Raw genomic sequence first — 144,179 nt, forward strand, 5'->3', positions numbered from 1 at the left:
GAGCAACAACCCTTTGGATGTTGCTCCCAAAGGCCTCAAAGCAGGTACTTATTTTTTCATTCCTGGCTTGTAGACAAGTTTTGGTTGCATAAAAAACAGGTGTACTGGTAAACATAAACTCCTATAGGCTGCCAGTCCACATGAGGGCAACAAAAAGCCAATCACTGCCCTTAATTTGTACCCTCAGGACTTTTTTCATGTTGCTCCCCAACTCTTTTTACATTTAAATCTGGCTCAAGGCTAAAAAAGGTTGAGGAACCCAGTTCTAGTGGATCAATGATATAGGTAGAGGTAAATGTATGGCCATCACAAACATAATTTGAAATGACAAAATCAGTTCACTTAGGATATAGGTCTTCAACCCCTATTTATTTATCGTAAGTGCAATACTTTACATGAGTTAGCTAATAGAAGATATTTTATAAGAGTTGACTATGTGATTGGTGGTTCATACATTTGGCAGAGCAGACCTATAACAAGAACAATGTCTTTTTTAATTTTGGTTTTAATTTGAGACAGTTCTTGCAAAGATTCTGCTAAAAAAAGGTGCCATATGATAGACTTTGGATTAATAAGCAGGCCTGTGGAAAGGCCACCAAGGCATGGGTCTAGGGTGGCAGGATTTTAGGGGGCGGCATGCCCAACCATACCCACATTGGTTCAGAAACACTGAGGATGAGTGTGATATACAATAGTTTTATAAATTTGCTGTGTGCCAATCCCCATTGCTTCGGTCCCGGTGAAAATGTTGCATGAATAAAAGGAGGGGGTGGCGGGGGCAGGGGCCTCTGTTAATAAGGTGTGTTTGGAAAAATGTGACCTTAAGAGCATATGAGTTTGTCAGAGAAATCTGATAAATCAGATAAAGAACTCTAGAACTGGACTTGAGATTATAATAGCCATAGAAACAGACAATGAATACTAAAAAAATCCTTTATATTTGATTGTGCTCTGAAATTTGTTTGGCTCAGTCAGGATGTTTTGCTTGATTAGGGATTTCGATATATGCATTTATTGATTTTTACATATATTTCAGCTGGAATGGCAATAGCATTCGAAAGCCACCTTTGGCAAGCCATTAGCAATACAAAATATATCCGTAAACTGCTGGTGACAGTCTACTGGAATTTATGAACATGTAACCAGGCAACCGTTCATAGGACAGTATAGAATTACAGACCCACAAATAGAAGGGTTTATCAGAATGGGGAAAGGGTTTGTGAATTGGTGTAACTGAAGTGACCTGAGCAGATATTGAATGAATAAACTGTCAATATTAGCAGCTACGGAGGTAATGTAATAAATTAGAGATCACCTGACCAGCAATTAGAGATACGCCGAATCTACTATTTGGGATCCGGCCAAATTACTGAATCCTTTGTGAAAGATTGGGCCGAATACCGAACCAAACCCAAATTCTATATTGCATATGCAAATTAGAGACGGGAAAGGAAAAAAATAAAAAAAAAATTTTACTTTCTTGTTTTGTGATAAAATGTTATGTGATTTCCCTTCCGAATCCTGAATTGGAATCCTGCTGAAAAAGGCTGAATCCTGGATTGGGTGCATCCCTACCAGAAAAACTGCAGCTCTAACTGTAACAGGAAGAAGTGTGGAAGCAAAATACAGAACTTCTTTAATTTGATTTGTGGAAAGGCAACAGAGGCCCAGGCCTAGGGAGGCAGAATTTTCGGCACGCCACCCAACCACACCCGCAGTCGTTTGGAAGCACTGGGGATTGGCAGGAGATACAATAGTTTTTAAAATTTCCTGTACACTAATACCCAGTATTCCAGACCCAATGCTGGAAATCTGTGCATGTGCACAAAGGAAGGGGAGGGGACAGGGGCAATGAACAGTAGCTGGCCTAGGGGTGCCTTCTATGTAAATCCTGCCCTGGTTAATTGGCTCATGTGACCTAACGTATTTTTTGTGTGCACCACGAATCGTAAGATACCAGGGGGTGGCCCTTAGTTATTAAAATGGCAATTTTTTATTCATGATTACCCAATGGCAAATACTACTAATATATATATATATATATATATGTAGCACACCCTTGAGTGTACTTTTGCTGTGTATTAAGGCTGTGTGTGACCAGGCTAACACTGCTTGTAGTGTGCCCCGGACCCCCAGTGTACCCGTGCAACTCCCTGCAACTCCCGGTACCTGGAGTAGATCAATGCAGCAGGATATTCAGCCAGACAGTTTCTTTGCAGTAACATAAACTTGTTTATTAACAGAGAACAGTGGCAAAGTGGTAGTTCACAAGCACTTTGATGTTCACAGTAATCATAGAGTAGCTTCAAACAGCAATATTCCCTCCAGGGGGGTACAAGGTACATCAGACTGGCTAATATTCAATAGATCTCAAAGTCGCAGCAACAATAGACTTGCGGAATAGTTACCACTCTCACTGGGCACTATCCCTCTGGTGAAGCACTAAGGCAGGGATCCCCAACCTTTTGAACCTGTGAGCAACATTCAGAAGTAAAGGGAGTTGGGGAGCAACACATGCATGAAAAATTTTATTGGGCTGCCAAGTAAGGGCTGTGATTGGCCATTTGATAGCCCCTATTTGGATTGTCAACCTACATTGAGTCTCTGGCAGTGCACCTGGTTTTTATACAACCAAACTTGCCTCCAAGCCTGGAATTGAAAAATAAGCTCCTGCTTTGAGGCCACTGAGAGCAACATCCAAGGGGTTGGAGAGCAACATGTTGCTCACGAGCTACTGGTTGGGGATCAATGCACTAAGGCATGGGTTTCTCAGCCTGGGGTCTTGTATCTTGGCACCGGACTTGGTCCTCACCTCACCCACTGTATTCAGCCTGGGGTCTTGGGTCTTGGTACCCTATCTGGTCCTCAACTCACCCACTGTAGTCCCTGCTCTAGTGGTTCAAATACCACGGGGTCCTAACCCCACTATTTCTCCTCGTTGGAGCCACATCTGCTCACTAGCTACTTTGTGCTGACTCTCACTCCTAGAGTGACTATTACTGTATTCACTATCACTAACTTACACTTAACTAACTTCACCTGCAGACCTGTACCTGTAGTACCTCTCAGTGAGGCAAAGTCCCAGGACAGACCCAGACCGCATGGTGCTAAACCCCTTTATATTGAAAAACAGTGCCATCTAGTGGGCAATCTCCGTGAACTAATGTGGACCCAGCAAGGGACATAGCTGCCTGAGTTAACTAAAGGACCCTTAGGTGTCCAAATACTACAGGGGAACTGCCTGAGTAATTTAACCCAAATCTCAGGGTCCCTACACTCCAAGGAAATACATCAAATCAATAATTCAAATGAAAGTGGAGATTTATTGGTGATACAACGTTTCGGCTCCGCACAGAAGCCTTCGTCTTTCCCTGCATTTTGTCTACATACTTCTCAGACTAGCACCCAGGTTTCTGCATACTAATGGTTGTGCATTCCATTCTGTTTGATTATATATATATATATATTTTTATATATATATATATATATATATATATATATATATATATATATATATATATATATATATATATATATATATATATATATATTTGTGACAGCTGAATGTCTGAGCTCCTGCACCCATAAATCCACTAGCTAAAGGAATGGAGCAGAGTGGCAGCAATAAGGGCTGAGCTGTCACTCCTCATTCCACTAACTGACTTGAATCCGACAATGGCCATAATGCCCCCGATAGCAGATGTTTGGGGCACATTCCTTGCTGCTGTTAATTATTGCCTCAAATTGAAGCTGAAGAGCGCAGCAGAGTGCACAGAGAGGTTGGTAAATACAAAATTTTTTGTGCCCAACACAATATGCTGGGTATGCATGCACTCTCAGAATAGAGGGAACATTTGATAGGTGGTAGTTGACATATTTTTTAATATCTCTGCAGCTTTCTATTTATGAGACAAGTCAATGGAGAAAAAAATTTTAATAAATGTTGCCAAGGATTGCCAGCACAAATAAGCGTGTGTTTGTGTGTGAGATACATCTGACAACTACCTAAGGCACTGATCCCCAACCAGTAGCTCGTGAGCAACATGTTGCTCTCCAACCCCTTGGATGTTGCTCTCAGTGGCCTCAAAGCAGGAGCTTATTTTTCAATTCCAGGCTTGGAGGCAAGTTTGGTTGTAGAAAAACCAGGTGCACTGCCAGAGACTCAATGTAGGTTGACAATCCAAGTAGGGGCTATCAAATGGCCAATCACAGCCCTTACTTGGCAGCCCAATAAAATTTTTCATGCATGTGTTGCTCCCCAACTCCCTTTACTTCTGAATGTTGCTCACAGGTTCAAAAGGTTGGGGATCCCTGACCTAAGGAGTCCAATGCAGGCAAGTATTCACATGACAGAACACTTATGCCCATGACACACAGGGTGTATACTCCTCCTGCGGGTTTTCAGCTGGTAGAGAAGCACCAGAAGTTTCCATAAAGCCTGACATTTACTTGAATGGAATTTGTTTGTTACTCGTCACAATGACATTCACATAAATACAGCCTGTGTTCCATGGGGCTTGGTGTCCACACTGTTTGTGAGTCCTTAGTCTTTAGTATAGAGTAAAAGCAGCCAAGTATGCTTTATCTTAGATTTCATTAAATAACATTCTTTTTTATTTCCTCTAGAATCTCGATTAATTATATTGCTTCCAAACAGCACACTGCATGTGGGTGTTGTTGTTAGCTACCAATTAGTTGATGCACATACAGTATAAAGAGTACAGCTTTTCAGTAGATAACTTCTCTATCCAGGGAGTATGCATCATCTCTCAAACTATTTAGCAGTAGTTTAATCTGTTCCCTTGTGGCCCCCCAGCTGTGTTTTCCTCTTACATTGTGCCTGTACACAGACGTACTTGACCCCTTTTTGTATTTGTTCCAAAAGTAATTACATCGATCTGAGATTGTGCTCTAGATAATAATTAGTCCTTGTTGTCACACCAGTGTCTCCAAAAATGTAAACAGGGCAGATTATCACTGTGATCATCATAGTGCAAGAGGCAAAAAATCTCCCCTCCCTCTGCTCTAAGATAATGGTAGTGCTGAATAAGAACAAGAGCAGCAGTTAAAGTGCCAGTACATCAGGAAATGAATATGCCTTAATGTATTTACACTTAAAGGAGAACTAAAGCTGGCCATAGACGCAAAGATCCGATTGTACGAATCCTCGATTTGTACAATTTTCGGACCATGTGTGGACAGTCCCAACATTTTTCGTCCCATGGAGATCGGTTGTTTGGACGATCGGGCAGGTTAAAAGATTTCTGTCGGCTGACGATAATATCTCTGCATGTATTTCCGATCTGACAATATCGCTGTGAGCTTCCCAGTAGAATTTGTCGGTCATACTTTCACACAATTGCTGTGCTGGGCAGGGCATCGCTGGTTTATTCTCTTTGCTGCTTTATTTTATCAGAATGGTTAGTGGCAGGTCGGGAAAGGACACTGACCGATCGTTCTTCCAATATTCTGCTCATTTGTGGTCAGCTTAACACTTTAAAATTATGTTGGGGAAAAATTATATACAGATATATAATCTTTTATCCAGAATGCTTGTGACCTGGGGTTTTTTGGATTCCGTAATTTGGATCACCATAACTTAGGTCTGCAAGAAGTTATTTAAACATTAAATAAACCCAATAGGATTGTTTTGCCACCAATATGAATTCATATTTGTTACCATCAAGTGGAAAGTACTGTTTTATTATTGCATGAAAAAAGAAATACTTGTTAAACATTAGAATTATTTGTTTAAAATGAACTCTATGGTCGATGGCCTATCTGTAATTCTGATCTTTCTGTATAATAGGTTTCTGGATAAGTGATCCCATGCCTGTATATGATGTTGATTAAAATACAGGTATGGGACCTGTCATCCAGAATGCTTGGGACCTGAGGTTTTCCAGATAACAGATCATTCTGTAATTTGGATCTTCATACTTTAAGTCTACTAGAAAAACTTCTAAACATTTAATAAAACCAATAGGGTGGTTCAGCTTCCAGTAAGGATTAATTATATGTTAGTTTGGATCAAGTACAAGGTACTGTTTTATTATTACAGAAAAAAAGGAATTCATTTTTAAAACATTGGATTATATGGTTAAAATGTGTATGGAAGACGGCCGTTCTGTAATTCAGAGCTTTCTGGATAACGGGTTTCCGGATAACAGATCTCATACCTGTACTGAGATTTTCCAATTGTTACCAAGTGATATTGTTATAGTTATTGTACCCTTATTTAGAACTGCTAGATTACATAGCAATATTTACCCCAAGTTATTTATAAATTATCTTTTATTTTAATTCAACATGATCATCAGTTTTGAATGTTCAGCTTCCATTTGTTTGGATACTGGTTCCACAAAACGGAGCACTACCCATGGAACCTTATTTACTTGTTTTCTCACCGCTTGCCATTTTATAATCCTAGATAGTGCCTGCAATATTTTATCTTTTCTGACAACAAGAGGTTAAGGCAATAGATCATCCCTATTCTCTGCTGAATGATATTGAAGAGCAGATGTGCAGCATGGTAACTTCTTTGTTAATCAGTGCAGCTGAATGGGATATAGGGCTCTGCCACTGGATATTGTGTGTCCTGTTTGATTTAAACTCATTGCATTATCTTCATTTCCATGCCATCTGCTGCCAAATTCTTCATGTTTTTATTTACTGCTGTTAAACTCTGAGTAACATAAGGTAACAAATTGTTATGAGTCCTACTCTGCTAGTTTGATTTATCAGTAATCTAGATACATATATATTCTGTTATAAGTTGCAGGTGTAGTGGGTGACATTTAAGCAGATAACAGAATGTACTAGTCAATGAAGCTTGGAATTATCCAGCACTGCGCTTACTACAGGGGTGATCCATCAAACTCTCTCAATAGATCATACAGAAAATAGGGAATATATTCAATGCATAGGTGGCATTCCATTAAAAGAAAAAAGAAAATAACTTTTATTTTAATTTTGAGGCTTGCTACCTTGGCATTATCCCTATCTGATCATTTAAAGAAGGAATTTCCAACCAGTGCTAAGGGAGAGAACTAGTTTATTTGTATGACATTGCTGTAGTCACCTTCCCTATGCAGCACATTGCCAAATATGTAAACAACAAGATCCCCAAGGTTCTCTTTGCACGATTGACTGTTGGATGCCACAGTTGTTTTAAAAATCCCAGCCTGCAACTTCTGCAGGTAATATTAAGGCTGATAATAAGGAAATATTGACTTACACTATGTTCAGTGTTTGGCATGGCTACTTTGCAAAAACGAGGCATTTCAATCAGGGTTATGTTTGCTTGGAGTTTGTGAGTTCTCCTCCTGTCTGCATGAGCCTCCTCTGGGTCCCCTCATTTACTCACAGGGGTGATATGACTTCTCCACAGAACCTTTCATAATATGTCCAGACTATATAAATGAAGGATAACAAGAAGAAATTGTGAAGTTGCACAGAGAATCTTGACTCATTTTACATTTATATTTTTACATGCTAAATAATAAATAATGCTGTGTACACCAAGTGATAAGGGATTGTGTGATGAGGTACACTGGCACATAACTGGCATATGGTGACATTTGGAAATACCCAGAATAGTGAAACAAGTATAGTACAATTAATATACCAGAGCCCTGATACTCCTGCCTCCAACATGACCAACAATATAATTTGTTGTGATGCATGACTATATGGTCATCCTGATAGCACTATATGCACAGTCCAGTCATTCTGAGAAGCTTTAAAAGTGTTGTGGTGCAAGTAAGGACAGTTCGTGTCTAATCCTGTAGTAAGGTTGAAGATCAGGACTGAGTTTCTTTTCAGCATTTGGCCATTTGCTTTGTAAGATGTCCCATAGTTTTACTTGAATTGGACATGTGAGGCAAGCTTGCTTAAAATCAGCAGCTGTAACTGTAGATGATGGTAAATCAGTCAATGCTACAACTTCTATGTCCTCATCCAATGTATCAGAAGCTACAGGTAAAGGTAAAAGCAGTAACATTTTTCAAACCCGGTTTTGTATTACATTTTGTAGTTGAAATTCAGTAGCCTTGCTGACCATCTAGCTATACGCATTCCAGCTCTTCCTAGTCCCTTTGTTGTAAGCAGTCTAGTTAAAGGGCTATGATCAGTGCATAAAAATGCTCTACCCCATAGGTAGGTTCTCCATTTTTCTGTTGCCCAAACACATGCTAGAGCTACTTTTTCAACAGTTGAATACTTATGCTCTGCCTCTGTAAGTGTTCTGGATGATCAGCATGGATCTGTGTGAGAACTGCACCAACGCTATAGTCTGAAGCATTTGTAGTAACCATAGTGGGTAGTGCAGGATCAAATAAAGCTAGCACTGGACTGTTTACAATTAGCTGTTTCACTATTTCAAAGCTATGTTGAGCAGACTCTGACCACACCAGACTTAAAGTTCCACACTCTAAGTGGCTCCACAACTGAAGCATAGTTGGGAATAAACTTAGAATACCATGAAGTAAGACCTAAGAAAGCTCGTAAGGTCTGGAAATCAGATGGAGTAGGCTTTTTTTAAGATTATACATAATTTGGATGGTGCTGTGATTTCGTTACTGAAGTTTCATTATTGTGTATTTTCACAAAGCTAAAGTTATACAATAATATTTGCAACCTGAGAAACATAGTGCTGATAAGCCAGTGGTCTGTTGCATCTGTAATTAGGTTTTTGGTTTTCTACTGTATGTCATTTTGGTCATCAAGCACAATTAAAATGATGAGACAATTTGCTTCTCATCTTTCGATTTTTTTGTTGCCTCTGTCATGTCAATTTCGGCAGGTGAGCAAATCATTAAAGGAAGACAGATAAAAATCAAAAGGCAATCCATCAACCAAGAGCACATGAAGATCAGACAACATTGTCTACTAACTACAATTTAATTACCGTAACATGGGATGTCAATATTTAAATTACTTGCATTTTAATTATGTCCTATCTCATAACACAATACTTTGTTTTGCCATAGTTTTACTCCTTCTGGCAACAGGTTTCCCTAACAGCTCCCATAGGACACCTTTTGCAATACTTTTGGGCCACAAGCTTCCCTAACTACTCCCATGGACCCCACCCCAATTAAGTAAAAAATTGGAGAAATAGGACTTCAGCAAAACTAGCTTCAGAGTTCTGCTACAGCCTCCTTTTCCCCAATTTTTACTGAATTGCTGTGAAATTTACATCTGTGTTGCAAAGAAAAGTGATCGTTCTTGTTATTTTTTTCTTATAGAAAATTCTTACAGGTCACAAGCTTCCTTAACAAATCCCATAGATCAACTATTATAATTTTTTTGGATTGTAAGCTTCTCTAACAACTCTCATAGAACACTCATTGCCACCCTTTTCGGGTCACAAACTTCCCTACCTAATCCCATAGAACATCAATTGTCATATTTGACAAGGGGACTCCGCAATTGACATTTCACTTTCAGCCACCCAACTGAACCCCTTTGTTACATACCTTAATTAAACACCAGGAGCCAGAAATGGTGTAGCATTTATTCACATTGTATCAAATAAATAGGACCTTGCCAGCCGCACCCCAAATTCAAAGGCAGAATTTCACAACAGAGTGCTACTATGCTCTGCCAATCCTGACTTGAGATCAGCACTATGTAATTTTATCCACCACTGAGTAGTAGGCTGCCTCTACCTACAGAGAGGATGGTCCCCAAATCTGCTACCAGCAGGAGCTACATCTCCCACCATGAGAAGTTCAGCAGCCCAGCTTTCGGTCCTTAATCTGCAGTGTGTCAATAATAGGAAATCCAAGCAGACTGTCACCTAGCACTAGCAGTAGTAGTGGCGTCTGTATCAATCAACCCACCGTGTGGTAACAGGAGAGAACTGCTTCTTCCCCTGGCATCACGTCTTTCTATTTCTCCACACCAAGCCCAGATTTCATCTGACCCAATCGCAGTTACATCTGATTCTGACAATTTTTAAATATAAACTAGTGTAATTTGGCTGCTGGTCATTCTGATCTCTTGTCATGAAGCCCCTGCGTTTATAGCTCCAGGGCTTTCATTTCAGCCAAAAGCTTCCCTTTAATGGTATAAGCCCCTAGCAAGATGGCAAAAAGCACAATCCATTTTCTTACAGCCTGTGACACAGATACTTATCTACAGTAGTGGTGGTCTCAAAATTTTGCTGTACTCACAACATAGAGAAGTAACTGTACAGTATGTGAAGTATAATTTTAAAGAACACTGAAGTCCTTATCACTTGCTTAGACATAAACCATCTCTGTGATTATGAAAGCTCCCATTCAGAGCAACACTTGGCTGGTAAAGCCTAGTCTTTGCTTACACAGATATTAAGTGCTAAGAAGTTCTGGTATACAAGTTGCATGGGTATCAAATCTCTGCAGTGGTACAAATCCACTTTAACTTGATATCTACACGTTACTTATTGTCATATCAGCAAAGCTACTTCCTGCTTAATCGGTTTAAGATGATTGGTAGAGTCGTTATTCAATAAAAAGTTAAGGGATATAAGATAAGGGATATAAGTATTCCAAATTAAACAGCTAAGTAAGCGACATTAGGGAGGGATTAATAAAAAGATCCACAGATTTCCCTCAAAGGTACTTAAAGCTGGCCTTTTTTTTGATTGAATTTCTGCTTAACATAGCTGGATTTCCTGTTTTAATAATACAGATGTCTTCCACCATTCACAGGGATTAAGTGATGGGAAAGCAAGAAACAGCATGTGACTTAAATGGCAGATCCCCCTTTCTTCTCCTTCTGTGCAGCCTTACATGGATAACATCAGTCTTTCAAAATGATCCCGAAATGGCATTATTGTTTTTTCATTGCATGTGCACAGCTAATACAAAGAGAGGCAGTGGGATGTTTGTCTTGCCGAGGGAAAGCTTGCAAAGTAACCTCGTGCTCCCCACACTTATTGAATGCACAGAGGTTAGAGTCAGTAAATAACCAGATTTATCGGAGTGTTCCTTCTGTTTAGCGAGCTGCATTCTAATGCACTCCCTTCTTCCAATTTCTAGGTTCTCTTGGCTGCATTTTAATAACATCCAATCCCTTGTGAATATGTTTACTGTGCTATTCTGTTATCATGGCTAATTTGCAGGGATTGGCAAGGGATGCAAGAATATCACGCAAAGCGCGGGTTTTAGACTGACTGCTTTTGACAAACAAGCTTTTATCATAAATTATTAAAATATTTTTCTAAAGTGTCAACACCTCACATCACCTTATAATAATAGTAGGGCAAATATTATTAGTTTGCATTACTTAACCCCCTGTTTATACCCCTCCACGTGAATCATTCCATTTGTCACTTAGAATAAATGTATCTACATCGTCCTGGAAATTACATTTTAAAGTGACCCTTTTGTTTAGTGTGAGAGCTGACATATTGCTTGATCTGTCAAAATTAAATAACATCCCTAGTCCCTCAAAGAACATCATTTCATCTCATAGTAAAAGGGCAATTTTTTTTTATTGTCACAGACCTTACAAGTGGATTGCACATGCTGAATGTGTTCCCAAATATGACCTCAATTCATATAAAAAGGACAGCGACAGATGTGTTTCACTAACAAAGCCAGTGGGATTAGCAGGCTTTTGTAAGGGACAATGCCATAACTATCACTGTAGATTTTGTATCAAAAACTGGAACATTTTGAATGGGACCTAATAGAAAAATATGCAGATTGTATCATATAAATGTCCTAAAATCTAAATAATTATTTATGTAGCATCAAATCATGTATGTTGTGGGTGTTATAGGACAGGTATTACCTGACATAAATGCACATATTCATGTTATGGGTATCCTGTTAATAGTTTGGACCTCTTAATTAGCCTCACACAGACTGGTTGTTCTATATCACATGAGGAATAGAGTGCCATCTGCGTTCTTAATTGAGGCTGACCCATCACAGTGAAATATCATTCATTCATTTATTCATTCATTCATGATCATCCAAACAACCAAAAGAATTTTCAGTACAAAGGTACTTGCCCATCCACTAGCTAATAAGCAGCATTTATACACATGATGAAGGAATATACAATGGCTGTATGTGACAGGTATAGAACGATGAAGCTGGTCCTTATTCTATCTTGTCTTGTTACTGTATGTGACCCCAAAATATCTAAATATAAACAAGCTCCAAAAAGAGTCTAATTGTTTATTTACTTCATTCATGCTTCACTAAAATTTTTGCACAGGAATGCCTTCTTTTAATTATGGAGTGCATGTATAACCCATAGGCAATTACAAGGGTTAAGTGATGAATTCTGGGACTTGAAGTTTCTCTGCTCTCTAAAGTGGGTGGTGCATGCATTCTCTGCAAAAGCAAAAGGGCTTCTAGAGGGGTTGGAAGTTGGTCCCTGCAGCACAGCAAAGGCATGTGAGGTCTTGTCGTTATGGGGGGGGGGCAGAAGCAAGGGGGAATCTAGTTCCTAGGGTGCCAAATCTGAGAGACCCACTACTGAAAGTTACAGTCGATTAAGCAGAAGGAAAAGCATGAATAAAACTACATTAGTATTTATCAGAGCATATCTTACTCCTTCTCTGTCAGCAAGACAGTGGGAAGCATGTTACAAGGGGTGTATGATGGTACATCAATACTTAATGGGGACCAGGAACTGTTATGATGAAATCTTTACTGCGGAAACAACAGCAAGGAAGCTCTTCATTCAGCAGCTGACAGGAGCATAAGGGAACAGGAACTTAACATTCATCTTAAATGTTGTATTAAACCATAAACCACATTTTCACTGCTTTGCTCTTTCAACCATTTTTACTTATTTCCTCCCACTTGTGGATTGGATGACAGTTTTTCCACCCCGATCATCAAATTTTCTTACACAATAAGTTTGTTGTTGAATTCAACATATCCAGTTACATTTTACTATTTTGATCACAGCTTAATTCCAGCATTAACAACTGTTTCTCTCAATATGGGCACTATATGTCAATATAAACCAGTGTCATATAAAACATGCCCTTTCCATTCCTTACACATTTCTAGGATTCTGTAGAACCTACAGTACTTTCAAGCTGCTAATTCAGTGTTAAAGCCATAGGGGTATATTTTTCACAAAAAGAGTGAAGTTAGAGGTCGCCACAGTCCTCTAGAGTGAAATTCCGTCACTCTCCATTCATTTCTATGGGGTTTTTATAAGAGTATTTATCAATGGGTGAAAGTGAAAATTCATCCTTTGATAAATACGCCTTACAAAATTACATCGAAATGCACGACGAGTGGCGGAATTTCACGCTAAAGGACTGTGGTGATTTTTAACTTCACTCTTTGATAAATATACCCCATAGATTCTTCAATCTACATATGTAAAGGATGAAAAATGCTAGGGTTTATTTAAGATCAATGTGAAGCAAAGCTCAAAAAAGTTGGATTATAAGGTAAAAATGCCATATGCAACAACTTGCAACCATCTATACTGCCCCATGCATTGGCACAAGGGGCAATGGGGCAAATTCACTAAGCCGCGAAGCGCCGAACGCTAGCGTTAATTCGCTAGCGTTTGGCATTTTCGCTACTGCGCAAATTCACTAACGAACGCTGGCGTAGTTTCGCTAGTGTTACTTCGCAACCTTACGCCAGACGAATCTTCGCTAGCGACGAAACTACGCAAATTCACTAACTTGCGCAGTGTACTGAACGCTACCTTTTACGCTAGACTTCCTTCGCCACCTCAGACCTGGCGAAGCGCAATAGAGTAGATAGGGATTGTTTAAAAAAAAGTCAAATTTTTTTCTAAGTCCCAAAAAACGCTGGCGTGTTTTCTACATAATGGCTGATAGGCTGAAAAAGATCGAAAATTTTTTGGGGCTCCCCTTCCTCCCCCCTACATTTCCTGACTCATGGCAACTTACCTAGACAGTGGGCACATGTGTAGGGCAAAATAAAAATTTTATTTGCTGATTTGAAGGTTTTCTAGGCATTTGTAGTGCAGATACTTGTTCCTCCATTGAAATTTTGCGCCGTATGCAAATTAGCCTTCGCTAGCGTAACTTCGCTTTATATAGCGAATCAACTTCGCAACCTTACACTACCCCTGTGCGCAACTTCGGATTTTAGTGAATTTGCGGAGCCCTGGCGAAACTATGCCTGGCGAAGTGCAGCGAAGTTGCGCCTGCCGCAACTTCGTATCTTAGTGCATTTGCCCCAATGTGTTGTGATGGAAGGGAGTTCTGTACTATTCTTGAAAGCACTAGTGCTGGTGCTTTTCAGCCTTTTCAAACTCAGAAGGTACAGATGCTGTAACTTTTGAGCATTTCCTAATTCAAGTTGATGGGTGGTTATAGAGACAATTTTAAGCTCATTTTAGCTAGCTATACAGCATCCATGTACAGTGTAGGACTGGCCCACTGGGATACCAGGAAAACTCCCGGTGGGCCCAGGTGTCAGTGGGCCCTCATGCTGCTAAACATTTGGCTTATTTCATGGCCATTCCCTATTTCTATAAAAACAAAGAGGCTATAGATAATAGATTATAGTAGTATAGTGTGTAAAGAAAAGAGACTATGAGAATAGAAGTTGAGTGAGCAGAGAAAAAATAATATTATGAGAGTTGGCCCCTGGTCTAAGGTTTTTTGGTGGGCCCCCAGTGTCCAAGTCTGACACTGCCCATGAGCCATCAGTTTAAATCATTGTACATTATTGCAGAAAATAATGGTGTGAGAGCATGCAGTTGTTCAAAGTTTATGCCTTTGGTCTTCTGGTCTTTTTTCTTAGCACCTTTCAATTATCCTTATAATATTTTTCTTCACCTTGAGGTATACTATATTTACTTATAATTATGAGTCATAGAGGATTACAGCGGGCAACAATATGATTTCTCAGTCAAAGCAATAGTCTTGTTATATTTCTGACACATGATTAGCGCACATGATGAGAAGGATCTTTCTTCTATGAATCACGATGGGTCAATATGAAGTGTTAAAACAAGTGAAGCAGTGGATAACAATTGTGAGCAGCTTTCAAGAAGGAAATGCATGCAAAATGACAAAATACTGACAGAAATCTGGACATACAAAAAGGCTACAATTGTAAAATCTGGGTTTTTCATATGAAATTTTAAATTCTTCATCAACTTCATAAAACTGGTTTGGTGATCAAGCACAGGCAATAGCATTCAAGCTTCATGAAATACACTTCATGGGAAAAAGCATAAGAGAACAACGGAAGACAGTATCCATCACCATTACAGGCTACAATTGTAAAATGTGGATTTTTCATATGAAATTTTAAATTCTTCATCAACTTCATAAAACTTGTTTGGTGATCAAGCACATGCAATAGCATTCAAGCTTCATGAAATACACTTCATGGGAAAAAACATAAGAGAACATTGAGTGCATTAAGGTTATTGTTCAGTGCGGGGAAAAGGAGTCTCATGTGAGCAGTCTGTAATCCAGGACTGAAATTGGATGGTTAACTTGTTACATAATACAACTTTCCTTCCAAATGCTAATTTGTAGATGATAAGATTCTATAAAAGTTGGGTTTCCTTGAAAGTTTTCAAATTATGCAGATTTAGAAGATGAGCTCTGAAGGTCATCTCCAGCATATGATCTCAGCTCTTACACGTTGAAAGTAACTATTATTTTGAAGGGTAGAGGAAATCAAGAGGCAGATGATTAGAATAAGATAATTAGAGAAAGGTGGTTCTCATATTAAAAAAAGGTTAATTTACCAATAATAAGATTAATATTAAAATGTTATTGGTCCTGAAGTCATCTTTGTTTTTTAGTCTCTGGCAGCTAAAGAAAAGAATAGGCATATTATAGAGAACATTATAATATATCCCAGAGTTCACTTCTGTACACCAAGATGCCCCAGGGTACATTTGTTATTGCATTAGGTCAAGTTAGGGCCAGCTGTGTTCTACAAATCTTAGATACATGAAATTCTATGCTATTCCTTTCTGTAGATTGCAGAAAGGCTGCTAAATTAGAGGCCATGAATACGGCTGCCTATGTTGCTATGAGGATGACATATTTATATATTAGCCCAAGTAGTTTTGAGTATTACATTGTATTAAGTAGGGATGCACCTAATCCAGGATTTGGTTCCGGAATCGGACAGGATTCGGGCTTTTTCAGCAGGATTCGGATGCTTCTGCCCAGCCAAATGGAATCCGAATCCTAATTAACATATGCAAATGTGGGGAAATCGCATGACTTTTTGCCACAAAACAAGGAAGTAAAAAAGATTTCCCCTTCCCACCCCTAAATTGCATATGAAAATTAGGATTCAGCTTTGGTTCGGTATTCGGCTGAATCTTTCGTAAAAGATTCGGGGGTTCGGCCGAATCCAAAATAGTGGATTTGGTGCATCCCTAATATTAAGCCCATTTAAGATACTGTGTTCCTTTTTAGTCTTGTAAAAACAAACAGGGAACTCTGTCTACTACTGTTTGTAGGTAAAGCGTTCTATAATTAAATAGTATAAGTCCATAACAGGTGGAAATATACAACATTTTATGAACTGAAACATGCTTCAGGTTAAAGTTAATAAAACCCTAATAAAGTAATACTTAGAGAAGTTGTTCATCTTTAAGCTAACTTATAATGTAGAGAGTAATATTCCAAGTAATATTCCAAGACCGTGTCCAATTGGTTTTCATCTTTTATTATTTGTGGTTTTTGAGTTATTTAGCTTTTTATTAAACAGCTCTCTAGTCTGCAATTTCAGCAATCGAAGTTGCTAGGGACCAAATTACCCTAGCAACCATGCACAGAACTATAAAAAATAAATAATGAAGACCAATTGAAAAGTTGCTTAGAATTGGCTATTCAATGACAAATGAAAAGTTAACTTAAAGGTGACCCACCCCTTTAACAACTATTGATAAACAGACCCTACTAAACAGGCAGGGCTGGATTTACTTAGCGGGTGCCCCTAGGCCTGCTGTCATTCGTCACCCCCGTCCCCTCCCCTGTATTCGCACAAATGTTTAAAAAACGACTGTATCTCACACGCATCCCCAGTATTTCTGGGGATGCTCCTCCACACGGGTTTAATCTCAGTATAAACTGGCTTTATCCGATCTTAAAACATAGTTTGTTTTTTTAACTGAATTTGTGTTGAATAGAGTTTGTGGTTTAATTAAAGGAAAACTATACCCCCAAAATAAATACTTAAGCAACAGACAGTTTAAATCATATTACGTGACATTTTACGGAAGGGTCTAGGTGATATTAAAGGAAAATATTTGCTCTTTTTTGACATGAGTTCATTCAGTTGGACTTCCAGAGAAAATATAAAAAGTGTCCATCAATGAATCAAGGTGAGGTTGGAGTTGAATCACTGTGAGATTAAGGGAGGGTGGTCCCTGAAGCATAGACAGACTATCATGGTCTCATTCAACCTGTGAAATCTAGTATGTATGAGTAACAATACCTTTATAATTACAGAGAGTATTTATGCACCTTTTCTAAATATGCCCAGATGAATGAGCTAATGTCAAAAAGGGGATTATATATTTATTTTAATGTCTTCTCAGCACATTTAATTCTAAAATTCTCTTATAGCAGGGGTCCCAAACCGTTTTCATCTGTGAGCAATATTCAGATGTAAAAATAGTTGGGGAGCAACACAAGCATGAAACAAGTTCCTGGGTGGTGCCAAATATGGGCTGTGATTGGCTATTGGTGGCCCCTATGTGGACTGGCATCCTACAGGAGACTCTGTTTGGCAGTACATCTGGTTTTTATGCAACCAAAACTTGCCTCCAAGCTAGGAATTTAAAAATAAGCACCTGATTTGAGGCCACTGAGAGCAACATCCAAGGGGTTGGGGAGCAACATATTGCTCACCTGCTACTGGTTGGAGATTACTGTCTTATAGGGACTACTGTATAGCTTGCAATTTGTATTTAAACAGATGGTGTTTATGGTAACTTTTATGAGCAATAAGGCATAGTTAATTGCGTCCACAGAACATTGTAATTATGCTGTAAATACAATTGGGAGTTGCTATACTGCTAAATTTCACCGTTATAAGGTAAAAATACATATGACAGATTTACAGATAAAATGTAAGTGAAGTTTTTATTACATTTACAAGTACTTATTTTAAAACAGTAACTTGCTCCAAAATTGCCTTTTTTCAGGAGGCCTTTACTTATCCCGGAAAAGTGCATATGTTGTTTAATTCCTTAAAAAGAAGCAGCCATTGCCCCCAAATATTTCATACTCATATCATAATCATGAGAGACTTTGCTCTAACAATTTTTTTATTTTCCCCCTATGGTTTTAATAAAGTGCAATCAGATAAACATTGAATACTAGGCTTGTCATCTTTTTTTTTTCTTCAAACCTTGACGCTTTTCTCACAGCCATTCTTTTCTCCCCTTTTTCTCTATCTCTCTCTACTGTGCCTGATGTTGTCCCATGTCTTTCCCCATCTCTTTTCTGTCAATGTGACTTCCTGCTTTTCTGTAGACCTGTCCGTCAGCCTCCTTGCAGTGATAGTTATTGTGTGTGGCCTGGCCCTGGTGGCAGTTTTTCTCTTTCTCTTTTGGAAGCTGTGGTGGGTGCCCTGGAGAAACAAGGCAGTACTTTCTAACCCCGCTGCAACGCAGAACGCCTCTTCTGTAACTGGAATCAACTGTGAAGCCATGGCGGACAAGCTGAAAGATGCCAGCAACCTGGGATTTCTGGAAGCAGCGGTTAAAATTAGTCATACATCTCCAGATATACCAGCTGAGGTCCAGATGTCCATGAAGGAACATCTCATGCGACGAACAAGGATACAGAGGCAAACAACTGAGCCTGCATCCTCCACCAGGTAAGGTCCTTGCTTTTCTCATTTCTATAAAATCTTTATAAAGAGAATTAACTGTATTTTTTTCCTGACACTGAACACAAAAACTAATGTCATATTACTTCTGTGATGTGGTTAATGGAAACAAAAACTGGAGTTGAAAGTAGAACATATAAGAATAAATACAATTTTAACTCTGTGAAGAGTTTGGAATTGCCAAATCAGGAACCCAACTGAATTACTTGGAAAGGTGTGTTTTTTATAACGTATACTATATTTCTAATCCTGGTGGGATTCTGTCAGAAACACCTGCTCACTATTGGCTGCCTCTATAAAATACGCATATTTGAAAAGGGCTTATTTTGCTATTTAGTAGCAAAATGAGTAGTCAGTATGAATCCACTTTAAATATGAAGGAAAACAATGCAATAAACAAGATGACCGTCCTTGCTCACAGCAATCAATTTAATTCATAGCAATAGCATTTCAAGACATAGTTTGGCACATTGGTAGGCCCAGCAGCACCCCCGCCAACCCTGCAAACATTTGTGGATGTGCTGTCCTAACATTACTTAATCCACACATTTGTTTATTATGATTAACTGAAATATCATAATCAGTTGTAATTTCAGTAACCCCCATGCCAATATGTTTGCGTTGGAGAGAAGACCAAATCCTTAAATAAATTAGTCAAGTTAAAAAGTAAGCATAATATTACTAGAATTGGGATAGTAGCCCACCAGTAAAACCCCTAACTTAAAGACCTCGAGAAGTAGCACTGGTCCAGTCCATCCTCCACCTATCAATGTATATATATATATATATATATATATATATATATATATATATATATATATATATATATATATATATATATATATATATATATAATGTAGAGTCAAGCAGGCACTCACGTCTATATAGATGTAACGATTGCCTGGGTGTGGGGGACCTTATAGGCAAATATGCAGAAAGTTCAAATAAGAACCACACTCCCAGGTCTTAATCTTGAAAAGAAATTTATTACAGTGAGTCTCACTGCAATAAATATTCCTTTCAAGATTTAGACCTGGGAGTGCGGTTCTTATTTGAAATTTATATATATATATATATATATATATATATATATATATATATATATATATATATATATATATATATATATATATACAAAATTCAATTTACTTCTAATGAAAGCAAAGGCAAAAATGAAAGGCAAAAAATAAATGCATGAATAAAAGTGGTCCAGTACAGAGCCAGCTTCTTATTACATTGACCTAATCAGTGTCATCTGTACCTGACACTGCTTCTACATTAATCATTTAGTGGTTGGGTTCCACCCTGAATTCCAGCCTTCACCTACTCCAGTTGCAAGATGCTCACAAGATTTTTCTAAAGGTTTTCTAAAGTTCCTCTTTAAGTATCTTGTGTGTGAGTTTCATCTGATTCATTCGACTGTATCTGTTATTGCCCCAATAACTCACCAAATATACACCACTGCAAGAAAGTAAGTAAATCATTCCTTTTCCTTTACATGTTATTTCCAACTTTTCTTATGAAATGATGTAATAAATCCTTAAGCTACTGCCTTTCTGGACAGAAAATACATCACACAAATGCAAGACAACAAACATTGCAGCTTGGAGAGACCATCCCTGGCTACTCTCTGTCCCAGCTCTTTGTGAACTGCCAGAATCATGATTGTCAAATTAATTTAGTTGTGTTGCAGGGAGAATATTGTACTAATAGAATGGTGGAAGCTGTCACACAGCATTAGGGACCGTCACTTTTCTTAGGTGACTCCATGTGGGAATATAATAATATACACAAATGAAAGTGACATATTCATGGCTCCACGCTTCGCACACAATATATTTTTATTTTTGTGAGCATTGTAATTTAATGTCTCCTGTAATTCACTTACACTCTTAGGCAGGCCTGGACTGGCAATCTGTGAGTTCTGGCAAATGCCAGAGGGGCTGCTATAAGGTCCCATTGAAAGTCAGTATTTAGTGGACTGGTGGGGGCTGTTTGGGCCTCTGTGTGGGCTGATTGGGCCTCTATGTACCTGAAATTCCAGGGCCTATTTTAATTCTCAGTCCGGACCTGCTCTTAGGTTTGCTTTAGCAGGGAAAACGAGCCATGGCAATGTTCCCTGCTTTTTATATTCCCTATAGGCAAAAACATACATCTTTCAAAATCTAAAGAAAAATGGGGGAAAACCCTGAATTATGCTGATTGTTTAAATATTTAAATCCTTTGTTGTGGAAGCTTTTATTTCACATACACAGAGGGGTACTGCTGCAGGGCTTATTTGATTATTCCAGCATAAACAAACACTGTTCTGACCGTGTGGCATAATTTCTTATGTCCTGTTTTTGTTCAGTTTCAACTGAAATGCTGTGTAAGTCCATTGCTAAACAGAGGCTTAAATGAATACTAAACTTACTCAGGCATATAGCCAAACATGTTCCTATTTTTGTTGCTGCGTGTATATGGGTGAACAGTTTTTAGGATTTTTTATTGAACATCGTAAAACTTTTAATAATGGCAAAGAACATTCCCTTAGCAGCAAAATTACAAACTTTGTGTTTGAGTAATGCAGACCCTTTCCTTTTGAATAAGCAGCACATTCAAAATTGGATTTTTGCCTATGATTTCCCCATAGAAATTAAAATAAGACCCACAACTTAGCCTATTGTTACTATTATGGGAGGTAAGCCAGAATGTACATTGCAATATATTTCAGCTTATCAAGCAGTGTCAGTGAAATTTACTGTGTGGGATTTTCAATACACATTATCTGGCGCAGTATTACATTTTAAATCTTAAATCTTACTGCTCTGCTACAAGCTGCAATTCTGTAACAATATCGATCTTTTATCCCATTCTTGGCGTTCTGTTGAATGTTTGTGTGTTGTACCGCCATCTAATGGCCTAATTTGTAATGCAAATCATTTTTGGTTGAGGTATTTTTATTTTAAAATAGCTTATTTCTAGTGGTTTATGAAGGATAAAATGGCAATATTGGACAGTTTTATATTTATAAAACTGTTAATATTGCCATTTTATCCAAATTATAGAAAGACCCATAATCCAGAAATCCCTGGGTCCCGAGCATTCTGGATAACAGGTCCCATATCTGTCAATTTAGAACCAATTGTTTTCCCCAATATATAGTAGCTTTATGAGGAATAAATAAATAATGGAGATGTGGTGGTAGTTTTTAATATGATAGGTGTCTACTAGGGAAGAAAGATACTGTGTACATATGAATGTATTAGCACATTAGTTTGACAATAATATGAAATGACAGTTTTTTAATTAATATTAATTGGGCTTTCAGAAGTGTCTACTAGAGAAATAGACATTCCCCCAAATCTCACCCTTACTGGACATTATACTGGCACCCATTCAAGACTCTGGCTTCTCTCTAGGTGGGGCAGTAACCACTATTATAAGGTATAGCGCTAAATTGTTAGAGCTATAGCACATGAACTGAACTCAAATGGTTTGAATTTGCTTCTCCATAGTATTCCATGGTGATTGCTCTTAACAGATGAGCAATTACCTCTTTGAAATGCTAACTGAATTGCAGCATCGGACATGCCCAATCTGCACCCTGCACTTTTTCTTCTTCTGCTGCGACCTTCCTTCTTCAGGCCAGTCGCTGCAAAAATACAGTGCTTGCGCGCATGTGCACGCTCGAGACGCAGGGGGTGGGGGCCCTGAGACAGTAGGCCCGGTGGGCCCCGGGGCCCCCAGTCCGACCCTGCTGAATTGAATTTCCAAGCAGGACCAGTCTATTTAACATGGAAATCTATAAGAGGCAAATTTGAACACACAGGATGAATCTGAAATCTGCTTTTGATCTACTTAAAGATCAGTTGGCAGATAGCAAAAGACTCAAATTCACCCCATGTACCATAGCCTTAATTGAATATCAATTATCTATCACAAAATAATTAATATAGGCCTACCCCAAAAACTTGAGATGGGGTGGATAATGTCATAAGTAATGTCATAATGGGATCAACCAAGTTTATGCTCATTGTGCAATAGGGCATTAACTGACTTTCTCCTCCTTCTCACCTCATTTTGTCTCTATCTTATATTATAAAATAATAAAAAAAGTAGATTTATATAAAACACCTTTAGATGCTGTATGCGTATTTACTAGAGAATCTATTGAATGGAACTACAGGGATGTGCCTCTTACATACCTTTTACAGCTTTGCCTAATACTTCTGACTTCACAGAATTTGAATCATCTCACAAATCAATTCCAATTGATTCATACTGTGGTTTGAACGGATTCTCATTGACCTGCAGAGGCACAATCCATAGTTTTGTAAACTGAATTTTTTAGTAGCTTGGTATGCAGAAGTCCTGACAGCCAATGTCAACATTATGGCTATAAGCCAGGTAGGGGCTTGTGGAATTAAATATATATGTAAGATCTCATTCCCTATTACTCCTAGTACAGAATTCTAAATATATATTCCACATAAAAATAATTTCATTCTACACATCACCAGAAATCTGTGTCAGTGAAAATTTAAGGGCAGAAATTGGTTTATTTCTTTTTATGTTCAGTGTATCTGACAGCCACGGATGTTAAGGTATACTGAATATGTCAGGGTTTATTTATATGGTTGTATTACAAATTATTGCTGCTGCTGCAGCAGAAGTTGGAGTCGGAGGCCCAAACAGTGGATAAGAATAGCTTATGTTTTTTCTACCAGATCCATTGTTGGGTTTTGATACTTCGCGTGGAGCAATGGTTCTGGAATTTTCATTACACACATGTATTTATATTCAGCATACAAGTATTTTTCTGCAATGTGCCTATTAAAGCAAATTATGTGTAATTTCAACATATTATGTGTCTATTGTTTTCAGTCACTTGATGGTTGATGTCTATTACTATGTAATAACAAGAGGAAGAAGGTCCCTGCCCCATAGAACTTACAATCTAAGTGGAAGGTTAAATTGGACCCAGATAGCTACTAAAATTACAAATTACAAATGGGAAAGCTGCTGGAAGAAAAATTCAAAAACTATAAAAAAAATAAAATAAAAACCAGTTCCAAATTAGGACTTAGTTGCAAACAGCACTTTTCTATATAATTATTTTCTACTAAAGAAGTAGAAGAAATGTTTTACATTATGTTTTGGGCTTCTATACGAGCCCAGGACAACCCCAGCCCTTTTGTAGTAAAGATCTGTGTCTCCAAAAATGCCCAGTAGCTCCCCATCTTCTTTTCTGCTGATTCACACTGCACATGCTCTGTGCTGCTGTCACTTACTGAGCTTAGGGACCGACTCTTAATATACAGTACACATAGAATATAAATGTCACAATATAAAGACTGTTTAGTATATTTAGTTTATACAGATAATTACTGGATGACAGCACAGAAACCAGTGCAATTCATATCAGAATGTAATAATCATCCTTGTAGCATCATCTTATATTACAAACAAACCTAATTTTCTGCTTGATAATTTGCAATGAACCCTAAGCTTAGTTTCTCAACAGCTGCTCAGAGCCTACTGAGCATGTGAGTGTTGCAGACACTTTCCAAAATGGTGACCTCCTGTGACAAATTTGAAGTCCTGGATCATTGCTGCTATTGAGAAGCTGAACCTTTAGACTGGTGCAATAAGTTCAGAATATAAAATATAGAATATAAAATATGGCATGTTTAACCATATTGATTTTTTAGGGTTTAGTCCTCCTTTAAGTTAAAAGTGAACCAACCCAGGGGTAAGGATCAGAAATACATATGCAATATGTTTACAATTTACTTAAATATTTTTTGAAACAAAAGAGGCTTACCACATTTGGAAATATCTAATAGTCGCTATAGACTTGCACATATATGCCTCAAAACACTGGGGAGAATGTACACAAATCATTGCAGTTGTACAGATTATCTGTTAGTCACTCTGCCCATCTGAATAGAATATCCATTCTCTTACTGAAATGTGCCAGTTCAGAAGCGGTAAACAATTTCTCCATGAAGCCAGTGGACTCAGAGGGATTGTTCTGTGTGTGCTGCAAGGCACCGAAGGGATCAGCTTTGACCCACTGTACAGTTTTGAAGCATAACCTCCTTACTAAGTCAGTACAAATGTAGCTTTAAGGTATCTTTACTTTGTTAAAATATATATACAAACTGCACTATGTTTTATAAAGAAGGCTTCAATCCTATCCCCCATAGGGTCTGGTACTTACTTATCAGTTTACTCTGCTTGTGCTGCTGGCATGCTCTTTCTCTAATGTTCTAGTTAAGAAACTAGAAACGCACAGCAAGGTTCAGTATTCCGTTATTACAGTTTGTAGCGAATAAGATTGGGAGAAATTGTTTTTTCTATTTTACATTATTTATGTTTCATATAAATTGCCTACAAGGCAACATGATTTTGTTTTAGTGAGAGCAGCTTATTTTGTGTTTTCTATTTACTGTGCTTAGAATATCAATTAATCCTGTAATATGGTGCAGTGCCTCTTAGAACAACCCCAGTGTACTATAATGTTCTGTTCCACCATGGATGGTTTTTTAAAACTTAAAGGGCAGGCAAAGGCACAAAAATAGAATCACATTTCACTTTCTTTAATGAAAAAGAAATCTATCTACAATATACTTTAATTAAAAAATGTGTACTGTTTTTATAACAAACCTGACTGTATGCAGTGAAATTTTCCCTTCATTTACTGCTGTGGATAGCAGAGTTGGAGAGGGATTGCATTAAACAATACAAAAATTATAAAATCCACATTAGATTACATGACAACACATGACCCAGTTCAGTCTACCTATTCTGATTATTAATCAGTCTTGCTGTATCGGCTTCTCGCAGATGTTATTTGACTTGTGCTGTTTTGATCATTTATGACTATCCCCGAGCAACCTAGACCACACTGACTATGTGCACAGTCTTGGTCTTGCAAAGATGTTTAACAAAGTTACAAGATGGTGACTCCCTGTGGCCAACTTTGCAAACATAGATCATTGATTAGTCTTGTGGTGCAGTAAGTTTATGTTTAGTATACAAAATACAGCATTTGTAGACTTATTCTATTTTAGACTTTACTTCCCCTTTAAAGTAGCATGTGCCAATGGAACACTATTTTTACTTTTATTAAGAACAGATAACTGTTGGAGTTGAAAACTGTGCTTATTAATTTGACTTACTTCTTGATTGCTGTTCTTAGGCTCTAGTAGGCTACATAACAAGGTCTATCTATCTATCTATCTATCTATCTATCTATCTATCTGTCTGTCTGTCTGTCTTTCTGTCTATCTATCTATCTTTTTATCGATCTATCTATCTATCTATCTATCTATCTATCTATCTATCTATCTATCTATCTATCTATCTATCTATCTATCTATCTATCTTTTTATCTATCTATCTATCTATCTATCTATCTATCTATCTATCTATCTATCTATCTATCTATCTATCATCTACCCATGTATCTTCATACATCTACCTCACTATCTTTCTAATATAGAGAACATATGGACATTACCACATAACTAATTAAAGCATTACCATTTAAAATGTCATCTGTAAGTCTTCTGTCTATCAGCAACACCAAAAAAGCATGCATGTCGGGACCATTTAAACACAAAGGTGCCTATTCACAACTGAGAAAGGCTGGTTTGGCTCAATAGGATAGATATGCTTGCTGAACTTAACCCAAAGGATTAGACATGCTTGATGGACTGGTATTTATTCTCATCATTTATTACTGTATAACACATCCTGATATTTTCATTTATGGTCTATGAAGTACCTGCATCCATCATTTCTGATTTCTCTATCTCTATAAGTGAGTACATCTAAAATAACTATATTCGAGTTCAAGTGTATAAATAAAGTGGACACTTGCTTCTAAATAATCAATGTCCTTCTCCCATCTTGCCTTTATTATTGATGATATAACTGATGTCACCTTTTATCTAATTTTAAGATATAATTCAAACACAGTGATGTAGCAGTAAACATTGCTGCATGGCATTTTTGGAGTCCTTAGATTAAATAATGCCTCCATAGGTTTCCTCTGAGTACTCCAGTTTCCCCTCCATTTCAACAATATAAAGGCACATTTACTGGATCCTGATAAAATTGATCATAATATGTAGAAATATGACATTGCAAGCTCCACCAGGGCAGTGAATGATGTATAAAAGCAAGTCAAGGGCTGCAAAACATGCCAGCACTATATGAATATGGAATCTAGGTCTGAGACTCCTAGCTACCAACATATCTAGTTATATCATTTTGCCAGAAATAGGAATGTTATAGCATTACATTATATTTCAACTCCCTGTTCCAAATTAAAAATAAATACAGTAATGCATTGTAAAATACCCATGTTATAATTATGTTCATTTTTATATTCTTTCAGGCATATCTCATTTAAAAGGCATTTAAACCGTCAAATGCAGGTATGCAGTGTTGATTTTGGAACAGAAACCTTGCAAGTAACTGAACAACCAACCAGCATAGGTAGGATTAAACCTGAGCTATACAAACAAAAATCAGTAGACTTTGAAGACATAAAGAAAGATGATGCCAAGACCTGTGGGAAAATCAATTTCACCTTAAAGTATGATTATGAAAACGAGACTTTAATAGTTCGAATACTTAAAGCCTTTGATCTTCCAGCCAAGGACTTTTGTGGAAGTTCTGATCCTTATGTGAAGATTTATCTTTTGCCTGACCGGAAAAGTAAATTCCAAACAAGAGTTCATAGAAAGACGCTTAACCCAACATTTGACGAATCATTTAATTTTCCTGTCCCATATGATGATCTTCCCAACAGAAAACTCCACCTCAGTGTCTTTGACTTTGATAGGTTTACAAGGCATGACATGATAGGAGAAGTTATTTTAGAAAACCTTTTTGAGGAGTCGGACCTTTCAAGGGAATCATCCATCTGGAAGGATATTCAGTATGCAACAACGGTAAGAAAACGTTTTATAACTTTTATTTCAGAGAATATTTTACTTGACTGATGTAGGTTAACTCTTCTTATTTAGTGACAAAATAGGTGCTACAAATAAATTAAGTTAAGTTAACTTTTTCATAAAATATAAATTAATAGAATGTTGTTCTGTTGCTCAATAACCATCATTCTCACTGCATTTTGTTCCTAGTTGGAAGAGCTTTTTTTAATGATGAATGCATAACAAATTTAGATGTTACTAATATCCATGCTGATAACAGGCATGAAAAGCGTTAGTTCTTACCCACTGCTGTACCTTTGATATTAATAAAGCCAGATTAAATATGGCACGACTTGTTTGTGTTTGATCAGCAATATGATATGAAGTCTTGCTGAAGCCGGAGCAAAGTAACTGGTATCTCGCAAGAGCAGCGATCATGAGGAGACATGCTGCCGGTTGAGCGCCGCCATCTCCACTCCACGTTCTGTTGGATTTAATACAATATCATAGGCAATATAATGGGAAATAGATGCGTGATTCTTTTACCAGCTTGCTCAGCTTGTTTAGGTAAATTAATTGACCTACAATAACATACATTCACATATTCTATCATCATCTCATGATATCTTCAAATTTACCCAATGAAAATCTGTCCAATCTCAAGCATATTTCAGCCAACAATGCATTCATTCTTGTGCCCACAAATGGTCAGTGTGGGTCAATCTGATCACCAGTATAACTTTCTCTAAATTCCCATGTTTATGGGCAATTGAAAACCCCCAAAACAGGATGGGTCAGTGCTAATAGCAAAACAATAGTTAAAATTGAAAGATAAAAGCTTGGGGGGCACTAATTACATGCAGGGTAGAGTGCAAGCCACTCTGTTTTCTTATTGCTTGACATGCAAATGAATTGTTGTTAGGAGTGCAACACTTGTGTTCACCCTATAAATACAGTGCTTATGAGGGACAGGCAGGGGAAGGCTATTAGAATGACCCTCTCCTCCAACAGGTTCAGTTCCTTCTAAGGTCTAGGTGAATGACCCCTAATAACGTAAAGGAATAGTAACACCAATAAATGAAAGTGTATTAAATTAATTAAACTATAATGCACTGGTAAAACTGGTTTGTTTGCTTCAGCATCTCTACTATAGTATATATAAACAAGCTGCTGAATAGCTGTGAGGCAGCCATTTAAAGCTGAAAAATGAGAAAAGGCACAGGTTACACATCAGATAACAGATAAGCCCTGTAGTAAACAATATGATTCTACAAAGCTTATGTGTTATCTACTATTTGTCTTGTGCTTGAATGGCTGCCCCCATGGCTACACAGCAGCTTGTTTATATAAACTATAATATTCTTTCTGAAGCAAACACACCAGTTTTAGCAGTGCAGGGCAACTTTACTTTATTTATTCATTACTTAAAAACACTTTCATTTTTTGATGTTACTGTTCCTTTAAGCACTTTGGCAAGTCAGGATCCCTAGATTATCCCCAGTATTATAAATAGCATTCACAAAGTAAAATCTATCATTGACATTCAATGTGGATAATGTGTCTGCAATAAGTTAGCTAAAACAACTGACCTGGGTAAATGTTTAAGTTTTACTGCCTCCCTTTTCATTTTTTGTTTCATCCTTGTAGTATACACTTCTAGTACTTCTGGCCTTTTTTTTTCTACCAGTGCCCTAAAAAAGCTACATTATTGTCCCCTTGTACTCTGTGTATGTACTGGAATGTATAGACAAAATGCATAACAAAATTTTTTCCAGGATACATCTGGTTGAGACAATGCTAACATTCTTAGTGACAATACAGGTATGGGGTTTAAACTGTACATCCTGCACCTGTACTAGGTTGTCTTCAAGCAGGGGTGTAGCTTCATTTATATATTATAGTAAATATTACTGATTCTGGGAAGTGAAATTCTGCTGACCATCATTTAAGCATCTGAAATACAGTATGCAAAATAATATTCGATATTATGAGGATGATATTTCAGGGAGTATAACACAGATACCTTCAGAGAGCCATGATGCTAAGCACTAGTGCTGTAAATGAGCTGTGAAGCACACTAGAGCTAAAAATAGTAAAAAAGAAAAAAGATTGATTTATTTTTGACCAGCTTTAGTGGGATGCTGGCTGACCCTTCCTCAACTTGATGACTGAGGGAACACGTAGAAAAATGTTCATTGTTTAGTTGGAGGATAAAAATATGTGTGGAAGGTGCCATATAAAACATTTCCCATCACAGGGAGAGTTTGGATTGCCTTGTAGTCATTCATAACTGGATGTAGTGTCTTAGGTGACATTTTTTATAAGAGTATAAATGAGATATATAAAGTAGACTACTATGCCAGAGTCTTATGAGATATGATGTTGTTGTTGTTGTTATAGGAAAGCTGCTAGTGTTTCACTTTTCTGCAAGAAAATACATTTTAAAAAGATATATTTGCAACAAATCAAAATTTGTAGAATTTCTGTGCTTTTCGTAGAATAGAATCATTTTGGAATAGTGGCATAGTGTGTTGGCATTTGTTCCCAGTTCTTGTTATGCAAAGGGAACATATGCTGGAAGCTTGTAGCTGCTGCCCTCCTATGATATTAAAAAATTATTTTACACAGCATGATAAATAGGCCCAAGTGTAGGATACAGAAATATCTCTAGGTCACTGCAAGAATGTTGAGTACTATACTTTTAAGTTTATTACTGTTTAAGCAATTTTTAGCAGACTTAAGGTATGGAGATTCAAATTACAGAAAAAACACTGGAAAGATATGGAAAACTCCAGGTCCCGAGCATTCTGGATAATAGGTCCCATGCCTGCAATAGGGATAATTAAAGAGCACATCTGCATATCAATTTAAAGGACATGATATTGAGATTGCTATGACACACAAATGCATCAAGCCATCTTCTCTGGTTCTATAAACACTGAAAACATTTGAAAAATGAAATTGAAAATGGCTTAAATTTTACCAAGGACAACTCTTTTACTTCTACACTTCTACATTAACTCGCAAGCTTTTCGATAGCGACATTTTACATTTGAGTTTTTGTGCTTAAAGGGGTTGTTCACCTTTGAGTTAACTTTTAGTATGATGTAGAGAGTCATATTTTGAGTAGTGATGGGCGAATTTGCGCCGTTTTGCTTCGCAAGATAATTCGTGAATTTTGTGCGAAATTCGCAAAACTGCAAAAAATTCGCGAAACGGCGCTGGCATCTCGTTTTTGACGCCGGCGCCCGTTTTTAACGCCGGGGCCGGTTTTTCAGAAATTTTTTTTTCCACGTTTCGCGAATTTATTCGCTGGCGGCGAATCGCGCAAATTCGCCCATCACTAATTTTGAGTTGTTTTTTTTTATTTGTGGTTATTGAGTTATTAGGTTTTTATTTAGCAGCTCTCCAGTTTACAATTTCAGCAATCTGATTGCTAGGATTCAAATTATCCTAGCAACCATGCATTGATTTGAATACGAGACTAGAAAATGAATAGCAGAGGACCTAAATAGAAATATGAGTCATAATAATGAGCTATAACAATACATTTGTAGCTTTATATGTTAGAACGGTAAAGGTATCTCCTTTCTCGCACTCTGTAAATTCCTTCATAATAGCATGTAATAATTATTAATTAATTCAATAATTGTTATAGTAAATTAATTTAAATGAATTGAAGTTTTTTATTTGATCACACAGAATATAAAAACTCATGTACAAAATTAATTTTGAAACAATTTCAAGGTAATTTTGTAAAAAAAAGCAGCATACAAGCAGTTAAAAATGATTAACTCTTTGTTATACATTTCACCAAATGTTGGGTTATAAGAGGCAAGTAAAAATTACATCATTATGCCCTGACAAAGCCGTTCAAGGTGAAACGCGCGTTGGCCACGAGGTGGAAAGAACTCTGGATTATATGCACCTAAATTAGCTATGGGCAAGCGAGAGAACATGGATTTATTAAATTAACTAATAATTATTACATGCTAATATGAAGAAATTTACAGAGTGCGAGAAAGAAGATTCTTTACCGTTCGAACATATGAATTTATTCTAATCTCACGCACCTCCCAAAAAGGTTAATTAAGCTTTAATTAATATTTAGCTGAGTGCGCTGCCACCCTTCTATGTAACATTTGTAGCTTTACAGAGAATTTGGATGAGGCCAGTGACCCCTATTTGAAAGCTGGAAAGAGTCAGAAGAAGGCAAATAAAAAAAAATATAAAAAAAATAAATAATGAAGATATTATATATAATATATATACTATATATTATCTCTGTAAAGTGCTGCTGAATATGCCAGTTATATATAAACAAAGAAAAATAATAATAACAATTTGGGTGCTTGAATTGGAGAGCCAAACCTCCTAACCCATGATTTAAAAAAAAAAAAAAAACAGCCGCAACTCAAAGATATAACCTACAGGTCAACAAAAAGTCACATAAATTTATAGCCACAAGACTTGAGCAACGTGGGATTTCAGCACAACAGAAAATGTCAAAGGTATTCATTTGCCAAAGGGAAGAAAATGTATCAGTACTCCAGAGGGAAGACGCTTGTACAGAATAAAACATTTTTGTTGCTGTAATGTAGAAGACATTTTCAGACTGACACTATAATCAATGTCAAGGAGCTATAAAATGAGTATCAGTTACCTAGATATGCAGTTATCTACTATCAACTGGTTTTTAGCTCCATGCACTTTAGTACATGAGATACCAGGACAGAACTATGGCTCAGGGAATATTTGGAGGCAATTAATCAGTGTGTAGCAAAAAACATTAGTATCTCCAGGAGATACATTGCATCAGCATTGAACGGAGAGGACCCCATAAGTTTACATTGTCTAGGGCCCCATACATTTGTAATTCGTCATTTTGCACCATGATTAGTATTTTGACTTAACATACTACTGATGACAAATGACAGTATTTTTTAGAAGCAGGTACATTTAAGCGTAGAGGGAGAGTATCACATCTGTTTGTTATGGTTGCTATAGAAAAATAAGACCTGTGCCAAACTTTGTACCTTTTATTACATAACCTCCATAGAATGTTAACAAAAAACTGATAGTATCCCCTTAAGAAATCAATATATCTGTGGCAGTAGGATAAAACAAGCAATGGTTTGTAGGGACCCATAGGTTTAATATGTCACTGGTTTTAAATCCCTACACTTCCTTATCTCCCTAGTTCCTGGGCAGATGCCCATATATCTAGTTACTAATTTGCACATTTCAGTGATTGGCCTACTAGCCTATGACCACTTCCTTCCACACTTTAATAGTGCCCCGTGAATGATGCTTAGCCAGAGACAGGTTAACCCTTTAAAAGTAGTCGTAGGAGTGTGAAATAGAGAGGTTAATTAGGATGAGCAGCCTTTGCTCCTACAAGGATTGTAGTAGGGAGTAGCTCTCCCCTAGGCTCTGAGTCTGCCTATAGTGAAGGGACCACAGCTGGATAGGGAATCAGGCTTTAGATTTATTCCCTCTGATGATTCCACTGTATGGAATCAGGACCATGCCTAGGCCTTCCATCCTAGAGGTTTACTTTTAACTACCCTAACTTCTTCCACATGGTGCAACATTTTGCTGTATTTGTCTAATTGTCCTGGCATTTTAACATCTTGTCTGTCATTGCCTCTGTGGATCTCTTGTTCTGTTGCTTCAAGAAACTTCTGTTGTCCTTTATTTTACTTTTATACAAAGTGAGTTGTAGTTTAACTACACCATTCCTTCATACCTTTGAAGGCCCTGCCTTGTGTGTTCAAGTCACCTCCTGTAAGGAGGTATGTTATCACAGTTCAAATTGTTCAAACGAAAGCACTGAATTTTAAAATGCAATGTTGTAAAAATGTTCCATCATAGAATTCAGCATCATTTGAATAAATGCAACAAGAGATGCATAAACTTGGTTTCTGTTTACAGTTTTGCACTACAGGCTGTGCACCATGCACCAGTTTTATTTTGTGAGTTATTGGCAGCTTTCCAAATCCTTCAAAAACATTTTTATATTTTGTGAGCATCAGTTGTAAGTGATTTTTTCCACTTCCAGAACTTATAACTGCATTTATTTCTTCCATTCGTTTAATTAAATGTAATTTCTCACATGTTATCAAGCCTATTAAGGAATGGTGGGGATCTGGAACAACCACCATGGTTACAGAATACAGATGACCTTTAAATTGAATACACACATTGCACTGTCCCAGATTTGGAATGACTTTACCACCATAAGCTCTTAAGCACAGTTTAGTTTCTTGCAGAAATGGCTTAGGTTGGAGCATATTATATGAAGATTCTGACAGAATGTCCACTTCAGCACCTGTATCTACTTTGTAGGGAATATCTGTCCCATTAGTGGACAATGTAATGTACCATTCTGTTCTGCGTGCATTAGTTGCATGTATGCTGCCTATATGGAAGTCGTCATCACTGTCTGTGCCAGTTTGTACTGCATGTATTTGTGTGGTTGATCTACACATTTTCTGAAAGTGATTTGCTCTGCCACAACTGTTACAAGTTTTTCCATATGCAGGGCATTGCATGTATGCATGTGACTGTCCACAACGCTGACAATAGGACCTTGTAAATGCCTGAGCTTTTTTGTTTTTAAAGCCAGAAAAGTTAGAGGTTTTCTGCACCCTGCCTTTGTAGTGGCCTTTCAGTGGGGGCTGCTTGGATGACACCTCCATAACACAGCAGCTTTCTCTAGGCTGTTCTATTTGCTTGAGCTGTGCTTGTGTGATTTCAGAGGCTTTACAGATTTGTATAGCATGGTCTAAAGTGAGATCTGTCTTTGTGAGCAATTTCTCTTTCACTTTCATGTTGTGTATACCCATAACTAATTGATCTTTAATAAGAGATTCAGTCAGTGCACCAAATTCACAGGAATGACTCTTTAACCTGAGGTCTGTCACATACTCATCAATTGTTTCATGTTCTTTCTGCAATCTAGAACTGAACACATGTCTCTCATAAGTGATGTTTTTTCTTGGAACACAGTAGTTCTAATTTTTTAAGCACTGCATTAAAATTATCCTTCTCTGCCTCTGCAAACTGAAAAGTATTATATACATCAATGGCTTCCTGCCCTGCTACTGTAAGAAACAGTGCAATTTTCTGTACATCCTCTTCTTCATGTGCCTTAATTGCTCTCTGATATAATATAAATCTTTGTTTAAATCTGGACCAGTTCTGCTCTAAGTTACCTTGCATGCTCAGTTCAGGAGGCTGTTTCAGGAGATCCATGCTGACACTGTAATGACTGGAGCTGTAGCTTGTTCACAAGTGCACTTCTGACACCATGTGTTATTTTGTAAACTCACACTGGTTAGAACTTCAGACTTTTATTCAGAGTAGTGATAGTACACATCAGTGGAGCCTCATGGCTGTATCTCAGTTCCTGAACCAACAAGAGTCTAAAGATAAGAACTACATAAACACTTATTATTATCGACTGAAGCCCTCTGGTGGCTGGAGGTAAACACACCACAAGTTTAAACTTCTTTCTCTGTTTCATTCAAATAAACTACTGGACTTGATCTACAGTTTCTGATCTATTGCTTAGACTGGACTTCAGGCTAAAATACCCAGTTTAAAATTGCTGAGGAATATCCTTATGATCCTGGGCAAGTCACATAATCTCCTGGTATCCCAGCATGCACAGAGCTCTTGATAGCTATAATCCCTGTAAAGTGTACTTTTTGACATGGTCAGCATCCTGCAAAGATCCAAGCAGAAGTATAGTGTACAAATAAATAGAAAGTCTTATTCTCTGGTTTATGAGATTGTTTTCTTGCTGAGCACTACCTTTTTTGTGTTTTGTACTCATTTAGCACTGGCAAATCATTTATCCAAAATGCCAGCAGTTTCCTAGGTGTGATTGACTGATTTATGTTTTAAGTCAATTTTCAGCCATTCCTTAATGGAGAACTAAAGCTTAGCGAAAGAACTAAAGAAGAAATGTTATACATTATATTTTGGGTTTCTGTACCAGCCCAAGGCAACCATGACCCTTTAGCAGTAAAGATCTGTGTCTCCAAAGATGCTTCTCAGCTCCCCATCTTTCTGCTGATTTACTTAACATGCTCTATGCATCTGTCAGTTACTGAGCTTAAAGGGCTTATACTGTAATGGGGAAAAAATTTTTTTTTCAAAATGAATCAGTTAATAGTGCTGCTCCAGCAGAATTCTGCACTGAAATCCATTTCTCAAAAGAGCAAACAGATTTTTTATATTCAGTTTTGAAATCTGACATGGGGCTAGACATATTGTTAATTTCCCTGCTGCCCCAAGTCATGTGACTTGTGCTCTGATAAACTTCAATCAATATTTACTGCTGTACTGCAAGTTGGAGTGATATCACCCCCCTCCCTTTTCTCCCCCAGCAGCCAAACAAAAGAACAATGGGAAGGTAACCAGACAAAATGTCTAGGTCCTCATTTTAATAAAGCACCAAAAAAAGCCTAGACAGTCCTTGCAGTAGAAAATGGCCTTCAGATGGGGAGTGCAAGATTTGAGCTTCAGATTAAAGAGAGGTTGCCCTGTGTCCAGTTCAGCTGTTGGATGCTTGTTGCAACCCTTGTATGTCCCCGGTGTGAGAACAGGTGTTTTTTGTAAACTTGCTATGTGGAAGCTACAGCCTATATCAGGGATCCCTAACCTTTTTTTACCCATGAGCCACATTCAATTGTAAAAAAAAGTTGGAGAGCAACACAAGCATGAAAAACATTCCTGGGGTGCCAATTATGGGCTATGAATGACTATTGGTAGCACCTCTGTGAAATGAGTACCAGTACACTTGGTTTTTATGCAACAAAAACTCCAAGTCAGGAATTTAAAAATAAGCACCTGATTTGAGGCCACTGGGAGCAACGTCCATGGGCTTGGCAAGCAACATGTTGCTCACGAGCCACTGGTTGGGGACCTAATAGAGAGGTACATTGGGGCAGGTAGCACTACCTGAGAAATAAGAGCTATGGGTAAAGGGACATTTTACTTTGAACTGTGTGTCCACCCGGAGTGGAGAGACTGTGCTAGGTGCTAGAAAGACCCGCCTTTCCCAGTGCAGAAATAAAATTGCATTTGCATTTTCCAGAACTTTTATTTTGTATAAAGTTGAAACAAAGGCATATCACACTGTTTCATGGGAAATGCTACACTTACAGAAGCATAAGCTTTATTTTTTTGTTTGCACTACTACACTAATGGTTTTACAGTTATGAGACAAAATAAATGTAGTATGAGCACATTGTTTGTTCATACATTGCAATATATTCAAGCTGGTCAACTAAGTCAAAGTCATCCCTGGTCTGGCCAGTCATACACTCACTTTCATAAGATTCATTAAGAATTGTATTACTTCATTATACATTATTCACAGGGACAAAGTTATACCTGACATTTGATTGCTCCCAAATATTTATTTAATTTTAATGAATCAAGTGAAAGAGATTGTAGGACTGACCAGAGCAGGGATGACTGATATAGTAAACCAGCTTGAATATACATGGGATCTGTTATCCAAAACCTTGGGTTTTCCAGATAAGGTATAATTTGGATGTTCTTAGCTTAACTCTACTAGAAAATCATAAAAGCGTTAAATAAACCCAACTGTCTGGTTTTGCCTCCAGTAAGGATTCATTGTAAGGTTAGTTTGGATCAATAAATGTACTGCTGTATTATTATAGATAAAAAAGTAAATAATGTTTTAAAAATGTGATTATTTGGATAAAATAGAGTCTATAGGCGAATCAGGAGATGGTCTTCCCATAATTCAGAGCTTTCTGGAACAGGTTTTCATATAACTGAACCCATGTCAGGGGGCCTATCGGTTCCCAGCGGGAGTAGTCAGGACCTAGGAGGAAGCTAGGTCAAAGGCCAAGTTCGCGGTATAAAAAGGGTTAAAACAGGAGACGTAGTCAGGAACAGGCAGAAATTCACAAGGCAGGCAGAAAGGATCGTAAACCGGGTCAAAGCAGGGGCAAAGTCCATAATCAATAGATAAAGCAACAATAATAACACCCAGGTAGTCCAGGAACAGGAACCTATAATTGGGCAATAATCTATTGCACTGACGTCACTGAGCACTTTTTATTTAGAATATTCGCGCCAATGCGCAGCATCATGACGTCGCGAATTTAAGCGCCAACGTCATGACTCTAGCGTCACAACCACGTGGTGCCTAAGGGCGCCACCAGAATCAAATAGAAGCGCCACCGAGCGTTCCGGGTGATCGTGACAACCCATAACTGTATATACTGCACCATAGAATCAGAAATTAAAGCAATTTCTCTTTCTTACAGCTGTTGCACAAGATTATTTTAATACATACACAAATCCTCTAGCAAACATAACATACTTAAAATAATAAATTATATGGTACAAAACATAGCTATACATATACAGGTATGGGATCCTTTATCCAGATAACATATCCCTTATCTGTATTGCAATATATGGACCAATAATCCCTGTTTTGTTTAAAGGGGAGGGCATTTTTAGTATCTTAGAGCACTAGCCCTCATATGTAATAAATGGCACTAAGTTTACACAGGAGCAGTAACCCATAGCAACCAATAAGATGTTTGCTTTTAAACTGGTGGCCAGTAAATGCTACCTGCTGATTGGTTGCTATGAGTTTTTGCCCCTGGGCAAACTTAGTGCCTTTTATTACATAACCCCCAAAATGTCTTAATGAGTGAGGCCAGAGATGAATGCAGAGGACCTCTTGTCTTTGTCTGTATGAACTTTGTGGTCATGGTTTAAACTTTAGTAGTGAGTACAACTTTCCCCTTTTTGTTTTAAATTTATACTTTCCACTTGTATAGCAATCTACTATTGGTTATTAATATTGTGGTGCATATCCAAATGTTACTCCACAAAAAAAAATAGTCAGTTAGACACCACTTGCATTGATATCAAAAAGTGTATTGTATTTACTGTCACCATTAGTGATTAGCAACATTTTTCGCCAGATTTCACAGCGAAAAAGATGCCCATAGACTAATGGGTGAAAAAAATTGTCCCAGATCAAAAAAAATATGTCGCCCATAGACTATATATATATATATATATATATATATATATATATATATATATATATATATACACACACACACATATATATATAAACACCGTAAATGTTTTAAAAGCAATCGCTGAATATGAATACTTCCACACATAAGCAATTAGGATTGGCTGCACTATTTCTTATAATAGAATAACCCAACTGTACCTTAATTGTAGAGAAACAAAAATGCCCCATAGGCCATTACAGGTTTGGCTTCTGTGCATTTAAATATTGATTGTTCACAATGCGTTGGTGAAACTGTTAATTTTGCTTGCAGCAGACTAGTCAGACCTACAGTACACAATTGTAATGTATATTTAAATCTCTACTAAGAGTTCTATTTTTTTAAGGCTCCCTTTCTTTGCGGTGACCTGGCTGCCTAATTCACATACACTGTATGCCATAATTTTTTATAATTCTCAGTGATGGCTGATTTATTTATTTTATTGTAATAACATTCATTTACAGTAGCAAGACAAAACAGAGGCGCCAAAAGGATAAAAATAGCTAAAAGCACTTAAAAACCCAATGGGTAATTCAGAGGAGGCGCCTCTGTGACAGAGGCGCCTGGCGTGTTTATACAAAGACACTGTTGTTTTTGCTTCCGTTCCATATTGCCTGATGAAGCAGGAAACGCCTGTGAAACGCGTTGCAATACTGTTTTGTGAATAAACTATTATTGAAAATTACCACTTTCGTTGGTCTCTGCTTGGAGGAGGTAAGTTCATTACTACCTCCTCTGAATTACCCATTGGGTTTTTAAGTGCTTTTAGCTATTTTTATCCTTTTGGCGCCTCTGTTTTGTCTTACTACTATATCGAGTCCACCCCGAGTGGAGGGGTATCATCCCCTTTTTCTTCTTCTACAGAGAGCGACGTTTTATTCCTGAGTGGGGTCAGGATAATCTCCCCACCTGCCTATACAGTGGTTGCCTATCGGTAACCCTGGTTTGTGAGTATTAACTTGTTTACTCTACCATTACTCCCTGTAAAAACATATTACACTATTGGGGCTCTTGGTGTTCCTTTTTGTCTCCATTTTATACAAACATTCATTTACAGAGTGGCTGCTTTTTGTATAACATTACGGCCATTGAATAGGATTTCAACCCATCAACAAAAATTGCAGATGGCTATTTTTTTATTAATTAGCGATTGATATCTTTCCTCCGAACTAAATTTAATTTAACTCTGTATTTGTTAACTATACCATGTGAGTGCCACGTGGGGTTGTTTTTTTGCCATGATTTCTACAGAAATCAAAAGAACAAGAAATGGCAACCAAGATCATTAAATGCCGTGATGTGCAGACAAGTACGTCTCCATCTATAGTTCTGCTAAGTGCAAGTGCCAGTGCTTTATATACGATTGCCTCATTTTTATTGTGTTTTCAGCTGAAATAAAATAAATTCATGGTAGAAAATGAGAGGGTCTGATGGGTTGAACTCTTCATATATCATAAGGCATCAGACAAATTTATAGGGTAGGCTAAATACCTCCTCATGTAAGTAACGAGGAATAGGTTCAACTCCTGTTGCAAATTTTAAAAAAACAGCTAGTTTGGGGTCAATCTTATTGATAAGAGATTTTAATTAGCTAGACATTGACTGGAGCAACAGTATAGTCAGGACAGTTTATAAACTTGTTACACAACAAATCTGACAAGATTGTCAACCTAACCGAAAATCAGGCTATACAAGATCTAATGATCTCAAACTACATAGAACGTATAGGACATGTGCAAGTGCAAGAACCCCTGGGGGATAGAAACCATAATGTTATTGAATGTTTTTTTGCAAAAAATAAATATACAGTGGGTCAGCAAAGACTCTTAATTTCAGAAAAACAAAATTTAGCACTTAAATTTCTTGGCGTGATTTATTAATACCCAGAGGCAGTTAAAATTCGGAATAAAAAAGGACTCCATCTCAAACCTGTCGAGGTCATGTAGAAGTCAGTAAGTCCAGTAACAGGACAGTAGGCAGATAATAACCTACTGTTGGACAGGCAAAAAGTCTGGGCAGAGTAAAGGTGGCCATTGATGCTACTATTACGATCTTTCTCACGACCATTGGTCGTACAAAATTATTTTGTCACCTCTTCTTTAGCTGTATCTGATGATTCAACATTAACGTTATGATGTTCGGAAACCTTTAAAGGTGCACAATCAAAATTTTCAGTCCTGTCCGATCGACGAGACAATATCCAAAAAATTTTACCGATATCACCAACAGCAATATTTACTTAAATATATATTCCGGTTTGACAAGATTCTTAAATATACCACTTAATATTATATAAACTATCTGTTGCTCAATTATTCATTTTGGGGGAATAGTTTTCCTTTAACAGTACTTTAATCGAAACATGCTCCATTCACTTTCACATAATTGCATTTCCTCTTTGGGTGCAATTGCAATTTACCAAGTAGGCAAAGAAACTCGTTTTCTGTTCGGGTCAGGGACATTTGTTCTCATGTAAAGTGAATGCTCTTTTCAATAAAACCAAAATATCTATACTGACCTCCACCATAATCCACTGCAGGGTCATTAAATTGGCAAGTCTGTTAGAAAGGCTACAGTCTTTCAGCCACAGTAAAAGATTACCGTGTATCTTTTTCTAACAGAATTGTTCACTGAGCTATCACTACAGTCTTCTTGAAATACCCATTTAAAGCAAGTGAATCATAAGTGTCTTGATATACACAAACCATTTACAATCCCACAGCATTCTCCCAGTCTCTCTGTTCTATAGATAGTACATATGCTTAAGAATTAATGATGCTTATATTTTATTTTTCATCTCCGCTGCTGCTTAAAGCTAATTCAGTAGCAGGCTAACCTCACCACATCAAAGTCTAAAATATGTGAATTGTTGTATGTAAGTCAGTTCAGCTCTACTGACACAACTGCAATAAGAAGTGACAGGGATTAGGAAAGCATGAATCAGGGTATTAAAGGTACAGAGGATGGAACATACGTCTATTGGCACATATTGCTGAAAGGAATGTTTTCAGATGCAGAACATTTCTTGGAGTGAAGAACATTAACAGTTAATTTTAAATAGAAACAAGAAGATAGTTGTATGAACATATTGTTTACTGTCAGCAGCCACCTAAGATATGGAGAGTAGTAGTAGGTAACAGAGTTTGATTCACTGGTAGACACTGGATCAACTGGAAAAAAATCTGTGAAAAAATATATTTTTACTTCTTAACTTTTTTGGTCTTTCAAAGGTTAACAAAGTTAGCAAGTACCCCAGAGTGATTTCAGTCATTTACCTTCAACTCCAAGCTGGTGCTCCTATTATTAAGAATAAAAAAAAAACCCACCAAAGTAAGGTACTGTTTGCTGAGCACTGTAGAACCATCCTCTTCCAGGCACCCCTCCGCTTGGATTGGATGAGCACATGCACCATATTGGCAACATGTGCATGTGGCAAGGCACATCTGGAAAAAGGAAAAAAGATGAAGGTGCAGTGCTCAGCTGGTGTGTTTTTTGAGGATGATAAGCATCACCCTGGATAAACCTTCCTTGCCCTTTAAAGGAATTGTACAGTATAAAAATAAAAACTGGGTAAATAGATCATATGTGCAAAATAAAAACTAGGTAAATAGATTATATGTGCAAAATAAAAAATGTTTCTAATATAGTTAGTTAGGCAAAAATGTAATGTATAAAGGCTGGAATGACTGGATGTGTAACATAATAGCCAGAACACTACTTCCTGCTTTGCAGCTCTCTTGCTTTCCACTGATTGGTTACCAGGCAGTAACTAATCAGCGACTTGAGGAGGGGCACATGGGTCATAACTGTTTGATTTTGAATCTGAGCTGAATGCTGAGGATCAATTGCAAACTCACTAAACTGTTATGTCTCATGTGTCCCCCTTCAAGTCGCTGACTAACTCAGAGTTAGAAAGCTGCAAAGCAGGAAGTAGTGTTCTGGCTATTATGTTAGATATCCACTTACTCCAGCCTTTATAAATTAAATTTTTGGCTAACTTTTTGATATTACAAACATTTTTTTATTTTGTACAGCCTATCTATTTACCCCGTTTTTATTTTTACACTGAACTGTTCCTTTAATATATATATCTTAAAACAGACTGTAAATAGAGTAATTGGTTATGTCATTCATTGTGTAGCTCACTGCTTTGGACTAAGATCCCAAAGATAAATATACAGCCTATTGTCCAACAGTTGACCAAGTATTAGTGTCTAGTGATCTTTCCAGGGTTATTGAAAAAACAATACTTCAGCCTTAGATATGCTAAGTAATATAATGTTAGCAGAAAAGTTGGTGTGTAGGTTTACTAGAATACTCTAATTAATCTGTTATTTTTACTTTCAATAAGTAAATTGTGATGATTATCCTTTCCCTGCAGAATGAGAAAGCAGTCTTGACCTTGCTGTGTTCTTCCAGACTGTCAAGAAAAGGGAATCAGCGTATTGTATGTTCTCAGGCTCAAATTGAACTTTTGCTGATTTATAATTTCTTTCATTTTAATCTTTAATCTTACAAATAAACTCATTAGCCGTAGGCTTCTGAAGGTCTAAATCAAAGAATGCAATGATTATTTAGATCTAAAGAACATATTTTCACCCGTCTCAGATTAAATGAACTCTGTTGCATCTGAAATACATTTTAAAGCAGTTGCCAAGCGAAGATCTTTCATACTATTAATCGACCCTCCAGTGGTATTAAACTGCATCTCCTATGAGTGTCTGGCTTGGGAAGATGAAAGCATTAAATGGGGAGTTGTTCATAAAATCACCTTTTAAAGGTGATGCAGACAAATTAGAATTTATTTTTCAGTTTGTTATTCTTTACTTATGTGTACATTTTGTTCTGTAACTCTGTCCTCTGATGTCTAAACTGCTAAGGTCACTAAGTTTCAACCAAGTAGTACTATGATGATGGAATAGAAGATCAATCAGTAGTAGGATGAAAGCAGGTGAAATGTACTTTATAAAAAGTTAATTGTAGTTCCTACTATGGTAAGTAGGAGGCAAACTAATGAAAATCCCCTACTTTCCATTGTCCCCCCTCCCTGCCCCCCCCCACACACAGGTGTTAATACCTGTAAATGCCCCTAAGTTTTTAATTACCCCGCCATGCAAAGTCAGCGCAGCAGAGCTCACTGGAATCTTTGGCTCCCTTCAGAAATGTACGTGGCTGTCGGCACATCCGCAGTTGTTCAGGACAGAAATTTGCTACAACTGTGCCTGCGCGGATACGCTGCTTACTTACTGCAGACTCCTGAAGCAGTGAACATGGCGCCTGTGAGCTCTGCAGCACTGACTTTGCATCGAGGGGTAATTAAAGACTATGGGGTATTAACACCTGTGCGGGGGGGGGGGACAGGGAGAGGGAACTATGGAGGATAGGGGGTAGGGGTTTTCATTAGTTTGGGGTTTTAGTTCTCCTTTAAGGCTGGGCCTTGGTTAAGGCTTTTTTATAAGTTATCATGGCAGGAAGTCACAGGAGATCTTATTTAAGAGGGATGGTGCTGAAAAAGAGGCTTTTTCACTTGTGTACCACACCATTGGCATCTGCCATAGAACTAGGAAGTTCAAGGATAATGAAAGTGAAGTTAAATTCAGAGATATCCAAGCTAGTAAGTATGGGTAGCCCAGGCCCAACAAAGAGTCTCTAGTTAAAGGTACCGTACTATGGTGCAGTAACTTAACCAACCAGTAACAGCAACCAATCAGCAGGTTTACTAGTCACCTGTTTACAAGCAAACTTTTAATCAGTTTACGGTTAATTATCAATTTTAGGTCCATTTATGGCATATAAAATATGCTGTAAATTTTAAAAGATAATTTCCCCTTTAATCTAACAGCTAAAGCAACAGTTTGAAATACTGTAAAACCTTCTCATCTATAGCAGAATCATGACTGCGTTGTTATGATGAATGCATTGATTGAACTAAAGGAAAGCTCCTTCCAGGAAAGAAGGAAACAATAGCCGCATGAAAAACTTCCAGAGTGTTATATAAAGTTATGTGACGGGAAATTCTTACATAATACACACAATTTTTCATTCTGTCTTTGCAAAAGACATTATTTAATCTGTTATAGGTAAACAATGGGAAAAGTAGCTAAGAGCGGTATTACTTCAAACAATTGAAGCTATGACTGGACAAATAGAAGTGATGGTAATGGAAAGTGTCAAGAAAAATCAATGCTTTTCAGTTAGCCAGAAGTACATAATATACAACGTTTATCCAACTGCTTATATCTGTAACTTCTGAAGTAGATTTGATCTGTAAAGAGATGGTTCAGTTAAGTTAGACTGTGCTAAATCTTAAACGGTACAGCTGGAAATACCGTGCTGTTTGGGGATAACACTGATAAAGTCCTTCCTTATATTCTTCCTGAATGTGGCTTAAGCTATAGAGAGATGTTTTGATCCAACCAGTGTTGGAAAGATATATGGAAACAAATGACAAATAAAAGGACACAGTTGTTCCAGTCCACAAAATAGCTTTCTTTGTGGTTCCCTGGCATTATGGCACAGGAGGTTTGTGAAAAATATTTTTTTAATTTTTAAAGATGTAAATATTTCTGAAAATATTTAGAGCAGTCAGCAGAGAGCACCAACCATAAGGTTTGGTTTGTAGGAAGGAATTGCCCTACAGGAGCCTATATGAGGGACCGCAGTAGCTGTATACTTCCTCTTTGGCCTAACATCATCCACAGGAGAAATAGATGGGAACGTGATCCTTGCAAGGAATATATATCTAGGAGGTGGATTGTGAGCAGGCCCAGATTTGTGGCGAGGCTACAAAGGCATTTTTGGGGGTGGCATGCCGCCCAGCCGCCTGTGCTCCCCAGTGCTTCGGCGCTCACCAGCGTGTGGTAGTGCGGGCGGGCGCTAGGTCTGCGAGGATCGCACGGCCTAGGGGTGCCCGCCCAGCGAATCCGGCGTTGATTGTGAGTAGCTAGAGTTAGATAGGGTAGCTTGCAAGGACAGCCTGTGTCCCAACAAGGAGTATTTGGGGTAGGCCTTGGGGTGATTGTTCCTATAGACAGGGAAGGAAGCTTGTAGGGACTAGGTTAGTGGCAGCCTAGTGGGACCATTATGAATGTCGGCTCAGAGGATGCTTGGACACTGGACACCACAGAGAGGAAAGGGAAAGAATTATTTCGAGAGGAGGTCCCCTTTAAAGGGGATGTAAAGGCAAAAATATAAAATCCCATTTTCACTTACTTTGATTAAAAAACGTCTACTGCTTTTATAAGAAACCTGACTGTATGCAGTGGAATTTTCCCTTCATTTACTTGCTCTGACTGCTATGGATAGGAAACTTCAGACAGTCCCTAACTGCACTGCAGGGAAAGGATTATACTTTAAAACGGCAGGGGGGGGGACTTTCCAGAACTCAAATGGGGGAATGTAATAAAAGTCGGTAATGGAAAAAATATTCGCAATGTGAAAAGTTATGCCTCTGTGCAACAAATTTGCCTTTGTGCAAATTTAATATAGCTTTTGCAAACCCGGAAACTGTTTAACGACCACTTCCGACAGTGGAAGAAGGTTTGTGAATTTTATAGTTAGCGCCAGTGCGCAGTGAATGTAATAAAACTTCTTACTGAAAAAGTTGTTATGTTTGCTCCAAAAGATTACAACACCTTCAAGCACTTCTTAAAAGTGGGCAATGCACAATTAAAATTCGCAATGCGCAATTAAAATTCGCAATGTGATAACAGTTTAAGGAAGAGTATTACAATGCGAAATGAGACTTTTTATTTTTATTTGTGCTAATTGTTTTGCTCTTTGCGACTTTTATTACATTCCCCCACAACAGCTTTGTTTGTTTTCCTGTAGAACAGCCGGTGACCATGTAGAGATTTATATCTGCAGTAGTCAGAGCAAGTAAAGCAAGGGGAAATTTCACTGCATACAGTCAGGTTTCTTATAAAAACTGTACAGATTGTTTAATTAAAGTTTATTGGGAATAGGTTTCTTTTTCAGTTAATAAAGTAAAAATGGTATGGTATTTTATTTTGTCTTTAAAATCTCTTTAATGTTTTCAACTCCAGCTGCAGGGACAACAGCAAAGCATAAGAAATCATAGTCTCTTTTAAATTTGACAAAAAGTGTTAAACCTGCTCTTCGCCTTCAGGCTCTGCAAAAATAATTACTAGACTTGGTAAAACATTTTCCTAATTCATAGTCCCCTCCCTGTCCATGGATCCTTCTTTGCCCTTGCTTGCTGACTCTCTGGCTGATAGGGACCATCGAAAGTATAGGTATGGGACCTGTTATCCAGAATGCTCGGGACATGGAGTTTTCCGAATTATGGATCTTTCCGTAATTTGGATCTTCGTAATTAAGTCTCCAAAAAAATCATGTAAACAATAATTAAACCAAATAAGCTGGGGTTTCTTCCAGTAAGGATTAATTATATCTTGGTTTGGATCAAGTACAAGGTACTGTTTTATTATTACAGAGAAAAGGAAATAGTTTTAAAAAAATTTGGATTATTTGATTATAATTTGATTATTTGATTATAATGGTGTGTATGGGAGATGTCCTTTCCATAATTCGGGGCTTTCTGTATAATGGATTTCCGGATAACGGATCGCATACCTGTACCAGACTACCAATTATTCACTGTCTGCAGAAGATTGGTTACCAAAGAGAACTTGAGGGAGACTTGCAGTGCATGAGAGATTGCAGTAAGGTAAGGAGCAGTTTTGAATCCTACAGGTCCCTTAACAGTGCATCTGATATACTTGGGTTGTTGTGAGTTTCCTCCAACAGTCCAAAAATATAGTTGAAGGCTATGTGGCTTCTGATTAAATTGAGCCTGGTAAGTGTGTCTTCCCTCTAAGAACCTGTTAGTTGCAACTCTATGCCCTGCAATTGTATGCTTGGTGTTTGATTCCACATTACATTCCAAACCCCATTGCCTTAACACTATTAACATGAATATAATAATGGAAGAACATATAAACTTCATATAAATTTCCTATAAACAATGTTCCTTAGAATAATTTGCAGGCAGGTCCCCAGTGCTGCAGGGCAGCCATGCCATCCACTGTGCCGCTGTGCTCTCATTGACTTCAATACAGTATAAGATTACATCTATATAAAACAAATGTATATATGTGATGAAACAAGATAAAGTACAATTTAAGTTGTTCCCTAATGTGTCTTTTGGCTTTCATCTCAGAGGGTTATGTTTTGAATGATCAGCCTAACACAGTCAATGACCAAATGTGAATCGATTTTCATTACTTTGTAGAAGAAAAGGTCTCTTTAAAGCCTTTATGTTCCTGGCCAATTTATTTAAATATAATTAGTGGAAAAGAGATAGATATCTGCAACATTGAGGCCATAAAGAGAATGTCAATTGCTGGTTTGCAGGAAGGCACTAGAGAAAATTAAGTTATGATAGGTTTATAGGGCCTGTAATTATCCATGGCATTAACACAACTTGGTAATGTGAATTCTATGCTAATGGGAGCTGTAAGCATCTGACACTATGCCATTAATGATCAGATTAATACCAACCATCAGTAATCCACAGAGGTTGACATTTTCTTATAAAAATATTAATTTACTGACTTTTGCAATTTCTTGACAAATATATATTACTATGTTGATTGAAAAGTTCTCTGTATTTTGGTCTAATCGAAATTAACTATTAGCATATAAACTATATACATGTTAATTTTTTTTAAAGCACATTATAAAATCAAACTAGGTGTCAAAGTTCATTCATATGTTCAACAGGTCTATCCATTGTAAAATACAGTATACAGGAGGTAGAATAAAGTTTAATTAGCAGACATGAGGGCGTGTCTGGTTTTCAGGAGGGTGAAGTGTAAAGGGATAAAAATAAAGAATATATAAAGGATTTATTTTTATTATGTAAATAGTTATCTATGCTGTAGTGCTGCCAGCAGGTGGCACCAAGTTCACCTGAGAGCCTTTATAAGACAGTGATTGGTCTATAACATCAAAGAAGCAAGAGCAGACTGAAGTGGCCAGTTCCTTGGGGGAAGGTTGGTGCCATAGGCTAGCCAGTGGATAGTAGGGGCAAGTAAGTTTGCTCTAGGAGTGAAATATAGAGAGGGCTAGTAAGCACAGTCATCCTGTTGTCCCAACAAGGAGTATTAGCTTGGGCTAGGGCCCTGAGGTGATTGTACACCAGAGAGGGAAGTGAGCATTCAGGAGAAGGTCCTATGTTTGGTCAATGTATGTGAGGAGACTACAGAGATTAGTATTGTCCCTTAGGCGAGGGAGCCCCTCAGACGTCTAACAACACTCCTATTGGTGTATCTTATAGAACAAGGGCCCTGGAGTCTTAAGAGGGGAGAACACTGTGGTGTACGTAAGTAACTGATACTGTATGAAGAATACCCTTGTGGGCAACCAGAGCCTGCATTGCAAAGTCTGCATTGTAAACTGTACCCTGCAGAAGGCTGCAACATCAATAAAATAGTTTGACTTCATAGCAATTACTGTGGAGTGTCTCCTACTGCGGCAAAGGCCGTATACTGATAAACATCTACATGACAGGAGCCTACCAGCCACGAGGGACCCTGTTACATGCTCAATGAGTCCAAAGCCATTAAAGCTGGAAATGCACTTCTGCAGAGAAGGAACACTCACAGCCAGAATTAAATTTATACTCATATTATTTTTTTATATACAAAAGTTTATTGCTTCTTATTAAAGTCAGTTTGCTTTCCACATTAATACTGTACTGAAACTTGCAATGCAATTAGCCTGATGCTTTGTAAAAGCAATCTCACCTTGCTGAGAACATTTACCCCTCCATGATCCACATTATTGCCTCTAAGCTACATTTTACAATTTCCAGTTGTAGCTTCAGAATGGCCACTTCGATCCTCAAATTCAGACTTTTAATTATACAGAGTAAATGTAAAAGTAAGTTTCTGCTTTATTTGAAGTAAAAAAGAATTCGTTTTTGCTCAATTTACCTTCATTTGCAATTTTAATTTTCTGAAATGCAGGTATATTTTTCTGTCTTTATCAAACAGATCGTAATTATAGATTTTATAAAAATATTTGCATACATTCTGCTGGAAAGTGTTATTTCATTTTCTCTGTTGGATTCCATCCCCTCAATCCAATTACTAAGCAATACTGAAAAATAAGGAGCCTGATGCTTGACTTGGATTCAGTCAATTTATTCTCACAAATGAAATGTTGTGCTAAGAATGAATCGCTATTTGGGTTCCATGTTTTACTTTACATTGGTAAAGTTGCATTGTGGCAAAGTGTAAAGGAAACACACCGTATTGCCTTAATCAACTCATTACATGGAAGCAAAGTTATTCTCCTGAACTAAAGATTACTACAAAACAGAAGTTTCCAGTGTAAATGGATGACTAAATATATTCCAATTATATTAACATTTTCCTTAAAGAATATGTTCAGGGAAATTAAATATTAATTTCTAATAAAAGGAAAAATAAAAGAAAATATATATATTGTGTATATTTTGGCAAAAATTTTAATTATAGAATTATTGCCAAGAAACATACAATAATATGTAACCCACAGTATATTATTAGAAAAAAAAATTGAGATAAGTAGCTCACCAAATGTAATATGTGGTCAGTGTTGGACTGGCCCAGAGGGATACCAGGAAAACTCCCGCTGGGCCCAGGTGTCAGTGGGCCCTCCTGCTTCAAAACATTTGGCATATTTCATGGCCATTCCCTATTACTATGAGAACAAAGAAACTAAATAGATTGAATAATAAATTACAGCATGTAAAGAAAAGAGACTAGCAGAATAGAGGTTGCGTGAGGAGAGGAATTATAATAGTACTGAGAGTGGGCCCCTGATATAAGGTATTTTGGTGGGCCCCTCCCTGGTGTCCCAGTCCGACACTGTATGTGGTCCAGGAATACTAGCCCCAGGCCCTCAGCAAAGGAAGTGTAAACTCATATATTAAAACCACATAGGTCACCAGACAAATATGTTAAAAACAGAAAATCTTTATTTAAACAACATCTCTATAGTCCTATCTCTTTCATGCTCTGCAAGCACACAGTCATAGGCTCAGGATTATGATATGCTCATGGAGCATGAAAAGTGTAAGGCAGTTAAGATGTTGTGTAAATAAATATTTTTTTGTTTTTAACATATTCTTCTGGTGACCTATATAGATTTTGAGTGCCTAATTCCATTTAGGTGTTCAAATATATGACTTAATTGTTTGCCTTTCTGTGCCACCTCTCTGTAGGATTTAAGCTATAGCAATCAGTTCAACCTCACGTGAATAGGCTTAAAGGAAAACTATACCCCCAAAATTAATACTTACGCAACAGGTAGTTTACTGTATATCAAATTAAGTGGCATATTACAGTATCTTACTAAACTGGTATATCTATTTAAATAAATATTGCCCTTTTACATCTCTTGCCTTGATACAACATTTCGTGATGGTCCGTGTGCTGCCTCAGAGATCACCTGACCAGAAATACTGCAGCTCTAACTGTAACAGGAAGAAGTGTGGAAGCAAAAGACAGAACTTCCAATGTGTAACACAGCACTGCTACATAAGTATATTTAAACAAAAAGCCTTTATTGCAACATTTGGCTTCTGATCCGGTACGTGCAACGTTTCTGGCCTAATCTCGGCCCTTTATCAAGTTTGATAAAGGGCCGAGATTAGGCCAGAAAAATTCACGTACCAGATCAAAAGCCAAATGTTGCAATAAAGGCTTTTTATTTAAATATACTTATGTAGCAGTGCTGTGTTACACATTGGAAGTTTACTATTGAAGTGGAAAGTGGACCACGAGACACGGGCACTGATAATTACTCAAAGTGGATGCTGGTGAGTGCTGACTAAACTAGAATTAGCAAAAGACAGAACTCTGTGTGTTAATTGGCTCATACTGTATGACCTAACATGTATGATTTGTTTGTGTGCACCGTGAATCATTTTCTATTTATGATTACCCAATTGCTGTGATGAAAACTTGGCGGGGTTTGTGGGGGTCGGCGGGGACGCCCGCCGCACTCCAGGCAGGGACGTGCAGCGCTGCCTCTTCCTCTGTGCTGGGTTCCTAGGGTGCGTGCGCCATGCGTAATTTTTATAGGCGCATGCGCGCTGGTGTATTGACTGAGACAGTTTCTTTTTCACAGTGCCCGTTATAGGTTTTTGTTACCTCGTGGTGTTTGAAGCTTTGTGCTATTTGTATCTTCATCTGAATGCTGTTTTTGTCCCCTGCCTGGCTATTGACTATCCTGAATTCTTGCCTATTATCTGACTCCGATTCTGCCAACTCCCTTCTGATTGATTACCCGGTTTGACCCTTGCCTGCCTGACTTTGTTTGTACTCTGCCTGCCTTGACCAGCCTGATCTCACTACTCTTTTGCCTAATGCCTTGTACCGCGACCTTCGGCCTAAGACTCTCGCTAACAGTCGTGCCCTTCTGCCTATCCAGAACCTCTAGCCTTGCACCTCTCAGCCTGGTGGCATCCAAGTAGCTAAGGGCTCCTCCCGAGGCCAAAGGTGGTCACACTACAGGTGAAGCACGAGCCGAGACCAGGGTGCTTGGCATTTGTTCTGGAGTTGGGTGCCGACCGTGACAATTGCACACACTACTAGAAAATTATATTATTATGAAAATGGTTTATTTACCTGAAGCAGGGTTTTACAAATAAGCTGTTTTATGCAATATATTTTTATAGAGACCTACATTGTTCGGAGGGTATAGTTTTCCTTTAATAGAAAATATTACTAATATTACCTTAGTGAGCCACTGTTGTGTAGGGAACCTAGTGGATAGAGTGGATGCATTATTAACTCCCGGAATTATAGTGGGCCTGCCTGACTAGTACCTTTACTAGTGGATCCAAGTGTGGGAGTGTTAAAGAACAGTGTAAGTTCTGTTTTTCAGAACCTCACCTTACAGTTATAAGTCCAAAGACCCTAAGGAGCAACTTCTAAGGGGTTGTTGAGCAAAATGTTGCTTGCAAGCCACTGGTTGGGCATCATTGCCTTCAGGGGATGAACATTGCTGCACAACAGTATTAAGAATGATATAACACATGGACAAATCTTCTAAATTGAACCAACTATCCTACATTTCCAAATTTTTACAGCAAGAAATATAGCAGCAGATTATTTTCCTCCTCTTATCCCAGACAGGTATGAAATTCCATCAGAGATACTGCTCACCATATTTCCATAACACTATTTGCCGAAAAAACTAATTAGAAAGTATAAATATTGGATCAAGTCACCGTTGCATGTAAGAGTCTGAGAACCCAAGCTCAAAGACTTTTTATACAATTTTCCATAGCCCAGGTGAACCATTTTAAAATGTTGAACTCTCCAGTTTTTGGACACCAAGTACTTATACTTATTTACTAATGGAATATTAGTTGGGAAGGAGTAATTATAGCATGTAAGTAGCCAGACCATTTTTCAGCACCTTTCTTAAGAGGATGATTTTTCATGTTTCCTAAAGACCAACGTTTTTGGGAAATTAGATCAATGTTCATTAAATCAGGATTCTCAAGAAAATCATCCATTGACCTTGTAAGCCAGGGTTTTCTGAAGAGCAAAAGATTCATTATTTTGGGCTCCAACCCATCCACTCTTGATAAACATATATTTAGATCTCTGGGCTTCCGTCTTCTAAACTCAGGCCAGTTTAATAGGTAACCATTGGTAGGATCTACCGCATGTTTCATCAGTAAAGTTAAATTATTTCTCTTACTAGAGAGGGAGGAAGGATAGCCCATTTTATTTCTCCATAGAAGCATAAAGGGGGTCTGCATGTGTTTAAGAAAAAAATAATTTCCAGGTGAACAACGAGTCTCTAAATAAGGGATTTGTTTTGAAAATAGTGGACACCTTTTTCCACTTTTTGTGAACGAGATTTTTAGATTATTGTCATGAAATATTTCAAGTTCAGGATTGGTAAATCTTTACCCCATATATACACTCGATAAGATATCTAACGATTGAAACTAGGTTGAAAGCACTAAAATCAGGAAACCTTAACCCCCCATTTCACAAGGACATTTTACAATAAGTGGTAAATTTATCAGTGGATAAATTAGTTTGGGGAAAATTAGCATTTTAAAAAAAAGCTATTTTCCCTTTAAAATTCAAGAGAGCATTTTTCCACTTAATGCAAAGAGAAAGTACTTTAATAATAGCAGGAGTGAGATTCAAAGCATAAGGCTTCCCCAAATCGGATGAAATTGTGAGTCTTAAATAAGTTAAATGAGATTTGGGGTTCTTAAGATTAAATCCAATTTTTTTATATGAGAGTGTTTTACAATAAGTGGTAAATTTATCAGTGGATAAATTAGTTTGGGGAAAATTAGCATTTTAAAAAAAAGCTATCTTCCCTTTAAAATTCAAGAGAGCATTTTTCCACTTAATGCAAAGAGAAAGTACTTTAATAATAGCAGGAGTGAAATTCAAAGCATAAGGCTTCCCCAAATCGGATGAAATTGTGAGTCTTAAATAAGTTAAATGAGATTTGGGGTTCTTAAGATTAAATTTTTATAGAGGGATCCTGAAATAGTTACATTAAAGTTCATAAATTCAGATTTAGTGGCATTTATTTTGTATCCTGAAGATTTCCTAGAGTGAGTTATTAGCATTTTGAATAATCAATAACAGCAAGTGATTTTGAATAAACTTTGTTGATTTTGATACCATGGAACAAGTTCATGTTATTTAACGCTCTAATCAATGGTTAAGTGAGATATTAAAATGTAGAGGGGACAAGGGGCACCCGTGTCTTGTTCCTTTGTGAATTTTAAAGAAGGGAGATTTCACTCTGGCTATTAGTACCTGGGATTCAGGAGATGAGTATAAATATCTAATAAAGCTGGAAAAGGGGCCCTTAATCCTAAAAATAGATGGTCCCAAACCACATTATCAAATGCCTTTTCAGCATCAAGACTGATTATAGTGCATGGGAGTTTGTGATTTTTGGCATAGGAAATAACAGAGAGAACTGCTCTAATATTCTTTATCCTAGACCTCTTCTGGGTTTATTCTGGGATTCAGAAATAACTGTTGGAAGGATTAAAGAAAGTCTGTCTGCTTAAACCTTGGAAAACAGTTTGATGTCTTAGTTTATTAGTGAAATAGGCCTATAAGGGCAATGAAACATCTTTTCCCTCTTTAGGGAGGATTATCATTTTAGACAACGTGCTGGGTGGGTGTATCTAACCAGATAACAAAATATCAAGAGCTCTGTCAGAAAGGGAGAGATTTTAGTGTTTAAAAAGACTGGGGGTAGACCATCTGGGCCAGCCTGCATTTTTCTTCAGATTTTTAATAACATCTGCAAACTCTTCAATTAGTATAGATTTATTTAAATTAGATAATTGTTCATGTGAGATCAATGGGATCTAAAAATTTTCAAAGAATTCAATGCTATTATCAAGGTTGTAATCTGGAGAGGAGTATAATGATTCATTAAATTCCTTAAAAGAGTACTAAACCCTATATTAAAGGAACAGTAACACCAAACAATTTAAGTCTTTTAAAGTAATGAAAATATCATGTACTGTTGCCCTGCACTGGTAAAACTGATCTGTTTGCTTCAGAAACACTACTATAGTTCATATAAACAAGCTGCTGTGGAGCAATGGTGGAAATTGAAAAATGGCTATATGGCACAGGTTAACTAATGGATAACAGATAACACCATTAGACAGACAGAGCTTATCTTCTATCTGCTGGGTAACTTGAGCATTTTCTCCGTTGAATGGATGCCCCTATTGCTACACAGCAGCTTATTTACAGCAGCTTATTTATAGAAACAATAGTAGTGTTTCTTAAGCAAACACATCAGTTGTACCAGTGTAGGGCAACTCTGCATTATATTTTCATTACTTTAAAACAATTTTATTTTTTTAGTAAGGGATTTACCTTATGGTAGAGGCGGGCTCTATAAGAGGAAATTTTACCTCTAATAACCGCCTTCCATGTTTCCCACAGCAAGAGATGGTTGTCTTTACGCTGGGAATTTCCAACAAGCAATAGTTCCCATATTTCAGAGAGCATATTAGTAAATTCTGGTTGATCTGCCAACAATACCGGGAAGACAATGACACAAAATCTTTTTTGGTACTAGGGATAGATAATAAAACTGAAATCAGGGCATGGTCAAAATGATTAATGGAAGTTATTTTAGTTTTAACTTTACTTTTTAAAAAATTACTTTTAAGCAAGCTGATAAACCACATAACATCTGTCAGCTTGTGAAAATGCTAAATATACACCTCCTATTGACTTTTACTGGAATCATTTTCATTTTCATTTTCGAAGCATGTTTTAAATGGCATATTGAAAAAATCAAGGGAAAAAATTGTAATCATGGCAAAAATTTTTATCACGTATGTTAAAAAATCCTCTTAATGTAAGTTGAGTACAATCAGAGTTGAAATATAAAATAAGGTGTTAGAATGAGAGAGAGAAATATTCATTTTCATGAACTAGTTAGTGCATTTTAGCAGAATGCTTGACAAAGGGGTTCTACCCCGAAACGTTGCATCCCGCAATAAACTTTGCAAGGGTTAGCCATGCTAGCAGCATTCCCTGTGTGCCGGTGAATCCAATTCCTTTTAGCAGAATAAATCCTATTTTCTTAAATAAATATTTGTTAAATGTAGAAAATAAATTATGAATAGATCTTATGGTAACATTCATAACAAATATTCAGTGTAGAAAATGCACAGGAAGCCTCAGTGGGTCAGTTGCTGTACCCCATAATGGACTGTAGGCAGCTTCGGACTGGGTGGACGGGACCCACAGGGGCTGCTGCCCGAGCTGTAACCTCCTTCCACTGTAACCTTCTTCCACTTGCAGGGGTGCCGAGGGCCAGGGAGGGAGGTTGAAAGACTTGAAAAAGGCTTCATGTGGAGAGCGGGTCTAGACAGGTGAGGCCCACAAGGGACGGGGCCCATCAGGTTTTTTTCCTCATTGTCCTGGCCCAGTCCGACCCTGACTGTAGGAGGAACCAAGAGAACAAAATGTAGTCTACAGAAAATCCCTATCCCTGCTCTAAAGACAAAAATTTATTTGGGAATATAACAGTATTCATAGAATTGCTATGTAAGCAAAGTTTATTAACAATTACTATCGATTTATTTTAATACAATTCAGTAGCACTACATGCCAGTCTGTTCTCTAAAATTGTCAGAGTTCTGAGTTAATGTCACTGCAAAAGCTATTCCCCAAGAGTTATTGAACCGTAAGCTTTAATTACAAAGAATTATACTCAGTCTGCCTTTCTATCCCACTGTATATTTCTGTACAGAAGTATGTGGTCTGGCTTGGAGGAAAAGCTGCCAGCTGGCACTGCTTGATCTGATTCAGCATATCTTTCCTTGCACAGCATCAATAAAAGCAAGAGTTTTGTATAACTGACAGAAAACAGGAATCTTTGTTTATGCAATACCCATTTCAGACTGGAAAACAGGCAGTGTTGGACTGGCCCACTGGTATACCAGGAAAACTCCCGGTGGGCCCAGGTATCAGTGGAACCTCATGCTGCTAAACATTTGGCCTGTTTCATGGCCCAAAGAGGCTAAATAGATGGAATAATTGATTATAGTATGTAAAGAAATGAGACTAGGAGAATAGAGGTTGAGTGAGGACTGGAGAAGAATAATAATATTACAAAGAGCGGGTCCCTGGTCTAAGGTTTTTTGGTGGGCCCCTGGTGTCCCAGTCCAACACTGGAAACAGGGATTTGGGGGACATAGAAGCTGTTGGGGTGTTTATACTTTGCTCTTAGATTTGGCCATTCATTAATAGTGTACAGTGTGCTATGATGAGTTGCTCTTTAGTTGTCTTCAGCTCTTGAGAAACTAAATTTGCACCTGACATGAAACAGGCTCAGTATGTAGTGCTCTGACTGCACCATTCTCCATTCTTATCATAGTGTTGGAAACGTTTCTTATTGTTTGTGATCTTTTTTTTATATATAGCACTGTGGAAAATATTTGAGGTTAGCATGCATAGGTTTTTGCCAAGTAAAAATACAATCATAGCAGGTGTGTAGGAATCAGTAATGCTATGATAAACACCGGAGGTAGTATTGTATTTTGAGTACAACAGTGCTAGAAGTTGATCCCCACCAAAAGCTATAATTGTGCTAATCAACCATTGGTTCAATTAATTCAGTTAAAGGGGAACACCACAAAAACATAACTTGAGCTTTTTGAAAAGTAAACATAATTTCAAGCAACTTTGCAATATACATCAATTAAAAAATATGCAGACTTTTCATGATTTTTAATGGTTTCTGACAGTTCCTAGCCCCCTGCTCTTCTCTTCTGCTGATTTTTCGGACTAGTTTGCTGAGCTGTTACTTTGTATCAACAGCCAGCTGTCTTCAGCCTGCATCCTCCAAACTCCACAATTCCCTGCACACGTGATTTCAATAAGGAACGGGGCATCATAGTGCAATGCATTGTGGGTTATGTAGTTCCTGCATGCTGTTTGTAAACTGTGGAGAAGTTGTTACAATTTGTAACATTAGTGTTTAGTCCCTCCTTCCCTGCCAGGATTTGAATGATGCACAAAGAGTAGAACTGTTAACCAGCTGGATTTCAGCATAGAAAATGGCATTTATTCATACTTTTTGAAAAAACAGGTAACTGTGATGGGTATATTAGGGGTTTCTGTGTTATGTGGGCCTCTTTATAAAATTTTGGTTTGGAAGCCGGAGTTCCCAAACTATATTACGTACCAAGAAAAAGCACCTGAAATATGATTGCCAGGGGTCCACTGAACAGTTTGATCCCCATTATGCATAGGTTTACCAAAGTATCTGGCATTTAGAGACACCAATATGAAGTTAGCACATCCAAATTGTTCAGGACTTTACTTCAGCTACTGAGAAATCAACACATTGACTGCATTTTTTGTGGGGTAAAAACACAGAAATATATGTTTACCCCCCAAACCCATATATTTTTGGAAAGAACACATTCTACAGAATCTAAAATGGGTACCCATGCCTTTCTGCTCCAAACTACTGAGTCGCAAGGCTTTCCCAAAATTGTCGGTTTTGGTGAAATATCTGAAAATTGCCTCAAAGCTTCAACTTCCCAGCACCATATCACCCATGTATCATTACGTACTAAGAAAAAGCACCCTAAATATGATTGCCAGGGTTCCTCTGAACATTTTGGTGGCCATTGTTCATAAGTTTACCAAAGTATCTGGCATTTAGAGGCCCCAAAATGAAGTTAGCGCATACAAATAGTCCTGTGGGTAACTTCAGCTAATGAAAAATCAACACATTGACTGCATTTTTGTGGGGTAAAAACACAGAAATATATGTTTACCCCCAAACCCATATATTTTTGGAAAGTACACATTATACAGAATCTAAAATGAGTACCCATGCCTTTCTGCCCCAAACTACTGAGTCGCAAGGCTTTGCCAAATTTGGCGGTTTTGGTAAAATATTCTGAAAATTGCCTCAAAGCTTCAACTTTCCAGCATCGTATTGTCCATGTATCATTACCAGCATAAAGCATCCTAAATATAAACATAGGGGTCTACTAAACAGTTTGATGCCCAATGTGCATAGATATACCAAACTATGTGGGGCACAGAGACCCCCAAATGACAATATGTATAGACATTTTCACGGCTGACGCGCTGGCTGCTGCAATATAACTACCCGGTGTGTGTATTATGCGACATTAGACCACCTAACAGTACAGAGACCCCAGAAAACCATATATTTTCAGAAAGTACACATTCTGACGAATCCAATATGGGTAAATAAGCGTTTCTACTGCAAACTGCCAAACTGCAAAGCAATGCTGAACATAACGGTTTTTATCAAATTTCTGAAAATCGTCACAAAGCTTGAATTTTACCCCATTATATGCCCCACATTTCGTAACTTATCAGCATAAAACATCCTGAATATGAACGCCAGGGGTCCACTAAACACTTTGATGCCCAATATGCATAGATATACCAAACTATGTGGCGCACAGAGACCCCCAAATGACAATAGTGTATATACATTTTCACGGCTGACGCACGCTGGCTGCTGCAATATAAGCACCCGGTGTGTGTAATATGCGACATTAGACCCCCCTAACAGTACAGAGACCCCAGAAAACCATATATTTTCAGAAAGTATACATTCTGACGAATCGAATATGGGTAAATATGTGTTCCTACTAGGGATGTAGCGAACGTCGGAAAAAAAGTTCACGAACATATTCGCGAACTTGCGCAAAAACGCGAGCGGTTCGCGAACGGTTCGCGAACCCCATAGACTTCAATGGGAAGGCGAACTTTAACATCTAAAAAAGACATTTCTGGCCAGAAAAATGATTTTAAAGTTGTTTAAAGGGTGCAACGACCTGGACAGTGGCATGCCAGAGGGGGATCAAGGGCAAAAATGTATCTGAAAAATCTGCCTGTGTGTGCTTGGAAGAGATAGTGTAGGGGGAGAGCTGTTAGTGATTTCAGGGACAGATGATAGTAAGTTTGCTGGCTAGTAATCTGCTTGATACTGCTCTGTATTGGAGGGACAGAAGTCTGCAGGGATTTGAGGGACATTTTAGCTTAGGTAGCTTTGCTGGCTAGTAATCTACTGTTCTCTTTAAACAACTGCCATACGTTGACCTTGTAGGCATTGTTTGCCCAGTTTTTTTGGACGCAGCCACTGAAGCACAGTTGCCAGAAAAAATATGCCATATAAATGCTGAAAATAGTAATTTTTCGCCATACGTTGACCTTGTAGACATTGTTTGCCCAGTTTTTTTGGTTGCAGCCACTGAAGCACAGTTGCCAGAAAAAATATGCCATATAAATGCTGAAAATAGTCATTTTTTGCCATACGTTGACCTTGTAGGCATTGTTTGCCCAGTTTTTTTGGTCGCAGCCACTGAAGCACAGTTGCCAGAAAAAATATGCCATATAAATGCTGAAAATAGTCATTTTTTGCCATATACGTTGAGTCAACGTATGGCAAAAAATGACTATTTTCAGCATTTATATGGCATATTTTTTCTGGCCTCTGTGCTTCAGTGGCTGCGGCCAAAAAAACTGGGCAAACAATGCCTACAAGGTCAACGTCGTTGACCTTGTAGGCATTGTTTGCCCAGTTTTTTTGGCCGCAGCCACTGAAGCACAGAGGCCAGAAAAAATATGCCATATAAATGCTGAAAATAGTCATTTTTTTGGTCGCAGCCACTGAAGCACAGTTGCCAGAAAAATTATGCCATATAAATGCTGAAAATATAAATTTTTTTGGTTGCAGCCACTGAAGCACAGAGGCCAGAAAAATTATGCCATATAAATGCTGAAAATATAAATTTTTTTGGTTGCAGCCACTGAAGCACAGAGGCCAGAAAAATTATGCCATATAAATGCAGAAAATATGCATTTTTTTGGTCGCAGCCACTGAAGCACAGTTGCCAGAAAAAATATGCCATATAAATGCTGAAAATAGTCATTTTTTGCCATACGTTGACCTTGTAGACATTGTTTGCCCAGTTTTTTTGGTTGCAGCCACTGAAGCACAGAGGCCAGAAAAAATTAAACCAGTAGGGTTTGCACCCTAGTTTGTAACGGTGGCGGAGGGAGGAGGACGCTAAAGGACAGCTGTGTGTGGAGTCATGAGGCTTGAAGAGAAGGACAGCTGCATAGAAGTCAGAACAAGTCTTCCGGCGTGCAGTAACCCTCCGAGATCCACCCCTCATTCATTTTAATAAAGGTCAGGTAATCGACACTTTTGTGACCTAGGCGAGTTCTCTTCTCAGTTACAATCCCTCCTGCTGCACTGAAGGTCCTTTCTGAGAGCACACTTGAGGCTGGGCAAGACAAGAGGTTCATGGCAAATTGTGACAGCTCTGGCCACAGATCAAGCCTGCACACCCAGTAGTCCAGGGGTTCATCGCTCCTCAGAGTGTCGATATCTGCAGTTAATGCCAGGTAGTCCGCTACCTGCCGGTCGAGGCGTTCTTTGAGGGTGGATCCAGAAGGGTTGTGGCGCTGCCTTGGACAGAAAAACATTTGCATGTCTGACGTTACAGACTGGCCAAAGGGCTTTGTCCTTGCAGGTGCGCTCGTGGCAGGATTACTGGCACCTCTGCCCCTGGAATGTTGATGAGTTCCTGAAGTGACATCACCCTTAAAAGCATTGTACAACATGTTTTGCAGGCTGGTTTGTAAATGCCGCATCTTTTCGGACTTGTGGTATGTTGGTAACATTTCTGACACTTTATGCTTGTACCGAGGGTCTAGTAGCGTTGCGACCCAGTACAGGTCCTTCTCCTTAAGCCTCTTGATACGGGGGTCCTTCAACAGGCATGACAGCATGAAAGACCCCATTCTCACAAGGTTGGATGCAGAGCTATCCATCTCCGCTTCCTCATTATCAAGGACTGCATCATCCACGGTCTCCTCCCCCCAGCCACGTACAAGACCAGGGGTCCCCAAAAGGTCACCACTAGCCCCCTGGGAAGCCTGCTCCTGTTGGTCCTCCTCCTCCTCCTCCACAAAGCCACCTTCCTCCTCTGACTCCACTTCTGGCACCTCTCCCTGCGTTGCAGCAGGTGCCTGGGTTCGTTCTGGTGATTCCGACCAGAAATCGCGCGCTTCCAGCTCCTCGTCACGCTGGTCTACAGCCTCATCTGTCACTCGTCGCACGGCACGCTCCAGGAAGAAAGCGAAGGGTATTAGGTCGCTGATGGTGCCTTCGGTGCGACTGACCATATTTGTCACCTCTTCAAAAGGTCGCATGAGCCTGCAGGCATCGCGCATAAGCACCCAGTAACGGGGGAAAAAAATCCCCAGCTCTGCAGATCCAGTCCTACCACCCAGTTCAAAAAGGTACTCGTTGACGGCCCTTTGTTGTTGCAGCAGACGTTCCAACATAAGGAGCGTTGAATTCCAGCGAGTCTGGCTGTCAGAAATCAAACGCCTGACTGGCATGTTGTAGCGCTGCTGAATGTCAGCAAGGCGTGCCATGGCTGTGTAGGAACGTCTGAAATGGGCCGACACCTTTCTGGACTGGGTGAGAACGTCCTGGAATCCTGGGTACTTGGAGACAAAACGTTGGACTATTAAATTTAACACATGTGCCATGCAGGGCACATGTGTTAAATTGCCCAGTCTCAACGCTGCCAACAGATTGCTTCCATTGTCACACACCACTTTTCCGATCTGCAGTTGGTGTGGGGTCAGCCACCGATCGGCCTGTGACTGCAGAGATGACAGGAGTACAGATCCGGTATGGTTTTTGCTTTCCAGGCACGTCATCCCCAAGACAGCGTGACAACGGCGTACCTGGCACGTCGAATAGCCTAGGGGGAGCTGGGGGTGCACAGGTGTGGAGGAGGAGAAGGAGGACCCAGCAGCAGAGTAAGAAGAAGAAGAGGAAGAAGACGAGGTAGAGAGCGATGGAGGAGTAGAGGTGGTGGCAGAACCGCGTGCAATCCGTGGCGGTGACACCAACTCCACTGTTGTTGTTGAGCTACCCATTCCCTGCTTCCCAGCCATTACCAAGTTCACCCAGTGGGCAGTGTAGGTGACATACCTGCCCTGACCATGCTTGGAGGACCATGCGTCAGTAGTCATATGGACCTTTGGCCCAACACTAAGTGACAGAGATGCGGTAACTTGGCTCTGCACATGTTGGTACAGGTGTGGTATTCCCTTTTTAGAAAAAAAATTGCGGCTGGGTACCTTCCACTGCGGTGTCCCAATTGCTACAAATTTGCGGAAGGCCTCAGAGTCCACCAGCTGGTATGGTAAAAGCTGGCGGGCTAAGAGTGCAGACAAGCCAGCTGTCAGACGCCGGGCAAGGGGGTGACAGTCAGACATTGGCTTCTTACGCTCAAACATGGCCTTCACAGAAACTTGGCTGGTGGCAGATGACTGGGAATGGGAACAGGTGGTCAAGGTGGAAGGCGGAGTGGAGGGTGGTTCAGACGGGTCAAGGAGAGCAGAGGTAGAGCAGTAAGATGCTGGACCAGAAGGAGTGTGGCTTTTAGTTTGCCTGTTGCCTTTGAGGTGTTGCTCCCAAAGTGCTTTGTGCTTGCCGCTCATGTGCCTTCGCATAGAAGTTGTACCTATGTGGCTGTTGGGCTTACCAAGGCTCAGTTTCTGACTGCACTCATTGCAAATTACAATGCTTTTGTCAGAGGCACACACATTAAAAAAATCCCACACTGCTGACTTTTTGGAAGTGTGCAATCTGGCGGTAACAGTAGAAGTTGGCGGCATTGGCGGCAATGGCGGGTGCGTTGGCCGGCTGAACACAGGTGCCGATACATGTTGTTGCCCTACTGATCCCTGCGGGCTGTCCTCCCTGCTTCTTCTAAGTCTTATTCTCCTACTGCCTCTCTGACTCTCCGTCTCTCCATCTGAACTACCCTCCTCTTGCTCTCTTCTACTAGGCACCCACAAAACATCAATCTCCTCATCATCATTCTCCTCAGATGCATCAATTTCTTCTGACACATCACAGAAGGAAGCAGCAGCGGGGACCTCCTCCTCATCACTCATTATGTCCATCTCTATCGTGTTCTCTGCCAGAATTAAATCTGGTGTAAGGTCCTCATCTCCTTCATCTTCTTCTGGCAATAATGGTTGCGCATTACTCAGTTCAAGAAACTCATGGGAAAATAACTCCTCTGACCCCAGTGAAGAAGGGGCACCGGTGGTGGAGGAAGTGTTACGTGGGGTGGCCATAGCAGTGGAGGATGAGGAGGATGTTGTGGTAAAGTTAGAAACGGTAGAGGATGGGGTGTGCTGTGTAAGCCAGTCAACTACCTCTTCAGCATTTTGGGAGTACAGGGTCATTGGCTTTTTAAAACTGGGCAATTTGCTAGGGCCACAGGATTGCATAGCAGCACGGCCCCTAGCACGGCCTCTGCGTGGCGGCCTGCCTTTGCCTGGCATTATTTTTAAAAAAACAACAACAACAAAAACTCAGTTGGTTTTTCTGGAAACGATAATACACACAGCTAGATGGCGGGTTGAAGAAAACAGTGGCAAATAATGCCTACAAGGTCAACGTATACACTACTACAGCGGTGGATACGGATTGCGTAAAATATATGAATGCTGCTTGAAAAAAAGTAACTCAAGTGGTTTTTCTAGAGACGATAATATTATCAATATTTAGACAAAATGTGAACAAGCTCACACAGCTAGATGGCGGGTTGAAGAAAACAGTGTGCAAATAATGCCTACAAGGTCAACGTATACACTACTACAGCGGTGGATACGGATTACGTAAAATATATGAATGCTGCTTGAAAAAAAGTAACTCAAGTGGTTTTTCTAGAGACGATAATATTATCAATATTTAGACAAAATGTGAACAAGCTCACACAGCTAGATGGCGGGTTGAAGAAAACACTGTGCAAATAATGCCTACAAGGTCAACGTATACACTACTACAGCGGTGGATACGGATTACGTAAAATATATGAATGCTGCTTGAAAAAAAGTAACTCAATTGGTTTTTCTAGAGACGATAATATTATCAATATTTAGACAAAATGTGAACAAGCTCACACAGCTAGATGGCGGGTTGAAGAAAACACTGTGCAAATAATGCCTACAAGGTCAACGTATACACTACTACAGCGGTGGATACGGATTACGTAAAATATATGAATGCTGCTTGAAAAAAAGTAACTCAAGTGGTTTTTCTAGAGACGATAATATTATCAATATTTAGACAAAATGTGAACAAGCTCACACAGCTAGATGGCGGGTTGAAGAAAACAGTGTGCAAATAATGCCTACAAGGTCAACGTATACACTACTACAGCGGTGGATACGGATTACGTAAAATATATGAATGCTGCTTGAAAAAAAGTAACTCAAGTGGTTTTTCTAGAGACGATAATATTATCAATATTTAGACAAAATGTGAACAAGCTCACACAGCTAGATGGCGGGTTGAAGAAAACACTGTGCAAATAATGCCTACAAGGTCAACGTATACACTACTACAGCGGTGGATACGGATTACGTAAAATATATGAATGCTGCTTGAAAAAAAGTAACTCAAGTGGTTTTTCTAGAGACGATAATATTATCAATATTTAGACAAAATGTGAACAAGCTCACACAGCTAGATGGCGGGTTGAAGAAAACACTGTGCAAATAATGCCTACAAGGTCAACGTATACACTACTACAGCGGTGGATACGGATTACGTAAAATATATTATGGCTGCTTGAAAAAAGTCACTCCGGTGTTTTTTCTGGAGACGGTAATATTATGGATATTTAGACAGAATGTGAACAAGGTCACACAGCTAGATGGCAGTTGGTTGAATAACACACTGGGCAAAAAATGCCTACAGGGCAAATAATGCCTAAAAGGTCAACTTATACACTACTACAGCGGTAGTAAAATAAAAAAAAGTAAAATAAAAAAAAATGAATATTAAAAAAAAAAATTAAAGTTGGTGCTGCTGAACTACTAGGAGCAGCAGATTAGCACACCAGTCCCACTCCCCAACACTGCTAGACTAATAGCACTGGGCTCTTATAGTAGTAGTAGTAGTAGTAGTAAAACAACAAAAAAATAAATAAAAGCAGTCCTTACAAGGACTACTGTTATTGCAGCAGTCAGCAGATGAGATCAGAAGCAGGACAGCTGCCCACAGCAGCTACATACAGAGCACTGCAGTAGAAGGTAGATTACTAGCCAGCAAAGCTACCTAAGCTTAAATGTCCCTCAAACCCCTGCAGACTTCTGTCCCTCCAATAACAGAGCAGTATCAAAACGATTACTAGCCAGCAAACTTTCAACTGTCCCTGAAATCACTAACAGGCAGCAGCTCTCTCCCTACACTATCTCTTCAGCACACACAGGCAGAGTGAAAAAACGCTGCAGGGCTTCGGTTTTTATAGGGAAGGGGAGTGGTCCAGGGGAGAGCTTCCTGATTGGCTGCCATGTACCTGCTGGTCTGGGGTGAGAGGGCAAAAAAAAGCGCCAACAATGGCGAACCCAAAATGGCGAACGTCGCGCGACGTTCGCGAACTTCCGGCGAGCGCGAACACCCGATGTTCGCGCGAACAAGTTCGCCGGCGAACAGTTCGCGACATCTCTAGTTCCTACTGCAAACTGTCAAACTGCAAAGCAATGCTGAACGTAACGGTTTTTATCAAATTTCTGAAAATCGTCAAAAAGTTTGAATTTTATCCCATTATATGCCCCACATTTCGTAACTTATCAGCATAAAACATCCTAAATATGAGCGCCAGGGGTCTACTGAACACTTTGATGCCCAAAATGCATAGATATACCAAACTATGTGGCGCACAGAGACCCCCAAATGACAATATGTATAGACATTTTCACGGCTGACACGCTGGCTGCAGCAATATAACCACCCCGGTGTGTGTATTACGCGACATTAGACCACCTAACAGTACAGAGACCCCAGAAAACCATATATTTTCAGAAAGTACACATTCTGACAAATCCAATATGGGTAAATAAGTGTTTCTACTGCAAACTGCCAAACTGCAAAGCAATGCTGAACATAACGGTTTTTATCAAATTTCTGAAAATCGTCACAAAGCTTGAATTTTACCCCATTATATGCCCCACATTTTCTAACTTATCAGCATAAAACATCCTGAATATGAACGCCAGGGGTCTACTAAACACTTTGATGCCCAATATGCATAGATATACCAAACTATGTGGCGCACAGAGACCCCCAAATGACAATAGTGTATACATTTTCATGGCTGACGCGCGCTGGCTGCTGCAATATAACCACCCGGTGTGTGTATTATGCGACATTAGACCACCTAACAGCACAGAGACCCCAGAAAACCATATATTTTCAGAAAGTACACATTTTGACGAATCCAATATGGGTAAATAAGTGTTTCTACTGCAAACTGCCAAACTGCAAAGCAATGGTGAACATAACGGTTTTTATCAAATTTCTGAAAATCGTCACAAAGCTTGAATTTTACCCCATTATATGCCCCACATTTCGTAGCTTATCAGCATAAAACATCCTAAATATGAGCGCCAGGGGTCTACTGAACACTTTGATGCCCAATATGCATAGATATACCAAAGTATGTGGCGCACAGAGATCCCCAAATGACAATATGTATAGACATTTTCACAGCTGACGCACGCTGGCTGCTGCAATATAACCACCCCGGTGTGTGTATTATGCGACATTAGACCCCCCTAACAGTACAGAGACCACAGAAAACCATATATTTTCAGAAAGTACACATTCTGACGAATCCAAAATGGGTAAATAAGTGTTTCTACTGCAAACTGCCAAACTGCAAAGCAATGCTGAACATAACGGTTTTTATCAAATTTCTGAAAATCGTCACAAAGCTTGAATTTTACCCCATTATGTGCCCCACATTTCGTAACGTATCAGCATAAAACATCCTAAATATGAACGACAGGGGTCTACTGAACACTTTGATGCCCAATATGCATAAATATACCAAACTATGTGGCGCACAGAGACCCACAAATGGATATATAGTAGATAAAATTTACATAGGCAAAACAAAATAACACAGAACAGTGTGAAATGCAAATAAATCACCAAAAACTAATAAAACCACAAAAATCAATGCTTTTTTTTCACACTAGTGTAATCGGCCACCAGAATTACCGTTTGAATATTTTAGCTGGGCCAAATCGATTATACGGACAGAAACAAGTGAACAACACAAATGCAGAGCTGAAAATGCAATAAAATGGCTAAAAATTCAATAAAATGGCTAAAAATGCACCAAAATACCCAAAATTGCAATATAACCACCAAAATAACATACTAAAGCTATTGCACAGTACGGTTAGCGAATACGCTATTCGGAACGGCAATAAAACATTTTTTTAGCCCAAAAAGAGACGATGCGATAAGAAAAAAAAAAAAAAAGCCACAAAGCCATATATGTACATATGCGTGTGCACAACGGGTAAATTGCATGTTATTTGCGCGTGTGCGTGTGTGCAAGTGTACATGGGTGCTGTGAGTGTGTGTGACCCCCCCAATCCCCAAAAATCTATGTGTGAGTGTGTGTAAGTGTGAATGTAAGTGTATATTACTGTAATAAGTGTGTGTTGGTGTGTTTTTGTGTGTGTAAATGTTACACTTACCTGGGGTAGATGCTGCAGATCGTTGATAATGGGTCCCACGCAGCAGATCTCCAGCTCCAACGATCATCAGGCATGTGGGGGCGGAGCTGGGCGGAAGTGAAGCGCAGGCAGCAGCAGGACGCATAGGAAACGAGTCCCTGCTGCTGCTTTGGGGCCCCATGGCGATCGCGCCCCAGGGGCCACACGATCCCCTGCTCTGCTCGTTGTCTAGGGGCAGGGGATCGTGAAGGAGCGGAGCGAGCGGCTCTAACAGACCCGGAAGTGCTGCAGAACGTAGAATCTACGATCTGTGGCACTTTGGTCCTTTGATCCACAGAACGTAGATTCTACGTTCTGTGGCACTTAAAGGGTTAAAAATAAGATTTCTTACTGATTCTTTTTGTCTTAGTTGTATCAAACAGGATCCTTCTGTATCAGACAGGGCCCTTCTGTGCTGTATTCGGAGCTCGGCAGGTGATAATGCAGCTAAAATTAAGAATTGATGACCAAATACTACCTATAGACCACCAGTGAAGCACCCTTATAGGGTGGGGTGCATACAGGTGGGAACCACATCCCTAACTGCTGACAAGAGACTTAATTATATAATATTAATTAAATCAAGGTGTCATTTGGCTTACCCATTAGGGTCTTAACTCAACTGGAAAAGCTAGTCGATTATACTAATATAAATCTCTTTATCCTCAATTCCTCCCTAAAAACAAGTTAACAATATAATATAATATATAATATCAGCTTTGCTTATCCCTTTCTCTCTTGTTATTAAGATAGACTTACCTGTTCAGATCTCAGAGCTGCAAAAAGGGTTGACATGGATTTGTTTTCCATTTGAACACATTTGAAAAAGGTATTAAAGGGAGATTGTAAATGATTCAGCCAATCACGGTATCAGGAACTCTACCCTTCCAGACTATAAAAGTAAAGTGAGGGACCAGCTTTGGTCATTTGCAGCCAAGCTTTAAAGAACCATTTTACTGAAAATAAAATTGAAGCATTTGGCACCATAGTCATATCCATTTTCACTTACAATAAATGTTGTGCTGTGTGCACTGTATGTAGCAGATTCATTGAGAAATGTCTGACCATATGTTACCCATATGTTTCTGACTCTTCAACATAAGGCACATCATTAGGGCACTATATTGCATAGAGTATGAATTCTGACACCTGCAGTTAAGAGTCAAAAAAAGTAAACAACCAAAATAGAAATATGCTGAAGGTGATGGGAGACTGACTAATGACAAATGAGATTTAACAGTCACTTATCAAGGTCAGACAGGTATTGTAACTAAATGAAAAAGGTTTCAGAAAACTCTGACGAGTCACTTTGTTAGAGTAAAGCACTTAGGGGGTACAGTAAATTATCAGGATCAAACTTGATGTTGTATGGGCTATATATGTACTAAGTGTGTGCTAATAGATAGAATAGAGTTTGTGATGTGATGGCACATTTGTATGTACAATATGAGCATGCCTTTACATCTTTGCCCCAACTGTATTTGGGGATAAGAAGTGTCCCTGAACTAAGGGGTGAACTAAGGGGTGCAAAATGCTCTATAGTTCATGTGCATCCCCTGCACCTAGTGGCAGATTAGCAATCCAGTGCTTAGTGCAGAATACATTCATGACAGGTCCAAAGCACCCCTGTCCTTACTGCTTAAGGGGAATTATTGGGAAGGATAGGGGGCCCTAGATGCAACCCCACCTGCCCCTCAATAATACAGCACTGCCAAATGCAGACAGTGCAGTATTCATACAATACACACGTGCTCCCAAAAGCCTAATTTTGGGCAAATTCCACATTTTCCAGTTCATAGTGCAAAAAATAATTCCTGAACAAGTGACAGAAACAAGAACAAAAAAACTGAATTCTTACCATTTATTTCCCCTGTAGAAGCAGTGTATGGCAGCAATATATAGGTGTAGCATGAAGGACCCGTTACAGGTATGGGACCTGTTATCCAGAATGCTTGGGACCTGGGGTTGTCTGGATAATGGATCTTTCCATAATTTGGATCTTCATTCCTTAAGTCTACTAGAAAATCATTTAAACCTTAAATAACCCCAAAAAGCTGGTTCTGCTTCCAATAAGGATTAATTATATCTTAGTTTGGAGTAAGTGCAAGGTACTGTATTATTATTATAGAGAAAAAGGAAATCAATTTAAAAGAATTATTTGATTATAATGAAGGCTATGGGAGACAGCCTTTCCTTAATTCGGAGCTTTCTGGATAACGGGTTTCTGGATAACAGATCCCATACCTGTATCCTCTTTCCCCCTGCCTCTCTGGTATAGAAGAACTGCCTTGTGTTGGTTTTTTTTCGCGTCTATCGAGAATTATAGGCATTTCCAGCTGATAAACAGACATTTCAAATGAATGAACCTGAAAAAAATGAAAGGGGCATTTAAAAGTCATATGTGCAACTGAGAAACCGTACAGTTATATGTTCCTTTAGAGTTTTTAGAGAAACAATTTCCTTTACGGATTAATGTTTGTGATTCCTTATAAGTAATTGCACTGTTCAATAAATAAGACATATATACTAGAGTAAATAGCTTGGTCTGACACTTTCATTGTGGCATTGACTTATACACATATCCTAAGAGGCTATAATAATGCTCCAATTCAATCCTCATGGTCTGATCCTTTTCAGTTGGTTCCTTCTCTTTCCATTTGTTTGGTGCAGAGATCTTTTTTATTGCCTTTTATTGTTATTCACCTTGTTATTAACATTTATGGCCTGTATATAACTTTTCAAATGCTTTATGCATTCAACTTATTGGGGAAGTCATGCCTGGTGGTAACAGAAAAGTATTAATAAGAATTGGAAGGCTGCTGCACAAATTGGGTAAGGTAAAAAATACAAATCCATTCAAGGTATTAATTTATAAATAAATATCAATATTTCATGTGGCAGTATATTATGTTATAAATGCCTGGCTGCTGCTTTTGTTCCCTCGTTGTATCTATTGGGAAAGAAAAAGCGAAGGAGATGTCACTTTAATTGTTCTTTTTGGTACTAGGTCTGATGATCTAGGCACCTAAGTTACTGTCACTGTCTATCTGTGCCTTAAGCAGTGGGTATAGCATAGACTACTCTGGGAAGAGGTGACTGCTCGTGTTTTTCAGCCTGAATACATTGGCAAACAACACACTCTATGTGCTATAACCCTTATGGCAAGGGCTTCTAATGTCAGAGAAAATACAGTGACTAACAGTACTGCTATGCAAGTGTATGTAAGATAATAGTTCATGCTCCATGGGGCAAAATTGCCAACATTGTGTCTCTCTTAAATTGTTTGGCCAGTTTTATAGTCAACCAATGGGCTTCCACTTTTCCACCAGTTTAATCTACAGAGCACATCTGCCCACAATATGCCCAGGGCATACTTCATAAAAGTGAAATGGTATAAAAGAGGTTTTATTTTTCTTACAAAGCAAAACTATTTATATTTACTGACAATTTTATTTCAGCAGTTACTTTTTTATTTTCCCGAACTCTGAATTTAGAGCCATTTATTTCACCTTTGCTGCCCTGGTAATCCTAAAATGTGTGTGTTTTTTTAATTTGGTCTAAAAAGGGTATCATCTAACTGTTAAATTTATCAACATGTGGTAATTATTTAAAAAAACAATTATTTAGATGTTGTTATAAATGTTCCAAGATCTGTAGTTCCGCAACCTGTATTAAAGCACCGGGCCTTTGATCTGGTGTTGTTTTATGATCTGGTGTTGTTATAAGTCATGTGACTTATAATATCCTTATATTTTACAATAGGGGGTGCATTAATTACTAGATATAGATACAGTCATATAAAAAAGTTTGGAAACCCCTCTTAATTCTTTGGAGTTTGTGTTTATCTTTGGCTGAGCTTTCAACCCCTGCATATCTTCAACTTTGTGACTGATGCTTGAACATTATTCTGAAGATATTTGTTGATATTGGGTTGAATTAATCCGACCCTCGACTTTAACAAGGGCCCCAGTCCCTGAACTAGCCACACAGCCCCACAGCATCATGGAACCTCCACCAAATTGGACAGTAGGTAGCAGGTGTTTTTCTTGGATGCAGTGTTCTTCTTCCACCATGCAAAGCACTTTTTGTTATGACCAAATAACTAAATTTTTGTCTCATCAGTCCAAAGCACTTTGTTCCAAAATGACTGTGACTTGTCTAAATGAGCTTTTACATAGAACAAGCGGCTCTGTTTGTGGTGGGAGTGCAGAAAGAGCTTCTTTCTCATCACCATGCCATACAGATGTTCTTTGTGCAAATTGCGCTGAATTGTAGAACGATGTACAGATACACGATCTGCAGCAAGATGTTCTTGCAGGTCTTTGGAGGTGATCTTTGGGTTCTTTGTAACCATTCTCACAATCCTCCGCATATGCCGCTTCTGTATTTTTCTTGGCCTGCCAGACCTGGGTTTTACAGCAACTGTGCCTGTGGCCTTACTGTTGAAACTGACAGTTTAAACCTCTGAGATAGCTTTTTGTAGCCTTCCCCTAAACCATGATACTGAACAATCTTTGTTTTTAGATCTTTTGAGAGTTGCTTTGTGGATCCCATGCTGTCACTCTTCAGAGGAAAGTCAAACAGAAGCACAACTTGCAATTGGCCACCTTAAATACTTTTAAATACCTTTTCTCATGATTGGACATACCTGCCTATGAAGTTCAAGGCTTAACGAGCTAATCCAACCAATTTGGTGTTGCCAGTAATCAGCATTGAGCAGTTACATGCATTCAAATTAGCTAAATTACAAGTTTTTTACAGCCAGTTTTTCACATTTGATTTAATTTCCTACAATTGGATACTGCTTCACAAAAAATCTTTGTTCGGAAAACACCCCAGTACTCCTGGGATATGAAACAAAAAAACACACCAGCACACGAGACTTGTATCTGCAGGGCAAGCCCTTGCAAAAGTTTTTACTGCGGTGGTGCAACGTTTCGGGGCTCCGCCCCTTTGTCAAGCTTGACAAAGGGGCGGAGCCCCGAAACGTTGCACCACCGCAGTAAAAACTTTTGCAAGGGCTTGCCCTGCAGATACAAGTCTCGTGTGCTGGTGTGTTTTTTTGTTCCAGTTACTGGGAGGTTACCGTATCCTCCATCCATCGAGCACCGAGCTAATCTATACAGCTGCATAACGGGTGTGCGAGGGTCTACTCCAATCGAAATACCTGGAATATGAAAGACATACCACTGTTATCTTTTTTGTTGAAAGTGGAGTAAATGATTATGTAGGCTGAGAGGGGGTTCCCAAACTTTTTCACACGACTGTATATGTCCTTAGGTTGGATACATGAGGTTGCGCCAACTCAACAGTCAGGGGCAGATTTATTAAGGGTCGAAAAGAAAATTTTAAAAGTTAACATTTTTTTTTGGTCAAAACTCTCAAATTCGAATTGTCAATTAAGTCTATTAGAGTTTTAATTTGAATTTCGAGATTTATCATACTCTGGCATTTTAAGAACTCAAAATCAACTATTTTCCAACTAAAATCTGCCGAATTACTGTAAAAGTCAACGGGAGAGGTCCAGGGATCAATTTGGTGATGTGATATCTCTATTGTCCATACAAGAAGATCAAGGAAATTGTTTATTGAGATTTATTTTAAATTCATTTTTTTCACCCATAGGAGTCTATGGGTGACTTTTTCGCTGTGAACCCTGGCATCATTGCTATCAAAAATAAAAAACGCAATGGCAACTTGAGAAAGAAGGCAATAATCATGGTTTGGGCTCTGGGTCAGAGTCAGTCCTCTGGGAGGATATGTTGATGCTAAGGTTAATTCACAGTAATTTTTGGATGGTTGTACTTTAAAGCAATTTGTTAATAAACTTGTAACAGGGTTACCCGTGGCTGGTAGGCTTCCATCATATGAAAGGGAAAAGATAGGTTATAGCTGCAAGAAGCAGACATTTCACTTTGTGGTGCGATGAACCAAGGCAGACTTTATTTAACAGGAATGACAGATTTGCAGACCTGAGCACTGGAAGCTGGACTCAGAGTATATCAGTACATTAATAAACACCTCTCCAGAGGATCCTTACACATCCTCTTTCACAAAGCATTCCCTCTTCAGCCTCCATTGTCACTGTCATGTGGATGTGCACTAAAAGAGTGCCATTAGCTACCGTGGGGCCTCCACTCCCAATAAAGCTTTCCTTCTACTTCTCTTGTCATATCCAACATACATTACACAAGCTTCTCCTGAGCTGTCTTACTACAGCTTCTGAAGGATCTCACTAACCTACTCCTGAGTGCTCCAATTCCTAACTGGTGCACAACTGCCTGAGGCTCTACCACAACACTGACTTCTCATCGGGACAACAGACTATCCTTTCTGGATAACTTAGCTATCTCTCACTCCTAGAGTGAGCTGATATTAATCGACAAAGACACCTTCTGACCCTAACAGGATATATCCTCCCACTTTGACTGGCTCTCTGGTCTCTTGCCCTGTCATGCAGTCCAAAAAGGAAGTCTCAAGTTCCTGCACTTCTCTAGATACTCCCCTTCAGAGGCCTATCTCCAACCTACAGGCTAACTTTAGGGGTTGGAAATGAATATTGGCCAACTATTTACATTTGTAATAAAATATAGTTTACCTCCTTACAAAATGCAGCCTTTTCTTTCCAAACCCTCTGTCATTTCAAGTGAGTGTAAGTGAGGGGAGGCATGGAAAACCTCAACACTGCACTTGTCATGTGCTAGTATAGTACAAATTAAAATATTATAAATTGCATTGCATCCGATCCGCAACGCAGCCAGAGCCGTGGCAATAAGGCCTATAAGCATTAGGCAGTGAAGTTCTCTGAAAGTTTGGGGAAGGGTTATTATTGGTTTTTGGAAGAAAAAAAGTCTTGTATGGGGCTTCTACGTTGTTTTTGCCTTTTTCTGGCGCTGTATTATACCTTGTTCTTCTAGTAATATTAGATACATGTGAATGTGTGTGTGCACTTATAACATAATACAACTTATGGAAGACAAAGTGAATACAAATTAAAAACACAGAGGACTGCAGCTTTTTTCACTAATTGGTTAGATGCAAATTAAGGAGAATTGAGGATTAGACTTCATTTAGCCTGTTCAGAAATATCTAATTAATACTCCAGACTTTTACTTTTCATGAAAATGCTTATATTTTACCAGATGAGACAAGAAAATGGGCTCTTAAGCTCACTGCAGGCTGTGTGCACTTTGGACATCTGTGTTCTGCCTTCAGAGTCTAAGTAGCCAAAAGCACTCACTTAGACACTTCATTCTCTAATGGATCCCCTCCAGAGGTTGGCAATGCAACATCTCTCCAAGCTAATTTAATGCTCTATATTCTAAAATAATGTTCAAAAACTGTTCTGATAAAAATGTATTAGGAAAAACATTAATCATGTTTAAGGCAATTGAATGTGATTAATGTGATTGGGCCATGGACATTATGGTTTACGCTCTATAAAACTATTGCTTGCAAGTTGCTTTCAAAAAAACACATTTTACTGTAGCTTACTTTACTGAGCATCACTGGTAGCATCTACTAGGCAAGTAGGTAGGGATTACTACAATACATATGGTATATTAGATGACTATACTGTACATGTGAAGTTGGTAAGATATGGTAAAGTAAAGTTGACTATTTCTTGTTCCAAAGAACCAGGGAGAATCAATACCCAATAAAGTTGGGTTGGCTTATTCATTATTTATGAAAAAATTGTGGGAGGTGGTGTGAGGTTTTAAAAAAGGACTAAAGGGGCATGGAGCCATTGTAAATCCAGTCCTGCTAAGAAGAAGTACTGTCACCCCAATATCTGTTAACCAGATTTGCTCTAGCTAGTGAAGCAGTAGAGAATCCTTAAGGATCCCACTTTACATTCATTGCAACTAAAATTGTTCTGAACTAAATCAAGCCTATTACTTCTTATGCGCAATATCATAAGTGAATGATAATTTTGTCATTTTACATGGTGAAACTAAACACCTGTCGAAATTGTAGCACAGATTAACAAAAATTTCCTGTGAATTTGTATCAGGCAAATTCACTCATCCCTACCAACTGACCAGCAGCTGGCACTATCATTACAAATTTCAATATGTTCCATCATACATATCTCTCTTGCCCCTAGTTATCGATTATCATTTACCCCAGGTTTTAATCCTATACATAAATGCATTTGTAACCTTGAGCTTAGTATTAATAAGATTTCTTTTTAAATTTTAAGGAGAGTGTCGACCTTGGAGAAATCATGTTCTCTCTCTGTTACCTGCCTACTGCTGGACGACTGACCTTAACCGTAATTAAATGTAGGAATCTCAAAGCAATGGACATCACTGGTTACTCGGGTATGTATAAAATATAACATAAAGGGTTTTAAATTGATATTTAGGCAGGCAATAATCTCACTTTTGCATAAAATCAAATGCACAAACAACAGTAAATATATTCGATTTTTGATATTTTTATACATCCTACTCATAATAAGAATTTATAGTCAACATTTCTATATTTAACAAATTTAGTATATGGGAAATAATGTACTTTTTATTGTAAAAAAAAGAAGTGTATTAAAAGTCACCAAAAAGATCTATGACTGAATGGATGCACATGACCACAGGCTGTTATATAGGTCATGGAACTCTGGGATTACTTTTAATATCCGAATATATTAAATTAAATTAAATACACGATTTCTTTGAATACAGAAGTTCCTTTGAGTCATGTCACACAGTTACTAGGGGGCACATTTACTTAGCTCGAGTGAAGGAATAGAATAAAAAATACTTCGAATTTCAAACGTTTTTATTGGCTACTTCGACCATCGAATTGGCTAATTCGACTTAGAATCGAACGATTCTAACTAAAAATAGTTCGACTATTCGACCATTCGATAGTTGAAGTACTGTCTCTTTAAAAAAACTTTGACCACCTACTTTGCCACCTAAAACCTACCGAACATCAATGTTAGCCTATGGGGAAGGTCCCCATAGGCTTTCTAGCCAATTTCTGATAGAAGGAAAATCATTTGATCGATGGATTAAAATCCTTCGAATCGAACGATTATTCCTTTGATCGAACGATTATTCCTTCGATCGTTCGATCGAACGAATATCACTAAATCCTTCGATATTCGAAGTCGAAGGATTTAACTTCGACGGTTGAATATAGAGTGTTAATTAACCCTCGATATTCGACCCTAAGTAAATGTGCCCCTAGACGTTGCTAAGCACTATATATAACTGACACCTTAAAAGGAAAACTAAAGCCTAAAAAGTGAATTTTGGAGAAACGAATGTTTTTTTTATCTACTCAACATACTATAACAAAATATAATTATGTTTTTAAATGTATTTAAGCTTTTTGCAGAAAAATTATTTGCATATAAATATTCACAATAAAATTAAAAGGCAGTTCTGATAACACGCCACTTCAGCGTCTTGTGCACAGGGCCTGAGAAATAACTCCGAAGAGAGATTATATATAAGGATTACTGCAAAGGGAAGTGTTCCTGGAGTTGTATGGAGACAAGAGGGCTGCAATATATTGTTATAAAGTATCTTTCTGAAAGCTATTTCATGACACAAAATATATTCATAAAAACAGCAAACACACAGTATGTGATGGATGGACTAATAACTCATTCTCCTGATAAAAGTTGAGTTGTCTGGGGGAAAATAAGTCAGTCCTAATTCTGACTATAAATCTATCCTGACTTTCAAGACTCCAGGCACACTTTCTTTTCAGTTAAAAATATCTATCACATAGGCAACACAGACAAAGTCATATTTTTTAAAGGCGATGTAATGCTTTATAAACATTTCTCTTACATGATGGAGTGTTTTGTAATATTTACAAACACATGTAAATAAAATACACATATATATACACACACGCTGTATATACAGGTAGAATAATTAACTCTAATAATGGGTGCACAAATATTGAATGGAGGAAAATGCAGGCAACTTATATAGGAAAAAAAATAACTTGTTAGTGTTATTCCAGTCTTCTATATGTTATTACAAGGAAGGATACTCATGAAATGCTTTAGTTGCCCATGAAGTGCAAATCTTGACTTCTGAAATAGTAAGCATTTTTTTATGGAGCTCTTTATTAAACTCTGTCACATGAATGGATTATAATAGGGTGAATTAAACTAAGGGCCCGGTACTTAAATAAGAAATATAGGGTTTAAAGCAAACTATAAGAGAACATTAAAAAATTAACAAGAGCAATAATGAAAATATAATAAATTCATGTAGAAGTTTAACTGCAGGTTCCCTTTAAGATTTTTAATCATGGGCTATGGCTTGAATTACTTTGATATATATCAAAGATCTACAATCATACTATCCCTCTAGCACTGTGTCGCTCTGCTGACTATAGAGAAATAACACAAAATAACAAACAAAATCTGCTACTTAGACCATGATCTACTGGGAAAAAAAGCAACCTAGCCAGTGGAATTTACATCAGCTGAGTTGTAGTACAGTCATCTTGACAAGTGCAAGCCAATGCCTCATCCCCAAAAGGAATCCACAGTCATAAAATTCCATTTCTGCAAACCTCACCCCTTGCTGGAAATACACTTGCTTTATTCATCCTATGGGAAAAAAGAGTGTTAACATTGCACTGTAAGTCTCACCTAAATCAGAGCAGACATGCAAACAAATCCAGCAAAGCTAGAGCATTTGGATACTAAATTTTATTAAGCAAAAAAATGAGACCACAAATTTACATGATTTATTTTCAAAAATCCTAAAAAAAGTAAAAATGAAAAAATCAGTGCAAAACTGCAGGAAAAGTCGTGGGTATGAAATCTCATAAATTCACCAAAGAGTAAACCATTGATGCCGTTTTTGAACTTCCCATCCCCCCCCCCAATGTATAGCACATAATCTATATCTTTACAAAAGAATTTGATGAAAAATATACACTCAGTATATGTAGTTTGTTTTTAACCAGTCCATTTGTGCTGTATCCTTTTTTACAGTTATGAAACTCCTAATTTACAGCGAAATAATAATTAGCCCTTGTATTCTGTTATCTGTTTTTCCTTATAAATGGTTCTATCTTTAATCATATATCTTGATAATGCCTTAATATCACCCATTTGCAATAAACATTGAAGGTTAAAAAGATTTTTTTAAGAAATGAGTTAGGCTGCTGCCAAAAAGGTATTGCTAATAGGATAATGAACTATAATTGGTCACAAAGTGCATGATAAATGCAGTGCACCTCCTAACAAACTGCAACTATTAATTATACATAACAATCGCCATGCATTAGAAGTTATTATATGTAGAGGAACTGACATGTTGTTCTCTTTTTGCCAATTAAATAAATAACCCTGCCTTCCCAGCTTAGTATTTCTATTCTGTAAAATAGAGAGATTTCAGAGAAGTATGAAATTAAGGTAGTTCTTGTTAGTACAGCCAGTACACTTGCATGGATTTGTTTAAAGCCAGCAATAATAAGGCCATGGGTAAGTCTACAAAAAACATAACATGGCTATAAATGTGCTGGTAAATACAAAATAATATATATTGTTTCACACCTGAGCTTATGGTTGTCAGTAACAGTGCATGTTACACTTGAAGGCAGTTCGGGGAGATTGTCGCCAAGATGAAGAGGCGATTAGTCGTCTGGCGACTAAATCTCCCCGAATCTGCTCGTGTGGACTGACCCTAAAGCAATCTTATAACTTTTTTTGGTTTAATTGATGATTGCCCTTTAAATGAAGGGAAAGACAGCTTTTCAATCAGAATACAATTATGCTTTTAAATGTATATAGTATTTGGCTATGTAAACTGAAGGATAAAACCTAGAGCACTATACATACTGTATACTGCATGGTTCACCTACCCTGTCCTTGTTTATAAAGAAACGGGATAATGGATCGGGTTTAGTGTTCATCCCAAAATATTCACCCCCAGAAAACTGACATTTACATTTTCTCTCAACCCAACAACCCCTGGCATAGTTGGCCAAGGTTTATAAAGTACACTCTTTACTCAAAAGTGTGCCAATAAAAACCACATTCTTTTCCCCATTTCTACATTTACCTATCAAGAAGCTGGGGAAGGGCTCACATTATGGCTCAGCCAGTTACAAATGGTTATGATAAGCCCCTGAATAATATGAGCTGCTGCCTGAACCTAAATAGACCTGGGCCTGAATGATGTGCTAGATCTATTACTGATATAACATATCATATAATCATATGTAATATATTGATATGTAACAAGTACTGGTTTCGGCAAATGGGTTATTCCAGTTAATGTATTTTTAAATGTTAATAATTAGACAAAACAATTACTGTGGGTTTGTGGCGACTATACTCTTTAGAAAGAGACCTTCTATTACAACTCATGTTACCCAAGGCACTTGGAAGTATAGAATTCATAATTATCTACTGACAGCTAAACTGATTTCCAAGACCATTTGCTTTGCTCTTTCCAGATCCATATGTCAAAGTGTCTCTTTTATGTGATGGAAGGAGGCTGAAAAAGAAGAAAACCACCATTAAGAAGAACACTCTGAATCCTACTTACAATGAGGCTATTATTTTTGATATCCCTCCTGAAAACATGGACCAAGTTAGCCTACTTATTTCTGTAATGGATTATGATCGGTATGTAATGTTTACAACAAAACAGCTGTAAATTGTCGGCTCAAAAGGGAGTGCTAATTATCAGAAAGGGGGTGAGATTTGAAGTGAATCAGGCTACAACGGGGACTTGGTCTTATGAAATATAACTTGGATAATGCCCCCTAGCTAAAAGTATAAAAATACAGGTGTTTGATAAATGCACATACCCCGGTCTCCAGTTTCACTAGTAATTTAGTATATCTCTGCAAGTGGGTATACTGGCAGAAATAGAGGTTTTTAGTTGCCTCATGAGGAAACTTCAGACAACTACATAAAATTAAGTGATGCATAAAAAAAAAACATATGCAGCACTTCATTTTATGAAGTTTCATTGTGAGGCAATTAAAAACTTCTATTTCTGCAAGTATACACACTTGCATAGATATACTAAATTACTAGTAAAACAGGGGACCAGAGTATGTGCATTGATCAAACGTCTTAATATTTCATATTTGTAGCTAGGGAGCACTATCTGAGTTAAATTTCATAAGACCAGGTCCCCTTTCCAACCTGATCCACTTCAAATCCCACCCCCTTTCTGATTGATTTTAATCTTTGGAAGATGTCTCCCATGGTAGCACATTTTTACCAGAAGCAACAGATCCCCATGTGTCATTGCCCTTAAAGGAGAATTCAACCCTGTATAAAAAAAACTCGTACCCCCCCACCCCAGGTAAACCCACCTCCCTCCTCCACCATGGCTAACTGCCCCCCCCCGGGGAAATGCCCCATACTTTATACTTACCCCTCGGCGCAGATTCTGCCAGCGGAGTTCCAAGCATCCTTCTTCTGGGTCCTCGGCAACCTGACTGGGAGATCGGCAGGGAGATAGTGTGACTGTACTAGGTCAGGAAAAGCTCACTGCCAATTTATTGCTATGGGTTATTGAACTGGGGCCACCCTTTTTCCACAAAAGGTTAGATGAATGTTATCACTTTGTACATCAACAACATGAGAACAAAAAAAAACATACTGTATAAAGTTAAACTATTTTTTTCAACTTTCGCTTAGCGTCGGACACAATGAGATAATTGGTGTGTGCCGAGTGGGTAATAGCACAGAAGGACTTGGAAGAGACCACTGGAATGAAATGTTGGCATATCCACGAAAACCTATAACACACTGGCATTCATTAGTGGAAATGAAAAAGTCTTTCAAAGAGGTTTGTTTCTTTATTTTTTTAATGATTTGTACAGTAAAGTTCTGGCTTACATATTTGATTCAGTGCAAACAAATGGGATATTTCAACATCTATGCATATGCATTATGATAAGTGATGAATAAATATTTTAGGAGAAAGGGAAAACACATTTCAGGATTGCTCATTTGCTAGCTGTCTGGCACCTCTATGTATGCACCACCAACTTGAGAGATTGCCACCAGGCCTCTGTGTGTGTCTGTTCCTTTTTAATCATCCAAGTTATGTAAGCATCTTTTGGCCTTGTAATTCAATGATGAATCCAGTTTCAACTTCAACCACCATAGTTCTCAGTTGCCTATTTTATCATTCTTCTCACAGATGAAGCTCTGGTCTGAATTGCTGCCCTCTGGCAGAAAGAGTATCCCCTTGTGGGTATTTCCACTGCCTTCATGTCCACCTTGGCAACAAAGATCAACTGGGTTGTTCATCGCCTTCTGGCAGGATCTTTTAAAGCATATTATGGATGGGTTTACTTCAGGCTTTAAAGGACCTGGTGGCCCTGTGCAGGGCCGACGTTAGACCTATTGTACCAATTGGGCCCCACTCCTCTGGGGGCCTGCACTAGGGGGGAGCAGGGACAAGAATTCCTCTTTCCTTCCTCTCTCATGCCCGTATTTCCTCCCTCTACCTCTCTCTTGTGCCCTTATTTTCCTTCTCTCTCTCTCACTCTTGCCCTGTGTGCCCCTATTTCTTCCTTTTTCTCTCTCTCTAACCCCGTGTGCCCCTATTTCTTGCTTTTTCTCTCTCTCTCTCTTACCCCATGTGACCTTATTTCTTTCCTTTTCTCTCTCTTACCCCGTGTGCCCCTATTTTCTCCTTCTCTCTCCTGTCCCTGTGTGGCCCTATTAGCTCCTTCTTTCCTGTGCCTTTGGGCCCCATTTGCTCTCAATCTTTCATGCACAATGTGCCCCTGTTCCTCCCTCTCTCTCTTCCCTTGTGTGCCCCTATATCCTTTCTATCTGGTCCTGTATGCCCCATTTTCTTATATACGCGGTGTGTCAGTAGTCAGCAACACTTTGTCTGGGGGCCCTGCCAAAAAGGTCCCAATTGGGCATCACATTTGATGGGACCGGCCCTGGCCCTGTGCATCAAACAGAATCAAAGAGAGGCAGCTATAGAGGGGTTTTACTCATAAGGGTGTTCAAAAAATAACAGTCTCACCAAGTGACTTGGCTGAACATGAGGCCTTTTGGCAATTCTGTGCATAAGCTCAGCATATAAAATATTTCATGTTGAAAAATTATATTTTATTCTGGCTCAGTTGACCTAAAAAAATCTCCTTTAACCCAGATTTCAGCTAAAAACACAAGGCCACTAAATAATAATATTTAAAAAAAGGGCATGGATAAATACACTTCTTCGTGGTCTTAAATATTTCCTGCTGATTGCTTTTATTTTATTTTTTAGTATTGTTCATTTTGGTTAAATAAGCATTACTTTCATTTAGATTGAACTGATTTATGTAAAATAATTATATATATATATATATATATATATATATATATATATATATAAAATCATTATTTAATTATTTATGATTATACAGGTATGGGACTCATTTTCTAGAATGCCCAGAACCTAGAGTTTTCTATATACGGTGTTTTTCTGTAATTTATATCTCCATATTTTTTGTACTAAAAAAGGTGCCTATTTACTAAAAATCGAATTGCAATTTTTTTTCTAAAATCTCAAAAAATGTGTTTCCCTGTATTTCTTAAAAGCTCTAAAAATTCAAGTATTAATTGTAAAAACCAGAAAACCTTTAATGCCAAAGTTCCCTAAGTAAAAGTTGTTGAGGTCATGGGAAGCTGCATATGAGAATACCTGGTGGTCTAGGGTGCCGGCGGGAACACCTTCATGCTCCCAGTGGGGAAGCCTACCTCTGCTCCCCTGTGTTGCACTTGGCGTGAAATTCAAATATTTAAAGGCGTGTCTTCCTTTTTCTTCCTTTAATTCACATAAAGGTCTATTTTTCATAGTTCCTGGGTGCTATCCTAGTCTGTTATTGACCTTGTCTGTCCCTGACCATTCCAAGTTTGCTGCTGTCCTGACCATTGCCTGTTTACAGACTATTCTCTTGGATCACGATTCAGTACTGTACATCGTCTATTGGTTTTGACCCTGGCCTGTGACCTCGACTACTCTTCTGCTCCCTGATTTGGTACCGTATTGTCTGTTGGTTGTTCCATGTCTACGTTGTCTGCTTCCCGTCTCTTCCTTATACGTCCGGTTCCCTTGCCCACCCAGAACTCTCTCCCTGGTTCTCTCACATTAACTCCTGCCAGCATCTGAGAATCGGAGGGCTCCTTCCGAAGCCAAAGGCAGCTGCTATATGCAGAAGAGTTAGCCAAGACTGGGACCTTGGAGTTAGTTCTGTATTTGAAGCAGCATCCAGTACACTGCACTGATCTTATTGGACCACTTTTAATCCATTGGGACTTTTACAGGTTTTCAAAAAAAAATTTTCTCCTAGGAATTGTCCAAAAAACTCTTTTAGAAATTATTTAGAGGTTTTCAAAGTATTCTGAATTTTTTAGCTCTTTAAATAAATTCAATGACAATCGTGGTTTTATAGTTTTTGCATTAGTGAATTTAGTTGTGGTTCAAAAGACCTCTAAAACCACTAAAATCCAACCTTTAATAAATAAGCCTCCACATAAATCCAATAGGATTGTTTTGCCTCCAATAAGAATTCATTTTTAGTAAGGATCGAGTACAATGTGCTAATATGATTATAGAGAAAAAGTAACCCATTTTTAAAAAAGGAGAATTATTTGTTTAATGGAGAAGACCATCCCATAATTCAAAGTTTCTGGATAATGAATCCTATACTTTAGTTTGTGTATGCCTATAAAATATATTTTATTTTTGCTTTCTTCTTAACCTTATGATATTTGAAAACAATGCATTTTTGTAATATGTTTAAAACCTTTTTATAAATTACAAATATAGGATTGCATGGAAATGCATGTCTCTTAATAATCAATTACTGTATTTTCTATTAGTTAGCATTCTTGAATATTATTTGTAACCCTGTTCAACTTTTTTTCTAGTGGCAAGCTCATGCAGCAAGTTTTGACAGCCAGGGATCCTGCCCTTCACCGAAGCCACCACCAACTCCTTGAACTTCACCCAAGCTTTCCTTACAAAGTGATCTGTTAAGGACAACTGCAGAAGTGGTTTTCAGAAAAGCAAATCATAAAAAGGAAGAAATCACATAAAATTTTACATAAACGAAGACAGAAATAGAAAATTTATCAGTGGTTTGGTGGTTTGTGTCTTCGTCTATTGTCTCCTGAGATATCATATTGTAATTTGGTGGTGTTTCCCTGGTTGAGACCTAAAAACTGGAGAAAAAAAATTATGTAAAAAAAAAAAAAGCTGTTTTGTGGACAATGAATGTACAAAGTGTTTTCACCTAGAGAACAAGTGCACCAACTGGTAATTGTTGGCACCACTATTATGGGTTTTCTAAAGGTCAGTGCTCAAAAAGACTCACTGAGACCCTGTATGAATTTCTATGCTGTACTAAATTTTTGGACTCCTTGTATGTAATTTATATGTGCTATAAGACTACTATCATTTTGTGTTGTCTTTGATATTATGTTGTGTAAAACCTCAAAAATGGCTCACATGCTTTTACATTATTGGCATTGTTTATTGCCATTGATTGGCGTTGAGAGCTGTTTTGCTCTGACATACTTATATGTACTTGTATGACTTTTATATTACTGTGTGGGGTTTCCATACAGAGATTTGGTGCATGGAAATGCAATATTTTCATTATGATCTATATGAGGCCGATCTGCTACACTTTGCGGATCCCTAAACAGTACTCAGGAAGTTAAACAGACACAGTGAAAAAAGATGTGATGTTCTAGTGTCAGGACTACTACTATGCTTGCAAAAATGTGTGAACTGGCCCTTCAGTCTTCTAAGAATTACCCATTCAAAAAATAGCACAGATCCATTCATAGTTATATATGATATAGGAGTAATACAAAAAATCTAAATAATAGCCATTATTTTATATGAAAGCATATCACTGCCCATTAATCAAGCAGTATATTATCTGCAAGGAGTTTGTTCTACCCATGCTTCCCTGCTTGTGCTGGCTTCCTCTGGGTACTCTTGTTTTACCATCACACACAAAAAACAATTGATTTCTAGTAAAACTGTAGTATCTGTTACCTTAGCTTATAAACTACAGTGGGGCAGGAACTGCAAAGGTGGTGCAATCTCTATAAATTCTGCAAAACCTGTGTGTGCTAAAAAAAATTAAGGTAAAAAATAATAACTAAAAAGTCATAATAAAAGGCAGAAGCGTGGTATATATTAATACGTTTAGGACTAGGTGAGTTGGACATAATTTGTTTTATTCAAAGGACATGTAAACCCCTCACACAAAAATGTAATCACTGAAGTCTCTAAATACCTGCCACTCTGGCTGTTCAAAGGTAAATAGTAAGGCTGCAGCATCCCCTTAATCAATTAGAATTTCTTCTGCTCCTTTAACCGAGTCAGCCCCCTCCCTCGGGAATTTCCTTCTGGTTTTTGGCTACTGAGCATGCTCAGTTCTTCTCAAATCAGATTACTAAACACACCATCCAGTATAGGAGCCAATAAAGAGATGGCATTGCTGGTTCCCATAAAAACTCTACTCTAGCTGTCTGCACCTATTTTTAAATCCTAACCCCCTCTCCTGAGCTCAGAGTAACCATTACAGTGCTCAATCCAAGCAGGACTCGTCTTCATAGTAAATTCTGCCTGTGTTAGCCTGCATTCTTCAGTTGCATAAACTTTACATCTCATACATGCTGTTTGCAGATATAAATGCACTGATGATGATGTGTCAGAGGAAAAATGGCTCCCAGGTGAAAGCTGCTATTTGTTTTAGGGAAATGTAATGACACTGGCAAACAGAGGGGATGTATGCACTATAAATAATGCCATTTGGGTGGGGGAGATGTGCCCAAATTATATACATGGTAGGAAAATGTAGGATTTACATGTCTTTTAAGGGATAACTTTGTTTGTATTAATACAGTGACATCAGCTTTCAAATACAAATATTGCATAGTAACAATAATTTATGTTGCTAATTAGCATCATATTTACTATTCCCATCTCTAAAAATGTGTACAGGAGACATGTATTTGTTACGCTATTATGATGACTTTTTGCCATTAGCAGAACCCCTAATACGATTTTCAAGATATATCATACTCTGGCTCTTTAAGAACTCAAATTTGACAATTCGCCACCCAAAACATGCCAAATTGCTGTTTAAGTCAATGGGAGACGTCCAGGGATCAAGTTGGAGTTGTTTGCAGCCTTCCTGAGATTCGAGTTTTTTAAAATCAGTATGCCCGGGTGACCTGGGGGTTTTCTGGATACGTAAAAATGTATTGCTATAGTTCCAAGTTGACAAAAAATGATTGCCAGATATCGGTCCCTAATTGACCTGGACTTCAATTAGAATTCAAGACAGAAAATAACCATTGTAACACTACGTGGGCCCCCATTCTTTGTTGCGGGACTCCTTAGTGAGCCAACCCAGTGTTTAAAACCCAGTGTTTTAAACTTTAGATTGTTTCTACTTAGCCACTTTCTACACAAATTATGTCATTTCTATACTTCTGGGGGGGAGTAAAGATTGTTTCCATAGGATTTCATAGAATGGCTTTCCAATAATGGTAGCAGCAAGAAAGGATGCTCCAGCCAGGAATAGAGGAGTTGGCATGGGGATGTATGGGGACAGAAGATGTAAGTGCAAATGAATGAAAGGTTTTGTAAGTTATGAAAAGAAGTTTATAAGTTATTAAAATAATATAAGAATATACGACAGTAGTGAGGAGGGATGGAGTTAGAAGCAAGTTAGTTAGTTAGTCTAGGTGGTATATGAGGATGAACGCATAGAGGAGCATCTTAGCTACTGTTGGTGAAAGAAAGTGATTTGAGCAATATCAAGAGAAGTGATAGGTTTTGACCGTAATGTTAATATGATCTGAAAAGGTGCCAATGAATGAAGAGCTTTTTTAAGGGGTTTATAAGTTATTCTTTGCTTTATGGGTAACCAGGTATCACCAGTGGAGGGGCCTGTTCTCTCTAAGGAGGAAATATAATACAATTCGCAAAGAGCAAAACTTTGCGAACAAATACTTGCTTGTCGCAATGTAATATTCTTTGTCAGGCTTTTATTGCATTACCGACCTGTTCTGCCACAGTCACAAAGGGGTGTATTGGAGTGAGCTCCAATACACCCATTTATAGGAATTAAACTGCATTTCCTGCTTATGCTCTAACACCTGCTTTGCAGTTTTTGTCGCAAAATCGAGCAACATGGTCTTTTTTCTCACTAGCAAAACATGTTACAGTCCACCATTAAAGAGGAGGATTCTATCAGCAGAATTTAAGACAGACTGCAGTGAGGAGAGACAGGAGTTAAGGGAGTTTAGTTATAGCAAGTTGCAGTAGTCTAGGTGGCATAGGATGAGGCCATACATGAGTGTCTTAGCTTATGCTTTCAAAAGAAAGTGACAATCTTTTTGTTAAGATTAAGAATGATCTGAAAATTAGAAATGTTATTTTCCATAGTGTATACAGGTTTAAGCAAATAATTCTTAATTTATTGACTGATTTGCTTTTTCTATGCATTAAAAAAATAACAATGACTTGATGGTTATTAACCCAACATAGCTTCATGCTGACAACAAATCAACTATACTAGAAAAATCAAATGCATATGGAGCACACATTGTTTTTATGGTTTTCAGTCTGAGGAGTCAATATGAGAATTTTACAATGCTCTTAATGCATAGCAATCTCAGATTCATTCTTACAAATGGACAGAACAGCATTCATTTCCACAGTCACGCTAAAACATTCCGATGTGTTTGGACCTGAATGTTTGAGATATATTGCACTGTCTGTATATAATATGAGAACTTGAAAAATCCAATAGAAATATTTAAGGTTTATTAGATTTGTTTTGGTATTCTGTTACATTTCATATAAGAAATTAGTTTCAGAACATGCATTTCCTCTATGACAAGTGCATTTCATAACGGTAGATATTAGTTTCTTAGATTTCATTTTTTTAATGAAACTTCTGCAGAAAACATAGCATGACAAGAAGTAAAAAATAGAGATTAGTCACATGAACCTTCATAAATATAACATGCTTGATAGATACATATTAAACATAAATACAAATGCTGTATGTAATATTCTTTTCAACCCATGAATATCTTGGATCCGATTATTCTTTTTCAGTCTAATTTGAGGACTGATTTTTAATGCATAAATATTATTTATTTTTTTTAAACTGAGTTCAACGGAGCTGCACAATAAACAAATACATTTGACATGGTCAACTGAATAACAATATACTTAAATTCCTTTCTCTAATACGACATTTGCTCTGTTATTTCGTTATATCATAGCATGCATTTTCTCTGCCACTGTCTAAAACTGCTGTTTCATCCAGATTTTGGGCTAAGAATGTACACTTGAGCATGAGCAGAGAAAATGCATGACGTGTCATTAGCCTTCAAGGATGAATAATACTAAAAATCTATCCCGAGCATGGAAAAAATATTTGTTTGTAGAAGTTATGGTTTTTGTTCTGTCGTTTTTTATCTGTTGTGTAAACAAAAAAGCACCTAGTCTATCGTTTTCTGTAAAGCCTTGTCATAAAACCTATATTTATTTTCAAATAGAAATGGCACACATTCTTCAAATGGTATTACATTTTCAAGACTGTGGACAAAGTAGACATTACTATGTAAATATTTCTAGGGCATTTTCTTTTCCTGGTATCTCATTTTTTAAAACAGCATTCTGTAGGGCTGTCTGTTTAAGTCATAATTACCAACACCCATCCATCTATTTATCCAATGCTTTTATAAAAATGTTTTGCTAAAAGTAAGTTGTGCAAAGAGGCTTTGGGGCAGGCTGTACGGGAACTATGCCTCACATTAAAGGAACAGGAACACCAAAAAAATGAAAGTGTTTTAAAGGAATGACAATATAATGTAGTGTTTGCCTGCACTGGTAAAACAGGCATATTTGGTTCACAAACACAACTATAGTTCATATACACAAGCTGCTGTGTAGCCATTCAAGCACAGGATACACAGTAGATAACAGATCGGAAGAATCCCATTGTATACTACAGAGCTTGTCGGTTATCTGTTGTGTATCCTGTGCCTTTTCTCCTTTTTCCAGCTTGAATGGCTGCCTCATGGCTACAGATCAGCATTTTTATATAAACTATAGTAGAGTTTCTAATGCGATCACACCAGTTTTACCAGTGCAGGTAAACAGCACATACTATTTTTTTTTTATTACGTCAAAACACATAGGGGGTTATTTATCAAAGTCCAAATTAATCTAAATATTTTCTGCTACAAACTCCAATCAAATCCGCTCGGGTTTTTTACACTTATTTATGATTATTTATGTGGAAATTAGCATTTCTGAAAAAAATCAGATTTTCACGATTTTTTTGGATTTTTCCATCCAATTTTCACGAATTTTATGATTTTTTTTGGAATTTTCACCCGAAAACTCTGAAAACGGCGGGGTATTGTACAAAACCCTGCGCACATCAAAAAATCACTGGGGCTTCTCCCATTGATTTACAGTATATGCAACCTCGACAGGTCTGAGTTGCCGGATTTTCAGATTCTGACTTTTCCATCCTCAGGGTTTAATACATTACGAAAAATTTGTGATTTTTTTTAAAAGTCTGATTTTATTAAAAAAAATCACAAATTTTTCATGATTTGTGCATACGGACTTTAGTAAATAACCCCCTAATTTTTTGGTGTTACAGTTCCTTTAATTTATTAGCTCATCTGTTTTCCCCAATGAGGTCTCTGACACATAACCATTGAATCTATTTGAGTAGTAGGAAAATCCATTATATGAGCTTCAAGGGCAACAATCTGTCTTGCTGTACAATACAGTTGTTAGATAATGGTTTGTTTCTGTATCACTATAGCATATAATATTGTAAAAAACAAACTTATTGATAAACAAAATGCTCTCAGTATAGAAGTCATTACCACCTATAAAATATCATAATTTTCATAAACAGTTTTTAAAGTGAATTCTTCAAATTTTGATTTTAAAATTGTAATATTCTGATGGTGTGGTGTCGATTAAGAAACATATCATAGACATCTGTTTTAAGGCAGAGAGCAATTAAGAGGCCTGTTTATTAAACCTCAAATGATCGAGTTTTGAAAGGGGAAATTTTTTTTGAGATTTATTTAAACTGCTAAAAATTTTAATCTGAAAATACTCCAACTAAAACCTGTCTAAATCATATAGAGGTCATTGGCAGATGGTCCCTTTAACAATTGGAACCAGTTTTTTAGCTTCAAGATTTTTTAGTTTTGGACTGTTTGCACAGGTTTCCGTTCAACAATTCGAGTTTTCGGAGTGATAATTCAAAAAAGTTGCATGATTCGAATCGATGCTTGATTTTGTTGTGACTCTTTGTCGCACAGATTTTTCCAAGAATGATTTTTGGTAAATTAAAGGGATTCGCTTTTGGGAGTTTGGTCAAGAAAAAGTGAGAAAAAGTTGAGTTTTAGTAAATAGACCTCTAATTGAATGGGTTGCAGGAATGAGTCAAGGAATCCAATTATGAATTCAACTCCTACTCGTACTAGAGAAACAACTAAAGCATGGTGGTGGTGGTTTCTTTTGCTACCTTGAAAAACAATTGGACATTGTTAGAACAGGGTGTAGAGACCCTTTTCTACCCATCATACTAAAAAACAAGATAGTGATAAGTACAGAAATTCACATGTAATCCTCATTGCAAATGAACCTATTTTGCTGGTTTTACTTTCCTCACTGATCACTTAATAATTTCTACTGAATAATTTACACTATAACTATGGTAAAAATAAACAGAGACATCTTGTAGATCTATGCATTTTGGTACAAATATCCTACTTTTATTAGTGCTTTTCCATGTCACCAACTAGCAGAAATTGCTCTGTTCAAAACATTAGGCACTCCTACCAAAATCCAGATCATAACGGATTACTGCAAAGGAGAGTCATGCATGGACCACATCCAGATCTTTAGTCAACAGAATTTTTCACTTAGCTTTACTGAAATCTGAACAAGCACCATTCATACTGATTTCAAAGGTGATCACACACAGTCTTGTAAAGCCAAATCAATAGCCAGTATCTGGCCTTGTATGGGTGACTTTATCTATCATAAAACACTGAGTCTACAAGGAACAAGACCTGCTCATCAGTTGTATTGTGGCCAATAATGGGACTGTTTATATCTAATGTTTCCACACCTATTTCTGTATTAGTGTGTTTATTGTTGGTGTACAGGAGAAGATGGCAAGAGAAGCACAATATACGTGGTTCATTGTAGTGTTTGTCAAATGTGTTAGATTGGTATTTTGCTAAGTAATGTTTCTGAAATAAAATAAGAAGAATAAAAGTTTTGTATAGGACAACATGGTTTCTTTGTTCAAGGAAGCATTTTAAAAATGTTGTTTCAGAAGTCATTATTTAATAATACAAAAAGAAAGGTAAAAAGTTTAAATTAACATATAATGACAAATAAATGTGAAAATATTGTCTGTTTATTCCTTTTACCTGGAGGCTTAATTATTGAAGTTTGGGTTTTAGTGGTTTTCGAAACGACAACTCAACTCACAAACTCTACAACCACAATTGTCTTTGAATTTATTAAAAGTTCTGAACATAAAAAGTATGAATAAAAAAAAAGAGCTGAACAATCCCAAAAGAGACGCAAATACTTCAAAAACCTCTAAAATTTTAGTTTTTTCAGACAATTCATAGCAAAAAAAAATCTGAAAACCTGAAAATTTCTGATTGGTTTTAAAATAGTCCCATAGGATTAGCACACCTCCCATTGACTTCTGTAGGGCCTTGATAAGTTTTACTTGGCAAAGTTTTGTATTAGAGGTTTTCGTGGTTTTTACATTTAGCAAATTTTTAGACCTTTTTAATATATAGAAAAAATGCAAATTTTCAGGATTTGTGGAAAACAAATCGTAATTCGATTGTTAGTAAATGGACCACTTAGTGTTCACATGTCCCCATGGTGATGGCAACTATATCCAGGCTATTAGTGCAAAAATAAGACAGGTCAAATATTTACAAGAGCTCAGTTTAAAACAAAAAAAAAGCAAAGCAAAAAAATAAAGTCCAAAAGCTGAATAGGATCTCTATGCATTCTCACTAATTATATTCACAGCAAGATTAGTAATTCCTCTGGGACCCACTATTTTTTTCTATTTAGGGATTTCCTGTTTTATTCTATTTTGTACTGTTGCTGGTTCCCACAGAGATTTTCCAATTCGAGAAAAAATGCATCAGAACACATGAATATACTTTGGAACCTGGAATTGTTGTGTAATAGTCCCTGCACTCTTAACAGGGACCCTGCCGCATCTTCTTCCTCTTCGCTGAAAATATTCTTTGATGCGCACTCGCATCTCTTTCAGCTTTTGACGCGAGCACAGAGTCTGACGTCATCTCGTTTGATGCAAAATTAAAATATTTAAAGGGCCTGTGACCAATTGTTCCTTACCCAATGTAGGTCTATTTCTAATAGTTCCTGGGTGCGATTCTAAGTGTGATTTACTTGTTCTTGACCATGCCTACTTTGTTGTCTGTCTTGACTCTAGCCTGTTTTAGACTACTCTCTTGGATCACAATTCTGTACTGTGCTACTTGTGTGTTTGACCCGGCCTGTGATCTTGACTAACCTCTCCTGATTTGATACTGCCTCTGCCTGATTGGTGTTTACCCAGCCTGTTACACGACCACACTTCTAGTTCTCCGTTCTTCCTGCTAATGTTTGGTTTCCTTGACTGCCCAGAACTTTCTACCTTGTCCTCTCACTTTAAGACCTGGCAGCATCCAAGTAGCGTAGGGCTCCTCCCGAAGCGAAGGGCAGTGGTTATAGGCTGAAGTGTGAGCTGAGGCTGGGACCTTGGGGTTTGTTCGGGGTTTGTTCTGGATTACCATATGTAACAAGTCGGTATTTATTAAAGAAAAAATCCACGAAAAATCACCAGGAAAAACCCAGAAATCAATAGGGATAATCTCTAGCAACTTTATTTCCCCAGTGCACTAAAACATGCAAGCCTCATTAAAATTAATGGAACTATATGATTCTTGCTGATATGCAATTTTTTTCTTAAATAAGCTATCGCTCAAAAAAAAGTAACATGCATTTTGTCAGGTATTTTTTTTTTTGGTGCTTGCATTTTTTCCCCTTGACCCCAAAATTGTTAAATAGGCCCCTTACTGTCAGGACAGCAAAAGGCTCTAAAAGAAAGTTCTTCCATAAAACACAAAAATAGCTTTTAGCTGCACAACAATTCTAGAAAATTCTGTGGGTATACAGATCTCTTAGCAGGACCTCTGTATAGCCACAAATGACCCCAATGGAAAATGGTTGGAGAGCCATAAAACACCCCATCAGCCTTTGGTTTGTATCCTTCATGAAGTATAACCATTTTAAGGGTCACCATGACAAACTGCTAGGTATAACCATAGTGCCTCAATGATACTGGGTCTTTCTCTAATACAGAGTTTTAAGGTATTACAGAGTAGTTCTTTTCTCTGATGGAATCGTTTCCGACTAAGGAAAAGTATTGGATGCTCAACCCCATTAAAGACAACACTGCATCTCTGAGGTGTCTGTTTGAAGCCTTAAGGTATTAGTAAAATCTGGACTTTTTAAAAGTACATAAGCTTGAGAGATTTAAACATGGTCAAAAGCTGGTCACAAGAGTGACTAGACTACCTTTGTTGAAGCACTTTTCATTGCCAGGTCAGTGAGTGGGGAAGTGATTGTAGAGTAATGGGGAATAAAGTGGTGGTAGAAACCAGAAAATCGCAAAAAAAAAGTCCTTACCTAAGTTTTTGCCTTTGGAACTTAACTCTGTTTGAGAGCCACTACATTGTCTGTTATAGGTTTCATCTGTCCATTACCTACTACGTATCCCAAGTATTTTGCCTAAGTTTTAACCTATGCACACTACTTTGGATTTGCTCTCAGACTTATTTTAAGAAATGTTAGACTGTGCTTATATAATCCAAATAACCTTGCCAAATGTTACTGTAAACACTAGGCAGCAGAGTAACCTTCATGAGAGCTTTACACCTTATTCATGAGTCTCTGAAAGGTAGCAGGGTATGCATGTAAGTCAAATGTCATCATGGTAAATTGCCATAAAACATAGGGAGTATCAAAGGCAGTTTTGGGTTTAGACTTTCCCCCAAAAGGAATCTGCCAATAGACCTTTGTTAAGTGTATGGTTAATATATAAGCTGCAACACCCAATATAGTCCAATAGTTCATCTACTTTGGCATTGGGTAGGTAACAAACTTATTACTGCATTGGCCTGGAGCAGGTCTACACAAAGCATTATTGGCCCATCTGGCTTAGGGACCATGATTATGGGGCTACACCAGTCACTATTTGACTTCTCAGTAACTTCCATTGAAGCATTTCTGCCATGTCCTTATTCGCAAGACCTTTTCTACTGTAAGGGAGGTAAAAAGGGTGAGATCTAACTTTCACCCCTACGTTTATTTCAACACAAGTGTCACCAGATGCGTCTTACCAAGTAGTGAAATTAGAGTCAGCAGATCATTTTAATGTGTTACCCTGAGCTGTAGACCCATGGGTACCTATTTGGGACGGGGGGGGGGGGGAAATGGTACACCCAGTTCCAAGGCTTTCAAACATAAATCCATTAAAACACGATAAATCTGTTTACCTCTTGGGGAATCTGGGCATCAGTTTTATTAATAACCTCTCCTGTCCTGTGAAGAAGTGCATTTCTATTAAAGTGTTGTTCCTGACTTTGTTTTTCCTTCTTCAAATTTTCTCTGGCAAAGTGATCAAGTAGACCTAAATGATCTCTAAAACATATTGAACAGCATTCTTAGCAGGGCAAGGCTGCTTCTCCCAAACCTCCTTTAACAAATGAATATCCCCATGTGGCTACTAACATAATAGCTCAAAATGGGGAAAAGCCTGTAGAAGCTTGTGGGACTTCCTGGACTACAAATAACAGAAAAAGGAGCAATTAATATCAGTTTTTTTTACTGCATCTATAAATTGTCTTAACTTGCTCTTTAAAGCCCTGTTAAAACTCTTTACCTGCCCATCAATTTGCTGTGATACACTGAGCTATTTTATATCTTTAAGAGCACCAGCACCTCAGTCATAAGTTTTGACATAAAACTAATCCCTTGATCAGAAAACATTACCTTAGGGAACCCCTCTGTTGAGGACAGTTTTACAGCAACTTGTTTAACAGTGTTTGTTCTTTATAAAAAAATGCTTGTAGGTACTGAGTGCATAGTCAGAAACGAATGAACTAATGAGATAGCTTTTTGCTGAAGGTTCGAAAGGGCCAACAAGATCCACATTCACTTTATCATGGAGAACATCTATTAAAGGCAAATCTATTAAAGGGGCAGTTTTTGGACTTATCTGGCTGGTTAGCTGGCAGTTTAGGCATGAAGCACAAAAAGCATCAATACCTTTTTAAAAACCTGGACAGAAAAACCTTGCAAGAAAGTGTTCTAACCAGTGTTGGACTGGGACAACAAAAGTCCACCAGAGAGTCCTTCCTCTCGCTGAGTAACCCAGGACTGATATGCTTAATATAGCCAAATACAGTAAGACCTGTACTTCAGAATGATAAACTAAAATACTGTTTCACTGATGCCTATTGGGTAACTGTGGCAACCAGATAGGGAATAGTCTATCTAGTACAACATCTGAACATGCAGATTTTTCACAGGATGATGTTGGTATTAGAGAGAAATAGAAAGCCAAGTCTCTTCCCAGTAACACAGGTTGGGCAGCCATTGTGCAACCTCAACACAAAGGGAAACCATCTGGCCATTATACTTTAAGGTTACCTGGATTACAGTGTCTTAATACTTGGGGAGCACCGGGTGTGACTGCATCTGGGCACATCCCCATAGTAGGACTTGCCAGACTCGACTGCACGCTCAGGAAAGCCTGAAGGTACCCGCAAGCAAGCAAGCTGAACCTCTTTCAGCGAGAGTGGGGACAGACTAGGGGGGCCTGGCCCAGTTTGTGCACCAGGGCAGATGGTCCCCTTGTTACTCCACTGCTGGATTAGTAGAGGTATAGTTAATGAACTCTGGGGGAATTAACTGTTTCAAAATTAGAACAGAACCTAATTCAACCATTCTGGAAACCTGTATACCATACACCGCCACCCTTATCACTGGGGGATGAAGACTTTCCTTGATGGCTGCTGTTGCAAGTAAAGTACTATCATCTGGCAGTACTGTACCTTGACACCGTTGCCTTTGCTCCGCAGGTAATTTCCTCCTGAAAGGGAGCCAACTGCTCCAGGGTTAAACTGGTGATGTCATTCCGCTGTCTTTGACCTTGTCTCATTAACAAGCGGGAATCACCTTTCTGTAAGGGCAACAATGCAGTAGTTTGGGGTGACTGTTGTAACTGCAGGGAGTTACAACTATTGAAACGTTTTGCCTGCATTCCTCTCCTACTGACAGATCATTTTCCACTAGTTGTAGAATTATTGGGAGGAAAGTAGTTTAATGTCTTTGGAACCACAAGCACACCTCGACAGGCAGAAACTGTTTTAGGATAACTGCCTCTATTAATTGATCCTTGCAGGCTGGGTCCCCCTGGTACAAAAGTCCATCAGCAGGTGGACTAAAACTGTGCTGGACCTGTGTGGAATTTTGTGGCTTTGGTTGCTGACTTTGTTGGTGGTATGCCTCTTCTGCCTTTAGCAGCAGGGGAAAAATGACTAATGGTAAAATGTAGAATTTTTAAGTAAATCAATGGCTTTCCTTTCCCATTTACTCTTTCACCCAGTCTTTCCTTTTCCTTTCTATGTTTTGTATTCTTCCCTTTGACCCTTTCACATATTATCTTCTCAAAGTCATGACCATCATTTATGAATTTATAAACTTTTGGCACAAAATGACTGTCAGAACGATTCATGAAAACAGTCAGGACATTACTAACCAGTAAGTCTGACAAGCTCTTTGAATAGATGCTGTTGCTGTCCCCATAAAGTAATGCATTTGTAATTACAAGTATTGTTTCTTTGAAAATATACAGACAGTTATTTGTTGCAGTAATATGCAAAGATGTATTCATTTAGACCAGAAAGAGGCAGTTCATACAACATATTTAGACTTTTCTATGGCTTTTTGACACAGTTACCCACGGGAAATGATTCCATTAATATAAGAGCTATTAGCTTGGTAAGTAAATGTGTGCATGGATATCTTGAGGACTGGGTGAGACACTTGCACTTACTGGGTGAGACACTATACAACATTTGTGTAGAGTTATACATGCAAAAGGAGTATAAGTGACACTAGTACATTATCATAATGCTAGAACATAAAGACACAATGAGCTTAACAATTTTTTGCCTATAGCTGTAGTAGTAACTGATTATATAGGTAAATAATATCAATTATTAGATTATTATCAATCCAATAAAAACTCTACCATGTTAGCATATTTAAGGAATTTGTTCCCAACCACCTTGTGTCTCAATTGGCTAATGTCTCAGTTTCTCTTTTATCCTCGCTTGGATCAATATAACATTGAACTTGCATCTTTTTTCAGTCATTGAATCTGTGTCAATTATTTCCATTCTTTCTTCCCTCCACTTCTCTCTTACTGTATTGCTCTCCTTTCTTCTTTTGTTCTTTTTTCTAAAAAATCCAAACCATCCTCCCATCCCTTTCCACAGAGGAGTAATACTTGGAATCATTAGCATTGTAACTAGTGATGGGGGTTGGCTGCTACAAAGGAATAACTACAGCAAGAATGGGAAGTTAAATGTAATGGCTTGTTAACATATGGTCTGAGCCTAGTTTTGCCTTTATATTGGATTTACTGCAAAACCAGTTCAACAAAATATATAATATTTCCCCTTTACTACTACAATTTCAGCTGATGCTGCACAAGTTTATATTAGATCACTAAAATGAATGATTGCATTAAACCTAGTCTAACCTAGAAGTTATTCATTAAAATTGTCCAAATTTCTGTTGAATTCTAGTAACATACTAGGGTTATCTCCCTTTGGACACTAGAAATAAATATGCTTTGTGTCTAGTAAATATTTAATTCAGCAGATGCCCAAGACTTTTTAACAATCAACTGAAGAACCATAACTGCTAAATTGGAGCGTAAAGGTTGATTTAGAAGCAGATAGCTATTATACATTTTGTCCTTCACTTTTGCAGAAAATGGGACAGAGTTCTACTGAATCTGCTTATCATTCAGATTTGTAGATACTGTATGCACTGCACATGAATGGAGAACTCAAACCCACTATAAAAGGCACACTAGTCCCTAATCCAGAAGCCTACGCTACTCTCCTGCAGAGTGGTAAGACATCAATGTAAATAAAATCCACCAAGCACACCATTAAATTGCAAAAGTGCAGTGGTGTATTTATTTAGCCCATTCACACTTGTACAAAGAGCAACGTTATGGCCCCCCCCCCCCCCCGGGCTGTTGTACAAGCTTGATCAAGTCTGCTCAGATTTGTAGATAGACACCTAAACATTTAAAACAAGAGAGCTAAATAAATTAAATTAACTATGGATAGTAAATATGGGCCATAGTGCATTTTTCTATACTACCACGGAAGCTACTTGTTCCTGCTAAAAGTTGTGCACTGTTCTGCTGATACACTAAGAACAACCTGGCATAATCTACTGTAGGTGTGTGCCAGATTCTATAGAATTTGTTGTATTATAATTTACTATGGGGCAGATTTACTAAAGGGCAAAGTGACATGATTTTGTTACTTCGCAGGTATAACTTTGCTAGCGAAGGAGATAGACTCTAGCGGTAATTCGCTCCCTTACGCCTGGCGAAGTTGCGCTCTGGCGAAGGGACGTAACTACGCAAATTCACTAAGATGCGGATTTTACTGAACGTTATCTCTTGCGCCAGACTTGCCTTCACCACCTCAGACCAGGCGAAGTGCAATAGAATAGATAGGATTTCCTCAAAAAAATTGTTGAAAAAACGCTGGCGACTTTTCATTTTTCAGGGTGATAGGCTGCAAAAGATCGTAAATTTTTTCTGGGGTACCCGGCTTCTCCCCTACATTTCCTAACATATGGCACATAATAAACTATACATTGGGATCATGTGTAGGGCAATATAACAACTTTATTTTATTAAGGTTTCCAGGGCTTGTGTAGTGTAATGTATTTGCTGCAACATATACATCCATTGAACTTTAACTTCCAGCCGTATGCAAATTAGGCAATGCTAGCGCAACTTCGCTTCACTTGCCGCAGAAATGCTAGTATAACTTCGACAGAGTCCGGCACCCTGGACGCAACTTCGTATTATAGTAAATTAGCGTTGTCCTGGTGAATCTACTCCTGGCATAGTGTTGCGATGTGAGCTGGCGAATTTTCGGAGGTTAGTGAATTTGCCCCTATGTGTCTATGCAGTTACCAAATACAGCACCATATTAAACATGTGGGGTGGAGGAAGGCACTTTGTTCTTCAAATACACTTTTTTCTCTACAGTTATGTGGTTTGAGCTTATTATTATTATTATTATTGTTGTTATTGGCATGTATTTCTAAAATATCACTTTATTCCACAGCATTGTCCAATTATACATACAGGAAAATGTACAAAAAAACACTAATAACCAATACAAGAAGTAAAAAGGGCTTTGCCCTAAAGACCTTACAATCCAAAAAAGACCTTACAATCTAAAGAAGAGCTTACAAATGAATTAGACGTATGTTAGGTTTATAACATTTATGAAAGCAAAGGTTTGAAACCCATCGATTAACAAAATATCTATAATTATATTCAATGTCAGGTCTATAAGTATAGTTTGTTATGTATATCACTTACCTGTGAAGTGATCCTTGCCAGTACTCCTCCCCGTCTCCTTTCCCTTCTTTCCTCTCCTCCTCTTCTTTCCTGAAAGAAATGTTAATAAAAAAATTTAAATTTAAAAAAATTGTTAATAAAAAAAATAAAAAAAAAATAATAAAAAAATATATCTATATCTATATATATATCTATATATATATATATATATATATATATATCTATATATATATATATATATATATATATATATATATATCTATATATATATATATATATCTATATATATATATATATATATATAGATATATATATAGATATAGATATATACAGTTATATTTATAAAATTAATAGTCAAAGCAGCCATAATCATAAAAGGTGAACAATGTTGGCCCATGAAACAACAGTTGAACTGCCATCTTATTTCCATCAGCTGAAAAATGCTTGTTACTGATTATACTGCCTGCTATGGAAGTGGGTGCCTTGCCGTGGGGCACTCTAGGAAACCCAGCTGGCCAGGAGGCCCCTGTGCACATGCATAAATGAGTGCACTCAAGAAAATGCATTGGTCTAGTGGGGTGGGTTGGGAAAAAGATACGCGGTAGTGGGGGACAAAGGCCCAGACTAGGGGTAGGCCCACCCTTAATCACGCCTGCTGTGATTTTGACCTTGATAACCTTTTTATTACACCATATTAAATATATAAAATCTGTGATAATAATATTTAGGTAAAATGGTGCTGGAGTACAGGTGGACAATCACAATCAACAAAGCAGAATTTTAGACAGTGAAACTTTATTTTTTCAGTTTAAACAAAAAAGTATCACAGCTAACATTGCTAATTACACTCCAGACTACCCTCCAGAGGATCATAGCAGTCTATAATAAACCAAATAATCCAGGCACCTTTATAATTTTCAGATTTCAGCCCCAATGGGAATTAATCAAAGAATGATTTATATTTTATTTAAATACTTGAGGGTTTTTGTTACCAGCAATTTAATCAGATTTGATACTAACTACAAAATAATTTTATGTGATATTGTTTCAAGAAAATGAAACATAACATTTGCATAAATAATCAGTCCCCCCATATTTTACAGTAATCTTTTGCAGCAATAACAACTTTAAAAGTTTTGGACTAAATATGCATATAAAACCTGTTATGAAGAAAGTTCTTAATTACATGAAGGCCATCTCCCATAGAATTCATTTTTAGTAAAAATGAATCTTTATAATTATTGTGTTTTTCTCTGTAATAATGAAACAGTACCTTGTACCAGAGGGTAACTAAGCTGCTTGAATTAATTTTGGTGGCCTACACAATTGGGCCATATTGGACAGTCTTACATCAAAAGACTTAAAGTTGCTTTTGCTACTGTAGGGATGTGTAAAATAGCCACCCCTAATATTATGTGCAGGCAGTCCCTCAATGTTATGGACACCTATTTGGGTCCTAAAATTCGGTTGGGAGGGGTGGTAGGGACTAAGTGTATAGGAACAGGGTAGATAGATTCCCCTCAGGTTCCACTTAGGGAAAAGGCTGAAAACTGGGTGTACCTTTATTGCTGCTGAGCACGTCCTCTTGCCTGTGGGGACTAATACTGACCATATGGTGCTATGAGTATTGCCTATTCAATGTGATGTCAAATTCTGTCATGCTCTATTGTATACTCCACTGAGGATTGTGTATGTTCAATAAATCAGTTCATGTTTAACCCTTTGCCTGCCAAGAACGTACCGGTATTCTTCTGTGATCTGCAGCTTGCAATGCAGCGAAAAAGCCGCAGATCACTTGGCAAGCCCCTAGGCAATGAGCAAAGGGTCCTCAATCCCCTGCTGAACCCCCGATCGACCCCCCACCCGACCCCAAGATGGCTGACCACATGGACACGTACCTTGTACGATGTCTGCATGTGGAAATCTTCTGTGATCTGCGGCTTTTCCCCAGCATCGCAAGCCGCAGATCACTTGGCTCTCCCTAGGCAACGAGCTCCGGGTTGCCTGCTGGCCACTGATCGCCCCACCGACCGCCCCACCGACCGCCCCACACATGACCAGAAGCAGCGCCAACATCAGACACGTGGCTGCTTCTAGGGGCTGCCTACCAGCACTGCCCCCTTCTCTACTGGTGCTGATCTGTCTGGGAGCCTTCCTGCTGCGGTCCTCCAGTGTTGCTTGAGAAAGAGAGACTTTGCCTGTCCCCAGGTACAAAATTTGCTTTATTTCACATTTGTTTTTATCAAACTTGTCTTTTTTTTGCTTTTTCAATTTTTCACTTCTTTCTCCCACTTATTTTTGTACACCCATATACCCACACATATACTCTCACATATACACACCTACACACACCTATACACCTGTATAAATTATATTTATTTGCTGTAATTTTATCATTATTGCATTTTCTGTGATTTTTTATTGAATATTATTTTCTGTTTTGCTTATGTATCTTTAGTATAGTTTTGGTGTTTGGTGTTTTGGTATAGAAATATGTATTTTACTTTGTTTGATCCTTGAGAATTTGTGCTTTCCAAAAATATATGGGGTTTCTGGGTATTTTTTTTTTTACATTTTGGGGATAGTGATGGGCGAATTTATTTGGCAGGCTCGAATTCGCGGCGAATTTGCGCGATTCGCCGCCAGCGAATAAATTCGCGAAACGCCCGCGAAAATTCGCGGCAAAAATTCGCGTAGAAAAAACAGGCGCCTGCGTCAAAAACGGGCGCTGGCGTCAAAAACGAGACGCCGGCGAGATTTCGAGAAACGGCGCAAATTCGCCCATCACTATTTGGGGGTCTTACCGCACATAATGCAGTCGGGGCTGAGTTGGCCAGCGTGAAAATTCATATGCACTATTTTTATTTGGGGTCCGCCCATGCCATTTGCTTTGGTATATCTATGCATATTGGGCATCAATCTGTTCGGTAGACCCTTGCCATCAATATTTAGGGTGTTTTACAATTGTATGTAAGAAATTGGGTGAGATAAATGCGGCCAATTGCAATATTTTTAGGCGATTTTCAGAAATGTCATAAAAACCGCTGCCTTTAGCGTAGATTTGCAGTATGGTAGTTTGGAGTAGAAAGACATAATTACCTATTTTTGATTCGTCAGAATGTGTACTTTCCAAAATTATATGGCTCTGGGGGGTCTTTGTACTGTAAGGAGGGTCTTGTGGCAGACAATGCTCAGTCACAGATCTTTGTTCACAGAAAGCGAATCGGCAGCGGAAAAAAGAATGTGCACTGTTTTTATTTGGAGTCTGCACATGCCAGCTCCTTTGGTATATCTATGCATATTGGGCATCAAACTGTTCCGTAGACCCTTGCCGTCAGTATTTAGGGCGTTTTACAATTGTATGTAAGAAATTGGGTGAGATAAATGCGGCCAATTGCAATATTTTTAGGCAATTTTCAGAAATGTCATAAAAACCGCTGCCTTTAGCGTAGCTTTACAGTATGGTAGTTTGGAGTAGAAAGACATAATTACCTATTTTTGATTCGTCAGCATGTGTACTTTGAAAAAATATATAGCTCTGGGGGGGTCTTTGTGCTGTTAGGAGGGTCTTGTGGCACACAATGCTCAGTCATAGGTCTTTGTTCACTGAAGGCGAATCGGCAGCGGAGAAAAGTCAAATGCACTGTTGTTATTTGGGGTCCGCACATGCCAGCTGCTTTTATATATCTATGCATACAGAGCACCAAACTGTTCCATAGACCCTTGGCATCAATATTTAGGGTATTTTACAATTGTATGTAAGAAATTGGGTGCGATAAATGCGGCCAATTGTAATATTTTTAGGCAATTTTCAGAAAGGCCAGCTCCTTTGGTATATCTATGCATATTGGGCATCAAACTGTTCCGTAGACCCTTGCCGTCAGTATTTAGGGCGTTTTACAATTGTATGTAAGAAATTGGGTGAGATAAATGCGGCCAATTGCAATATTTTTAGGCAATTTTCAGAAATGTCATAAAAACCGCAGCATTTAGCGTAGCTTTGCAGTATGGTAGTTTGGAATAGAAAGACATAATTACTTATTTTGGTTTCGTCAGAATGTGTACTTTCCAAAAATATATGGTTTTGTGGGATCTTTGTGCTGTTAGGAGGATCTTGTGGCAGACAATGCTCAGTAACAGGTCCTTGTTCACAAAAGGTTTTTATTTGGGGTCTGCACATGCCAACTGCTTTGTTTTATCTATGCATATTGGGCATCAAACTGTTCAGTCAACCCTTGGTGTCAATATATAGGGTGTTTTCTAATTGTATGTAAGAAATTGGGTGAGATAAATGTCGGCAATTGCAATATTTTTAGAAATGTAAAAACAGCTGCCTTTATCGCCAAATTTCGGAAAGGTTCTGGCTTGGTGCTTTGGAGTAGAAAGACATGCATATCCAATTTGGATTCGTGGGAATGTGTACTTTCCGAAAATATATGGTTTTCTGGGGTGAACATAATGTTTTCTACCTTTGCGCCCCCCAAACTATGTAAATGTGTTCATTTTGCAGTACCTGCAATGACAGACCATATTGGGGGGGTCTTCATTTTGGGGCCCTTATATGCCACATGCTTGGGTACACCTATACATATTGGACACCAAACTGTTCAGACGACCCTAGGCTTTCATATTTGGGGTGATTTATCTTGATACCTAAAAGTATGTGGGAAATACGATGCTGCAGGTTGGAAAATTTGAGTTGATTTTTGGGAATGTCACCAAAATCACCAAATTTAGGATTGGTTTGCGGCTTGGTACTTTGGAGTACAAAGACATGCATACCCAATTTGGATTCGGGGGAATGTGTACTTTCCGAAAATATATGGTTTTCCTGGGTGACCTTACTTTTTTCTACCTTTGCCCCCCCCCAAACGATGTAAATGTGTTGATTTTGCAGTACCTGAAATGACAGACCATATGGGGGTCTTCCTTTTGGGGCCCCTATATGCCACGTGCTTAGGTACACCTATACATTATGGGCATAAAACTGTTCAGAGGACCCCAGGCTTTCATATTTGGGGTGATTTATCTTAATACTCGATAGTATGTGGGACATACAGTTCCGCAGGGTGGAAGTTTTGAGGTGATTTTTGTAAATGTCACCAAAATTGCCAAATTTAGGAACGTTTTGCAGCTTGGTGCTTTGGAGAACAAACACATGCATACCCAATTTCGATTCGGGGGAATGTGTACTTTCTGAAAATATCTGGTTTTCTGGGGTGAACATATTTTTTCTACCTTTGCCGCCCCCCAAAATGATGTAAATGTGTTGATTTTGCAGCACCTGAAATGACAGACCATATGGGGGGTCTTCGTTTTGGGGCCCCTATATGCCACGTGCTTTGGTACATCTATACATATTGGGCATCAAACTGTTCAGAGGACCCCAGGCTTTCATATTTTGGGGGGGTTTATCTTGATACTCAATAGTATGTGGGACATACAATGCCGCAGGGTGGAAGTTTTGAGGTGATTTTTGGAAATGTCACCAAAATTGCCAAATTTAGGATTGTTTTACAGCTTGGTGCTTTGGAGTAGAAAGACATGCATACCCAATTTAGATTCGGGGGAATGTGTACTTTCTGAAAATATATGGTTTTCTGGGGTGAACGTATTTTTTTCTACCTTTGCCCACCCCAAAACTATGTAAATGTGTTGATTTTGCAGCACCTGAAATGACAGACCATATGGGGTCTTCATTTTGGGGCCCTAATATGCTACGTGCTTAGGTACACCTATACATATTGGGCATCAAACTGTTCAGCGGACCCCAGGCTTTCATATTTGGGGTGATCTATCTTGATACTCAATCGTATGTGGTACATACGATGTGGCAGGGTTGATGGTTTGAGGGGATGTTTGAAAATGTCCCTAAAATTGCCAAACTTAGGAAAGTTTTGCAGCTTGGTGCTTTGGAGTAGAAAGACATGCATACCCAATTTGGATTCGTGGGAATGTGTACTTCCCAAAAATATATGGTTTTCTGGGGTGAACGTACTTTTTTCTACCTTTGCCGCCCCCCAAAACGATGTAAATGTGTTGATTTTGCAGCACCTGAAATGACAGACCATATGGGTGTCTTCATTTTGGGGCCCCTATATGCCACGTGCTTGGGTACACCTATACATATTGGGCATAAAACTGTTCAGAGGACCCCAGGCTTTCCTATTTGGGGTGATTTATCTTGATACTCAATAGTATGTGGGACATACAATGCTGCAGGGTAGAAGTTTTGAGGTGATTTTTGGAAATGTCACCAAAATTGCCAAATTTAGGAACGTTTTGCAGCTTGGTGCTTTAGAGTAGAAAGACATGCATACCCAATTTGGATTCATGGGAATGTGTACTTTCCGAAAATATATGGTTTTCTGGGGTGAACATACTTTTTTCTACCTTTGCCGCACCCCAAAACGATGTAAATGTGTTGATTTTGCAGCACCTGAAATTTCAGACCATATGGGGGTCTTTATTTCGGGGCCCTTATATGCCACGTGCTTGGGTACACCTATACATATTGGGCATAAGACTGTTCAGAGGACCCCAGGCTTTCATATTTTGGGTGATTTATCTTGATACTCAATAGTATGTGGGAAATACGATGCTGCATGGTGGATGTTTTGAGGTGATTTTTGAAAATGTCCCTGAAATTGTCAAATTTAGGAAAGTTTTGCAGCTTGGTGCTTTGGAGTAGAAAGACATGCATACCCAATTTGGATTCGTGGGAATGTGTACTTTCCAAAAATATATGGTTTTCTGGGGTGAACGTACTTTTTTCTACTTTTGCAGCCCCCAAAAACGATGTAAATGTGTTGATTTTGCTGTACCTGAAATGACAGACCATATGTGGGTCTTAATTTTGGGGCCCCTATATGCCACGTGCTTGGGTACACCTATACCTATTGGGCATCAAACTGTTCAGGGGACCCCAGGCTTTCATATTTGGGGTGATTTATCTTGATACTCAATAGTATGTGGGAAATACGATGCTGCATGGTGGATGTTTTGAGGTGATTTCTGAAAATGTCCCTAAAATAGGAAAGTTTTGCAGCTTGGTGCTTTGGAGTAGAAAGACATGCATACCCAATTTGGATTCAGGGGAATGTGTACTTTCCGAAAATATATGGTTTTCTGGGGTGAACGTACTTTTTTCTAACTTTGCCCCCCCCCCAATCTATGTAAATGTGTTGATTTTGCAGTATCTGGCATTACAGAACAGATAGCTCAAATGGGGTGTCTACATTTTAGGGCCCCTATACACCACATGTTTAGGTACACCTATACATATTGGGCATCAAACTGTTCAGTGAACCCCAGGCTTTCATATTTGGGGTGTGTTACATTGATACCTAATGATGAGTGGGAGATATGATGCTGTAGAGTGGAAGCTTTGAAGTCATTTTTCAAAAAATTCACCAATTTCTATAAAACATTATAACTTTAGGAAACAATTGCAACTTTGTAGTTTGGAGTACAAAGATACATTTACCCATTTTTGATTCACCAGAATCTGTTCTTTCTAATAATGGGTAGTTTTCTAGGGTAAACCTATTGTTAGTGGAATGTTTGGCCTTGAAATCAGAAGTTTGCCGTTTGGGGAGCGGTGCTTTGGGAATTTGCTAGTGTACTGCTTGTAGATTTTGATCTATACAAGTGAGAAATCTCCATAAAACTATATATATTTGGTATTGCCGCATTCAGGAGGCATAGACCTTTCCAAATCAGTTGTGTTCTTGTACATAAAATAAATGATGTTTCTGATATATGTGATTGTTCTTTGTGAAACGTGATTTTTTTCATTTTATTAGACACTTAGAAGCCTATATTTTTTTACAGAAGTAGAATTACACCAAAATTCTTGCATATTTTGAAAGTTCAGGTTGTCCTGAAAAAAACAATATATTGTTATACTGGGTAAACTAAAAGACCACCCCAAGAAAGGCCCTTAAAGTGAAAGAGTACAAAATGTCTAAAAACTGCTTGGCAGTAGATGTTCGCATCTAGGACAAAACGGCTGGCAGGGAAAGGGTTAAGTTATAAGAACCACTGGTGCCCAATTATTATACCCTGAATCCAGTTACAGTTACACTACACCCTGCCTCCACACCATTGCGAGGGCTCACTCCCTAAGATTACAGGTCTCATCCGGGGCACATTTATTGGGAGTGGAGCTCAACAGTGGTGTAAAGGACACACGATTTACTATAGCGCTACACCACAAAAGGCACCTCTACAAAATATTGAAACGTGGGAATAAAAATTCCACAAACAACATATTCCATGAAAGAAGCTGACACAAAAATGCCCGTAGCCACCAATGTATTTTGCACGAAAAAAGTTGATGCAACAAAAAAGTGTTAATGGAAAAAAATCACAGAGACAAAAACATTGCTGTGAAAAAACACATATTGAGCTTTAAGCTCTTCATTCAGTAGTTGGGTGCACTCAGTTGGGATCAATTACAAGGTACTATTTTATTAATACAGGGGAAAAGGATATTGTTTGAATAATTTATCATTTTAAAATTTCAAATCAGTTTAGAATAGGGTATTTACATAAATACATATTTAATATACATTCTAAAACATGTTTTTACTGAGAATATACTAGCTTTATTAATGACATGCAATTCATTCAGTAGATAGCACCTTGTTCAATTTTTTGGTTCAATGCATAAATTCCCTTCAAGGGATATCTTGATGCTATCTAGCTAGAAAGTCCATAAAGTGCAAATGGAACAAGTTAATTAAATTACACAATCCTGTAGGGCACGGATTCTTGGATAGACATGACTAAATGCTTATAATAGATTGATTAAATACTCTACAAGGTGAAAAAGAATTTGATATGGGACATAAAGAAAAGGAAAATGATAACAGCATAGGGGAGTCAGTGTTTGGAAAGTAAAAAAATATGAAAGATATGTTTACCAAGTGCTTGTGATACAGGTGTATAATGGGTCCACCAAAAGTATGAACAAATAATAACAGGGCACTCTAGATTATTCTACATTCAGCAACATCTCAGCAACATGCAGCAATGGTATGTGGGTAGCTGCAAGCAGAGAGCATATTGTGCCGAAAGCTGGCTCATAGACGCAAAGATCTGATCGTAACGAATCAAGGATTCGTACGATTTTTGGACCGTGTGTGGAGAGTACGGACATTTTTCGTCAGGCGGAGAACGGTCTTTTAGTCGATCGGACAGGTTAAAAGATTTCTGTCGGCTGCGGGTAATATCTCTGCATGTATTGCCGATCGTATGATTTTCAGTGGGAGACTAGCTTTGGTCAGACATAACTTTCGTATGATTGCTGTCAGGGGCAGAACATCAGCTGATCTGTTCTTTACTACTTTATTTGATCGGAATGGTTAGTGGCCGGTTGGGAGATGGGGAAGTTCGATCGTACCTTGATTTGTACGATCGGATCTTTGCATCTATGACCAGCTTAAGACAGGGATATCTAAACTCCCAGGGGTTTCCTTTTTCTAACTCAACCCTTTGCCTCCCACTTTATTGCTCTCAGATGATGCCAGTGCAAAGCAGGCAAGCTTCCATAAACTCCTTACCTTATAAGCTTACACAGATAAGGTGAGAATGGATGCATCTCCAATGCATTGCCCAGTGCTTTGGATCTCCATACTTAGGGGCACATTTACTATTGGTCGAATATCGAGGGTTAATTAACCCTCAATATTCGACTATCGAAGTTAAATGTGCCCCCTAATGTTTAAATATGAAGTAAAGTTTTTCTCCACTAAGAATCAATTATGTCTTTGGATGAAGTACAAGGTACTGTTTTATTTTATATATATATATATATATATATATATATATATATATATATATATATATATATATATATATATATTTTTTTTTTTATTATTATTTTTTTTTAATGTTAATTAGTTAATCAAAATGGAGTCTATGGGAGATGGCCTTACCGTAATTTAGAGCTTTCTGGACAGATACCTGTACTACAAAAATAGCTGCACGTGTTCCAGACAGAAAAATGTAGAGATGCTTTCCTTATGAAATTGAGCTTACCACTCAACAGATATCTCATCTTCTTCATATTACCCTAACTATCTTAACTTTCACTTTTTTAGCATTCTTACATTCATTGTTTTTGTGCCCCTTAGTACCATTACGCTTTCCATGTAATGTCAGGAATGCAAGGGGCGTGGTCTAGCAGGACACAGATTGAGTTTTTAATGACCTCCTCTGTTTAGGAAGTGGATCAAACATATTATAACATAACTCCTGACAGGAACACTGTAGAGAAAATATATAGTATGTAGTGGCCATATTTCTTCCTACTGGGTCCATTAATGCCAAATATCAAAACTGTGTGACCTGCCCCTGCCCAGATATTCTCATCTGATCAACCAGGAGCCAAACCTAGTCATGGTTGGACTCTTTTTGAAGCTAATGTGGCATTGAATCCATAACCAGTTTAGTGTTTATAGTGTTGGTATAAAAGGTATGGATTCTGGGCTTATAAATATGTTTATAGTGTGACCTTCACTTCACCTATGAGGGGCCTTGCTGTGAACTTTAAGTTCATCCTCCCTGGGCTTTCACCCCTCCACATGGAATGGCTCTTATAATCCAGGGCTTGGAGCAGGACATCACAGGCTGTGACCCTTTTTCACATGGCTAATTCCAGTCCTTACTGAAGAGAGGCCTGTTACTGATTTAGGTACTAGCAGAAATGTTTTTTTCATGATACCTTGGCCTGTTTTATTAACTATTACAGACCTCTATCATGACACTCGGGGATGCACATTATTGCATTTGCTGTAAATTGGCGGTTCACAGATTGTAGAGTTGGCCCCCACTGGTGGGCCCAATGCAGTGACAGTGCAATCTGAAGTCTAATTAGAGAGTGATATAGGTAGATTGTCTGTCTGCTCATCCTGATCCTGAAAGCTCATTTTGATGTCCAATTAGACTGATATTTGAGTTTATGTATAAAAATATTTTTACTAGTCAGTTACAAGTAGCAACTACTAATGTTCCAGGATAATACTGTATATGCCTAGGTGAGATTAGTATTTCAGTCACACGCACACAATATATTAAAGAAAAGTCCAGTAGTAGATTGAAACGGTACTGAGTACTGAAAACCAAATCCATATTTCATCAGAGCAAACATTTTTTAAAAGTATTCCATATCCCTGTATGTTATAACACATGCAGCAATTCATCACAGTGATTGTGTCTGTGATTGAAATGCTGCTACATTGCATGGGTTACTTCCTATCCATTTAATGTGGCTGAATGGAAGCATATCCAACCAGCAATATTCCACATCTAGTGGAAAGCTTTCCAAGAAAACTACAAAACGGCTATAGCCCCAAAGAGAAGACCTGCTATATATTATGACCCTTAGTTTTGCAATGATATGCTGGACTGAAAGGTTTGCCTATATTACACCCCTCAATAATACCTGCTATAAAAGAATGATTCTCTATATGTAACTGTATATGCTGCCAATTGTGCAAAAAGAACGCAACAGCTGAAATGAATTTTGAAAGGTAGCCCACATAGCTTTATAGTAAACAGACAACATCGCAGCTTCATTGCACAGTTTTTGCAGATCAGGTAATTATTTTTAAACATATGTAATCCTTTAATTTTTTTCTCTTTTTAGCCCTTAAGGGCTATGGCACAATGGCTAGTTTCAGAAACGTAATACATCATGTTTTTTGTTATCCCAAACATATGATGCAAATGCCCCTTGGTGGTTGTGCAAATGCTTGTCAGTTGATTTGCTACCAGGAAACATGGACTGGACAGTTTTAATGGGAATGTTTTCTGATATTTTCTTAATCAGTGGGTGGCACTTTTGATTTCCTCTCAAAAGCAGACATCAAAGTGCCTGTAAAATTGTCCTGTGAACCATTGTCCAAAAGAGGCGAATCACTGACCCATTTAGGTAAATTTGAGGTCTATTTCATTAAAAATAACTAATTCCATGAACGTTATTTCATAATGCATAATTTATGAATTGCAATTAATTAATCTATATGCCTTTAATTCACCATACAATTCCCCCCACTCCCACACTAAAATGTCAGTGTACAAATTTCTCTAAACAGAGGCCTGATCCCGGTGCTACCCTTTGACATGCTGTTATATTTTCCACAAGCTTTTTTTCTCAAAGAATTGATGATCCTTGAGATTCCACAACTGCAGTAGCACTTGCATCTCTTAGGCACTTCTCCACCACGCAAAGGTTTCAGGAAGCAACAAGTCAGGCCACCCAGTGACATCAACAGGCTGGCTGATGTGCTGCCTGCCTGAGCATGTGATGCTATCCATGCTTAAAAGAAAACTATACCCCTCAAACAATGTAGATCTCTATAAAAAGATATTGCATAAAACAGCTCATATGTAAAACCCTGCTTCATGTAAATAAACCATTTTCATAATAATATACTTTTTTAGTAGTATGTGCCATTGGGTAATCATAAATAGAAAACTGCCATAAAAATAAGGGCCTCCCCCTGGCAAAGTATGATTCACGGTGCACACAAACTATACTTGTTAAGTCACATGAGCCAATTAACAGACAGAGTTCTATCTTTTGCTTCCACACTTCTTCCTGTTACCGTTAGAGCTGCAGTATTTCTGGTCTGGTGATCTCTGAGACAGCACACAGACCATCACGAAATGGTGGTTCAAGGCAAAACATATAAAAGGACAAAATTTACTTAAATATATATTACAGTTTGAAAAAATTATTTAATATGCCACTTAATTTGCTATAAAGTATCAAGTATTCATTTTGAGATAAAGTTTTCCTTTAAGTGGTAAAGCTGACACAACTTTCTGCAACAGATATATCGAGGACCGCCATCAGAAATCGTAGGGCCCCATACGACAAAATTTCCTGGGCCCCCTGGGCTACGCCCACTGCAAGCCCCACCTACAGGTCCGCCCTCCCCACCACACAGTAAAAAAACCAAAAAAATATTGGTGGCTAGGGTCCTCACATGTTAATAAAAAGATATTGGTGGTCAGGGCCCCCATAAAAAAAACATTTGTGGCCAGGGCCCCCCCATTAAAAATATTGGTGGCTAGGACCCCACATGAGAAAAAAAAAATTGGTGGCCAAAATTGGTAGCCAGGCCCCCCCCCCCACATTATAAGAAAATTGGTGGCCAGGGCCCCTTAAACGTCCATGCCTTCCCGAAGTCAGTAGCTCTCAGAAAGATGGGGGGCACGGCTAATCAAGTAAGTATTTTCGACTTTCTTTGGTTCACTGCGTGACGTCATCTCAGTTGGGGCAAAATTCAAATATTTATAGGTGCAAATGTCCTATTTCCAAAAAAAAAGGTCTATTCCTATAGTACCTAGGTTCTTGTTCCTGACCCTTGCCTTTTCCTGACTCTGCCACCCTGCTGTCTGTACCAACCTCTGCCTTTATATTGCCTATTCTATGGATCCTGAATTTGTACCACGTTACTGTTTGGTTTGATCTTGGCCTGTGACCTCGACTACTCATCTGTTATCTGTTTTGGTACTGTGTTACCCATCTGGTATTGATCCTGCCTGTTTACATTTCACTGACTGCTCCCCCGTCTTTTCCGCATGGGCTCGGTTCCCTAACCTGCTCAGAACTCTCTCCATGTTCATCTCACATTAAGTCCTGGTGGCACCTGAGTAGCGGAGGGCTCCTCAAGAAGCCAAAGGTGGAAGAGTGAGCCATGACTGGGTCTTTGGAGTTAATTATGAATTTGGGATTCCTTACATTACACAACGGTCGAATTGCAATGTTTTCAATGAATCTCGAAAAATTCAAGGCTTTCCTATACTTCTAAAAACCTTGAATACCAAAGTTAACCAAATAAAAGTTGTTGAGGTGCAATAATAGTCAATGGGAGCTGCACTGATCTTATTTGATTGCTTTTAATTAATTACCTGCGGCTTGGATTTTTCCCATTGACTTTAATAGATTGTGTGTAGTGATGTAAAATAACAGTGTGAAATCCAGCATTCAGGCAGAGTAAAATAAAACATACGCCTAGATAAATTTGCCATTTATTTTACACAGATTTTTACATTGTTTTGCACAGCATGATAAATAGGCACCTAAATGTTTTGAAGCACTTTTATAAATAAAATCCATTTACAATGTTTTCTGCTCAAACATACAAAGGGAAACCAGAATCTTCACACATAAATGTTATGATAACGGCAGTTTCTATAATCAATTATGGTAAATTTGTTATTGTGGAATATGATTCATATGGAAGTGAAAGTGGCGACCAATTAATTGGCTCCCATTTAGTTGTAACTATGGTCTATGCAATATATCTGCTGTTTGCTGGAATGTTAATGAAGTCAATGTATTATCTGGAGAAAGGAGTCTACTATATAGAATGTTAATGAATGTCAGGTTGGGTCCTAGGGTCAGCAGATACCTTGGTTACATGCAGTGCTAAATGCTGGAGAATCACGGTATCATATAAACACTCTCATAGGACTTTGCATGTTTCATTGTTAGGCTGGAGATCTAATTAGATATTAATCTTAAAAAGCAACTGTTAACTAAAAATACATATCCCAATGCTTAATAATTACCAGAAAGAAGAAGAATACATGATGATTAATGTGAATTCCTAGAGTGTATTCCTAATAATATTTTTATTTTAAATATCAATATATTCTGAGGGTTTTACAAAGAGCTAGCATTAAATTGTCTTTTTTCTGGTAGCTGAATTCTTTTGTATTTGGGAATATTCTACCATGCAGGCTCAGTTTCAGCAACATAACAGGCTTTTTCAATCATAACTAATTGTGTTTGTTTTATTTGCATTTATATGAAGAGCTCCACTGAACAGCACTACGATTTTTTTATGAACAATGCTTTCCTTTAGACCAAAACTGGAGCTTGCACAGCTAAGAGATATCTCATATAACTTTCATATTAAAGGATAATTAATTAAAAATTAATTAATTAATTAATTAATTAATTAAAATGCCATATTTTATATACTGAACTTATTGCACCAGCCTAAAGTTTCAGTTTCTCAATAGCTACAATGATCCAAACTTTAAACTTGTTACAAGGGAGTAACCATCTTGAAAAGTGTCTGTGACACCCACATGCCCAGTGGCCTCTGAGCAGCTGTTGAGAAACTAAGCTTAGTGGTTGTAGTAAATTATGCATTATCATGGTCTGTAATATAAGCTGATGCTACAATGCTAATTATAAAATTCTGATGCTAACTGCACTGGTTTCTGTGCTGCCGTGTAGTAATTATCTATATTAATTACTAATCACCCTATGTATACTATATATTGTGAGTGCAAAGGGCTGTTGTTGCCTTGGGCTGGTACTAAAGCCCAAAACATAATGTACAACTGTTATGGACAGAGTCCCAAACCCAGAACTAGCATAAAGGTTCTGGTCACAGCTCACTCTTCCACCTATAACAACCACCTTTCTGCTACTCCGGTGCTGGCAGGTCTTAACGTGAGAGGACCAGTGAGAGAGTTCTGGGCAGGCAAGGGTCAATACCAATAAGTGTTGGTGAGGGACAGGCCGGGTCGATACCAATCAGGAGCAGCAGTACACATTCAAGAGACGAGAGAATAGTCAAGGTCACAGGCCGAGTCAAACACATCAATATCGCAGTACAAGGCAGGATCCAAGAGAGTCATCAGTACACTGGCAAGGGTTAGGACAGACAGCAAACTGGACAAGGTCAGGGACAGGCAGGGTCAAGAACAGATCAGGAGCACACAGAAAATGCACCCAGGAACTATAGAAATTATAGTCACATTATGTCACAAAGCAACGCTCACGCCAAAACCACTAAGCGGCGAGTGCGCGCATAATTTGCGCAGAGGAAGAAAGCAGTGGGCATCCTCGCACCACTAGACCACCAGGAATCCTTACAACAATATTTGTAGCCTACTTCTTTAGTAAAGCTTTACTTCTCATTTAAAGAACCTTTTATTACAAGATAATCTCTCTTGATGCACTTTATTTTCTAGCATATGGCTATAGTAAATTAGAGTGGCACCTCTTCTGAAGCTAAAAGTGTTACCATATATTTGCCTGAATGAGACTCAGAAGTAAGCCCTAGGGGTAAGCACAAAGTGGTGGAGGCAGGGTCTTGTTGAAATATTTCACAAGAATGGGCACCAATGGTTCTTGACTGAACCAAAAGTCTACACAAATAAGGAACCGGTTAATGAAGGTTTCCTTTTTAGTAGTCCCAATCCTAGTAATAGAACTAATGATGCATGGATCACGCACGAGGAAATTCAATAGAGATGAACATGTTAAGATAAACAAAAGTCCAGATGGGTACTAAGAGAGCTTAGCTCTGTAATTACCAAACTGCTTTACTTAATTTTTCTGGATTCATTGAGGTCTGGCACAGTGCTGAGATACTGGCATATTGCTAATCTGGTGCCGCTATTCAAAAAGGGAACCCGTTCTCAGTCTCAAAACTATAGGAGGGTTAGTCTGACATCAGTGGTAAGAAAGCTTTTGGAAGGAGTATTAAGGGATAAGATACTGGACTTCATGGACTTAATTGCAAATCATAATACTATGAGTTTGTGCCAACATGGTTTTATGCATAATAGATCTTGCCAGACAGGGACCTCGATTCTGGGAAGGCAGTGGGTGTGATCTACTTAGACTTTGCTAAAGCATTTGATACAGTGCCACACAGAAGTTTACTGGTTAGATTAAAGATTGTTGGCCTGGAACATAGTTTTTGTACCTGGATAGAGAATTGGCTAAAAGATAGACTACAAAGAGTGGTGGTAAATGGAACATTTTCTAATTGGACAAGTGTTGTTAGTGGAGTACTGCAGGGCTCTGTACTTGGTCCTTTGCTTTTAAACTTGTCTATTAATGACCCGGAGGTAGGCATTGAAAGCATTGTTTCTATTTTTGCTGATACTAAATTGTGCAGAACTATAGGTTCCATGCAAAATGGCTCCACTTTGCAGAATGATTTGTTGTTGGGAAACTGGGCAGAAAACTGGAAAATGAGGTTCAATGTTGATAAATGCAAGGCTATGCACTTTGGCAAGAATAATATAAATGCAAGTTATACACTAAATGGCAGTGTGTTTGGAGTTTCCTTAAATGAGAAGGATCTAGGGGGTTTTGTGGATAACAAGTTGTCTAATTCTGGGCAGTTTCATTCTGTGGTCACTAAAGCAAATAAAGTTCTATCTTGCATAAGAAAGGGCATAAACTCAAGAGATGAAAACATAATTTTGCCCCTTTATAGGTCCCTGGTAAGGCCTCACCTGGAGTACACAGTGCAGTTATTGGCTCCATTCCTTAAGAGGGTTATAAATGAGCTGGAGAGAGAGTGCAGAGACTAAGTGCAACTAAACTGGTTAGAGGAATGGAAGACTTAAATTATGAGGGTAGACTGTCAAGTTGGGATTGCTTTCTCTGGAAAAAAGGCGCTTGCGAGGGACTTGATTACACTTTACAAGTATATTAGAGGACATCATAGACAGGGGACCTTTTTACCCATAAAGAGTATCATCACATCAGAGGCCACCCCTTCAGACTAGAGGAAAATAAATTTCATTTGAAACAGTGTAGGTGGTTCTTCACAGTAAGGGCAGTGAGGTTGTGGAATGCACTGCCGGGTGATGTTGGGATGGCCAATTCTGTTAATGCCTTTAAAGAGGGGCTTGGATGATTTATTGGACAAGCATACTATCCAAGGCTATTGTGATACTAAACTTTATAGTTAGTTTATGGGTATGTATAGTTTATGTGAGTGTATGAAGGGGTCAGTGTGTGTATGTAAGGATGCTGGGTTTCATTTGGAGGGGTTGAACTTGATGGACGTTGGTCTTTTTTCAACCCTGCTGCAATGGGGTTGAGGTCTTATATAAAGGGATTGTCTGTTGCAATCAGACCATTGGTCAGAAAGGCTATTCTGGATAACCCTAAACAATTTCCCAATGTAAAGCATAGGTAATGTCCTGATAGCTTCTGATTTAACAAAAGCTGCTAGCAGAATTGCTTCTTTTACTTTGTCAATTCCTATATATTCCAATATTACTGTGTATTTTCTTGGATTAATTATATTCTGCTTTCATTTTTTCCTAATGCAGCAACTGAAATCCTTCTCAGCTTTTAAATTAAAAAAAGGGGATGAAATATGATCAGTAGGCCCTAAAATCAATCCAAGAGAAATTATTATATATTTTTTAGGCATTTGGTATCATCTCATCATGTGTTGAAAGGATAACACACACATGAGATTTCATGGGTTACATGGCTGATCAGATTTTACAATGGAGCTAAAATGATGCAACTGGGATGGATCAGGCAGGCAGAGAACAAGCATAAGAATATGAGATTAATATTTTAAAAAGCTAAATAATACTGCTAGACCGTGGTACCTTCCACCTTTCATATTACTTTTAGACAGCTGATATGAGTGTATGGGGCTCTAACTGTGGTAGTGGTCATACCTACCATTATAGGGCAAGATGACATGTTCTGTAAGGCTACAAATGGACTGTTATTGCTACTTTTTATTACTCATCTTTCTGTTAAGGCCCTCTCCTATTCATATTCCAGTCTCTTATTCAAATCAAAGCCTGGTTGCTAGGATAATGTGAACCCTAGCAACCAGAAAAGTGGAGAGCTGCTGAATAAAAAGCTAAATATATCAGAAACTACAAATAATAAATAATGAAAACCAATTGCAAATTGTCTCAGAATATTTTGACTATTTTATTAAAATGCATTATATGGGAGATGACCATCCTGTAATTCAAAGCTTTCTGGATAAAAGGTTTAATGGATTCTGTACCTGTATGGGTTGACATTCCCCCATTTGATAAGTTAAGGTGATTCTGATAGGCTGAGAGGAAGTTTTAAGCATATTATGTACCAGCAACTTAAATTGAAACAAAAGACAGGGCTCTTCTCTGCCAGATCAGAACATGACACTTGTGTCATGACCAGAAGTTTGTTGGATTCCATTGTTTTCCATCCACATCCTTGTTACACTGCTCGCAAAACATTTGCTATTTTATCCTGTGCAAAGGCTTGAACTGAAATAGGGAAATCTTATTTTTCATGTTTTAACATCAGAACATTAAATTATACCTTGTTGCTCAAACCATATAATCTTAACGTTCTCGATAATACCGGGACTTTGTTATTATCTAAGTTCACTTTAAACAAAAAAACACATGGGAGGTAGGGCTTTGATTTACCATGCCAAAAATGATGAAAAGTTTAGAAAGTGTAGAAGATGTGAAAAACAATCTGTATCCTGAGCATTTATGTAGTTGATATTTCAAAATGACAGCGTCTATTTCAGGAAATCACTATCAAGAGCATTATTGATCATAAGAAAAAAAAGTCAAGCATATTCAGTAACTGCCATAATATATTACCATTGTTTAAATGAAACCATCATATTCTTATTAGAATCCCACGGAAAATAATGTTTTCCTTTAAGCCATTGTTCACCAAACTGCTAGTGTCCTATTGCAAAATGCAAACAATAGAGCCAGATGTTCAAGCCAAGATTGGGCTCGGAAATTTGGGAAATTTAGACAAAACTGTGAATATTTGGACACTTTCGGACATGAAATCATGCACCAGAATGCATGGCATTCGAATACAAATACTGTGAAAATTATGTTGATGAAAACTTGCAATTTGGCAAAACAGAAGCCAAAAAGCCAAAACACAAGAACATCAAAATTTATACAATGTAAGCAAGTTCCCAAGGCTGCAATCATACTGTATTTCTAAGGAAAAAAATACGCAGCATGTTTTGATTTGCCTTTGAATATGATACTTTATGCTATACTCTTCATATATGTCGCTTTAAGGCTAATGGCACATTGGTTTTTGTCTACTTGCCAAAATGTTGCCTTCCAACCCCCCTATGTGTGAATAAGAGGATTTGACTGTCAGTGTACACACAGCATTGATTTTGGTGCAGAAATGTTAAAGTATGAATTTTCATTTTCCTGTGTGTGAGCTAACTAGTTGATCTCTGCATGGAAGGTTAATGAAAATGACAAGTGCACCATTATCCTTGGTCTAAGCGTAAATATTATAAACCCAACTCTTTACATTCCCATGGTGAACCTGGGACTTAGTCTAATTGCAACTCCCTGCAACTGCTAGTAGAGCATCTGTTACATGGAACCGTCTCTCAGGTGGGCCCTTGCTGTCTTAGTGGAGGAAGGTTTAACCACACTGGCTTTACAGACATAGAACAGATCTCTTAATAACTTGGGTGTCAGTGGTTCTTGAAACATATAGTTAATACTTTATTTGCTGGATCTTATACCATCTATTTGCTGTTACTTCAGAAATTATACAGAAAAATCAATTTACAGTATTACAATAGTTAATTTCCCTAATGTCATTGGACCTAGGCAGAGTATTAGTTAAAACCCAGTGGTAGTACTCACTAGTAAACTAGAGCCCCAGTGCTAGTAAGATGCTCAATCCTTTATCTCTCTATCCCTGAGCCTAACTGCTATGATATTGACTGACACAGCAGGGTAGTACCCCCCCTTGTACTCTGCTAGCTGGAGCCTCAGGATGCTCTACTAACTACCTTCAGCCTAAATCCTTCTTCTAGAGTGAACTATTGCAGAATTTATCCTCACAATCTCTACTCCAACAGAGGCCTCCTACTGCAGGACTCTGCAAGTGGGCTCTATGAAACTGAACAAATGACACCCCATTTTAAAGGTTATTAACAATTGACACCCCTAAAAAATATATTCTCTAAAACAATTAAAAGTTAAAATCAATTAACAATTTTATTTCAATACATGTACAACCTATTCAGTCCCCACAGGAATAGCCTAATGCATTTCATACTTACCAGCATGAACATTTGACACCCCGGGCAAAGTACAAAACTGCCAGGAAACACTTTAAAGGAACACTTTTCCCCAAAACTAATACTTAAGCAAGATTAAGCAACTTAAATGTCTATTTTCAATTTATGATTACCCAATGGCACATACTACTAAACAAGTATATTGTTATGAAAATGTTTTATTTACATGAAGCAGGGGATTACATATGAGCTTTTTTGTGAAATATATGTTTTATAGAGACCTACATAATTTGGGGGCATAGTTTTCCTTTAACCTGATACATATGCCAACTATGGGTCACAGGTTGGTTTTCCATTTTGGTTAATCAGTGTGTGATTTTCCAAAACTCAAGGCAGGGAACCCACTCACATAAAAATAGCATAAAGTTCTGTCCAGTAATAACTGGTGGGACACCCAGCATTATATGCATTTATGCTTCCACCAGCATGAACCAGTTTTCATGTAAACATCGCATATTTACTTAGTGCATAATTCGTGTCCGCATTGATAAATGATTGCTGTGATGCACATTATACTGTGGGTGCCGCAATTACACTGGCAAAAAATTAGAAAAAATGCTTTTTGAAGCATTTTGTATAATGAGTTTCTTATTCATACTGTATTTTTAATGTATATTTGTTAATGTGATGCCACCTACATTTAAGCCCTGTAAAATTATTCATATATGTAACATTTACATGATGGATTGTCATGAGGAAGTTGCATCTTTGCACACAAAAACTCTATGGAACAAATAAGTATATATATACAGGTAAATGGCTGTAATTTACATGGGTCAAGTGTTTGTGAATGTAGAAATCCATCTAAGGCAGATGCAAAATAGGGCAAACATGAAAGATCGAAAAAGTGGAGTAATCACCACTGATGGTTGAACAAAAACTTGCTTTTTAGATTATTGCTATAATTAAAGCAATTACACAAAATTTAAGACACCCTAGTGCCCCAGCACAACAGGGGGCAAATTCAGGCATAACTACCCCCCCCTGCCAAAGCTTAGACAGTGAAATGGGGGGCACAGTTTTTCCTTTAAAACATTTTAATTTGTTTAGATCTCTCGCTCCTCCAATCCCCTGGGGTTTTGAGATGCAATAATCATTACAGCCCTCAGCCCCATGTGAGAGGCAGGTAAAAGGCACGGCTCAATATTTCCTCTGACAATCTATGGATCTCATATAACAAAAGTGTAGATGCTCAGTATTGAATATAACAAAGCTATCTAAGCACAAATCAACTGTTTTGTTTTCGATGTATGGTTGGTGAGATTTTCTTGAGATCATCCCAAGATGAAACTTGCCAAGATCCATTCAAACTAAGAGGACATCAGCACAAGCGCAGGCATTGGATCTGTTATCAGGCCCGGATTTGCGGCAAGGCCGCATAGGCCCGGGCCTAGGGCGGCAAAAAAATAGGGGCGGCATGCCGCCCAGCCGCATTATGGGGACGCGTGCGTCCCCATTCATTTACAGCAGCTGCGCCGTTTTTTCACCGGCGCGCTGGGAAAGTGAGGTGAGGTGGGCGCTAGGACCGCGCGGCCTAGGGGCGCGCCTCAGTGAAATCCGGCGCTGTCTGTTATATATAGAGAGAGAGAGAGAGAGAGAGAGAGAGAGAGAGAGAGAGAGAGAGAGAGAGAGAGAGAGAGAGAGAGAGAGAGAGAGAGATTTGTTCGTAAGGATCCGCACACCAATGTTTTTCATCAAAATACGTGTTTTATTCGGTACATAGATATATATATATATATCAAGGAACAAGAGATATGTGCAAACAAGGGAAAGTTGTGCTCACCACTAATTTTTAAAAACATTAGGCGGGGGTGCAATGAGGCTGTGACCACAAAATATATAAAGATGAATACAAGAGTCCTCTGCACTCAACCCATTATCAATATATTTAAGACATAGACATTTTGTGCATACTGCTACTGAAAAATGCCTTACCCTTTAAACAAAACAGGGATTGTTTGTCCATATATTGCAATATATTTAAGCTGGCCAACTATGTCAAAGTCATCCCATATCTGGCCAGTCCTACGCTCAATATTCATCTGATTCATTAAGAATTCGATTGCTTAATTATACATTTTACAAAGAGACTAAGTTTTACCTGCAACTTACTAGCTGCTTTCAAAGTAAAACTCCCAAACTTGGCTGCCCTTTTATTAGACACCAGTGGGATCACCTGACTATAGTTGGGAAGGGTGGGAGCAACAACAAGGAGCTGGTCACTGCTCCTGTTTAACTATAACAAACAAGGGAAAGTTGTGCTCACCACTAATTTTTAAAACATTAGGCGGGGTTGCAATGAGGCTGTGACCACAAAATACATATAGACAAATACAAGAGTCCTCTGCACTCAACCCATCATCAATATATTTAAGACAGAGACATTTTGTGCATACTGCTACTGAAAAATGCCTTACCCTTTAAACAAAACAGGGATTGTTTGTCCATATATTGCAATATATTTAAGCTGGCCAACTACGTCAAAGTCACCCCATATCTGGCCAGTCCTACGCTCAATATTCATCTAATTCATTAAGAATTCGATTGCTTAATTATACAATTATACAATTATACAGCTACAACTGTATATATATATATATATATATATATATATATATATATATATATATATATATATATATATATATATATATATATATATATATATGTCCTAAATATATGTCCTATATATATAAATATATATCCAAACAAAGACCAGCAACACTGAGTCATCTCTACAGGAGGGAATACAGTATATATATATATATATATATATATATATATATATATATATATATATCTATATATATATATATATATATATATATATATATATATATATATATATATATATATATATATATATATATATATATAGTCAACTACAAGAGGTCCTCTGCACTCAACCCCTTATCAATATATTTAAGACAGAGACATTTTGTGCATACTGCTACTAAAATGCCTTACCCTTTAAACAACACAGGGATTGTTTGTCCATATATTGCAATATATTTAAGCTGGCCAACTACGTCAAAGTCATCCCATATCTGGCCAGTCCTACACTTAATTTTCATCTGATTCATTAAGAATTCAATTGCTTAATTATACATTTTACAAAGGGACTAAGTTTTACCTGCAACTTACTAGCTGCTTTCAAAGTCAAACTCCCAAACTTGGCTGCCCTTTTATTAGACACCAGTGGGATCACCTGACTATAGCTGGGAAGGGTGGGAGCTATATATATATATATATATATATATATATATATATATATATATATATATATATAGACTGGCAATCTCTGGGTTCTAGCAAATGCTAGAGGGGCTGCTATAAGGTGCCATAGAAAGTCAGTATTAAGTGGGCTGGTGGGGGCTGTTTGAGCCTCTGTGTGGGCTGATTGGGCCTCTGTGTACCTGAAATGCCAGGGCCTTTTTTTACTGTATATACAGTCATATGCAGAGCCAGGGCCAATCCGTCCAGGCACCCGAAGCAGCTGGGCCAGCCACGATACTGGCATGGGTGCACGCTCGATTGCACATGCGCGAAAATGCGCTTGAACACGCATGTGCGAAGCTTCGCCTTGACTATTCGTCCATCCATCCAAATCTCTCCAGTTGAGTTAAATTTGATTTTGCATACAAGTGACTGCTTGTAGCATGAGTGCAGAAAGGGCTTCTTTCTCAGCACCCTGCCATACAGATGTTCTTTGTGCAAATTGAGCTGAATTGTAGAACGATGTACAGGTACACCATCTGCAGCAAGATGTTCTTGCAGGTCTTTGGAGGTGATCTTTGGGTTGTCTGTAACCATTCTCACACTCCTCTGCATATGCTGCTCCTGCATTATTCTTGGCCTGCCAGACCTGGGTTTTACAGCAACTGTGCCTGTGGCCTTCCATTTCCTGATTGCAGTCCTTAGTCCTTACAGTTGAAACTGACAGTTTAATTTCTGAGATAACTTTCTTTAGCCCCTAAACCATGATTCTGAACAATATTTGTTTCTAGATCTTTTGACAGTTGCTTTGAGTATCCCATGCTGTCACTCTTCAGAGGAGAGTCAAACAGAAGCACAACTTGCAATTGGCTACCTTAACTACCTTTTCTCATGATTGGACACACCTGTCTATGCATTTCAAGGCTTAACAAGCTAATCCAACCAATTTGGCGTTGCCAGTAATCAGTATTGAGCAGTTACATGCATTCAAATTAGCAAAATTTTTGCACAGCCAGTTTTTCACATTTGATTTCATTCCATACAAGTGAATACTGCTTCACTAAAAATAATTTTTCAGAAAACACCCCAGTACTCAGATGTTTCTGGGAAATGAAAGACATACCACTGTTATCTTTTTTGTTTAAAGTGGAGTAAATTATTATGCAGGCTAAGAGGGGGTCCCAAACTTTTTCATATGACTGTATATCTATTGCCTTGCTGGAAATAATGTAACATCTTTCAGTGCATTTCAGTGTCAGAATTATGAGATTTAATAAACATAAAGTTCAATTGAATGCATCTGCTTTGATTTGGCTGTGCCCCAACACAGACATACAGTGCAATGGAAATGAAATGAGTTTTTCTGCTGACAATGTGCACGTAGGTCTCCAGGCGAAATCACATCTAAGCGGTTTAGTTTATTGTATAGGAGACAGAAAGACAAATAGCAGCCAAGCTTAATGTGTCCGTGTGGTGTTATTTATCTTCCAGACGTGGGATAATGTATATTATGACTTACAGGCAAACTAGCTTCACATTATTTTTTATCATTGTGTTTAAAAACCCTATTTAGTGGTGTGTGTATTGAGCTTTGCATTTCATTTTTATAACTCAAATTATTGGATGCAGTTTGGATGCAATTAGATTACTTGCTTGCATAATGTACTACATGTAACCTAATCGATACAATGTGAGATCCAGTAAGTCTTGCTTCAGGTTGGTAACTTGTAGACCCCAATTCCCAGGACCAGAATTGGAACTAGGTTTGCGCAGAAGATACACATATCTAGGGCAAACAGTGTGTGTGTGTGGGGGGGGGGGGCAATGGGCATGAACCTCTCTGCCTACCTTCCTCTAGTTTCATCTCTAAGCAGCTAGCCCTGTGTTTCCAGGACTTGTGGTCGCATGGTAAACCTGAGCATGCCCCAAACCGCACATTTAATTTGGAGACAATAATAAAGTAATAATATTAAATACTGTATAATATAATTAGTATTAAACAAGAGCCATGATTAACTTGTAAATTCTATCCTTATAAATGGTGCTCATCAGTTATAACCAGTTTGTAATGTTATGTTATTTGTGTCACATTACGCCATCATTTCAAAACATTAACTTTCTTCTTCTGTAACCATTCTTTTGTAGACTTTGTGTTTAGGTTTGTTATTTTGCTACATGGCCCACGTTCTGTTGAGGTTCAGTTCACGGATGGATAGCCTGATATTTTTCTGCAGAATTGGCTGGTACAATTCATAGTTATGATGGCAAGCCACCCTGGTAAGGGGCAGCAAAAATAGCCTGAACTATGACAGCGCCACCACTATGTTTTCAAAATGGAATAAGGTTGCTGGAATGAAGTGATTGTTTTTCTTAAAACTTACCTCTTTTCATTCATGCTAAAAAGTTATATTTTGGTATTATCTGTCCACAAAACATTCTTTCAATCAAGGTCGAACTGGGATGCACCCTTCTGCTATCCACACGGCCTGCACTCCCCTCTGATCATGCCCTCCTCCGGACTCGATCGATATCACAGTTACGTAGCCCTGGTGGGGGTTTGGGAGCCCCTGTGTCAGAAGCCCCGGTGGGCCTCAGACTCTTTAATCCAACACTGCTTCCAATAGCCTTCTGAATTATCAACATGGTTGGCAGCAAAGTTCTTTTTGGATAATCGTGTATTCCTCCTTGTAACCCTACCATGTACACCAATTTTGTTCAGTGTTCTCCTGATGGTGGACTCAGAAACACTGGCCTTTTAGTTCCTAAAATTGGTTTATTTGAGTCCTCCCTGCAGTATAACGTGCCTTGCTCTTGGTGTGATCTTTGTTGGTTGACCAATCCTTGGGAGGATGCCAGTGATGTTGAATTACCTCCATTTGTTCCCGATCGACCTGACAGTGGACTGTCGGATCCAAACTTTTTAGAAAAAGTTTTGTAACCTTTTCCAGCCTTGTCAGAAATTCCCTTTGTTTAAGACATGATACTCTTTCACAAACATCTGTTGATTTTTGTAGTGAAGATAGATTTCTGTTCTTTAAATAAAGGAGAACCACCAACACCGTTATCTGAAAACCATCCCATTAATAGAAACACCTGAATTTCCTCTTCTAATGAACTGAGATTCCTGGAGGTTTGTATACTTTTGCCACAAACGTGTATGTAACTTTCGATCATTTTCATCTAGCTATGTTTTTTTACTCACTAGTTTATTTGATTTTGATTTCTCAATATTTAGTTTTAGGAAAAACAGATAACATTCGAGGTTGAATTTACGCAGAATTCCATCTGCACGGCTGTCCATCTAATAGTTTTCAGTTTTTATGAAAGTATTTCTGCACCCTTGCTGAACTCACTGCATTATTTAAAACTCAGTTAGGTGCACTGGTATTAAGGCAAGTTGACAAGAGGTATTAAGCAAAGTTATATAGCAATCAACAGTTTAAAAATTGAGTCCCACAATTGTGTGCTTAAATCTCTGCTCAAATATTTTTGCTGTCTTTGCACTTGACATTTCTGCTGCACCAAAGAACAAGCAATAATGCAAACAAAGGACCAGTCCATCAGTCTGTTGAGAAAATGGTATGTACTAAAATAAGAATATAAATGCAACTTTATGTGAGTGTTGCAGCAAATCCTTTCAAGCAATCCTGTAAAGCAGCATTAGAGTGCATTAAATATGTAACAAAACTCCCACTCTTAATGCTTGAAATAGGCCTCTCTTATCTTTTTTTAGCAATCCTAGCATATTCCTTGCCACTAGGGTTATGGGTAACATTATAAAAACATTATAAAAACATTTCATATGTTTTCATTCTGCAGTTTTATTGAGCGCAGTGCAATTACATTACAATTACAGTATTTCAGGCAAATGAAAAACCAATGAATTAATGATTTCTATGCAGGTTTATGGAGAGATTGCATTTTTATGTCCTGGTTGCCATGGATCTGAGCCTTAATGCCATATAATTAAGCACCCGGGACATTAAGACGATCAGAATCGAATGCACACTTCACAGCTCTGGTAATGCTGTGAATGATAAATAGTGCTGAAGGGGAAAAGCTTAAAGGAACAAAAATACTGAAATGCAAGTTTCCCTTTACAGAGGTTTTAGTGTTAAACCACTCACAGGTGGACATGCAAAATAATTTATACATAGAAAATAGAGTAAGTTTCTTTTTGTTGTCTTTTCCTTTTTAAATCAGAATTCAACCCTTTAAGAAAAAAACCTGTACCCCCACCCCACGTAGACCCCTTCCCTCCTCCCCCCAGCCTAACAGCCCCCCGGGGAAATGCCCCATACTTTATACTTACCCCTCTGCGCAGATTCTGGCACCGGAGTTCCACGCAGCCATCTTCCAGGTCTTTGGCAAGCTGAGTGGAGCAGATGGAGAAATTTGCCGGTTTGCGACAACTGTGCATGAGCCGAAACTCACGAAAATTGCCGAAGCGCTGGAAGAAGACCTGGAAGATGGCTGCGCCAGAATCTGCGCCATGGGGTAAGTATAATGTATGGGCCATTTCCCTGGGGGGGGCAGTTAGGCTGGGGGGAAGAGGAAGGGGGTCTCCGTGGGGTGGGGGGTACGGGTTTTTTTCTTAAAGGGTTGAATTCTCCTTTAAAGATATGATTCTGTACTGTGCTGTACAATAGGGTGCAGTGTGTTTAAATGACATTGGGCATTATATGATCAAAATGGTAAGAATTGTGCAAGTTCAACCTAATATGACACTGGTGGTGAATATAAAGCTAAACCAATGTTTAGCCTTATTACTAAGAATTATTTGTCTTACTGGTGACTATTGAGGTCATAGAAACTACCATTTCTATAGTGAGCTACCCACAACAGTATTGAAATGCATTACCTTTTGCAGTATAAGTTTATGTATATAAAATATAGTCAGCAAACGTCAATCATTATTCATTATTAGCTAAGCAAACAAGACTTGGACATGCTCTGACACAAATCATCAATTAACTAACAAGAGATCAGACCTTCAGTTTAAGGAAAGTAGCACACAAAGGTAATAGGGGAGATTAGTCGCCCAGCGTCAAATCACTTCTTCTTCGGCCGACTAATCTCCCCGAACTGCCTTCCCGTCGGCTAGAATATAAATCGCCGGCGGGACGGCACTTGGAATGCTTCGTTTTCTGAAGTCAACTTCGTAGCTTCATGTGCCCCTGCCCTAAAAGAGAAAGGCACAGTATATTTAAATAAGCTTCTAAGATTGCAATAGCCTATAGACATGAACCACTCTAATTATAATTTCACATTATACATTATAATGGAAATATACAATTATCCTATCTCTTTTAGACTAATGCAATCTTTTATTAACTTGTCTTCCTGACTCCCACCTCTCTCCCCTACAATCAATCTTAAACTCTGCTACCAGGATCCTCCTGCTGTATTCTAAGAGAGAACCTGTTCAACACCAATTAAAATCATTAGCATGGCTGCCTATTGAGCAAAGTATAGCTTACAACCATACTTCTGTGGTACCGAGGGCCGGAATTTTTCTGGCCTACATGGTGGAGGGCCAATAATGGAACCCAGTGTTAGCCACTCCCTGTTTTTAAACCATACCCACTTAAACCACACCCATGTTACCATAAGACCATGTCCACATTGATTGTGGTAACACTAAAAAACAAGTTATTGGTGCTCACTGCAGGGATATCACTTATCACTCATGTGATAAGTAAGGACATACCCTTAAATCAATATGCCTCCTCCTCCTCCTCCCCTGTCAGTACCATAACTATGGGGTGGCGGGCGGGCCTGGGTGCCCATCCCCCTCCAGAAGCAGGTTATTCAGCGAGGTACTGGCCCTGGTACAATTGCGCCCACTGCTCCCCCAGTAGTTCCGCCACTGTCCCCTGTGGATAACACATCTCCCCCAGCACATGATTTAACACCATAGGGGACCCATAACAAAAATTTTCAAATGATAACAAACCCCCTGAACAAATACCAGGCTTATGTGCCACAGGCTGAGCAGGGAACACACAGGCATGTATGACACATACAGGGAGCATAGGGCAGTCAGAGTATGGCACACACTCAAGGAGCATAGGGAAGGCAGAGTATTGCACACACATGGAGCATAGGGAAGGCAGAGTATGACACACACATGGAGCGTAGGGAAGGCAGAGTATGACACACACATGGAGCACAGGTAAGGCAGAGTATGGCACACACAGGGAACATAGGGAAGGCAGAACAGAGCAGGAGACAGGGAAACCTATTAGGACCACTGTTTGTATGAGTGTGAACAGGTGAACAATGTGGGCAGTTTCAGTCTTGGTCTCAGGTGTGAACAGTAGGGTGTGAACAATAGAAGTGTTATAAGTGTCTACAATAGAATATTAGTCTAATCCTGGTACCTATTGGACAATGCCTTCACCTTGTCGACTTTTTCCCCTCCAATTTGTGGCTGTATGTGAACCACCCACCCACTTGAAACCTCCATCCCATGTGTCGCTTACCACATAGCACTTAAGCTCTGTTTCCTTATATGAGGTCTGTGTATTTTTATAGCATTCATTGTGTGACTTGTCCTTCCTTTGTACTTTTATGCATTGTACAGTGCTGCGGCTCCTTAACAGCACCTTTCAAATAAAGTTATACATAACTAACTAACAGACATAAAAAGATACATCTCATAAAAACCCCAAAATTCCCAGGATGTCACATGATGATCACTAAGAAATTTAGTAAAAGCCATTTTTATGGCACCCTCACACTTGCCATGGTTATAAATATATTTATAATACATCCCTTTATGATTCTTTAATTTACTTTTTATTTCTGTACCTGGGAGGCATGCTATGTTGTTCATACCCTCCTGCATGAGTGGCATGCAAATGCACTGATCTATCTGCTCTCAGTCAGTATATAGATATTTGCATATTTCATATTGCTATTGAAAGCAGTATTTTTGCTTAACTCCTGGTTGGCATGTCAACCCCAAAATAAACATTTGCCTAATAAAATAAAACATACAGCAATTCTAAGCAGCTTTTCAATATACATTTATTAAAAATATTCAGTGCTTGCTTTTGAAGTTATTTATAAAAAATATTACTATTGAAAGCTGCATTTAACTCCTGGTTGTATGAATGTACATAATATTGCAAAGTTGCTTAGAATTATGTTCTCACTTATTAGGCAAAAAGATGTGTTTTGGGCTGACTTTCCCTTGTCAGCTTGTCAGTTAATCTTACATGCCCAACCAGTTGTTTTGCAATTCCCTATTCACTGCCAAAGCATCCTGGATGGCAGCTCACCACCTAAAATAAACTATGTATGTCCAAAACTGAACTGCTGGTATTTCCACCTAAACCCAGCCAACAATGTCGCCCTGCATCCAGTTTCCCAAGGGAAATGTCTAGGTGTCACTTTAAACCCCCCCTCTCCCTTACTTTTCAGCCTGTGTTGGATCTCTGACCAGGATTCTGCTTTATCACAAAAGTATGTCCCTTCCTCTGTAACTCTACATCTAAAACATTGATCTGTGTCCTTATTCGAGTATAGGATAGATGATTACAACATAACACTAGCTGGTCTGCCCGAATCTCATCTACACCCACTTCTGCCCATCCATACTGCTGCTGCCCATATCAACTCACTTATATCTCTACCTACACCTCTCTCCTGGCTCTTGGTCAAGCAGTGCAACAGGTATAAATTCTCATCCTACATTTGCCCAGTTTACTCTGCTACACTCTAATGTTTGTTTGTCTGTATTCTGTTCCTTATAAATTGGAAAGTAAGTTTTTCAGGACATAGACCTTATTCCAACACATGTGATGCAAAATAATACATTCCTATTAGGTTTATTTAATGTTGAAGGGTCAGGGCACACAGGCTGATTTGGGGAGATTAGTCACCTGGCTACAAATCTCCTCTTCTTTGGGGTGACTATTCTCCCCGAACTGCCTCCCCCGCCTTCCCGCCGGCTAAAGTGTAAATTGCCGGCGGGATGGCACTCGGAGTGATTTGTTTTACGAAGTCGCCCGAAGTTGCCTCACAAAGAAACTAATTGCTCCAAGTGCCATCCCGTTCGGGGGAATTAGTCGCCCCGAAGAAGAGGAGATTTGTTGCCGGGCGACTAATCTCCCCGAATCTGCCTGTGTGCCCTGACCCTAACAGATTCTTAGCAGACTTAAGGTATAGTGATATAAAGTACAGGTCCCAAGTATTCTGAATAATAGATCCTATACCTGTAAAAATACCATATTCTAAAATTTGGTATAGATTTAATTGTTTATCCATAAATATACTTTATAGTTAAACAGGAAATACCCTCCATATAAGTAAATAATTAATAGCATGGGTGATCCATGCCTGGGTTGCTACTGCCCTATGGCATATAAGAACGGTGCAGTATACAGAAAACACAAATGCACTCTTCAGAAATCATTTGGATGTTTAATAGTTAAGCCTAAAGGCATTCAGCTTATTTCTATGCAAGTATATTTTCATGCTTGTAAGCAAAATTTACCCATGGGCTTTACAGGCACTTGTGTACATTAATGTGTCAACTTTCCACTTTGGACAAATGTGGTCTATGTATAATTTTAAAGCATAAATCAGGATTTTTTTTCTTGTTGTACCCTTAGGGTTCCAAAGCAATTAACAAAGAAAACGATATGTAATGTAAGGGCGCAGAAAGGAATTTTATAGTAGCGAGCAACTGAACTCTGGGATTACAGAAATGTTTGGGAGTCAGATCAGATGGTTATATATTGAGCTTTTCATATCAGATCAGAACTTATAATAACCTGTTTGTGCATATGTTTGTTTTTTATTTCATCAGCACCAGAGAATTGGGATCATGGAACTCTGCTGAGTTTGCAGAAAACACATCCATCAAATTATGAAAATGAATTTAGAAGGCTCAGTAACGTTCCTTGGTATATAATGAATCCACTGTGTTCCCTGGTGTTTGGCCACTTTGGTATAAGAAGAGAAATTTTCCTTTCTATTTCCTTCTTTTTTAAAAATTAACTACTTTCATTTTCCAACCCTTTTTCCCCCAAGAAGCAACTAAGGCTGCTTGCTGGCAATTGCATACATTGGTTGCTTGCATTGTTCAGCCGGAGCTTTAATGAGAATTTCTATTGCTCTGATGATTTTATAGCAAGTAATACACAGATGTTTCATCTTGCAATGTGAAGTATTGGCTACAGAGGACCTGCATACTACCACACTGTTTTTGTGGTCCATGTAGTCAGAACTAGCAGTGCAAGTTAGAGCATGTCAAAAGACAGAACCAGCTTTAAAATTACAAATAAATTGAAAATCATTCACATTGTAAAATTAATGTCTTTTGAATGTAGAATTACATTTGCTTTCATTCTGCAAAATGTTATATCTGAGTTTAAAGGGTATGTTCACCTTCTTATTAATTATATATGTATGTTATACTTTGTATGAACCTGTTCTAAGCAGAGTTTCGATTGGTCATCATTAGTTACTTTTTATGACTTTGGCTTTCTATTATGCATCTTGTAAAATGCTCTGGTTCTATATGACCAGACTGAGCCAAACCTGCTCTTGTGTACAAGTCCAAACATTTCTGATCAAGAAAATTCATCCGGCCATTCGTCATATTGGTTGGTGTATATGCTTAGCAATGCTTTACTTGATCATTCAGGTTTTTAGAGATGTGATCAGGACCTGTACTGGCCTTTGTGTGTATAGATTTGATCTTATGAACCCATCTTAATATTATTTTGTAATTGGCCTTGTTATTTTCTTTTTTTGGAATTTCTGAAAATTGTTACTTCTGCGTTGCACAGCTCTCCAGTTTGGTATTTATGTGATTGCAGTGTCAGAATGGAAGAGGGCCCTGAACACATAAAATAGAAAATGTAAAAAATTCAATAGAACATCTAACCTCGTGTCATTCTATTTCCTAGCTGCTGGGGTCACTGACCCTAAAATAAGAGACAGCATTTTAAATTCCAAGTATGAGACAAGCACCCTAGAAATAAAAATAACCCCCAAAGACCCAATATATTAAAAAACAAACCTTCTGTTAGGTGACCACTATCTACAAGGCAAAGGTGAACTCTCCTTTAAAGAATCTAGGTCATTGGATAAACAGTGCTTTGTATACATAACTACCAAATGCCACGTGTGACCATACAGCAGCATACAATAAACCTTGCACAAAGATACTAAAGTATAAATATAGCTCTCCCTGTGTGAATGGATCTACTATTATATGTATGTGTCTTTGTATGCCACTGGATTCTCATTCATTGTGCCTTGGGGATCACTTCTTGTGCGCTGTCCCAACCTCTGTATCTTTAATTATTAGAACAGGGCTAATACCTAAAGACTGTTTTAGTGCAATTGGTTACAATAAAACATATTTTGTAATTTTGACAGTGATTTTAAAACCAACCAAATCCAATTCCATGTATGTAATAATTTATACCAGCTTAAGATTCAACTTGTGAGTTTATTTCTTTCGAAAGACAAAAGCATTTCGGATTTATTCATGTATATCCATAAAGTGCAAAGCAATGAAGAAACTATTTCCATTTAGACGGAAACTAATTTCCTGCACAGTAAACTCTCCCTAAACTCTCCCTAAACTCTCAGCAAATATTGTAATTGAGCACTGCATACTGTATGTCCCCAGTGAACTAACTCTAAAGGGTTCATTTGCAAGGTACAAAGGTAATGCAAAAAACAAATTCCCAAAGCAATGTTTTTTCTTTTTGCCACAGTGTACTTTCCCACCCTCAAATTGCACCTACAACTCTCATGCACTGGAGCCCAGTATGGAACAAGACAGGATAGTAACACTAGTTTTTTATGTAACCATTTTTACTCCAACCCTTCCAGTAAAAGATTGATTTTACTGCCTCTCCACAATTTCAACTGGTTTCTGACTAAATGACTTTTAAGATACAAACCTCCTTACCGTGCCATTTTCTGAAAGATAGTCCGATTTTGACAGCTCAGCCCACAGTACCAGATTTTTCTCAATAGATTAGCATTTGGATGGAGAGAAAAAAAGCTGACTGACTTTATTATTTACTGAGACACGTTTTTCTGAACTGAATTGCATCTCAAATGGAATCTTGTCCATGACTTTTCACCTTTTTCTCACGGAATTGAATCTGGCCCTTTAAGTGAGAAAACCTTGAGGAAAAAAACCTCCATTGGCTTCAAGGTAGAGTTCTGCAGCGGGTTGGGTACTCATGGGTACCAATGGAATACCTGCAAAGTGCTCAGGACTTGTGCTGAATATAATTGATGTCCCCACTGTGTGGGTGGCCCAATGGTACCCTTTAGATGCAGGGGGCTACAGGCAGCCAATTAAGGGGTGAAACAAACTAAAATCTTCTTTTTACAATGTAAAAGTGATTGGAGGCAGGTGTTTATCTTTCAACCAGCATGACTGGAAGTATGAATTGTTGTGAAGCCATCGGGGTAAAGATGTCAAAGCGGCATTATATGTTGATGACAAACAGTGTCACAGGCCACCACCTCTGTTCAAGAATGGTTTTTCCACTTTGGAATAAATGGCCTCTTTCAAACCATCTTTCCTCTCTATCCAAAATGTGCCATTGGTTTACTCAAAGGAATTGCCCTTTTCCTTGAGATGTAGATAGTGTTCTGCCTCTCCAGTCTAAGCACTACAATGTGATCTCGTCTTAACTCACGGTTGTGTTGAGATGTCTATAACTGCAGTCTTAGGTAGATTGGCGGACAGTGACTCGATCCAATGACACCTTGAAGATCATGAAGAAGTTTATTTAAAACTGTGTAGATCAAATACCGATGAACAAATGGATAGGTCAAAAAATCATAGTGTGAAGAGCTAACAGAGCATGTAACTGAATGCAGGTTGAAGCTGGAATGAGCTAGAGTGAGAAGTAGGGGAGGAGACAAGAGATGAGATGAGGCTAAGGGAAGAGAGATGAGACACACATAAGAAAAAGGCAAACAATGCATGTGTAACATGACACTCCCCGTCGGAATCTATGATTTCTAATAACAATAATAACTTTAGTTCAAGTCCGGGTATAATAGATATTTTTTCTGCTTGGAAGACCTGCAACAGAAGAAACGACAAAGAACAACAGGAAACATTACTACAATACTTGTAGAAGTACTTTTTCAAGTGTGGACACCAGACTTCAGAGGGGAAGGCAGCAACAGCACCAATCCTTCTTACCTCCCTTTGCATCAGGTCGATGTTGGGAGTCTATCTTCCTGTTCTGGCAGAAGCAGTACCAGTTCTGATATGGGTCTGAAGTAGTGTCTTGCAGAACCTTCTTTTATTACTTTGACTTCTGCTTTCCGCACCTTGCCATCGTTACTTGGAACAGTCTTTGTGATAAGGCCAATTGTTACGATGAGCGTCTTTTTCTTTGAGGAGAACAACGTCCCCAACTTGCAGGTCGGGTTTACAGATTTGCCATTTTCTGCGACTTTGAAGGTTGCAAAGGTACTCCATCTTACAACGGCTCCAAAATGCATTAGCAAGATGTTGAACCCATTTCCATTGTTGTTTGTAAACATTGGTACAATCGAAAGCCTGAGGTGGAATAGTATCTATCCCAATCTTTTGAGTTAGGAGGGTGGCTGGAGTTAGCAAAACTGGAGACTCTGGGTCTGAGGAAATGGGAACAAGAGGTCTCGCATTGATTATGGCAGACACCTCGGCAAGGAAGGTGACCAAGACTTCATGTGTGAGATGAGAATATTTGTGGTCCAGCAGCATAGAGTCCAGGATTTTCCTCGAAATCCCGATCATGCGTTCCCAAGAGCCTCCCATATGTGAAGAATGAGGCGGGTTGAATTCCCACTTACACTTGTTGATATAGAAGAAGTTCTCTATCTTCTCTGCTCCAGTAAAATTTGTCCCGCAATCGGATCTGAGTAACTTAACAGGCCCACGAATGGAAACAAATCTTCTGAAGGCGTTAATGAAGCAAGAAGAGTCCATTGATTCTATTACTTCAATGTGCACTGCGCGAATACTCAAACAGGTGAATAGCACAGCCCAACGCTTATTATTGACGACTCCGCCACGAGTCTTACGTGTAACTATGCTCCAGGGGCCGAAGACATCAATACCGACATTGGTGAAAGGTGGCTCGGTACTCAATCTGTCTGTTGGAAGCTCTGCCATCTGTTGATTTAGATGCTTTCCCCTTAGTCTTTGACACTTGACGCACTTATGAAGTATGGAGGATATACATCTTTTCATCCCGATTATCCAGAAACCAGCAGCCCTCACTGCTCCTTCTGTGAAGTGCCGGCCTTGGTGTTGGACTTGCTCGTGGTAATGTCTGACTATCAGAGCAGTAATGTGGTGGCGGCCTGAGATGATGAGAGGATTTTGCTCTTTGCTAAGCAGATCAGACCTTGCAATGCGACCACCAACTCGAAGTAGTTTGTTCAGATCAATTATTGGATTCAACTGGTATAGAGGGCTATGTTTGGATAGATTGAGTCCTTTCGACAAGTTGTGGATCTCTTGCGAATATACTTCATGTTGGACACATTGGATGATGACTCTCTCTGCTTGAGCAACCTCTGCAATGATGGGGGGCCCTTTACAGATGTGCCACTTACGACACTCATGATTTGTTTCACCTTTGCTTGCGAAGTGATGAGCAATGTGAATAAGACGTGCAGTCGCTCGTACAACGGAAACCCACTTAGAAAAACGCTCAAATCGGTGAGGTTTCAGTTTTGTCTTTGTTTCCACGGAGGTGTTAAGTGTAACTGCAGTGGCTTTGATTTCCTTATCAGACTCCGGATGAATAAGTTCAAAGGTAGACTCTACCGGACTTGAGAAGAATTCTTTGTTCAAGAGCACTGGTGGGTATATCCATGATATATTCAGAAAGGCGGCAGCAGGCCTTGCTCGGCTGCCTAGGTCGGCAGGGTTAAGGTCGGTGGGTACATAGTGCCATTGTTCTGACGTGGAGAATTTCCTAATACGATCCACACGATTGCCAACATACACATGGAACTGTCTTGTTCGATTGTGTAGGTAACCTAGCACTATTTTGCTGTCTGTGTAAAAATCAAAGGAATTAATGTCAAAGTCTGTTTCGTGCTCAATAAGCTCAGCAATTTCAACAGCTAACGTGGCTGCACAGAGTTCGAGCCTTGGGATGGTATGTGCAGGCTTTGGAGTTAACTTAGCTTTGCCCATGACGAATCCTGCATCTATTTCACCGTTGGAGTGTACAACTCGGAGATAAGCTACTGCAGCTATGGCTTCCATGGATGCATCAGAAAAGACATGGATCTCCAGTTTGGTAGCATTCTTCAAGGAAGCAGGAATATAAGAGCGTGGTATCTTAAACTGTTGCAACGCCTGGAGGGACTGCTTCCAGGATTCCCACCTTTGTTGTTTTTCTTTGGATAAAGGGGTATCCCAGTCAGTGTTCTCTGTAGTGAGTTGTCTGAGTAATATCTTACCCTGAATGGTAAAGGGTGCTATGAATCCCAAGGGATCGTAGATGCTGTTCACTGCAGACAGTACTCCTCTTTTTGTGAAGGGCTTCTCGCAGGCTGATGTTTGAAATGTGAACGTGTCCTGTTTCACATCCCACAGCAACCCAAGGCTGCGTTGTGTGAGGGAAAGGTCAGATTCTAGTCGGAACTCCTTAGCACTGACAGCATGATCATCAAGGGGAAATGCTCCCATTACCTCATTGCTGTTGGAGATGATTTTGTGTAGTCTGAGATTGGCAGTAGCGAGCATGTTCTGAGTTCTGGTGAGAAGGTCAATGGCCCCTTCTTCCGTTGGCAGAGACTTAAGACCGTCATCCACATAGAAATTCCTTTCGACAAAGTGACGTGCATCTGTCCCAAACTCTTGTTCACCCTCTTGGGCTGTTTTCCTCAGTCCGTAAATGGCAACTGCAGGGGAAGGGCTATTCCCGAAAACGTGAACCTTCATTCGATAGTCAATGACCTCATTGTTGACATCATTGTTGCGATACCATCGGAATCTGAGGAAGTTTCTGTTATCTTCACGGACGATGAAACAATGGAACATTTGTTGAATGTCGGCCATAATGGCAACTGGCTCTTGTCTAAAGCGGAGTAGGACTCCTAGGAGGTTGTTGTTCAGGTTAGGTCCAGAGAGAAGATTGTCATTGAGAGAAACACCTTCTTGTCGAGCACTTGAGTCAAAGACCACTCTAATCTGGTCAGGCTTGCGAGGATGGTAGACACCAAAACATGGAAGGTACCAGCATTCTTCTCCATGTGAAAGAGGGGGTGCTGGTTTAGCATGATCTCTCTCGAACACCTTCTGCATAAATTCAACAAAATGTTTCTTCATTTCCGGTTTCCGGTTCAGGGTGCGCTCTAAGGAGATGAACCGCAAATCTGCCTGTTGTCTATTATTTGGCATTCTCTTCCTCGGAGTGCGGAATGGTAGCAGTGCCACCCAGCTGTTGGAATCATCTTGATAGAACTCTTTACTCATGGTTCTCAAGAATTCTTTGTCTTCCATTGTGGCCGCTAACACATTGTCTTTTGTGGTTACCTCAAACACTGTGTTACCAATGTTGTCTTCCCGAAAGATGATTGCTTTCCCATCCTCTAGTATGATGCTCTCTTGTGTACCGTTGCTACACAGCCTTTCTTTCACACTATAGTGATGTTGTTGTCGTGGAAAGCAAGTGGTACGTCCATTGGGCAGGATGTGTGTTTTGAAGGAAGAAACAGAGAGAGGTTTCCTGGCATTGCTAAGACAGACGTTGCCTATAATGACCCAGCCTAGATCCAGACGCTGGGCGTAAGGTGCATCGTGTGGGCCGCTGATTTGACAGCGCACCTTGTGCACCCTAAGAATGTCTCTCCCGAGTAGCAACAGGATATCAGCATTTTCATCGAAGGCAGGTATTTGTTCAGCTATGTCCTTCAAGTGAGCATGGTGCAAGGCAGATTCAGGAGTAGGAATCTCATCCTTGTTGGTTGGGATCTGATTACACTCGATGATAGTAGGCAAGGGTATTTCTAAGTTGCTATTGAGAGGAGTAACTACAAGGCCACTGGCTCTTCTACCCAAGACTTCTGTAATGCCTGCACAAGTACCTAGGGTATAAGGTAGAGCATCTCCTGCGATGCCTAAGAGATCAAAGAACCTTGTACTTGCGAGAGATCGGTTGCTCTGATCGTCCAGAATGGTGTACAGTCTTATGGCCTTTTCAGGTTGGCCCTTTGTGTATACATGAACCAAGCATATCTTAGCGCAGGATTTCTCACAAAGTCCTTCTCCACAGACTTCAGTGCATGTTGAGGACACTTGTGTGGAGGTAGTTATTTGTTCAACGTGCTCCCCGCCAAGCTTTCCCCTGGGGAAAATGTCTGTGAGTGGAGTAGTGCTGTTTTGGTACAGATGAAGGGTTTGTACGTGGTTGTCACTCCCACAATCCTTGCATTTAATGATGGCCTTACAGTCCTTTGCAAGGTGTTCTGTGGAGGCACAGCATCTGAAACAAACTCCAAATTCCTTTAAAAGTTCCTTACGTTCCTGTAGAGGTTTCTTTCTGAAGCCGATGCACTTATTAAGTGGATGTGGCTTTTTATGTATGGGGCATTGACGATTTGGATCCTCTAGTTTCTTGTTTTGTCCAGTCCCTTGAAGAACTGTAGCAGGAGCAGGTTGAACATCTGTCCTTTTTACTGATACTGGGCCCCTGCGGTCTCTGTGTGTTGTGCGTGTGTTTGCAAGTCCTGGAGATGGTGGACTGAGAGGATTGCAGTCACCGTAGAAGAAACTTGGGTCATTCTTAGAATCCTCAATTTCTTTTATGAAGTTACAGAAATAGGAAAAGGGAGGAAAGGCAACTCCGTACTTTTTCTTGTAAGTAGATCCCTGACTAACCCATTTTTCATGGATGCCATAAGGTAGCTTAAGGACGATAGGGTTGATGCCACGAGGGGTGTCAAGGTAACTAAGCCCCGGTAGGCGGGTGTCTGCTTTAGCTAGTTGGAGCTCTAGTAGAAGATCACTGAGTTCTTGAAGCTTTAGATTGTCTTTAGCTGTAATCCTCGGAAAACCTTGCAACCTTTTGAGTAGGGCATCTTCGATGGCTTCAGAACTGCCAAAACTACGTTCAAGTCTGTCCCATGCAGCGTCGAGACCTGTAGCAGGATTGGAAGTATAAACTGTTTTAAGTCTCTTGATGCGTTCAGCAGACTGGGGACCTAGCCACCTGATGAGTAGATCCAGTTCCTCTGCAGGAGTAATATCTAACTCGCTTATAGTGGCTTTAAAGGTGTATTTCCAGCCTCTGTAATTTTCCGGTTTGTCATCAAACATGGTGAGGCCCGTCCTGGTGAGTTCTCTGCGAAGGATATACTTAGCAAACTGTGACATGTCTGTGTTTTCAGACTTTGGGTATTCGATCGCAGGTGGAACAGAGTTGATTGTAGTGGCAGGTACATTGATGTTGAGTGGCTTGGGAACATAAGATGGTGCCAAGGCGTTTAACACCGGAGCTGGGGTACAGTCCAAGGGTGTGTGGGTTTGTAGCTGTAAATTAGTGGGTTGGTCAGTAGGTGGCAGGTTACTGTGATATTGAGGTAGACAGTCTTTTCGACCCGTACTTGTTTCTGTGGCTTGTGAAGGAGCAGTAAATGGAAAGAGAACACCTTAGTTAAGTGCTTTGGCTGCTATCACAGTGTGATGGAGTTTCGATGAGGTCTGTGATGAAACTGATGCATAGGATTTAACAGAGTGATTGCTACTGATGCCTCTTTCATTGTCACTTACAGCTTGTTCCAAGACTCTTAATCTTGCCATGTCTTTGGCGTGCTCACATTGTTTCTCCAAAACTTCCATCTGCGCGTTTTTCCACGCAGCCTCAGCTTCCATCTCTGCCTTCTTTTGGGCAGCCTCAGCTTCCATCTCTGCCTTTTTCTGTGCTTTCTCTTGGGCGAAGGCTGCCTGGATTTTAGAAGCTTCGGCATCAGCTCGGGCTTTGATGAGTTGTTGACTAAGAGTAGAAGATGTTGATCTTAAGGATTTGGAAGATCGTGTGGAGCGCTTAGAAGTTGTGGAGAGATGGGATCTGAAGTCATAGAGATGTGTGATTTTTACATCTGTTTTTGCCCTTGTTTGTATTACTAAATCATCTCTTTCAAGATTGAGTTCATTCAATTCCTTTAGTTCTGGTAAGGAATTTTCTGTGTTGTGCCGCTTTAAGAGATCAGCATATTTGTCAGACAGTCTTTGATAGTTCTCATAAGCAGCATTCAATTGCTTAACAGCGCCCTCTAGGTGCAATACCTCATGAGTTGGTTGTGACAG

General features: G+C 38.6%; 1 protein-coding gene across 1 annotated transcript; it reads left to right on the forward strand.

Moving 5' to 3' along the window:
* Positions 1-18,021: 18,021 nt before the first annotated feature.
* On the forward strand, positions 18,022-88,114 carry LOC108709402 (synaptotagmin-6). The gene is made up of 6 exons (XM_018249190.2): positions 18,022-18,809; positions 27,211-27,769; positions 77,194-77,314; positions 81,432-81,603; positions 82,633-82,783; positions 85,876-88,114. The coding sequence occupies exons 1-6, from the start codon at positions 18,403-18,405 to the stop codon at positions 85,945-85,947; spliced, it is 1,482 nt and encodes a 493-aa protein (XP_018104679.1). The 5' UTR covers positions 18,022-18,402; the 3' UTR covers positions 85,948-88,114.
* Positions 88,115-144,179: the final 56,065 nt, after the last annotated feature.

The sequence above is a fragment of the Xenopus laevis genome, chromosome 2S, assembly GCF_017654675.1.
Source record: "Xenopus laevis strain J_2021 chromosome 2S, Xenopus_laevis_v10.1, whole genome shotgun sequence".
NCBI classification, from domain to species: Eukaryota; Metazoa; Chordata; class Amphibia; order Anura; family Pipidae; genus Xenopus; species Xenopus laevis.

Excerpts from the sequence above, each read along its gene's own strand:
- LOC108709402 (XM_018249190.2), top strand. The coding sequence starts at position 18,403 with ATGTTGTCCCATGTCTTTCCCCATCTCTTTTCTGTCAATGTGACTTCC. Across the intron at positions 77,315-81,431 it reads GGACATCACTGGTTACTCGG|ATCCATATGTCAAAGTGTCT; the intron begins GTATGTATAAAA and ends TGCTCTTTCCAG. Across the intron at positions 82,784-85,875 it reads TGAAAAAGTCTTTCAAAGAG|TGGCAAGCTCATGCAGCAAG; the intron begins GTTTGTTTCTTT and ends CTTTTTTTCTAG.